The following is a 144,179-nucleotide window of genomic DNA, read 5'->3' on the forward strand; positions in this document are numbered from 1 at the left end:
ATCCACTCTGTTTTTATTTTGAAACAGCATTTTAAAATGAAAATATTAACATTAGCAATTTAACATGCCTGAAGACACATATCACATGCCTATTCAGGTACACTGAGAATGTGCATGGCAGTGTAAACAGGAAGCAGACTGTCAACTCTGTGGTTGAGTGTTAGTTAGAGAAAATACTAGAGATGGGAAAAAAGTAGGGTTAAAGATGTCTTTGCTTGGACCAATGCCAAAGTGGGAACCAGGCAGCAACCTTCATGGCCGAAAAATGAAGCCAATGCAGAAGAGCTAAAAACTGTAATTCCTTGAATGGCCTCTTAAGGCTGGCTCCAGAGCTGAGTCAATCGCATAGACCACCATGTTAAAATGCCCAACTTTACAGCAACATGTTGGTACAAAACAGGTGCTGGATTTTAATATAACTCAGCCGTTAAACTTTTATTTGGGCCTAAAGTCACCGATGATTAAGGGCAGGGCTGCTTGCGTGACAGGCGCTCTGTGAGGCATTGCTACAGTCCTTGAATCAGATCCAGCCCCCGCTCCTTCACAGTTCCACGCTCTTGTTCATCACTTCTGGTTCAAAAACCCAAGATAGCGACGGCTGAAATGCCAAAAATGAGGCTTCAAAACGAGAGTCCACAAGCCAATGGGTGACATCACGGTGGCCACATCCATTGTTTTATATAGTCTAAGGGTATAATCTTTAATGAAAGCAACATGAGTGTGGCTGTCAAGGCAGCGCAAATCAGAATGGAAGTTGCAAATTCCACGACATATTAGAGCAGCACCAGGAGAAATCTGTTGGTGGGGAAAGCCATAGAGATGGGAAAGGTGTACCTACACAAGAAGGATGAAATGACAAAAGATGGGAAGACCTAGCTATAATTTTTAGCCTTGACAAGATGTGGCTGATAAGACCCAATCAGGGAGCGAACATGGGAGTCTGTGTCATCATTTTAAAAAACTTTCGCTCTCATCTGTCAAGATAAAGAGGCAACCATGGAGTTTTCATTGTAAAATAGGGCCAGCAGGGTTGTCAAAGGTCTCAGTTTAAGAGGTTCCAATACGTCAGAGTAGTGTAGACACGAGGCGCAAATGAAATGAAAACGCATTAGTGTGGATGAAGCCTAAGACATGAAGTTGAGCATTAACATATTTTAGAATTTGACTCAGACTCACAGAACCAGGGGAAACTTGCAACTTAAAAAACAACTGGTTTGAACTGATTAAAGAAAGTCGAGGCTTCTTCACTCCTGTGGACAGATTTCCAGGAGAAGGCGATCATGTAAACTATGTACACAAACTGAGTGTTAATACAGAATTTTTAATACTAAGTACAATACAGAAAATCAGTGGTAAACAAAGAAAAGTCCTTGTCCTCGTCTGTGCCCTTCCTTTTATGTCAGGCAGGAAAAAGTGAGAGCGATGCATGAAACATTATTTAAGACACAGAAAAATCATTCTAGTCTCGACAAAAGAGACACGGGTCATTTTCAGCTGATGACTAATGGTGGGGAGGGTTCATTCAGAAAGCTTTTAAAGTGCAGAGGATGCTCCGTAGGGACCACAATGCACTATGAGTCAATACGTCCCTTTCACTTCCTTCAAGTATGTTACAGCTCCAAGCATTGAAGAATCAAACGATGTGTTTTCAGTGAAAATCTACATTCAATCAAGACGCCTTTATGGTGATTATTTCCTCAGACATCTTTAAAACAGTCTACATCCATCTTAAAGAGCCTCTAGGGAAATATACCCTTCAGTTTCCAAAGATTTTATTAACTGTCAGTGGTAAGTCACTAAGTGATGATGTGCTATAAATGGAGTTTGAGATGAAGCCCCGCAGGCGCCCGGGAAAGCTAGGTCCATATGTGTGCATTGTTAGTGTACAGTGTAAGAGTGAACCTTTGGTCCTCTTCACTTGGTCTCAGAGAGCTTCGCAAGGCTGGCTTGGCGGAAGGCCGCTCGGTCCCTCATCTCCAACACACAGTCTCTCACCATCTCTGCAAACATGGAGGGCCAGAGTTTGTGCAGGGCCTCACCCTTCAGATTGGTGTCTGATGCCCTTTGGACCAACTCCTGGAGGTACTGCTCTATCATGGCAGCACGCTCCGATGACTCCACAGTGCCCTCCTGTGAGGAAAACAAGAGAATATCATTCATGGTGATTCCATTGTCATAAGTACATTAAGGTGAGGTGAAGTGGCAGGAATTCATAGCACGAAAATGTAAAGCTCGTACACTAGGTGCAGTAGTTGAACACAACAATGTAGATCTAAATGAGGCTATCACATGCACATGTTTATTATAACTGCTGAAGCAAGATATTTATTCTTTAGAATGTCATTAAAACGGGTGTCAGTACAGTCAAAAAAGCATACTATTTTGTAGCCAAAATGAATGATACAGTAAGCACAAATTACAGTACAGTACAGCACCCAAATATACTTTAAATGTCAGATTTAACTTTTGAAATTCCTGTCATGAAGTTACGTCTTAGAGAAATGAGAATATGGAATAAGTTAACACTGTTGAAATGCCTTAATCTTGATGACTTGAGATAAATACAGAGGTACAAGCTACACCAGGCTTTGGCCTTGCAGACTGCTTGTTAGGAGCATTAATTCATTGCTGGTGCTGGTTTGGGGATTGCATAAATAAAAGATAAAATAAAATAATGTAGGGCCCGTAACCTGGTTCGGAAAATATGTTTTGCATGGCAGCAAACTCTAACGCAATAGACACTTTTCACACCCTCTCACACCACGCGTTCATTTCCTAAGCCAATAAAAATAAATGATTACTTTATGAGGTCATGACACAAAAACAGGATACAGTGTAAGGACAGCCAAGACAGCACCATAAAACACTGGCAAAGCCAGCCGCCATTTGGGTTTTGATGCATCTTTACTTGTACTTGGAGTGGCCAAAAAGAATGGAGAAAGACTCACATCACAACAGTAGTTTATTACATATCATATATAAAATAAGTCTGGATGAATATGTGATGTCTCCAAATACGTCCTAAAATGATAAAAAGGTTTAATAAAATGATTGCTGGTTTGCTGAGGAGTTCAATGGATTTATGCTTAAAATGATAATGACTGTAACCACAAACAGTTCCACTGCACATTAGTGTAGGGTGAAATTCTCATAAAGTACACGAATGCATGTTGTCCTTCAGAGGTTTGCTGAGATTTTCAATAAATTCCTGTTCAGGACAACATGTGACCATGTAAATTTTGCTGTGTATTTTTTGTGAAAATGAAAGGGAAAATCAGCTCAAAATGACATAATAACCCACTGACACTGAATTTCCACATATTTGAACTGCATTGAAAAAAGAAAATGTTGCAGCAGTCAGTATCTGATTTCTTTTGGTCATATCCGGGATGTGGCAGAAGTGCATACAGTATATATAAATATACCAAATGGTGCCATAAAAATCAATTTGGGTTCAGGTAAAAATATTTGGGAGCAGGTAATTTACAGGTACATGCACAAATGCATGTTTACTTTAGTTTATTAGGATTCTTATTAGATACAGCATTGCTGCAGCTATTCTCCCTTAAAACAGACTTAACATACTGACAATGCAACTATTACAACTTTGATCATTACACGTAACAGCTTATTTCTTCATATTTTGAGCCTTGCAATGCCAGCCCAACCCACTGATTGAATGAAAAGTTGTACTATAAAGACATTTTAACTATGTACCAGATAATAAAATGAAAATCCACTCATTGGTGGATGCAGTGTATCCTTAAGTAAAAAGGCTAATCTGAACAGCAGGCAGCAAAGTAAGAGAGATGTGACGCCGATACAAGAAGCGATATTGTACTATAGTTCCTGATCTTGACAACACAAGCTCAAACACACCACTCCAAAACATCTTGGTGGAAGGAAAATAGAAATTGTATTATGAGTGCATTTCTGGAGCTGGCCATATGCTGTGATATACTGCCTAAAATTCTTATTATTGTTTGTCGATGGAACTAACCCTCTCAACTGCTGAGTGGGCAGTTATCCCAAATCTGACTTATTTATTTGTTGTGGTGAAAATGAACATTGAGTTATGTTTGGGACTTGGAGCTCAGCATTGTTTTTAAACCACAGCACAATAGCACAGAAAGTGAAATCAGATGTCCTATTGGAATAATGCATTCAGCAAAACATCTGTGATGACAGCTGCCTGCATGTTTACTTCTGTGGCATGCACATGCTCACACACCAATTATACAGGGTGGGTGGCAAATGTTGATTCCTGTCTGATGGTGCACTAGACTTATTATATTTATTTTACATGGAAATACTTGTGTTTGGTAAATCATTCTCTTGCCACCTGATTTGTTGCCTTCTAACTTTTGTGAAAGCTCAGCTACAATAGATGTACTGCAACAATGACAGTTAAGTTTGACACTCTACAACTCAACAAGGCCCTGTTGGCAAATAGTAGACAAGTGGATAGATGTGGGACTCAAAATAGCTTTTACAAACTTTTCTATCACCTGTTAAAAGATATATGTTTTTTAAACAAAAAAAAAAAAAAACAAGAATAAAAAAATTAACAGAGCTGACCTCAGGGCTCTCTGCACTGCAGTCTCTACTTGGGTAGTTGAACAGCGCTCTGCTCAGGCCCTCTCCCAGGAGCTTCCCATTATCTCGCAGCTCCTCCGGACTCAGTCCTGCCCGCCGGCCGCGCCCCTCCAACAGGAATTGCAGCTGGCGTTTCCTTTAGGGTGGAGAGAAAAAGGTAAGTTGGACACACAACACACCTGAGGAGAAACAGTGGCAGAAAGTGAGTGATGCCAAGGAAAAAACAGTAGAGTCCTTTGAAAGTGATGTAAACTACATCGCAAATGTTGCTGTCTATCAGTATGAAATCTCCTGTGTTACACTACTGCACAAACATGTTCCACAGGCCAGTGCCAGGATCCTGAAATAGTCTGTTCAGAGGAGGCTAGAGGCAAAAATTCCATATACAATAAGATAAGTTAGTTAAGTGTCTCTGTGTGTGTGTGTGTGTGTGTGTGTGTGTGTGTGTGTGTGTGTGTGCCAAAACGCATTAGTGTGTGTCAGTCACACATTACACTGACTAACAAGGTAAAACAAGCTTAAGGAAGGTAGACACATGTGTTTGCGAGTGTGTGTGTATTACTGTCGGAGAGAATCATGTGGGCATCAGTTAAGAAAGTGTTGTGTGTCGATCAAATAAATTTGTTAATAGAGGGTAATTGAGTGTAAACATCACTTGGGAGAACAGCAGTTATGATCAGATTACAGCAAAGATCAACTCAGTCAATTGGCTCTTTTGCAAGGAAAAGTCAATGTGGGAAACCCTGAAACACTACTTCTAGAGTACATTTTTTCATTTTGGGTTTGAGCCACAAGTTAACATGATACTTAAGTTGCTATCTGACTTTAACAAACACAGCCAGTAAAATCTATTTAAAGGTCTTGTGCAATTTTTTGGGTTTTGCAAGATACAACAAAAGTATTAAGGATTACAGTGGGTGCATTCCTTAAAACAGTTTTCCCTTGATATTTCCCTTCACTGAGACCCGTAGTGATTTTAGGTTTTTCTAGTACAAAAATGTTTAGGGCCTTTCTTATACATCAGTACAACACGTGCACAATGTGGCATTATAAGCAAACAGCTGATGAAAGCAGGAAAATCACAAATAACAGAAGTGGGACCTCATGTTGCAATTATTTGTAGTAAATGCTTTATGCTGGTAGCAAGTATTGTATACACTTACAAGTAATGACTGAAAATAGCTTTGTTCAGCAGAAAACAGAGAGGTGCCATAACTGTATGCCTTTCAAACAATTTGTCCTGTAAAACCTGGCTAACTGATCAATTTTACAGGAGCATGTGTCCACAACAAACTGTAACCAAAATCTAACAGTGAAGGATTACACACATCATAAACAGTGTTGCAGCTTGGTCAAATAATTTTTTTTAGAAACATTACAACGTAATTGAGTAAATGCTCCTTATGCTGCACATCACACTCTGGTCTAGTCCGTTATATTGACTGATTAAAGACTTAAGTTAAACGAGAATCCATAAGGATGTGTACGTTAAAGGAAAACTTCACCCATTATATATCAGTTACACACTCTTTTACATTGAATTTGTGAATAAAAATATCTTGAGTTAATGAATTGACTTCCTAGTCTCACACAACTCATGCGGGATAATCCAAGTCTCATTTATCCAGTCACATACTCAGTACTTGTCAAACAGACAGCCCTTTGAGCCAATTGACAAAAATGTTAATTTTACCTTGCTAAACACAGGAGCTGCTGGTCTACCGCTGCTTTAATTGGTTGTCTGTGTAATTGTGTGACTTTGCCGAACTCAAACTAACACTTTAAAACACCAAAATCACACAATAACACAAACTAACTGATAAAGGCAGCAGTAGACAAGCAGCTCCCTTCTTCAGCAAGTTATACTGTTTTCGTCAGTTAGGCCCGGCTTTAAAGAGAACATAGTTAAGTTTCACTTCCAATTAAGTTCACCGTCAGAAAGAGCTGTCTTATTTGGAAGTGCTGAGTACAAATGGATAAATGAGACTTGGATTATACTGCATGAATCCTGTTAGAGTTTGCAAATGGATGTTTTGATAGTTTTGCTGTTATTAAACAGCTCACCTATGAAATTCGTCAAGATTTACCTCTGTTTTTGGATTCTTCTTTCACCGAAAGCAAGTAAGAAAAATGTTTTCTTCACAAATTCAACATAACACATGGCAAGTAAGTACCACATACATGTGGTAATTTGTGGGGTTGAGGGTTCCTTTATTATGATCCTTGCGAAGAATGTCTGTCATGCACGTTTACACGAGCAAAGGTTTTAATTGCAGCTGCACGTAAAATAACATCCAAGGCATCTTACAGTAGTTGGATCCTCGTGGGAATCCGTGGGAATGTCTGGGCCTACCTCTACACACTCTGTTATGCAGGAGCCATGACAACTCAACAATGTTTCAAGCTAAACCCACTAAGCAACACAAGAGCTTTGTGGGAACATGAAACATAAACTCCTTACATTGTGTTTTCTGCAGATGTTTTAATGGTTATCTAATTTCCCTTTTCCAGTATTTTTTATCCACAAAACTTTATATAGCACACAGTCTAAGGGAGGAAAGTTCTGATAAATAAGAGGACAAATTAAACAGCAGTTTGTGTAATAAATAGATGTGTTCACTAAAAGGGTAATAATTTTGCATGCAGTGATTAACATGTCAGTACTGATGGGAAAAAAATCTTCGGCCTTGGGCTGCTGTGTATTATCTATCCATAAAAGTGTATGAAGCGGGATGAGATGAAGCCTAGAGCAAGTTGTCTTAAAGTTTACCGGTTCATTTTCGACATCATTCTGAAAGGACAATCGAGGACACTGAGGCAGCTCAAACTCAATACTGGGCTCACATAATGACATGCTGCGTAAAAGTAAGTGACAAGTTGGTTTTATTTTTTTGTTTACATTTTATTTAACATAATGTCATTGTCTTCGACCTTGAACCATATAACATAAAGGCTTTCATTTCCTTAATTCAGTCATCAAAATTGAGGTTAATTGGAAAGATACTGATTAATATAATACCGTTTCTTAACCAGTCAGATGATTCAAACTGGCAATTTTCCAATCTTTAGAACAATTAATAATAATAATAATAATACTGATAATAATAACAATAGTGTGGTGCAGTTTTGCTTTTGACCTTTTACAATTTAAGCTGCACTTAAACAACCAATGCAGACCATTGTAAAAAGTTCTTGTGCGTGACAAAAGCAGAATTTTGCTTTGTGAGGATGTTTCTTATTAACCAAGAGTGACAGACCTCTAGAGCTTTTGGCTGGGGAGAGAGAAGAATGTTTGTGTGGAAGTGCCAAGTACCCACCCTTACCCTGAGACACATAGTCTAATTCCCCTGGCTCCTTGGTGCCAGGCTCTGTCTCGCTGACTAACACAAACACACTCACGCACACACACTCAAATGTATACGTGCACAGGCATGCACGTACATGTACAGTAGCCTACACACTCACAAGCTTTAACTCACACATACACATATAAGAATCCACCTATTCTTAACACACTCAAACAAATGACGTACAGAGTCCAGGGCACAGTACACAACTGTTATTAAAATGCACTCAATGTTATGTTGTGGTTAATTTTCTAAGATCAAGTTCTTACCTGGATTCCTCTAACAGCAGGAGGAGCCGGCAACGTGGAGTTTCGGTAGCTGCTATATGACCCAGTGTCCCAAACACACGCTCCGCAGCGATCACATCATTCATGGTCACCTAGGGATACAGGTAGAATTTACACACACAGCAGGAGATACTTTATCATGTGTATCTCCAAACTCTGACAACACAAAAGAAGGACTTACAGCTTTGTCAGGGGTTATACCATCTTAAACCATCCAGTCCCGGCACAAAACTACAACTCTGTACTGTGTTTTACTGAAGAACATTTAACAGTAGTGGTTGGGATAATTAAGCTGAAAAAGGCTGCAGGAGGAATGCATAAAGGCCCTCACCTCTTGGCCATTGATCCTCTGCAGATTAAAGTGATTGAGGCGGTAGATGACAAAGGAGCGCCACAGAGCCAGACTGACCACCGGGTTGCCCGCTGGGTGGATGGTCAGCTGGTCCAGACGCCTCACCTGAGTCAGGGCCGCCAGCTGAGGCAGACGGCTGATGTTGGTTTCTAAGAAGATCAGGTGCTGCAGAAAAAGTAATCAGTTCAGACAGGTAGAGCTATGTAGCTACAGTATGTTTGTCCATGCCTGCTTCAGCTCAATTAGTTGATCATAGCAAAGATTGGAAAAAATGTCCTACTTAATATATTGTACATGAAACATGTATTTCCATTATAACATTTATTATAAAGAATATCATTAGTCGACTGTGTGACAGTCAGCTCTTGTACAGGCAAAATTAACCTAGCTTAGACAACGAAAAGTGGACTGGGAAAAACCTTACACAGAGAGTCAAACATTTAAGGTAACGTGTATATGGTTTCCCTCTTGCTGTGAACATTATCCCATGCCTTATTCTGGTATGTGGCTGCTTTTCTCACCGACAGATTTGGAAACTTGACCCTTATTCGCGGCAGTGTTGGTACAATGGCGTCAAAGTTGATGTAGCGGAAGGTTATTACAGTGACAGCACCAGCGGTCTGAACTCCCCAGCCCCTCTCCAGGGCCTCCAAGGCCCCGGGTCCGAATAAACGCAGGGTGTCTCCATCCAGCTCTGCCAGGTGACTGTCAGAGAGGGACAAGCTCTGAACACTGCCGCTCCCTGCCTCCACAAGCCTGCAAAAAAAACACACACACACACACACACACACACACACACACACACACACACACAAACACTTGATTTGCTGAATGTGCAACATTTATTGCCTTTAAGCACATCTTTGGGCCAAAAGTGCTTTGCTTACATTTGTTTTAAAAAAGGAAGCATTGTGCTAAAAGAAGGTAAAGGCAGCATCGCTGCAGAACACCCAGCAGTCTAGTCAATGTCCTATTTGTCTCTCCTAATTGTTCTCTATTCTCCTATACGACAGTTGAAGTGCCCTTCCCTGATAAGAGAGTCGTGAGAGTGGAGAATCTAGGCGCGTCTCAAGGAGACATAATCTCCCTGCCCGAGCCCATGTGCTCAGCCCTCTGGGTCTGCTGACACTCAGGGGACTTTTCTGCATAGCAGGGCATCGGATGGCTACTGGCTGCACACTACTCAACACTGATTATTTTGAGTTTAGCCCGCCAACACACTAATCACCCCTATTCATATTTCACACCCTTCCAATCTCGCCGCAACAGAAAGCCATAGTGGTTAGAAGACTAATCCTTTGATTACAGAACTCTTATCCAAGATTCTTGTTGAGACCGATTTTTAGAAAGTGTGTGTTTGAGAAAAGAGAGAGTGAGTCAGGGACAGGAAAAGGACAGCAGACATACTGTAGACAGAGAGGTACATACATCAGGAAAGACAAGGAAGCTGTACTGTAACTGAAGCTTCTTTGAAAAGGCCACCTTTGTTGCGTGCACAGTAAGACTGATCCCCCAGAGATGACTCCTCTCTGTACCAGTTCCCTCTCATAACTGAGAAGCAAAAGGGGGATCAAAAATTTGGAGAATTGATCAGAGCTGCAACTAGGGATTTTTTCCCATGGCTTAATCCTCTTATAATAAATCTGTGAGCTGTTGAGCTAAAAAAAAATATATACCAATGAGAAGTCTCCAGACTGCTTTATTTCCTATCCAAAATCACCTGATATTCGATTCACTTACACAAAAGACAGGATTGTCCAAACTTTTTTGAATGGGGGCCAGATAAGATAATGTGAAAATACCATGGGGGCCAGCTGCTTCTCGCATTATATGGGTTATTTAAAAAGAAAACATACAAATGACTCTACTGCTTCATCTTTCACTGAAAAAGTATTTAACTTTCAACTGCACCTGAAAGCTGCAGCCCTTTCTGAAAACATATTAGTTCCGCCTGCGTAGTTCCTACTTGCTGCATATCTACAAGATATATGATAGTCTTGCCAATGTGGGGTAAATTGAAAAAATGCAAAGTGATCTGCTTGATTAACCAATACTGTGTGATGGGCCACATATAGTCTATTTTGAACAAGCCAAAGGACATATAAAGTCAAGATTGTCCCCTGACATGAGAAAAGCGGAAAATCCTCACAACTGAGAAACAAGAGAGTGAGATACTTGTCTTTAGTCTGTAACAGCTGAGACAGTTAGGATGGTTTATGTATGTTTACTAACCAGTTATCATAGTGGAATATTCTACCACACAGCTTCACATTTGTAAACTGCTGGAGGCGGAACGTGACTCTACACTGACATCCAGCTCTTGGTGGGTGATACTTTGGCCTCAAGTCACTATGACTGAATCATTCTTGTGTAAATACAGGTGAATGGTCAGGTGCCTCAGGAGACAGCAAAGTGCAGGACCAGTTCAGACTATGGCTGTAAGGCCTTTAGGAAACTTTCTGAGTATGTGTGGTCTGCTTGTAAGTGTCCATAGAAGTTTAAATTGTGATTTAAAGTATTCTTTGAGGCTGTAGTCTGCCTTGGAGTTCGGTGGGTTTATGTAAGTTTAGTTAGTTTTAAATAGCCTTTAGGAGAGCAACAACAACCTAACATGAAGCCACAAAATACACCTGCCCTTAAAAAAAACTCAGATTAATCGTGTACTACAGCCTGAGTCATTAAACCAGTGACAGACGGGGAATATCCCACTCAGTCATCATATCTGTATCCAGACACATTACTCTTAGATGATACATAATGAGATCCTTCATGCACACTGCATGAATGCCATTCCTAATCAAATGTCAAGGGACGGTCATGGAGAATATGGGGGGATTGCCATGGGCACTGAGAAGAGGATATGGTGTGGCAAAGTCATTCTTATGGTTAATTTTTCCTGGTGGCCAACAGCCAAACTCTAACTAAAAAGTCCCCTGATGGCACAGACAGCTTTTTCCCCCCAATGACCAAGATTACAAAACACACATCTATAAAATAGATGACAGTACACTTTGAACAACACATAAGGTCAATATCACTCTCGTTCCTTGTTACACTACTAACCGCTAGAATTAAAGAAAAGGGCGCTGACAGATGTGACAAGGCCTAAATAGAGTGGATTTTTGAGTGCAGCTACAAAATCAGGAATAAGTACATAAATGTTTTAAGATGAGTGCAAGTTTCCATATAATGAAATGTACATTGTACAACAACAAGAGCTTTGACTGGAAGCAGGTGTAATACTTAAAGCATTAAAACCAAGTTGTAAGCAAATGTCGTATTTGTCGTATTTTCCCACCTGAACCCTATTTTCCCTTGTTTTTGTGTCCAAATGACTAATGGGACCAACAATTTTAAAGAGTGCTGCAGCCGGCAGCTGAGAAACAGGGTGCAATGTAACCACCAATCAACGCCCACTAAAAGTGTTGGTTTTTGCTACTGACAGGCTCAGATTGTTTTAAGTGTCTGATAAAACATTTATCTTAACCTTTCATTTGAGCTGTTCTTTTTTATTTAACCAAGTTGCACACAATAAGAAGTCTTGTTCTAGCGTCTTGTGAGTTGATGTACTGCAGGAGACCAAAACAAGCAAACCACATCAAACAAAAGGTAAATAAAAACATTTTATTTCTCTGTATGGGTCATTTCCATAATGTTACCAGACACTTAGAATAACAATATGAGCCTGTCAATGGCAAAAACAAGCCCTAAGTGGTTACACTGAGGCCCATTTAGCAGTTGCCAGCTGCAGCACTCTCTCTTCATACTGGACCAATTTCAAAAAATGTTGTTCCCAGTCACTTAGACACAAAAACATGTGAAAATAGGGTCCAGGTTGAAACATACCAAAGCTTCTCTTTAAAGTTGCAAAGTCCAAGTGGCTTGGCCAGCAATCGACGGGGAGGCAACGGCCATTGAAAAGCAGTTCAATCATAAGGATACGCCACGCCTCCGAGATGTAAGATTGCCAAAGGCAGAAAATCAGTAGGATTGGAGAGTGGTGCAGGAGATGGAGCGTAACATGTAGATAAGTCATGTAAAGAAAGAGAGTAACTTCTGTGTGCCTGGAAGTGTGCCACCAACATACTCTGCACTGTGTCATGTATTGTTCCCCCTTAATAACAACTGAAAGGCTGCCAGGTGGCCCTGAATCCCCTGGTGACATGAACCCAGCAACTAACGCTGAGAGAAGAAGCGAACAAGGCAGGGAAGGTTGACTGTCTGAGAGTCTGTCACAATTACATGGATCCTGCTCTAGCCCATTAGACTCTGAATCTAATTCAATTAGGGCTATCTCACTTAATCCTACAAGAGTTTTTAAAAGGACATCTGTCATCTCTCAACAACTTAATCCTCCCTAAGAAATGGCTTGTAACATACACATGTCTCCAATTGCCTGCTCTGAGTGTAATGTTTCCTACCCGTCACTACCACACAGTATTTCTATGTCCTTATGCAGTCATCTGAAAAATGTATATCATCATTTCACAGTAACAAAGTGAAAAAAAGTTGTTCAAGTGGCAGTTACTGGTGCAGTGCAGATGTTGGGCTTATTGGACTTATCGCTGAGTCCTGCAGACTGTTACTGTACAGTGTGTGGTGATTTTGGATTTAAGGTTTCATTTAAGGAGCCTGCCAAACTTCATTTTCACCATTGTGAAAATAATTCATGTATGTATGTGCCTGTAAAACCACCTGTGTCTCGCAACTATGAATTAAATAAATGTATGAACAGTACAAAGGCATTCCCATCTCCCCAAATGGTGGCCAACATCACTATTAAATTACTAAGTGATAACTCTTCCACTGCAATGCAGGTCAAATAAATCTAAAATGGTTAATACTTGCATTACAGTCACATCTTGGCAGTGACATAAGTCATTGTCCCATAACTTATTAGAGGAACCCATTGACACTATCATGCTACATGCGCTGTCATCATTCTAATTTGTCACCATTATGGAGCTGATGCAAACCAGAGATGACATCATATCATCATCTTTTTCTCCATTTGTCACCATGATTAACTACATTCTGAGGCAGTGTAGATGTCTTCTTTATATTGAACAGTTTTCAATTATTTGTGATACAATTAATTTGGTTGCAAATTTGGAAAGCATAGTTTTCAGAACACCAATAATGCAAACATTGCACATGAAGCAATTGTGAAGACTAGAAATATTTAAAAATTCTTGACTGAATACATGAATAATGAGATTACACTGCATAAATCTAATCATACAAAAATAAGTCACTTTGTATCAAATGCAATTAGCTGTTTATATCAGCATTCTCACAAATTTCTTTTCAAAACTTGTTGGGACTTTTTTTTTTTTTTTAATTAAATTAAGGTCGTGTTTTTACTCAAAATGCAATGATTCTAGTTCTCAAAAGCCACCTTGGAGTTAAAGAAATAGAGGGCAGTCCCCAGTCTGATACTCAGGAAGAAACACACATGCACCAGAGGTTGCTCTGCTCCCCAGGCTGTCACTGAGCAGATCCAGATGTGTGGATGTGCCATGTCCAACCCCTGACCTAAATGGGAAACCAAGAATCTGTTAAGATTATGGAGTCTCAGGATTATAGATGAGCTGCAACAAACCGTACACTGTCTGTTTGCAAAAGAGTAAACCTTCCCATGCTGTTGGAATTTCTGGGAATTCACACCCCTACGGACCTGATCCATGACGTCATGCACAAGTGGCACAAGAGTGTTGATTCACAGGCCTCAAAAAATAGGGACAAGTTCTTCCATCATCTGCCCCCTTCATGTTTGACAGTGGGGAGGATGATGTAATTTTCACCAGCATCTAGTACTTCAACAGCTATCTGAGGTGACTGGAGCTACACTGTGTAGGCATTATAACCCTTCAGTAAACCCACACACTGGTGAAATAAACCTCTAAATTTCCAACCTACTGCACCTATTCCCAGGTATTTTATGATTAGTGAGTGATACAATTCCCATGTTAAAAGAAAGTGGTAGTCTGGATCACATGAGTCCTGTTCGTCACCAGGAACTTTTAAGCCACATAACTGAAGTTATAATCGACCCTGTAAATGAAAGCCATTGCCATTGAGGGATTGTGCTTCGGGGCCATTTTGGTATCCTGGTGCAGGAAGGAAAAGCCGTCTTTGAAACATGTAATAATAGTCCCTGACACAGCCCCCACTTTCATCTCAGCCCTGCCTCTCATAACTCATTCAGACCTGGATCACTCTCTGCAGGAGAGTATATCAGAGCTCTACGCTCAACGTAGCACAGACTGGTGATTTATAGCGCTTACAGCATCATGTTATAAACAGTGGAGGAAGAAAACTGCCTTCAAACATCTTAGACATGCATGTACTGATTTTACCAGAGGGCTCAGGGGCAGCCAAGACCCTCACCCATGGAATAAGTGAAGGAGTCACTTTGCTGTTCAAGAATATTTCAAGATGGGTCTGATGCACCAGCTGTTGCAGGGATCAAATCTGTAACCAGGATGATCTCTCTGTATGTTTAGACTATTCTGACAACCCATGAGAAAAGAAAAACGGATGGTGCAGCTGCTAGAAACACACGTAGAAAATATCAATGACAAGGAGGTCAGGTAGGCAGGAACAGACGACTAAAAGTCTGGATGAATGTTTTTTCAAGCAGATACAATGTGGTTGCACTTCTAATACTGTACTGTATTAGAAATATATATGAACTGAAGATAACAACATTCAATAAAATGACTTTCAGGGTCTTCTACCAGGTGCAGCAAGAAGCTCTGATCTGAAAAAAATCTTAACTAGTAAAGTAGTGGAGTAAAAAGTACAATACTTCCCTCTGAAGTGTAGTGGGGTTGAAGTGGAAAGTGGCATGACATTAAAAACAAAATAGGGCAAACATAAGAAAAAAAATTGTATGTTTGTACTCTCGTATGTAGTTTCTTGCATGAAGCCCATTGCATGAAGTGAAAATCACACCCCTTCTTCAACACCTTCACTGGCTCCCAATACAGCAGAGAATTCAATTCAAGATCCTCCTCATCACCTACATATCCCTCAGTAACCTTGCCCCCTGACACCTTACAGACCTTCTCTGACGCCACTCCCCTACTCTCCACCTCAGATCATCAGATCCCAACATTCTGACCCCCCATCACCATAACCAAGCATCGCACCTTGGGGGACAAAGCCTTTGCCATTGCTGTCCAAACCCTCTGGAACTCCCTCCCTCCAAACATCAGGAACTCACTCACTGCATTCATTTAAAACCAACTCAAAACCCACCTTTTCAAATTAGCCTACAACACTTGACTCCCATTGCCTTCTCATATCTGAACTGTTATATCCTCTATGTTTTGTATTTGTATTCTGTTCTTTGTATTTGTATTTGTTCTTGTTTCATTTAAGCATCTTTCAGTATTACATATTTTGTATTTGTAATTATTTTATTTTTTGCATTTCATGTAAAGCATCTTTGAGTATTTAGAAACGCGTCCTATCCATTATTTTTATTATGATTATCATTATTATTATAACCTTGACAAATAAAACCAGAACTTTCTGCAGGACTAAGATACCACATGGGAAGATGTGTGCACAGCAATCTAAATGAACTGAGCCTTTGCTCCATTTTGCAATACATCTGTTGATCTCTAAAAATTAGCCAACACAACTCATAAAAATGCAATCACTTTGTTTCTAATTACTGGCCAATACAGACAACTTTGCTAATCTAGTGACAAAGACCATTTAAGAGCCCAGGCGAGGGCTTATTTTGGACTTTTTGTAGATGTACAGTATATGGCAAGGTGGGTGTACAAACACATGCGTTTTTGTCTTACTTTGGATCTCGTGGGCTGTTTGGACGACTGTTGGTGCGAAGTCTGCTCTCTGTTCCCCCTGATGGTCGCTCAGGTCCTGAACCTGGGCTTACCCGCCTGATGAAACAAACATAACAAACAAACAATTCTTTTTAGAATCTTGAAGGAAAAGCAGAACAGCAGACGCTCAGATTAGAGAGTTCAGCGAAAATTGACTGACTTCCAGCATTAAGGAAAAATGCATAAACTGTACTAGTCTCTCCCTTACGCATGCTTCTCTCTCTACCAAAATCTTTCATTGAAAGACACATCTCCTTCACTTAATCTTAGCCGCCAATCAAACTAAAGGGCTACACCATCTTGATGTCTATTTATGCCATTTTAAATGTTACCCCCCCCCAACACCTTGATGATCTCCCATTCAGGCAGCACAGACACAATTGTCCAGGTCTTAGCAAACATGACACTGGTTTAAAATGATCAGGGTACCCTCAATGAGTATGCCAACAGCTCTGAAGTGTTACAGTTTTATCTGAAAGCTGCTCCTCTTCAACAGGCATTCCATGTCCAACATCACTACCAAGATCTTGGATCAGATTTCCCCTCCAACCGTCAGGAGTGAAGACTAAAGAGTCCTGTATATGCAATCAAACCTGCCTGAAACTGAACCCAGCGTGCATAAATTCCTTATGTTTTCTGGTTCCCATATGAGCTACGTTATGTCCAGTTTAACCAAGTCTAAATAATTCAACTGTCACAGTGTAAGCCATGTTGACTTAACGTATACATGTAGTATGGGCGGTATATGTATATATAGATTGTAAAATATCCAATAATATGACAAAAATATTCTGATTCTCTCACAATTTGCTTTGGAACAAACACAAGCCACTGTAAATTGTAAGTCTTTTTGTTCTAGAAATGTGACTTAATGACATACTATGATATATTATGTATTGTGCTAGGGAAGTTAGCATCGGCACAGTCACTACCGGGAGCTCGCATAAACGGAGCCTGGGTCTGTTGAAGGTGGCAGGGCTGTTTAGGCTGCATATGAGCAGTGGGAGCTGGCACTAGGGGAGCGGCTTTGGGACACCAGAGTTCACTGCCTAGCCTCCTGGAGGTGTTGTGGGACCAACTAGGTGAAACACTGATGAAAGGAGGCTCCCACCTGATAACCCCAAAGATGTGTTAGTCTTCACTGCTCTCTGACCTATATATTTAAGCCATAATAGCTGATTGGTGACCATAGTTTCTATAGTGAGTGCTTATTCTTTTCTGGAGCACAAGTTTCTTGTGTTCAGTTGAAATTCCCGTCCGTGTGATGGGGAGGAGGGGGAGGAGGCAGAGCTTTCAGCCCAATCCAGCGGTTGTGGTTTTTAGTCCGTTCAGACCTGCCACCCTGGCTCTGCCTCCTCTTTCTTTCTTTTCTATTACTGCTCTCTGGCCTTTATATTTAAGTCATAATTGGTGATCAGTGACCCTAGGATCTTCATTGAGTGCCTATCCTTTTCTGAAGCACAAGTTTCTTGTGTTTTAGTTGAATTCTAAAGAAATTTTATATATATTTTTTTAAAAAAAGCATAAACTCATACCAAAGTGATCCTTCTTAATCATCATGTATGACCTACTAGAAGTATGTAGCAGTGTATTTTTCTGCAGAGATGCTGCCTTCTGCCTGTGTTTTCATATTTCTCCTTGTAATGCTGTGCTCGGGTCATTCCTGGGCAAAGCATGAAGGAGAGGTCGAGACTTCATAAAAAGGCAGTGTAAAGATGTGAGAAAAAAAAACAAATATAGTGGATCTTGGGTGGGCTATCGCTTTCACTTTCACTGGTGTAACTGTTTAGAAACAGTAACAAACATAGAACATCTTTAAGTGACAATCTTCTGATGCTGCAGCATGTACCTGGGTTCATCTGGAGAGGGTTCCTGTGCGAGGCCATTGGTCTGGCTGTGGGCAGGGCTGTTCTCTGGACTAACTTCTTCTTTAGCACCATTTGTTGGTGGCAGCTCCAGGCAGGCCCTGACACCCTCCCACTGCTGAGCTGCATTACGGATCGCCAGACGCCGCTTCTCCTTGATGAATGCAACACACCCATACATACACACACACACACACACACAAACACACAGAGGACAGAGAGGGTTTCAAGTGACAGTTCCCTTGAGCAGAACACAGAGGGTATATACTAAGATAATGCAACCACTCTGTCTATCTTGACTGTAAACGTATACCTCCTTTCTTGCTTGTCTCTGAGGTATGTTGTTGCAAAGAGTAAAAAAGAAAAACTACTCACTGGCCTTACTGGCACTTACCAAACCTCACTAAAGTTAGATCTGAAATTGCACATACATGTGTTGCTTTTATTTTTGACTTATTTGCTCTGGTTACCACAGCATTTTGATTTAACAGCAATTACAGCAGTAAAAGTGACATCCCACCCTGCTCCTTTTTCCATCTTTCAATTGTTCTTTCCTGGCCAAGCTGTAGTTTCAATATGCTCACTTATGGAATGTGCCACTCCCAAATGTAGTGGTGAGTCAGTATCAATCATAGTGAATCCTTCACCCTTACAAACTCTTGGCTGCAGCATTAAATATAACATTTCCTCAACACCAGGGATTAGCAGGAGTTAGGTTACTGGGAGACGATGTGTTCCACACAGACAGAAATCTCTCTGCAGAAGACACCACTGCAGCACAAACACAGTGGGAGGAGCACCATTAATATGCACTTTTACACACACATAATGACACATTTAATGTTAACAGATGCCTGTTGAAGACAGGCAGTCTTAGACCATTTAATGAAAAAAAGTATAATTCACAGATATAGTGCCCCTTTGGAAACTGTACCCCTCCGTATACATTAACAATATTTCCAAAGGGTACTTTTTCAGCAGAGTACTTATATGGACACGTTTAAAAAGTTGAAAGTCCATGTCAGCATCCAAAAAGTGGGAAAAGAAGAAAACAAGTGGAAAAAATCTGACAACAAATCCTGAACATGACCACAATATTTTAGAGATTTCTATTCAAGTATGATTTGATGGGTAGAAAGCACCATTAAGAGGCTAAAGAGATCAGTATTGTCCAAATCCACACTTAACACTTTAACCTGAGTCACATTCTTGTAATAGCCTGAAGCTGGCTTATATTGTGAAATATACTGTATTCAAACTACAGTATTGAGATCACATCTAATCAGCAATACAGTGTGTGTTAGTTTGAGAATACTACAGTGTGTAGCTCTATAAAATACTTTGTATTACATAACCATTTATCTTTTTCCTACTAAGAATGACTAACCATACAACACCCAATGTATCAAAAAGGGCACCAGTGGCTTCACAGACACGTGTTAATCGTCTTTCTGAGATGTAGGCCACCATATGTATTTGCTACATGTTCACACTCTAAATCAAGGCAGATGATGACAACAGGAGAAAATCACATCAGAGTGGTACCTTATGAATGGTCTGCTTGTGACTCTCCTTCTTCTTCTCCTCCTCTTTCCGAGCCTGTACACCAGCCATGCGCCGATCCTCGTCCTGAAAAAGATAGCTTGTGCAATCAGAGTGTCGCTCCATTCATGAGTTCTGAATTATTCAGAAGCGAGGGGAACCACAAAAGACGCCGCCAGGAAGGCTGCTCTCTACAGCAGAACTGGACCACTGTGGAGGATGGGAGGGATTCTCACACCAGCCGGCTGCATCACGGGATTATCTGTCTGATTTTCAGTCTCGGATCAAACTGAGCCCAGCTGTTGGGGAAAGCCAAAACTCCCAGAATGCATTGCTGCCAACACAATCTGAGTGTGCCAGCTGAGAGCCGGGGGGTATTCAGCAGTCTGTGACGAGAGCAGAGACGACGCTCCAGTCTGATCAATAGTGGCAAAATGCTCGTCTTACTAGAGTCAAGGCACTGATGTCAGCTAGTGGAGACAGATTAAGATGCTCAGCCTGTATGGGACTACTTTGAACTAATTTTGTGGGAAGAACAGTGCCTATGGGGAAAAAAATTACCAAAGTCCTGCAAATGCTATTCTGTAAAACTGATCAATATCTTATTGACTGCAAAGGGTGATATTTTTCAGCAATAACAATATCTTTGTTGGGGCTGGCTCCACATACTCCATTAGGTTGATTATTTGGCTGTTCAGGCTTCAGTGAGTCAACTGCTATATCTCAAGTTTAAAACTAAATTCAAAGTGATATTATTTCCTGAATACTATAGGTGGTCCTACAATCTGAAATGCATTTGCAGGTATAATGACGGCAAGCCAAACGACATTGCATTTAGTCAAGGACAGACTCGGTGTACTGTATGTGTGTTCCCTGATCTTCCTTTATACAGCTTTTGAAATAATCCAAACAGTTCTGGCCCATATTTGTCCCCAGGATACAGAGGAACAGTATTTATTAATGTAGCCCAAAGGTGAAAAATAGTTCTGTATCTCCTCATTTGTCGTAATAACTCTTATTTCATTCATAAATAATAGCCAATCTGCCAGCAGTCAGGCATAGATTTTATCTCAGATAATCTGATCTGACTTCAACTGCTGACAGCATAGTGCACTGGGGGCAAGTTTTTCCAAATCGGTTAGAGGGAAAAATCTAGATCTTCAGTGGCTACGACAAAGTTTGCCCGCAGCGATATGATGACACAGTTTGAAAAGATAGAAACTCCAGTCCTACGCTCACGATGTTGATGTCAAATCAAAATTTTGCGTCTCCCAAAACTAAAATGTCTAGAAGTGAAGCACCATCCCTGTTTCCAGGATTGACAGTCGTTTTTTAAAGGGGTTTAATCGGCCCTGGAGATCATGAAACTTGCTAAACCTGTTAAGGGCCACATGAACGTTAAAATTCAAGTAAAAACATGAAAATTGTTGAAATAGGAGTTATGAGGTTTTTTATATGTATCAGCAATATGTTCTGAGGGCAAGGTGTGTGGTACGTACAGATTCCTTTTTATAGTACAAGCTCAGACCTGGGTCCTCCTTGCATGACAGCCTCTAAAAGCATGCTGATATTTCACTGTAGCACTTTGCTGGCATGCTATATAAATACAATTACTTCATGTGTATGCTTGAGAACAATCACTGTTTGGTTAAACTGGATGTACATTATGTGTACAGTAAATGCTTAGCTTATGGTCATAGTTCAGCCACTGATGCATTTTTTCCTGTAATACGCAAGTATCAACATGATAAATGCTGTGCAAATGTCAGAAAACAAAGACTTAAAGGTACAGCATCGTCAAGATGTACAGGAGCTTGGAGATGCCCCACAGACAGTGAACAGGAAACTGCCTATGAGGGTTCATCGTAAGTTTGTTTTGAACTATAAAATCATAATAAAGTTTATGTCAAGACAGGTCACGCTCAGGAATGCACATGTACAGTTCAGTCAGGAACACGTGCTCAGACAGTGATGTAAAGGTTTGGGCCATTAGCTAAACATGACTGGTGAAATTTGATGTGCAACCTAGGCTTTCGTAAACAAACACAATACAGCACAACCAAGAGTTTACAGTCAAAAACGTGTTTTGTGAGGACATAGTGAGCATGGACTTTGACAACCAGAATCTCATCAGTTCACCCTGGAGTCCAAGTGAACAACAGGGCCAAATCTTAAGAAATTCCCTCAAGGTGTTCTTGGAATACTGTGTTCACAAAAATGAGAAAGAGGAAGTCACAGTGACTGTGACCTTTGACCTATGATGACTAAGATCTGATCATTGTTGAGTCCAAGTGGATGTTTGTGCCAAATTTGAAGAAATTCACTAAATGTGTTCTGGAGATATTGCTTTTCATGAGAAAGTGACAGACGAGGTCACAGTGACCTTGACCTTTGACCTATGACCGCCAAAATGTAATCCCTTCATTGTTGAGTCCAAGTGGACATTGTACAAGAGTTGAAGAAATTCCCTATATTTCCCAATTCCCTATACCTTGAGATATAACATTCACAAGAATGGGATGAACGGACAACCCAAAAACATAATGCCTCCAGCCAGGGCTATAGGAGACATTGATTATTATATCATATATGGGCATATATGTTAGTATTTCATAATCTTTTATGTTTGTAATTATTCAAGTGTTTTGCTGTTTTACATTTGTGTACATGTAAATTTTGCTGCTATTTATTGCTGTTAATGTGCCGGTTAAAATTTTAAGGACTATTTATGTGCTATTCACTTGAATTTGTGCAGAACTTTGGTCCATTCTGGTTGGTTTTTTAATGCGCTATATAAATAAACTTGATTCGATTTGATAAAAACAGACACAGCTATAAGTAGCAGCGTTTGGCCAGTGGACAGTTTTTCTCTGCTAAACATACAATCACAGTTTAACAGTTCAGCCTTACTGTGATGCGCTTCATGTCCAGCTGTCTCAGATGAAGCACACAGCGCAGGACGGCCTGCTTGTACCATGTCTCCAGGGCTACAGGATTCCCATCCAGGGTGAGCTCAGAAAGGGAGCGTGACTCTCCAAGGCAGGCTAGCCGATCAAAACTAGACACAAACAAACAAAAACACACAAATGTTTAAAACACAAAAACAAGATACTGTACACTGAATACTTTATTATGATACAGAGGCAAAATGACCTAAGTTATGGGAAATCTTAGTCATCCGTCTTTCAAGTCAAAAAAAATCCCCCATCTATGTTTTGACTCTTGAACCTTTCATCCAGACTTGTATTGACAGAATGAAGCCAGGCTAAAACAAGACATGAAAAACTAGTAATTTAGCAGGCACACTCACAGCCTGACATGACTCAGGGGGCAACAGAGGGAGAAATATCCGCTCCACTGTTGATATCGCCCTGTGGCAAACAACCACAGTCATGCTAAGTAAGGCAGTGCAGATTCTATCGCTGCTAATTTGTGATAATAACCTTGATGAATCATTTGCCTGGAACTACTTAGGAACCTGCTACACTGCTCTGAGTCTGATCTTAGCTGGAGGTCTCTTTGGATGCAAAAGAAAGTCAGACAAGAAACCTCTGATCAACAATTAACCCTTCAAAATCTGAGTAAATTCACTTGATTTCTTTCAAAAATATGGAAGGAGGGCGACAGGTAACTTAACAAGTGATGGCCCAAAAATTAGCAACAAATTAGCAAAAAGTCACAAGAAAATTACCTGAAAATGAGCACGAAAATGAAATGGCATTTCTTGCCAAGTAGTTCATTATTTTTTTCCCTCTGTTTTTAAAAGAAGTTAGTTTCAGCCTAATACATGCAGAAACCAATAAACTATGGCATTTTTAATTGTTTTAATGGCCATACATGTGCAATATTCTGTGACATTACATAAAATAACTTAAATAACAGTTACAGTAGTCATAATGAGGAGGGCGTTTTTGACAGTGATATGAGGCCCTTTGAGAGCCCTCATGCATTTTGTATAATGTGTGCTTTCATTATCACAGTGACCAGTGCCCTCTTGGGTATTATTACTATGATAAACCTGCTCAATAACAGTTGCAGTAATGAACAGTCCACATACACCTGTACCTGGATGCTATCAAAGGTCCAATAAGAAGTGAATTTCTAAAATCTGTGTTTGCTGCATTTGCAGAGTGGGGTGTGGTTAAAAGATGTCCGTCCAGCACTACAATCCCTGCACCCATTTCTTTACGTCCTTTATCATTAATTATGCTTTACTTTGGATTCACGAGGTGTCTAGTTTAAATAAGGCAGATAAAGTCAAAAAATTTACAATTAGGATTAATGAAATAGTTTGTTTTGCTCCAACATCCTCTACTGGGCAAACTGACTGCACCAAGCAGACAAGTGTGTCCTGTGCTTCTACCTAGCAACAGAGCAAAACTGCTCTCCTATCAGCATTGAACAGTTTCAAAACACCAGGTTTCTACAGTGCCATTGTGAGCATTAATTCAAACGTGTAGTTTGACTGAAAATGCCATTACCGATTCATCATAGTAGTGATAATAAGAATGTGAAGGACAAAAATGTGTTAAAAATGGTACATATTATCAAAATTAGTTGAATAATCATGCTGTATTTAGAATACAGTGTCACGCTATGGAGGACTCCAAGTTTAAGAACACAAATTGATTATTTGTTTTCAATTTTTTTGTCATGATTCTCTCTGCAACACTGTGCTGGATACAGAATCATACAGACACTAGATCAGCAGGGCTGGCTTGAGATGTCAGGTCAGATCTATCACAGCACAAGGTGACTGTGGTCAAGCAGGCTAATGAACACTGTCCCACCCTGAATCCCACATGCAGGCCCATCCTTACAGCAGCCTTATTCAGTGGGAGGACTCTGCTGCTTTAACAAGTTAACTCTGTGACGGCTTTACTGCTGAGCCCAGCAGAGAGGGAGACGCAAACAAAAGAAAAACACATTTTTGAAAAAGTGTGTAAAGCAGGCTGACGTGTGCACTGAGCAACAAAAGGCACCTCTCATTCATCCTGTACATTCACACCTAGCAATGCTGCTCTTGAATGCACTCAACCTTCAAATCTGTCATTTATTTTCCATGGAAATGAGCTACTTGCTTCTCTGCTGTGTGAATAACTTTAAAGTATTGGCACACCCCTTTCTTGGATAACAACAAGCTAATTATGAACAAAAAAGAACATCCAGGTTGTCGTTTTCTAGGTTACAGACAGTGCACACCACAGCAAACCTGTGTATGTGTGTGTGTGTTTGTGTGTATTCTGTCTGCAGCTCGTTGGCCAGGCCCTGCCAAGAGCAAAGGGAGTGGACGTGGAACTGTCCGGCCACCATCTCTGTCCCTGCCCTGTGGGGAGGAGGGAGTTAAGCGATACGAGCTCTTACCTGGTGATGTGGTTGCAGCTGAGAAAGAGGCGCTGCAAGCAGGGAAGGCGGTCCACCTCGGTCTAGAAAGAGAAAGAGGGAGAGGGAAGAGAGAGAGATGGAGGGATGTGAAGAGGAGAAGGTGCTCGGGAAGAGGGCACTGCATCGTCACTGTCGTCAGAGCTCTGTATCCCTCTCCATTCCCTCAGTCACCTTGCAGCTCTCAGCTCCAGCGTACAGCATCCCCATCCACCCCTGCGCATGCACACACACACACGCTGCCTTGTCTGCACATGGAGAGGAGGGGCAGGAGAGACGGAGAGAGAGTGAGCATGAGGAGAAAAGGGGGAGGGGAGAGAGAGTGGAGTGTGCGCTAATGCAGAGATCCCCTGCTGCAGGAGGCAAAACTCGAAATGCCACTAGGACACATATACATCTACTCACACACACTGAGCTACTGTATCTCATCACGCGAAGACAATAGCTTTCTGTAAATTCAATAAAAGCTGTCTGGGATGGGGGTTGTGTCTGCATTGAGCAGGCTCAGCTTCTAAATCAGAATTCAGTGAGGGGGTGGGGTAAGGAGCAGCAGCTGGCCAGATGGCAAGATGAAGAGATACACAGGGATGTAGGCAATGTCACAACCACGACTTCAGCTAATCAGATGGTGTGGGTGTGGGTGTGTGTGGATGGTCAGTGTTGCACATGCTGGAAGCAAAGAGGACACTCCCAGCAGCAGTGTGAATGAGCTGCGTCAGCATCCGCCCATATTGCAGCCACCGCCTTACAGCCTCCTCCAGAACTGTTGCCAGTTCATTCAAATGAGAGAGCAGCTTAGCATCTAGGCTATGCTAACTCCTCTGCAGAGAACAACACTGCAGCACTGAGTCTCATCATTTAGAAAATTCCTACCACCCACGTCCACACAATCGCATAAATATAGTACACAGTTACTCATCCTTGTTTCATCCATTCCAGCAGCCAAAATGCTCAGTAGAGTACAGTTAGCATCAGAAGCAATGCTATAGAGAGAGCCTGTTTGTAAGAGTTTTTGTGTGAGGTTGTTGTGATACATTGCTATTCTATGGAATTAATATAATAAGTGGATCTTTAATGAATTTTGTAAACAACATATTGAGTATGTCATCTTTTTATATCTGAGTCAACAAGCTAGTATACAATGAGAATGAGCATATAGTTCCAACACATTTCTGCTTTCTCATAATATTTAACCCATTTCCATGACTTTATGTGAGTAATTTAAAATGGGAGGACCTATATAGTGATGCAGCCATACATTATTAAACGTACACTTTCCAGGTATTTGCATATAAGCAAACTGGTAGCAGTTGCTAACTTTACTTGCTTGTGACTGGCACATACAGCAACATTACAAAACACCAAGGCCACACCCCTTTTGGGGAATCCTGTAGATGTCAATGCAGATTGTTGTGTAATGGGATTAGAACTTGAACCCATCTGTATGCATTCATTTCCTGTTAAACAAACTATTTTTTTGTCTAATAATCATTTTGTGACTCTGTCTGAACTTGAGCATTCAAGATAATGTCATAAATTAAGGTTGATTGCTGTCATGTCCCTTCAGACTTTCCTCATCCAAGTAGATCAAAGACCCAACACAAAGCCCCCAGGACTAGTGTCAGGCTTTAAATCCAATATTAAATAGTGACTAAAAGTGGAACTACACCATCTAGGTGCATCATATGATGCCATGGGGCCCAGAGAGACTTCTTCCCATTGACTAACATTAGTAAAGACGCGTCTGTAAATCAGTGGATAAACTGTTTTGAGTGTCAAAACCCCCACGAAATGACTCATTTCACTATAAGGATTTAAACCATTTGGCGTGAAAAACATTTAGAAAGTCTAAAAAAGCCGCAAGATTAAATAATTTGATTCCCATTCAAGTTAGCGAAGCAGGACTTGGTTGTTTGGCTGGCAGAGGTTAGCCACTGGGGCACACTCAGCCACACTCAGGTTGCGTAAGCCTATAGTGCGCACACTCTATGGGCCCTATAATGAGAGGATCCAGGTACTATCATACCATGGAAACAGAGCGTTTTTGGTTTTTCATAGGCATAAACAGGACCCTGCCTCCACTGCTGTATCTGGGTCTCTTAATACAACTGTGCCCAACATACTGGCCCGATATTGCTCATCTGGAATGTGTATGTATAGATGTCTGGATAACGATACCTGGTGATTCAATCAAATATGCATATTTGATTGAATTGAAAAGACTTACTTGAAAATTGGAATGAAAAGAAGCTAAGAAAAGTTCTATTTGCACATAACTGGAAAAGCTGAAAGAGTTACCATATGCTGTAAGAAATGAGTTGTTTTTCCAGCATTGAAAAACTAGCAATTTAGTAGGTATATGGTGTGGGTGTGAGTGACAAAGCAACCCAGACAGTTTTCTCCTCTCTAAATGTATAGGTTTAAGGCAAGTGAATATCTGTCAGGTGGCTTTAAACAAAACAAAAATGGGATGATTGTATTGTTCTGTGTTAATATTAAATTTGCTTTATGCAAATATACTAGCCACCTAATAATCCAGGCTTTTTGCTTCCTAGTGATAAAACAAATCACTTTGGCATTCATTTTTGATGCATAGAGAGACAAATTATGATTTTTATGGCAAAAGCATATTCAACATATTAAATTACTACATTACTTGCATAGGAACTAAGAATGTGTAGGGATTGTTGTAATGTTAGATTGTGTCAAATTGCTTTACTGTGCACTTCAGCAGTACAGGGGCGTCTTCTATTTCCGTCTTTAAAGAAACTGCAAGTCATGCTATCCAGTGCTAGCTTAATCTGACCCTCCACCAATATTCCCCGAGTCTCTGTCTGTGCCAGTCCCTGTATGGATGCTGGTGAAGCAGCAGCCACTGCACACTGTCTGAGACTAAATATAGCACCCCTGTCTCAGACAGAATGATGTCATAACTGAGCTGATGTGCTGCACAACAATCGCCAACCAATGTGGTCTCTTTTTCAAAAAACCCAATTGATCAGAGCCAATCAGCTGACAGGATGTGAAGTGAGGTTGGGTACAGCTGTGTTGCTGTGTGTGTGTGTGCGCCTGCAGGTGTGTATTTATGTGGCCGTGTCTTCACCTCTGCTCCACCCTCCTCTCACTGACAGTTTGCGTGTCTTCATTTTTCACACTCGTACTGAGCTCTGGCAGAGGCATTTCTCCACAAACACAAAACTATCTCTCATCGCCGCTATCTCTGTAGCATGCAAAAACACAACACAAAAAAGCATGAAAGCTGCTCAGATAAACACGACGGTAAGTGAAGATGCCAAGAGGGTTTCAAAGATTACAAAGCTTTTGGGTTTTGTGGCTGCTTTTTGAAAAGCACAAACTTTAGATGTGAGCTTAGCCGGCACACATCTGGCCTCAGGTAGGTCACTAGAATTGCAGATGCACAGTCTACTGTTAAGTGCTCATTGCTGTGTTGTTTTGCCATTGGTTTTCTTTCATGAATCATTATTTTATTAAATAGTTTAAGAATATATATATATATATATATATATACATATAAAGTGTATATTTATTATTATAGTTTTCTATGCTCTTTTCCCTTGAACTCCATAATTTGAGGATTTGAGCATAAAAAAATCCTCATTATTACTGTTGTGTTGTCCCTGTCTTTGATAATTCAGTTTCAGTTTTACTATTATTATTTTCCACAGTGCTCTGCTGCAGCATGTTGATTTATTAGATCCCCTTAGTTGCAAACTTTAAAAGTATAACAGGAAGAACAGACCTATGTAATGTTTGCAGAGGAGACATTATGTATTAAGGAGATGATGTGATGAATTTAGACCTCATTTCCTACATGTACACACACAGATTAGATGTGATTAATCTGCAGCAGAGCAACATCAAAAAGCATTGGACATTTCTTTTTTTACATTTTCAATAGAAATGATGCTTGACTCACTACTGGCCCCACAAGAAGACAAGCCTTTGGGAAATAAAAACTCCTTCTAATCCATTAAGCCAGTCTGCATCTGGGTGATGCTTCTTTGCTTTATCTGTTCTATCAATGCTTGTGCTGACTACCCAGCTCTTCCAAGTAAATCACGGTTCATGCTGCCAAAAAAGTCAAATGCATCACTTACTGACTGCTACGGGATTTCTCAATGGAGAGACCCACCTGAGATCAAGTGTGAACAAAAGAACGTTAAATTGTTGAACGCTAAACCACCGTTATGTAATCAGTTATTGCGTTGTGAGTAAATGAATGTAGAAAACTCATTTATATAAAGATGTAGCGAAAATCTCATGGTTATAACTTTGGGAAAAGTGCTGTGCAAACCAATGGCAACACAAGTTACTGCAACAAGGCATGAAATGAAATAGGTTACTAAAAAAATGTGTTCAGATGCATTACAGCATTACATAAATATTGATTGCATCACTGTTTCAAAATGTAAAAATATTCACCTAACTAAGTATTCATGTAACATCATGCCAATTAGATATGTATAGGATGGCTAAGCCTAACATATACTAAATAAAACTTTAAATGTAACACTTCTTTTTGCTTTAATTTTTTCACAGGTTTAAGTTAAAGATCTAAGATTTTTTTTCATGCACTCAATACATATATTTCTCCTATACTTACAAATTTCTACACAAATTTGTTAAAATTCATGTTAGTGAGCACTTTTCCTTTCCAAATAATTCACCTACCAGACAGGTTCGGCATATCAAGATGCTGATTAAACAGCATCATTACTACACAGGTGAGCCTTGGGATAGTCACAATAAAAGGCCTCTCTAAAATATGCTATTTGATCACATAAGATAACGCCACAGAAACCACGAGGTTTCAAGGGAGCTTGCTATTGGCATGCTGACTGTAGGAATGTCCACCAGAGCTGTTGACCTTTAACTGAAATGTCCATTTCACAACCATAAACCATCTTCGGGATTGTTTCCCTGAATTTGGTAGTACATCAAACCAGCCCCACAACCACAGGCCACATCTAGCCACACCAGCTCAGGACCTCCACATCCAGCATCCTGCCCTGCAAGTTCGTCTGAGACCAGCAACTCGGACAGCTGATGTAATAATTGGTTGCACAACCAACAACTCCCTCAAACCTCAACTCCCTCAAGACTCAGAGCATCTGTGGTGTTGTGTTGTGTGATCAAACTGAACATTTTTGAGTTGCCTTTCATAATCACGGCACACCTGTGTAGTAACGATGCTTTTAAATCAGCACCTTGATCTGCCGCACCTGTCAGGTGAACAGATAATCTTGGAAAAGGAGAAGTGCTTACTAACACACATTTCAACAAACTTGTGACTAAAATTTGAGAGAAATATATCTACAGAGTGCATGGCAAAGTCTATGATCTATTAGCAAAACAAAAGTGTTGTGTTAAAATCTTTGTGTGTAAACACATCTTCAACTAACTTACTGTGAGCCTCTCACAGCATGTTTTTCTAGTCCAGTATTCCACTTTTCACCTACCTTGAATAAAGGGAAAACCTGGACACCTGGAGAATGGTTATTTATTTTATGCCTGACACAAGCACTTGGCAGCAAACACCACTAATGACAGAGACTGTAGAATCTGCTGAGGGGCAGCATTTTTTCCTCTCCTGTGCATCAAATAAAACATTACACCCGATAATTAGGACTGGAAGTGGTTCTTGATGAGAACTTGCAGGCAGAGGACAGAGTGAGTGATGGGGAGAGGTTTCATACAACACAATGTTGGATTCCATTCCTATTTTCTACCCCAAAAAGCAGAAAAGGGCTTAGGGGATTTGCATACAAATGAAGGGGCCTGTTTTGGCATGCACTGTTCTGTTTATCAGATTAAAACTATAGAAACCGAGAGGAGTGAATTTCCGTGTTAAGAATATCCAGTTTCTCTTTCAGTGCGCCAGAATGTCGGAGGGAGGTTGTGGGTAATGAGCTGCGTCTCCCTGGGTAACACCATCGAGATACATTTCACCACAGACTTTCTTACAAAGATTCTATTGATGTGATTTCTGTGTTTGTTATTTTGTGACAGGAAAAACTGCTACATGCAATCCCATAACGGAGGAAACGGTAATCATCCAAGGGACAAGGTCCAAAAAAATGACATGTAGATAAAAGATGAGGCAAGCTACTAGTGTGTTTACCTTATGAAGAACATTTTTCAAAGGAACAGTTGTCAGAATGCAAGAACATGTTCTTGTCTGTTGATTAAAATGCAGAGAGAAATACTGCGAATATCTTACTGGTAGCTGAAGGAATTTCACCTGCTCAGGATATGAAATACAACATCCTTAGTTCTTACAAATCATAAGGTAGCCGCACTGTTTACAATCTGGGACTAGGTCTGAATTATTGAGCAAACCCATGATGCACTGGGATGAGGTGCACAGATTAGATGCAGCACAGCTGCCTTAATGCACATAGTCAAAGAGCTAGTTTAATCCTTCTGTGGAAGCCAAATCAAAAGTTCTCAAGTCTGCATGCACCCTGCAACTAGCCTGACAAAGGGCAGCAGAAACTACAGTCATGGTTGAAATTGAGTGTGTGAACAGTTGGTGCCTTTTTCTTTATATAAAGGAGAAGAATAGTGAGCATGCAGTGAATAAAATGCTTTAAGCTGTTGCTAATTGGGAAAGAGGCCCCTCACCACAACAGAGATGCAGTTGTGTCGTAGGTTGAGTTCAGTCAAGCAGTCCAGGCCCTGCAGGTTTTCCACTCTGCATATGCTGTTTCCTGCCAGGTTCAACACTCGCAGCTCGCTCAGGTGAGACATGTTTTCCATCCTGCAGATCTAAATGAAAGCACAGTGAGACAAAGACAATTTTAACATAAAACCATATGAAGTGGCAATTTGGATAATGATATTCTACGTAAAGAGAAACACAGTGGGAGGCAGGGCTAGCAGAGCAGAACACAGTAGTATTGTATTCATTCAGTGCTCACTCTCACATTCAAATCACATATTTAAATTTTGTCAGAGGGTTCGCAGAAAGCCAAAACACAGTGTGTTTCATTTTCTTTACAATGCCTGAGGCTGCACCTTCTGCTAAATGACACTAAAAACAGGGATGGCATTTCCACTCCCCTATTTACCTCAGAGTGAACCACTTCATAGCAACAATCTGTATCACTTGTGAACATCTTGAACTACTAATATGCAGTCAGTCACATTAAGCCATGACTCCCGTTTGACCTCCCAAATCATCATCAATAACAAACATGTAGTTGAGGGTCAGTCAGTAGTGAAATGATGCCTGCTTCTCCCCCCGCCTCTCTCTCTGAGAGAGCATACTTCGAGGTCCACGTCATGATGAAACTTAAAATACTTCAGAAAAATTCCTGACGGTTCTCACAGAGAGATTGATGTGTTTGTTGCCTATAGTGCACACTGTACATGTGAGGATAAAGTTGAAATGGCATTAGGGGTTTCAGGATTAAGAAATAAAAGAAAGTTTTTAAAGTTGGCAAATTTAGAAATATAGATGAACACAAGAACCAAGACGGGTTTTGGGCTTCTGTCTGGAAAAAATATCAACTCTTTTTAGTTTTTTCAAGGTTAAAAAAAGAGAACTATTTTAGAAAGTAGGTTCTGAAAAGTTTTGGGGCTTTGAACTAACTACAACAGCACACCCTGGTTGGTCTAAGAGATCTCACAGGTTCATATGCAGAAAAAATTAGAAGATTTTCAAATCAGTACACAAACCTACAGGGAACCACAGTACATAGAGAGTAATATTTGCTTTCCTTTTGGCCCTAGTCAGCAGAGTTTTAGATTAACTGATTTACTTCTTGTTCTAGGGAGTTTAGACAGAAATTCATTTCAATAGAGATAAACATGTAAAAGAGTTTCTGAATTAACCACAGAGAGAAATTATACATTATAAAAATGTTTATCATGATCAAATGAACAGAATAAAAACCAGGGAGGGTAGGCGGCAACTTTTCCAAGTTTTAAATGCATGCAAAAAAAAGTGTGTTCTTGTTCGCTGGCTCTGATTTTTAACCTTAAACTAAGTTTGTGTGCATGCACAGGTGGCAGCATAGTTAAAAGAAAAAGACAATTAACTAATCGCAACAACTCAACCCCAAACACCACCGTTAAGTGAGATCATCACGCTGCACTTAACACTGAAAAGCCTTTACAACTGTTGTATTGTGGTGTCACAGCTGACATGAATACTTTCAGTCAACACACAGTCATAGCACACTGAAAGGACAATGGCACCTAAAAGGTTAGCGAGGCAGGCCTGTGCCACGTTTTTTGGCTTAGATATCAAGAAGATTCATGAGTGCAAAGCAGTCAGTGGAGGATAAACAGCTGCACGCTCAGTGAACTCTTCCTGAATAAAGTGAGGTGAGAAAAACAAACACCTTCACAAGGTTAACATTATCTCAGGCCCAGACTTGGGCATCCCTAACCTAAGCAAAACAGGCGTCGGTACATATCAGACTTCTGTCAACACACAGACACAGAATCTCTGCACACACTGAAGCAGAGTTTGGATGGCCTCCTTTCTAAAAATTTAACCATTTGAACCTTGGTTCAACATCAGTTTTCTTTTCCTGCATTCAGACGTCTTTCATGAGCATTTAAACCTTTGAACCTGAGAAAAACAGCTTGATTTGTTAAGAGAAGATGGGAGAAAAAAGGCATTGAGCAACTTGGCAAAATATATCCCACAAATTGCAAGAAATAAGTAAATCATGAAAGGAAAATTACCTGAAATTTCGCTTAAAAGAAGGAGGGAAAGTTGACAAAACTATATAGATTATTTTATATTTAAAAGAATGTTACAAAAAAACACATTATTCCATTTTATTTATTTTTAGCTCTTTTTGTGTTTATTTTCTCATTGTTTTTTCTTCTCTTTTTTTATTTTCAGGTAATTTACTTTTTGCCTTTTACTATCTATCCAAATAGACCCATGTTTTTAAGTGGGGGTCTTTAGGGGAAGAAAGTAGGTCAACAGTATATGCCACATAGAAGTAATATACATCATCTGAAAGCTGGAAACCTGAAGATTGATTTCAGCACAGTTTATCAAGTTGTTCTGGTCATAGATATGTAACAAACATTGTGCTTTTGTTCAGCATCATCAAGAATTGACAAAAAATAGCCAAAAGTCCCTCCAAAATACAGCATACAGCCAACTAGACCCTGAGTAATACCACAGAAAAATCATTCTGATATCAAAAGCTTTTGACATTTGGAGATTTCTTTAAAAACTGTATTTTTTGGCAATTGAATGACAAGCACTTTTTATCTAGAAACTGCTGAGAAACCCTCTTATTGTCAATTTACCTGTGAAAGCTACACATCCTCTGAATGCCGAGTTTGTCATAGCCACTTTATGCATTTTTAAGACTGTTTAGGAATCCAAATTGCAGAAATATTCAAATACAATAGGTAAAATTACACATTTATGCGGAAAAACTGCATGGATTTTTCCCCAAAAGACATTGGACTGGCATAAAATGGGTACATTTTATGCCAGTCCATCCATAAAAGAGAGACTAATGGGTACCCGGAGAACCTATTTTCTTGAGGAGAGAGGTCAAGGGACCCCTGACAAATTGCCATGCAATTTTCCCTCACCAAATCTGTGCCTAAATTTGGATCATCATTTAGCTTTTTTCCTGATAAGCTCACATGACATGGTTGGTACCGCAGGATTAGGTCTTCTAGTTTTATATGAAAACATATCGTCACTCTAGCTTTAAAACTCAGCCAGTCCTAAAGACAGGAATGTTGTCCTGGAATGTCAGTTGGGATTGCCAGCAGCCTCATAGGTCTCTAGTGTTAAGACACCAGGAACTAGGTATTTTTCAGTGGTGCAGGTCAGACATCCAGAATGTTGAGATGGTTCTGACACTTTAAATGTCTGTCTGATACTCGAGTCAGATTTTATGTTATTGAACACTTGAGATATGGAAAGACATTGATGTGAGAGCGTAGACGATTTCTGAAGTACCAATAATATTTATTAAACATTAGTAGAAAACTCTTGAAAATGTGAATAAAATAATGTTGCTTCACAAACAGGGCAGAGGCCTGTTATTGCCGGGAGAGTTGAAAGCAATGGGACATGCCAAAAAGGGGTAGCAGGGGTAGTAACATCAACTCTTGGCTTGTTCCTTGTAAACAATACAGGAACAAGTATTGTGGGCTGTCTGCTGAAATCAGGTCAGCTGATTCAGTGCTCTCCTTTAAGTCTCTTCTCAAAACATTTTTTTTTTTTGGAGAGCTTTTCCTGATTTTTAAAAAAATGTAATTCGATATTTCTCTGATGTGTCTTGTGTCTACCTTCCTTTTCTACATGGTGGAAAGGAAAGTAGCTGGTTTGACCCCTTGGAAATGTAGATTGTAAACTGGTTTGTTGTATATGTTCTGTTTTGTTTTGTTGTAAAGCACTTTGCAACATGGATTTTGGAAAAAGTGTATTGCATAAAATGGCCATTAATGTCAAAGACGAGGACGCAAACACAGACAACCTTGAGTGACTGGTTTTCATTAATGACAGAAGAGCCTAGAGCATCCTAGTGGGGAGTTCCTGTTCCAGCTTCATTAACCCAAAGTGCTATGCTGACCACACATGACAGACAGTCAAACTAAATCAAAATCATAATCATGATTTACGGGAGGGATATAACTTTTACCATGCACATGAGTTTAACAAACCCCTCTAACTCTGTGATATTTTCTCTCTATTTTACAGACCCTGTAGGGCATTCTCCACTGTTTCTGTTAAGTCAAACTGCTCAAGTGGAAAACATCACCGCCTAACCAAAGACTGGTTATCCAACATTGTCGGGTCGCATCGTAACCCCAACACTTGGTCACTGAGGCCAAGTGTGGGTTGGATGCACTCCCAGAAAGAATATCTCCTTCTGAATACTTCCAGCAAACTGGAAATTTAATGAAATTCTGTCACAGGAATAAAGTGTAAAAAAAGGTGGGGAATGATGTGAGCCTCCCTGCTAGATGATGGGAGGAAGAGAAGATGACAGTGATGTACTGCTTGTGGTTAAAGCATGCACAGAAATAGGAAAGACATGCAGCTGGGGCTCTATGACCTTTAGTGACTACAAAACAACAACCTGACTGGGTAGAATAAACATAGTTTTAAAAGTTATATTAACTCATGAATCCGTTAACTCCCTCGCTGAGTCACTTCATCATCTCGTATTACCATGGTTCGGAAATTCACATTACATTTGGGTGGTCAGGTCTCCGGTGAGTTTGGAAAACATCGAATAAAAGGTGATTTAATTTGAATGCACAAAACAGGAGGTTTTGAAGTCAGTGAGTGAAAAGCGACCTGTCCTTGTCAGAATAATGGATTTATCATCTGCTCCTCAATAAGCGCACGCCAACAAATGGCTACCTCTGAATGTAATGTTCTCTCATCACCAACAAGGAAAGTACAAAAAATTCTATTTACTATGTCACTCATTCAATTATCCCATTATCAGAACTGTTTAAATTAACTGCAGAGATGCAGTCAGGAAGCACAACAAGTGGAAAAAGCCTAAAGCAACAAACCATCCTCCATCAGGAAGAATAATACAACACAATAGCAGTCATTGAATAATAATTGGGACGCCTGCGTATGCAAAGAGCAGCCAACATCAGAGAGGGAGTCTCACCAGGTCCCTGGAGTAGCTCTCTGAGGAGGGGTGTAGGCGGCATGCTGGCAAAACACTAATTTGACCAAGGAAAGCCTTTCTATTCTATCCTCCTTTCCAAGAGCTGCTGTAATCCTCATCTAACATCTGCGTTACTATCATTATTTTATTTCCCAGGCTTTTAATATCAGTCAGCCAGGTTCTATTGTGGAGGCTGGACAAATGGCCACCAATAATAGCATTCAACTCAAATTAATTGAAAAAACGACAAAATCTGCTTCAGCTCATAACCATTCCCAATGCCGAAAACATGGAAAAAGTTGTGTCTGTTGAATAAATTATGCTAGAGTAACTGAGGAAATGGATGTGGGAGTAGATCCTTGACAAGAGCACGTAGGTTCTGATGGTTTCTAGTCCTTTGTTCTCTAACAGTGCTGGGAACTGTGCTGGAAACTAAAGTAAATCCTTAAGTTAAGTACCAATAAAACTGAGGTAGATAAAAGGCTGATCATAGCGGCCATCAGATTTCTCACTTAAAAAAGACATTATAATATCAAATGGGGAAGGAATGCTAGACATGACCTATTTGTTCCTAGCTAAGCTGCACTGTTTTAAAAGACATTAGACAGAAACAAGAGGATAATTTGGCTATATTCTGCACCCCGAATAGTCATCATTTAACAGGCCTGTGGATGATGAATACATGAATTCTCATGTCTGGGCTCTTGCTGTCATGTCTGTTTGACTGTACCATTTAGAGAGCTGCATCTCACAGAGCAAACCACTAGTTAGCAACAGTGTGGAGGAGGTGGAAGAGACAATCCACTTCAGCTGAACTTCGCAGCTGAAATTCATGATCTCCGGTGACGGTATCTGCAGCTAAATGACCAAGACTAAACATACTCATGCTGTAAGGAGGGAGGATGGTGAAGGGACAGTACCTGATTGTCATGTAAATCCAGGATGTTCAGTTTGGACAGGCCCTCCAGGCAGCATATTTTACGGATTCTAAAAAGTGACATAAAATGGAAATTATGACATATGATGTACTTAAAATACAAATCGTCATAATGTATGTGAACAATCTATGACAAAGTTTTGCCCATTATTAAATGTGTCAGGTACAGACAACTATATGTATTGTAGGGAATCATAGGAAAATTGTAATGTGTATGTGTGAGTGTGTGTGGGAGGGCAGTCTATTGAACAGGCACCAAAAAGAGGACAGCCAGCTGGCCACAAAGCATATTTAGGGGTTATATTCCCAGAGGAAACCGAACATACAAAGTGTACTGCGACTTAATGTTCAGGACTGACCATATGGATTTAAATTAAACTATAACTGAAACTAATGGTTGCACTCTCTTGACTAATGGTAACCTAAATCAGTATTCTTCAACACATATGGCCCTGTAAGCAGGTCTAAGAAGATAAATGTCACATTTCACAGAAGGTGAATCAAATGCCAGAGTTCATCTTTGAAATCCTGATGTCATTTTCCGTGATTTACGACTTTAATCGTCTTCCTCTCGACCTTTTGAATAAAATTACTGATACCACAATGAATGGTTTTCGAATCAAACCAGGCACCTGCTGGAAAACACTCATCTCTGAAGCTTATGACATAGTAGCAGGTAGTATATAAATTGAAAAACCTTACAGGCAAACAGCAGGATGTATTTTATAACCTTCAAGCAACAATTACTCATTTCACATTAAACCACAGATCTCAACATGTAAGTTTAAAGAACAATACGTCATTCAACGTCTTTACACCACAATCAACTCTGCAACTTTTGTGTTACTATCACAAATATGAACTGAACAATACTCTCTATGTAAGAAGTGAAATTTCAGAATAATCTGACATATTCTTTGCTTGTGATCGGTGGATCGTAAGCAAAGAATATCCACAACTCCAGAACCACAACTAACCTGTTCTTCCCCAACATAAGGATCCTGAGAGAGTGAAGAGATTCAATGCCAGTCATATCACAGATGTGATTGTCATACAGGTTGAGGAAAACAAGCTGCTGCAGATGTGACAGATGCTGGATCATTGTGATTAAATTGTGCTGGAGGTTCAAAAGCTGTAGTTCATCCATAATGCCCAGCTGAGGGCATTCCTCAAGACAGCGCCTGGAAAATTGAAAGAGCATTTTGCACAATTAAGGTTTGACATAGGTGACAACAGTTCAGGCCTTAACTTCAGAACATAACAGCTGTATTTTACCATTATTTGACCATTTTTTCCCATGCAATTAAGTGATGCAAATTAATGATTTAATATTTCACTATACGTATTGCCTTATTTCTGCTCTGTCTCTAGTGACACATTTCCTCATCAGCAAACACAAGGGGCAGGTATTTTAAGGGACTTTGCTGCACCCTAGTGGAAATCTAGATCACTCGTCATTTTGGGTGAAAGTCTTATTATTTCTGCTACAAATACTGTGACCGAATTGAGTGAATAAAACCAACAAAAACTTAATGGCACAGGAATGACACAAGAATATGATTAACATGCATGTACAGATACATAGAACTGCCGTGGCACATGACATGTCAATCATATGTCCAGTTTACACTGACATTTAAAAGAACTTGTAATGTACGACACAGACACAATTCTTATCCTTCAAAATTAAAAAGAAAAGAAAAGGAAGAAAAAAAAGAGAGACCACAGATACCTTTCCAAGTCAATTCGCTGAAAGTTGGATGTAAAATCGTCACAGGGCAATCGAGTGATGGGAAAAGCAGCGGCTGGATGGTTTTTATATCCTCCATAGCCACCTGACATGGACATTACACAGTGAGTTCAGGATACACAAAATATACATATCAAAGTACATTTCATAAAAATTAATAATATATACTTGAAGGGCACAAAATCTATATCTAAAAATAAGCTATAAAACCATTTTTTTTCCAATTCGATAATATCTACCAAGTGATATTTGCCATATTTACCTGCTGGCTTAGCAAGGTTTAAGGCATTGCGGTAGTAAGTGGCCCCTTCATTGTGGGTTGGTCTCCTAGATTCTTCTCTTGTGTCTTGTGTAGCATGAGAAACTGCATCAAAACCACTTTGAGCACCACACACTTGAGGTACTAGGTTATGCACAAGGGAATTTGTATAGTCACTGGCAAATGATGGCACTGGAGGTGTCTGGACAAGTCTTCTGCAAGTGTGCAACCTGTTCTCTAAAGATGGCATGGTACAGTGAAACAAATGGTGTTAACAGTTCTTTTTTATTTATTTATTTTTCACATATCTTAGCCAGTCGTGTAGTGCTAGTAGATGAGGTGGGTGTAGCACTAGGAAGATGGGTCGGTCAACAGAGAGGAAGTGGGTATACACTCCAATGACTTTTTGGCTGATAGGAGGGTATACTGTTAATAGCCCAAAAAAGAGGTGGGTATACCCCATATACCTGCATAAACCCCCCACTTAAACACTGATTTTAGCTATTCATGAATACTACACAATGCTGAATCACAGTGGACAGGATCAGGCTTACCTGGGTTCGAATGATTCATTGCTTGGATCGTATTCATGTTTTTTTCTTTTACAAGATCTTGAGACTCAGTCTGTAAAAGAGTTATAAATTGTGAAGAACGCATGGAAAACTCAAGGCTATCTAGTCCTTTATCATGACTTACCATCCTCTGGGCTCTCTCAAGTACTGATGATTTGACAGTTGTAAGGTGCAACTTGCAGCTGTTGACCTGCAAAAATATTTAACAATAATAACTGATCAAATGTGTTGCATTACACAATATATAGTTCCCTTTAAAATGAGTATGTAGCTAGTAAGGCTGCTAACTTCAACTAGCTAATCACAACTGATCATTCTCTCCACTGAGCCTGAGGCCTGAACCTTTGTTAGCCTTTATATTATACTGTGAAGCAATGGTAAAAAGTGTTAAAAGTGGTAATTACCATGGGGGTGAGAAACACCCATCTATCGTTGACACTGTTGTGTTTTTGAGCTCGCATCGTTTTGCCCTCAGTTCGCTCCGGCTCCATTTAGCTAATGTTTGTGAAAACATTTAGCTGAAGCTAAAAGTAAACAGTTCAGACCAACCTTGGAGTAAAACAAACAAAAAACAACCCTATTTAAGAGCTGGTTCTACATTCGTGTATATTTAAAAGGAAACGAGCTCAGTTGTTACAGTAATATATTTTCAAAGCTTAGGTTTGCAGTTCAAAAACCGATATTCATCTTTAGCCTACTTTAGGCACAACATACTTCCCCGGAGACAGACACTGCTGCCATGGCAACGACGGCGTTGCTGGGTTACGCCTACTTCCCGTGTCACTGAAAAGCACTCCGTAGGGAAACTAGTCCTGAATCAGTTTCTTAAGATAAAGTTTTTTTGTTTTTTGTTTTGTTATGTTTTTTTTTGTTGTTGTTGTTGTTTTAAATTGTACAATGTACAAAACCTGCACATAAACATGGCAATATTAGCATTCTTTTCATAACTGCAAATTACATGGGAACAATTGTAGTAAACAAGATATGACATCTCATAAGTTAATAATGCTCAAATGAATGTTTTTTCCAGGGAAGGAAAATAAATAAATATGAAAATAGAAAATAAGTCAAAATGAATCATCCAATATTCAAGGGGATACACAGTTTACATCATAATAATTCATGTAATAAACAGAGGGATGTGTAGTTTCATACCAAAAATTAATCATTTTATAAACTATTGCATAACAAAAATAAATCACCATATATACTAGGGAGTATACAATTTTACATCAGTTTTCTGAGTCAGTACAACATTCTTTTAGACTGTCAAACAGTTTTTGTGCTATTTTGTCTTTCATTAACCTTAAGGACTTTAAGTACAACTTAAATTCTTTCAAGAAAGAAACAAAAATGTGGGATGATTTTATAACTCTATTTTTTGTATGAATAATTTAGCTAGACACAGGATCACATTAGTACAGAGTTCATCATTTTTGTTTTTTATTAAAGTACCAAATATAACATTTTCTTTGGAGATAGGTGGGAAAGATGAGATTTTTTGTGTTATGAATGTCAGTTTCTTAAGATAAAGGCAGGCTTACGTATTACCTGTTAGGGACTGTTCATTGTTTTTGATTTTTTTTTAAGAGAGGGGAGTAGGTGGTACATCTCAAGTTAAATGATTTTTTTTTGTATTTATTTTAAATACAGTGCTCTAGGCATGACGTTTTTTTGTGGGTCAACATGGAAGTTAGCGACACCCTGGTTCCCTTGTCAAAAATTCTATGGGATTTTCCATTGAATTTTAGATTATTGCAAAAAACAAAAAGCCCTGCGGCAAACAAATGTTTATGATACTTACACATTCTGTTCAGCAATATAATCTTCACAACTGAACACCTCTTTTAGGATTTTTTGAAGCCTAAATTAAATTATATTACCAGAAGTAAAAAACAAAAACAAAAAAAAAACAAAAACATAAAAACATTAGGCTATAAACGAACTACACAACAGTTGCATGATTTCAACAATGCCACCATAACAAGGCTATTAAGCCATATTCGGCAGGTTGACGTTCTGTGGTGTCAATTAATCACTTGTGAGCAACTGCCTTTTTAAAAGACACATTCAAAGTTCACAAGTTGGATATTTACTGCTGTTTTTAACATAATAGAACAAAACATGAAAGTCTCTTAAGCTAGGGTGAAGCATGGGGGGGTTACACTGTGTAAATAGTCTTTAATAATTTCCACAAAATATGACACACAGGTAGCATCCTGGAGCGCTGGTTGTTTTCTGGTTCTCTCAGCTGCTGTAGTCTGATGCACTATAGGCTACTGACAGAGTGCTTGCATAATACAGCTACAGGGAGGGCAGACAGGGGTCAGTGAGGGCCTAGAGTTCAAATTAACACCAGGGCTCCCTGTCGGGTTAAACTGGCCATGTTTATTAAGACTTAAGTCGTGCTTCCGTTTGACATCACACTGAAGATAATTCTCAGTCAAACAGGTCAAGGGCAAATATCAGCCAATCGTACATGCCTTCCCAGAACTTCAGATTAAATGCAGCAGAAAAGCAAATGGTCTGATGTACACAGTGGCCTCAGTAAACACTAGTAGCCTCTGTTAGGGTCAGTCACATTTACCTTTGAGATGTGGGTGCAGTTTGTTTTTAGGCCTACAGTATATAAGAAAAATGCTTTTTTTATGCATTTTAATCAAACATCTCCTAAGAAAATCATAATCTTGGGAAAATAATGAAAGCACAGACAAAACACCTGAGGCCGCTATAACCCATAGGTATTTAAAACCACAAAACATTGATATAAGCTTTATGACAACTCAACGTGTTATACAGTATATGCAGAGAATTAAATTATACATAATGGTATTGCACACACTTTTTTAATCCTACTTCTCAACATAATTTAAACGAAACACCTCAAACTGCAATAACTTGCACCTGCACCTGTGAACATTTCACTTAATTTGTGCTCTGCTTCTTTTGTTGTATTCTGAATAAAACGATGTGGTGGTGAGTAAAGAGAATGCTATGATAATGACTTAAAGAGCACTGACGCAAATCTTTCGCACATTGAACATTTTGTCATTGCAGGAAAAAGCACAGGTGTAACAAATAACGCTAATGATGGCTCTGTTCCAGTTAGGTGTGTCAGTACACCGAGTGCATGAGTCACTAGTATTTGTCAGATGTTGGAATTATTCTATGCTGATTCCTTCTTGCCATTAGACTCCTGCTCTCAAAATCTACCATAACACTGAGATTCTTGGCACATTTGATTGTGGGTTATTAATCCAAAGATCTCGTTTTTAGATGTTAATATAGACCATCACATTTTAGAACATGCTTATACTTACACCACTGTCTGAGAATTAATATAAATTGCAAATTACATGCATGAATTACTTCAGACTTATGAGTCCTTTGTTATGTCATGAATCAATAACATGTTTTTACCTTGTCTCTATCCACAGTTCTGATGCTCTTTCTTTGTTCTCTTTTCAATATAATTCAGGTGACTGGCCATTAATCAGTTGCACCACAGAACACCAAATGTGATAAAATAGATTGCTTTGTGTATTTTCAGCCTTTTTACTCTGGCAGTAATGAGCGGTTGCTCAGAGAACGCAAGTCCAGATTCATCAAAGGGACATCCCACACACTGCCTGTCACCATCTATTCATGAAGCACAGGCTGACACGTATTATGGGAGGTGGCCATCAGCACCATGTGTGACAGGCCATACTGGAAAAAGTACAATGTAAATTCTAGCTATTTAAGGAATCATCTATGTACATAGCTTTGCTACGTTTCTTTTGTATAGTTGCCACATTATTGTTTTTGTTTTTTTCTCTCACTTATTGCTGTTTTTCTGCTTTTTTATTGTTGTTGTTCATTATTGTCTTGTTTCGTGAAGCACTTTAGGCTGCTTTATTGCATAAAATGTGTTAGTAAAAAATAAAGTTACTCCCAGAAGAAGCAGACACAGAGCCAAGCATATGTATTTTATATTCTTGGCATAGCAGAGCTATGCCAAGAATATAAAATAGATATATAGTAATAATAAAAACAATATTAACGCCAGTATGTAAGGAATTTAAAATTATAATATGTATAATATGCTAAGTGTGTTAAGTAAATATAAAACTATGTTCCTTATGCCTTATGATCCTTATGTAATACAATGTTTAAAAATAGTGTGGAAGCTACAGTGCAACACAATATAAACATAAGTCATAATAATAATACAATTTTGTGCAATATATGTGATGTGTATAACATGCCCTATGGTGTGTATTTTTATTTTTATCTTAGCTATAATGTCACTACCCACCGCCCTTACAAATGTCCTTTATAAATTTACTTGACCAAGGTGTTTAAATTCAACACGTTACCTACATTTCTGTTAAAGTCAGACCCAGTGGTGTTGAGGACATGTCAGCAGCAAGACAGTGAGAAATAGTCACTTGTTCCTAACACTGAACATGGGGACTCCAGAAAACTACACAGTGAAAATAACTTTAACTTTTAACTTTAAAAAGTTAGTGAATGGACTGCATTAAATGTTTAAGTTGGCTGAATTTGAGAATACAAGTTGAATAATTTCAAAATTACATCAACTTGTCTTCTCAAATTCAGGCAACTTAAAATTTCAGGGCAGCACAGACACTCATTTTTTTGAGTAAAAACAAATCATTTATTTTTAAAGTGTTTGCACATTCACTCTGAGTCTAATATACTGTTAGTTGTTGGGGGAAAAAATGGAGACATAAGCTATTTCATCAGAGGAAATGCAAAAAGTAAACACAGAGTGATTGTACCAGCAGTGCTGATTTATTGGCAGCATCACAGTTGGGGTCCTGCTTTCACTGAGAGAGGACTTGTAGATGTAGAAAAAGGAACATTATTTGTAAACATATTCCCAGGTTAAAAAAAGCAGAATCATTGTAAAAGGTGATCTGTTTTTCTACCATCTGGTAGTGTGTGTGTGCTTGTGTGTGTGGGAGAGAGAGAAAGAGAGCATGCTGGTTTTTCCTGTCAGTCAGTCTATTTATTAAGCATTTTTATTTTAGTTCATCCATAGCAACCGAAAAGACTTATGCCATTCACAGTTAGAGAGAAAAATAGATTACTTGACAGCTCTGGGTTAATGAATTCAAGCTTTAATTCATTATTTATGTAACACCTTGTGTAATGGTAGGAGTGTAGGAGAAACCAGGATGGTTGTGACACTAGGTTAAGTGCAACATTTACACCCAGAGAATAACAGGTTCGGCAAACAGTTTTATTGTAGCGCACACATAATCCACAGTAGCATACGCTCACAGAAGACACAATATCAGCAGCACAGAAGAAGGAAAATTAAATGACTTTGCTGTTTTACTTTTTTCTATACTAATTTAGTGCAAGATCTCTCTTTAATTGAAACTGATGACATCTGTGGTAACTGCAAATTCACATGCTCAATCAGCACTCTGATTGCTGTGAAGGCTGCAAAAGATGGGGGTTGCAAACATTTCCTCACAGCTTTACAGCCATCCCCTTTTAATTTTTTCTTTGCAGTATTTGTCAAACATGGGAGTAAGAAACAGATGGGAAGGGGAAAACAGATCGGTTGTCAAGGCCCTATCCATTTGCCATATCACATCCTATCAATAATATCAAGATGTGCAAAGGCAAAAAAGAGGAGTATGTCCATGAGTGAAAAACAACCACATGTGATCAATACAGCATTTAAAAATTCTTTATTTAACCCACCAGGGGTGTGTCAGAAGATTCTCGTGTTGTTATCTGCTGTACCTCCTGCTTACAACTGCTGCATCTCTTCAAGCGGTATGGCAGGTTTTAATAATGGAACTCTATCATACATCTATGAACTCAAAGGGAACAAGACCTAAAGGGCTTAATAGTGGTGGATGTCACTGATTTCACATTAAGCTATAGTGCTTTTTGAAGTGAGAAACTAGATTACGAGTCTACAGCCAGTGGCTCTATAGAATAGAATAGAATAGAATAGAATAGAAATACTTTATTAATCCCGTGAGGGAAATTGTTTTATTACATCAGCAAATAAGAGAGCAGCAACTGAGTAAAATATTCATTAAAAAGGCTAAATAATGCAAATATATATACAAGGGAAGGCACTTAACATAGAATAAAATGAAATAAAATAACAATAATAATAATAAAGATATGTATATATACAGAGAACAAACAAACAAAAAAGCAAAAAAGATGAAAAAGAGCAATACAAAAGAAAAAAATGTGCAAATAAGTGTACAAAAATTGAAGATGGATGTGAAATGCTTGGAGCATGCTAACATGCTGATGTTCAGGCATGATTTTGGTCACCATCTTAGTTTGGCATGTTGACATGCTAACATTTGCTAATATGCACTAAACAAATTATAGCTGAGGATGATGGGAATGTCATTAGCTTTGCAGGTCATTTGGGCTTGAACCAACAAATACAAAAAAATGCTCAACTCAACCAAAAATTCTAAATACCAACTTCATGGTGGCACCAGAGAAAAAGTCAGGGGATCTCCAAAGTCATTAGGATTAGTCATTTGAGAACTAGGAATCTAAATTATGGCTAAAGCATCAAGTAGATATTTCAGTCTGGACCAGATGGATGGACCAACCAACCAACCAACCAACACTGGCTGGATAGGGATGTACAAGGATTTATGTACAGTAGCATGAGTGGTCTCAGCATTGAGATATCAAAATGAATTTTCTTTTTATACTTCCAGTAGATCTTGATTGAATGTGACTGCCTTTGACTCTGAAAATAAGAGTCACATCTACTGTCAAACATTATGTTTTAATAAACTACTTTACAACGTTTAAAAGGATTTAAAAACTAAAGCCCTACCGGTAAAAAAAAAAAAAAAATTAAAAAATCCTGAAAAGCAGACAAGGGATGAGAGTCAAGGAAAGGGAAAATCCTCTAAAGAGAGACAATTCAAAAAGAGACTCTCCTTGGAGGGTTGGTGATGTAATAGGAGCCAGAAGTGGGAAAATGGCAATTATGAAGAACAAAAAAGCTCTGTTAAGGTGCAAATTAGAAGAAAATGCCCAGAGAGGGATTTTAGAATGGCACGGTTAAACATTATACACTGAGTTTGCAGCTTATAAGTACGCCTAGATAACTTTAATTAGTTCCAATAGAACAGCCCTATAGCACATCCTGTCTTTATTAAGTTTGTCTTATCTAGTTTTTATCAAGAATGCGTCAGAAAGGTGAAAACTGATCTCTGTGGTCATTTTGGAGGCTGTTGTTTGTGTTGTTGAATTTTATTGTATTATACTGAAAGGGTCTTTTTTTGTTTAGCCTTAGTTATATACAGTATAAATGAGGGTGGACAAGAAAAAAATAAAAATTTTAAAAAAGGACACATCTTTCAATACACATGTTTTTTTACATTTTCGTGGATTTATTTACTTTATTTTATTTTTTTACACATTGTGCAGTAATGGTAGAATAAGGCCTAAAGGAGGTCATAAACTGGGACAATATGCCTGGAAAGAGGAAATGATCTGCAACACCACGTACAGGTGCACAGTACTGCCCTGACATCACTTCCTGGACTTTTTTTTTTTTTTTACCCACAGTTTCACAAGAATTTTCATCTTAATTCTGTTAGTTTGGGAATTTCCCAGAAATTGGGTGTGAATGTTATCAAACAAGGCAGAATAAGGAGGTGAGGCATGAAAATTTATGAAACATGTTTATTTGCATTGGAAACAGCTGAAGTAAACCTGCTGGCAGACTCTTTCACTTTATCTGAGAGCATAAATCCCCTGCAACAAACTAAAAGGCTCAGATTTTTTGTTGCCAATTTCTCCCTCAGCCCCCTCCTCCTCCCTCTCTCTCTCTCACCCATTGTCTCACTCCCTCTCCCCCCGTGTTGCATTGTACACAAGCTGGAGCATTGTATGGCATGTGGTGCAGAGAATGAGTCAGACTGCCCACCAGCTGTGAGCCTGGCTTGCCAGTGGGGAGGAGTAAAGATATTTCACACAGGGCAGCCAACAGCCAACAACACTGGTGTGTTTGATTTACAGGGCTATTAGGATAGAGGCCAAAAACAAAAATGGACTTGAGGTATGACTGCAGAGACATATTCAGATGAGTGTAATAATAATGCTCTCACTATATGAAAACCTTTGATAAATAAATAAATAAATAAATGAATATATGAATACACAATTCAATAAATAAATCCTTGTTGTTTTTAAATTTTATTTTAGTGAGGTTTAATTGGTCCCATAGGCCAAGAGCTGATGTCCTTGAGCACACTAAGGTCACATCCTCTATATTATCTATATTTTGAGGGTGAGTTTTTCAAAAAAATACACTTAGGGACTGTTCTTTACCTGTCAGATGAGGAGGGTTGCCAGGCTATGACTTTTGTTTGTCTGTTTTTTTTTGGTTTTTTTTGTTTTGTTTTTTTACCCTCCCTGAAGCTATGTTTCTTTTTCCTTGAGCCTCCCTGAGTGACTTGTGGAAAATGCATGACCTAAAAATGTTCTACTCTTGTCATGCATGCTGGTTAGTTTGTGCAGTTTATTTCTTGCAAAATTTTAAACGAGAAATAGAAACAGTGATTTTGATGAGATATCACTATTTTAAGCTTAAATTTGGCAAGGTTTTTTTTTCTGATAAATGTATTCTTCCAAAATAACGTGTTCAAGGAACAACAGAAATGTGAAAATCCAACAATACTTTCTGTTCTTACAGTTCCTGGCCATGAGAAATGATGATTTGGCGATTTTTTGAAATGCCTTCCAAGCCCTCTGGTTTGGAAGGCATGTCTTCTCTAAAAATCTGCAGCAAAATAAATACAAAAACCAACCATTTCCAAGTCCTTAAAATATGCCTCCCCCTTTTTGCACCACCCCTCCCCTCTCATAAATAATGAACATTCCCTTAGTGAGTTTTTAATGCATGATTTTAATAATTGTTTATGGTAAATATTCATAAATATGGGATTTTCAGCAAAAATTAAGTGTGGAGAAGGCCTTGGATTCAGCATTTGGACCATGATGTGGGACGATTAGTTTGACAGAAAATATGTCTGTTTATTGTGCTCTTACTACTCTCATGCTCAATGTTGCAAATCAAATTCTCTTGGGGCGAGAAAAGGTCAATTATAAAACGTAGAATAAATGCAATTTTATTTACTTTGTCTTGTGGGAGAGGGGCTTCCCTAGGGGAATTAGATTCATTACTTTATTTTTTTTTTCTTTTAGTTTTTAATTCTGGCAAGATTTGTATATCAAATAATATAACTAATCTGGAGTTCTGATACCAAATGGTTTGCAATCTCTGATTTGACATCTGCTACTCATGTCTGTTTCCTCTTTCCTTTAGGCTCATAGGCCACTTGCCCCATGCGTGCAACTAGACGCTGAGAGCCTATTATCCAATTAGCGGCGTTACTGAAAGGGTCGTCCTTGACACGGCTATTTCCCAATTAAAGAGGAACACGTGAATTTGCTCCCCTACTTAGCGCCATGTAAACGGTTCGCTCTCGTCCTCACAGAAAAAAGGCAACAGTCTGTGTATCAAAATCTGTGTATGAAATAAAGAGAAAGAGGAATATGCACGCCTTAGTGAACGCCTTCATGCGCTGCCTCTCCTTCCTCTTGCCTCCCTCTTGGCTTTGTGTCAGTTTTTGCTTGTGGGCTGGGAGTGAGTGCGAGGAGACGCTGCCGCGGCCCAATCCCAGAGCTCGTTTCAAAAGCAGAAAGCCTCTTACATATGAGGAAGTAGCAGCACTAGCAGCAGCAGCAGCAGTAGAAGCCCAAGGAGGCTCCAGCCCGTCGGTCTCACCAGCAGGTCCAGGCTGCGTCTCGCCGGCTGCTACAAGCCCCGCTGCTCTTCAGGGCCCTCCGTCGGGTCGGATCTGGATCGGGGCTCTCTGGCGAGCCGTGGAGCGCGTCTTCGGAGCCCCTTGGGTCCTTCTCCGCCATCACTGGTGCCCGAATAAGAAGCGTCGAGCAGCTTTACGCACCCCGTATCCTGTCTGTGCCTTCGAGTCGAGTCAGATTAAAAGCTTCCAGGGAGGCGCTGCTGCTACTGCTGCTGCTGCTACGAGCACCGGGGACGGGAAGGGAGCGGGTGGAAGCACCTTGACTTGTTCCAGGAACATGAGCGGGTCCGAGGGGAGCCCAAACCCGAGCCCGCCGGAGTGCGTCTTGGAAGCGTCAGCGGAGCACGGCATCGATGAGGTAATCACCGTGGAACAACACACGCAGGAGATGGGGACGGTGACGATAACAGTGGCCATTCAAGCGGCGGAGGAGGACGAGGAGCCGGAGGAAGTGTCATCCAATAATATTGACTTCCTCGGAGGCAGCTGTAGCGAGGACGAAATCGGAAGACATGACAAATCAAGGTTTGACTTATTTGTTACTTTTAATTGTGTTCGAGTAATATGGATGATTGTGGTATGCTAAAAACAAGGTTGTTAAACTATAAATATGAGCCTTTTGGGGATTTGTTAAGCAAAAACTGTTTGACTGACTTTGATAGACTTACTTTTAACATTTGTTAATTCTCTTTTTTTCAGTAAATGTTAGCAAAGTCTATTACTAGTTGGCAGACTGGGGTCAGAAAGGTTGAAGGGTGAATGACACGTTTTCCTCAAGGTTATTGGAACCTCACCAATCTACTTCTGCGTATGTTTTTTTAAAATACTGTATTGGCCCGTGTAACTTCAGTGCTGCCAGCACATGAGCAGCGTGGGTACAGCTGGCTCAATTTGTCTCACTGAAAGAATGCCAGTTGTGTATAAAGATGCTGTGCAAATAGAACCGACAGGTGTATTCACAGTGACAACAAAAGAGGGCATCACAGTGTGCCAGGAGGACAATAGACGCTCATAACTGGGAGTGTAAATCCTCACAGACATAGTTTATGGATATTATTGTTGCCCGGGTGGGAAAAGTGTTTAACCACCTGTAGGCAGCACCAGACACCTGAGAGATAAAGGATGTCAACCTTCACTTTAATCTTATTCCCCTGCGTCATGGCTTGCTATTTTTATCCTCTGGCCTATAAGTTCCCTACTCGGACTGCGTGTGCAAAGAGTGAGTCAGTGATGGAAAGGCCAATGGGGGGAAATAAATCTCCCTGTCCATACCAAGCCTTTCAGTTTGACTGCAGGTCACACCTTGAAACCTCACTTCTGTCACACCTGCAGAGGCAGGTGTTTTGTGGCACGTTTTTCACACAGGATGTATATTTAACATATAGGAAGCATGTTTGGAACTGATAGGGAAAGTGCAGATGCCAGCTGTCTGTACATGTGGCTGTTAATTCCTCCAGAGACTTTCAGTTCACCACTCAGTGTCCCAGTGACCTGAGAGTGAACTTCATCACAGCCTATCTAAAAACTAATTTTCTTTCATTTACATATTCAAATGACCTCGCTGACAGTGATGGTATTTTCTACTCTAAAAGCTCAGCTCGTGGTTTATCTGAAGTCCTGGGGAAGCAGTGGGCTCGTGCCAGCTGTGCGGGCAGCCAACTGGAAAGCTGTTGACTGAGAGGGTGTGTGCGCGGGAGGGAAAAGGAGGGGAGGAGGCTGGAGGAGGTGATGAGTCATCCACAAAATTTCATTCAGACCTTCACTCTAATCTGCAGGGCTACCTGACTGTGCTGCTGCTTCACAGCTTCAGCCATGTGTCTGACTGAGATCAAATTGTGCCCTAAAAGCCTCAGCTATGCAATGTTGGTACCATTTTTTTTGGAAATCGTGTGAAGCTGATCGGATGAGCCACCATGTTCTGTGTGGGAGGGAGAGCCTGTGACTCTGCGCCCTTCAGATGGAGAGGTCTTGGCAGGTTTAGGATTGATGGGGCGGTGGTGTCGAGGTCTGGCACTGAGGCAGGGTGACTAGGGCTGAAGATGCAGCTTGATGACTGCTGTGAGGAAACATGCATAGGGGAATGGCAGGATGAGTGTGCATTCCTGCCAACAACTTGTAAGCCTCTTGCTTATTGTATAAATGAAAGTGAGATGTGTAACAGTTGTAGGGCATGAAGCATTCTGCTGTTTTCAGTCTCCACTGACCATGATCCATGTTCTCTTCCCACACACAGTGGTGCTGGGACCAGTGGAGGGGAGTTGGAAGAGGAGAGCTGGCAGCCCCCAGATTCAGAGCTCATCCAGAAGTTGGTTGCTCAGATCGAGTACTATCTATCCGATGAGAACCTGGAGCACGATGCCTTCCTGTTAAAACATGTCAGACGCAACAAACTGGGGTTCGTCAGCGTCAAGTTGCTCACTTCGTTCAAAAAGGTAACCATGGCTGCAAAGGACCTGGGTGTATTCTGGAAGCACAATAGGAAGTAATTGTAATCCCCTGTCCTATAAGGCTGGGAATTACACAGAGAGCCTTTGCTATTATGGGTCAAATTATACTACTGTGTAGGCCTACGCCTAATGCTCAACATGTAGTAGTCACCCAAAGATGGCCCATTATGTGCTAGTAATGTTGGGCATTTATATACCTGAGCTGATTTTCAACTGAGTGTAATTTTAAGTTAAATCAAAGCTGAGAAAACAATTAAAAGGATAGTTTAGATTTTTTGAAGTGGGGCTGTATGAGGTACTTATCATTAGACAGTATATCACATGCAATGGAAGTCAACTGGCACACCTCCATTTTGAAGAAACAGGCAGGAGTCTGACAGGTAAGGTAAGCAGTGTACTGCAGTCGGTGGGGGTCAGAAAAAAACATTTTTAGCCACCTAAAATAAAATATCATGCCACAATAAGAGTATTTTTTCAGATCTTCACCTTTCAGTCAGACAGCTGTTTCAACAGCGCAGATTTTCTTCTATGCTCTCGTCAAAGACACCAGACTGCATTGACAAAAATAATCATTTTAGTCGCTAAATATGAAAGCTGCTGGGCTACCGCTGCTTCTATTAGTTGGTTTGTTTGTGTTATTGTGTGACTTTGGTAAATCTGAACCAACACCTCTAAATGCCAAAGTCACACAATAACACAAACAAAATAACTGATTAATGCAGTGGTAGACCAGCAGCTCCTGTGTTCAGGAATGTTATATTCCTGTTTTCTCAATGGTGTCTGGCTTTGAAGAGAGCAATGTAACAGCTTCATTTTCCCTTTGGAAATCACTGCCTGACATTTAGTTAAAGCTGTGAAAAAATTCTTAATATAGCTTACACTTAAACTAATATTGATTTTTTTGTTTGTTTGTTTGTTTTGTTAGTTTGTTTTTAAGGTAGGACTATTTAAAGGTGGCTAAAATACATTTAGCTGCTGACCCTATCCACAACAGTATATTGCTCAACTTCAGTGTCAGACTCTTATTTCTTTAAACTGGGGGCATATGGACTAAAATCTGTAAAATACTAAAATGTCTCTGTGGATATTTACCTCTCTTTGAAATGTGAACCTGGCTAAAGCTTTTGCTGTTTTCAATTCCCAGTGACGTCCAGGCTTGTGAGAATTGAATAGCAGTGACTGGCTGTTTTCTAGTGTCAACATGATGAGCTGTTGGTGGAGCAATTTAATTCTCACATTGATTTCCAACAGCTGGTGTTACTTTAGGCCTGTGCATGCAGATTTATTGGGTTGTTGGTTTAAAAAAAAATCTGTTTATGCCACAAGTGGTGAGTCCCCACCCACATGCTCTTTTTGAATATAAACATGGATTCACACATAGGTTTGATGACACTGAGGCGATGCATTTTAAAGCTGTGCAAATTATACAGCGATAAATTGAGTTACCCAGTGAAGCCAGCATGTTTGGTGCAGATATTGATCCAGGAAGTATGACTGAAAGGAAGGCAGTATACATGACTGATTGATGCTATGTTATTTAGCCAGTTTTCTGTAGCTGGAGCTTAATAACCGTAGGGATCAATATGTGGCCTAGTGGATATGACATAGCCCCCCTTAACCACTTAGCATCTCTCCCATGTAACACAAACACTGTCTCTTTTGCAGGTGAAACACTTGACTCGTGACTGGAGAACAACTGCTTATGCTCTGAGACACTCAAAGCTACTCGAGCTGAATGACGAGGGGCGAAAGGTGCGACGTAAATCCGCAGTGCCAGTCTTTGCCAGCGAATCATTGCCGAGCCGCATGCTGCTGTTAAGTGACTTGCAGAGGTGGCCAGAGCTGGCAGCTCTCACTAAGGATAACGGAGGCAGCGAAGGTGGAGCCACTCTGCAGGAGCAGCTGATGAAGTTACTGCTGAAGGAGTTCGGAACATACGGCGCGATCGCCTCCGTCCGAGTGCTGAAGCTCGGTAAGGACCTGCCGGCTGACCTCAAGAGGCTGAGCGGCCGCTACACTCAGTTAGGCACTGAGGAGTGCGCCATTGTGGAGTTTGAGGAGGTGGAGGCTGCTGTTAAAGCAAATGAAGCTGTGGGGAGCGAGGATGGAGGGGCCGGGTCGCTGGGGTTGAAGGTAGTCCTGATTGGCACCAAGCCGCCCAAGAAGAAGGTTCCTAAAGAACGGCCGCGTGAGGAAGGAGGGATGCGCAAGAGTCGCTCGCTCAACAGCAGAGTACGGGAGCTCCAGTACCATGGGGACGACTCAGCCTGCAGCTCCTCAGAGACTGAGAGCACCCCTACGTCCCCAAGGCTGGCCAGAAAGTCCCAGTCCTGTAACAAGCTCAGCCCCACCACTGCAGGCATCAACTTCCAGAACAATCACCTCAGTCCTGGTATGTCCCCACGCAACAGCCCCTGGTCAAGCCCCCGTGCAAGCCCCTGTCCTCAGCGCAAAACCACGCATTCCCACAAGTCTCCCCTAGCAAGCGAGGGCAGACTGAGCCCCGAGCCTGGGCGCCGCTGGGCAGACTACTCCTCAGACAGTAGCCTCACCCCATCAGGGAGCCCGTGGGTTCAGCGGCGCAAGCAGGTGGCGTCTCAGGAGAGCAGTCCAGTGGGCAGCCCGATGCTGGGTAGAAAGATCCAGAACGCCGATGGCCTGCCGCCTGGCGTAATGAGGCTGCCAAGGGGTCCCGATGGAACCCGTGGCTTTCACTGTGTCTCTATGAGCGAGAGGGGAAAGACTGCTGCCACTCAGACTTGATATGTGGAGCATCCTCACTTCCCCCCCAGAAATTATATATTGGAAAATTCGTGCTGTTCTGCCATGTCGCTCAGCCCCCCCCTCCCCGCCCCACATTTGAGACTGTGTAGATATATTTTTGTTGAGTGCATCAGTTTTCAGTCTTTGTTACATTTTTATACGACGTTTTGAGTTACCATGGTAACATTAGTGATTTACTAATGGAAATTTGAGTGAATGTAAATTGATATTGCTTTGAAATGAACAACATCATCTCCATTGCTGTCTAAACTTGTTCTACATGGAGTGGAGAGGGAATTCCATTTTTTTCTTTTAATTGAAAAGTGTCCTCTGTCTTGTGTGTAAAAGCTCACAACATTGTCTGTGGATGGTGTGTAAATGTGTAAGCGGTGTACAGGCACATGGACTTGATAGAGATATCACCATATGCCTTTTCTGTATTTGTCTACTGTGAGTTGCATTTTTTTTTACATGCTATTTAAACTGAGGCCATAATCGCTTCACTGCCATAAAGGTTTGACAGTTAAATCTGGACATGATATTAGTTTTTATTTTGCCTTTTTTAATTTCAGTATTTTCAGTACGCTTTGGCACTTAGTTGGGAAGGGTCTTCTAGCCCTGTAAATGTTAATTTGTTTAGCAGGTAGCTGCTTTATTTATTTTTTTTAGCTTTATTTTTATTTTGCTATTTGTTTCCATCAGTCTAAAAGCTCACAGTGAGGTATGAGGGATGTTCTGGCAGAAAATGGGAAGAAAAAAAAATGCTCTTATGTTCTTGCCTTTACATCTGAACTGGGGTATTTGTACAGTGCGATTCCTATATTGTACAAATAAATCACTAAAATTGCATTTGGCCTGACTTTCTCTTTTGTTTGTGGCACATCTTGAAATGGTCATTCTGGTCTGAAACAGCCATGATCCAATTTTGTTTTTTGTTTCAACATGTAAGCGAGATTTAAGTGAGATATTGTTGGTATGAGCCAAAACTGTAGAAGCAATTCCACACTTGGAGAGCAGAATTGGCAAACTGGTGTGTTTTTTACATGGATTGCACAGATGGGAGGATGATAGAGGGATGATGGATTATAAGCTATATCAACCCTCCATGAGGAACATAAAACTGACAAAGCTGTGGAGAAGACCAGTTGCACTATTAATTTATTCAGATTGCCTATATAGTTGTATTGGCAATGCCAAAAAAAGGCATTCACTACCTTTGACTTTTCATGTTAAATGCAGTGAATATAATTAGGCTTTTGTGATGCAGATCAACAAGAACACTCTGTTTGTGTATATATATACACATACATATAGTAAAAATCAAACAATACGCTCACTCACAATATAACTTGTTAAAAATGGGTGCTGAATCCTCAAAATGGATATCAAAGCAGTCAAAAACAGGACAATATAGAGCGTTTTTTATTATTGTCACACATGGTGTGGTAATAATAAAAAAGTCAGGGCGCAGAGTTTCCTGGCATTTATGTGATTGCCACCTGATAAGCTCCACCCATCCAAAAAACATTGTTGACCAAGTACCCCCGGTAATGGCAACGGCAAACCCAACAGGACAATGTGGCATGCCCCACTGCAAAAACCTTTAAGGAATGGCCCACAGAACATGACAAAAAGCTCAAGACATCGACCTGGCCCCAAAACTCCCCTGATCCCAATCTGACCAAGCATCCACGGGATATGCTGGAACCCCACAACACAACCCAGGGATCTACCACCAACACCTTGGTGCCATGTGTCCATTCCTTGACAGGTCTGAGCCACGTTCGATCCAAAGAGACCCCACTGTGGAGCGGGGAATTGCACATCCCACAGATGCTTGATCAGATTGAGATCTGGGGTGTGGCATGCTGCATCGCCCTTCTGGCTTTGCTGTTGCCATGACTTGGTGCGTGTACTTGGTCTGCAACAGTGTTGGATGGGTGGAGTGCATCAAGTGCTATCCACATGAATGCCAAGACCTACGAATTTTGCACTGTAACAAGGTGATCAGTGTTATTCACTTTATCTGTCCTTCTAATATTGAGGCTGATTGTTGAACAACAGACAGTATAACCGCTTGATGAAGTACTCACCTCCGCCAGTCAGTATGTAGCAGAGGAACCTTTTTGATCACAACTGCAGCTTTGAGTCTAAGTGAATTGATTTGTCATGGCTTCATAATCGAACATCCCCATTCATCCGAGCTCTGTCACGTTGCATTGAGACCTTGAGTGAACAGCAATTTTCAAGTCACCACAGATTCTTGATCGAGGTTTTGGATCCTGAATTGGACAGCATTATTGTTGTTTTGAATACAGTACATTCCTGTCTAGGTTTTGTTTTTGCGGTATTGTGTTGCTGGAAAATAAGTCATCTCCCTCAGACAGCAGAAGATTCTCCTTTTTTGATTTGTCTGTATTTTACTGCAATCATGTTAACCTTTTCTTTTATAAGCCTTTGAGCGCCTGCTGCAGAGGACCATCACCACAGCGTGATGCTGCCACGAGGCTTTGTGCTGGGCACAGTGTGTTACTGCTTTTGTGCAGTGTTTGACTTAAGGATTTTAGTATGGTGGACAAAAAGCTCAGTTTTGGAAAACCTGTTTGCTTTTTGTGTCTGTCTCCGATGTGCCTTCTCGCAAATACTCCCTCATATGTCAGCTAGGTACAGAACTTACATACCTGTGGCTCTTTCAGTGTCCATAGACCTCTTAGTGTCCACTCTTCTCACACAGACATTTAGCTCTTTAGGACAGCCTTTGAGGGATATTTAAGTCTTGCAAATTTTCCAGTCCTTCCACAGGTTTGTACTTATCAATAGCGTTTGGTTTTGTTTGTTCTGTCTGGTTTTGTTTGTTCTTAGTCTTTCTGCAATGAAAATGTCTAACCAGCTGCTGAACATTTAAGACACAGGTGTTTTGATCTTACAGTCAATTGTCATATCTTTATTACACAGAGGTGATATCCACTCAACTCATAATGAGCCAGAGGTAAGACCAAGTCATTGTTTTAAAAGTCCCAAGTAAGTCTCAAAAATTTTATTTTAAGTCCTTAACTTGGATTTTTGAGCCCTCAACATGCCAGTGTGCTCCTCTACAATTTACAACAGAGTAATACTATAATTAAATTGACAAAAATCATGAATGCTTTTTAAGGTTTTATTAAAGTTTATTTATTAAAAGTTTGTTAATAACTTCCTTAGCTATTAGGATGTTAGCTAAGCATTAGCTCACTAAATATGTAAAAAATTAGCCTTGACTTAGTGTTCTTTGTGCAACTTCAAATGTCAAACAAAGTTGGTGTGTCTTTGTAAATTTCAGCTCCCCTGTTTTTTGTTTTTTTGTTGTTTTTTTTTACCAGCACATAGTTTTTGTGCATGAACAAAATGATCTTTGGTATTATTTTTTCAAACTGGTGCTTAGTAAACATATCTTTATGTTTTTCTCCTGCAACTCTCCTGAAAATGACTAATCAACTACTGAACTTTTCAGATACATGTGTATTGATCTTAAAAACACCTGTCAGTGGTGGGACCAACAAGTCATTGTTTTGAATGTCCAAAGTATGTCTCAGGTCTTTGCACTCAAGTCCCAAGTCATAAACAAGTCATAATGTGCTTTACAGTAATGTAATGCCATTTTAACAACACAGTAAAAAAATAGCTAAACATTAACTTTCTATGTTAATATTAGCAGCAGATTATTGTTAATTGTGTTACTTCAAATCTCAAACAAATTTGGAAGTTGTTGTGTTTCTGTAACCCTAATCCTGATCCCAACCTGACATGCTATTTAAAAAAAATATTTTTTAATCTTTGGTCTTTGGGGAAGGTATCAAATATTTTAAAGTCAAAAGGCTCAAGTCCCAAGGAAATATCAAGTCACTGTGTTAAAGTCCAAGTTGAGTCTGCAAGTCTAAAGTCATCAAATTTGTGACATGAGTCTGACTCGAGTCCAAGTCATGTTGAGCCCACACCTCTGTAATGTGCCTTTAAAATGATTTACATGTTGTAGCAAAGTACACGAGCACTTACGCAATCCATTGTTTTGTGTTTCATACTTCTAATTTAGAACATAATGTAGAGCTCTGTTTTCACGTTGTCATTAAATGGTTCTCTTCATTAGTTAGTGTTAAAAAAAATCAATTGCTTCATTGTGATGCAATGTTGTGTTACCGAACAAAAATAAAAAGTTCGAGGGAGGTAAATACATTTCACAGTTGGATGCTTGCAGAGCTGTTAGACTTTTGAATTCGTGTGGTTGCAGCTTTCTGTTTAGCCACTTTTTTTTGTTTGGGATGTGATCTCCTGTAGGAGTGAACATAATGGCAGCGCACAATCTGTTTGGTGGTGCTTGATACAGAGGGTCAGAACCGTGCTCCAGTATTCAAAGCTGCGATGAGACTAAGTGGGATTGTGTAATAGAGGGATGAATAAACTTTTGTTCTCCTCTTTGCATGATTGCAAATTCAAAATCAGGAAGTTGTGCTATTGTCTGCCTCTGACAGACAATATTTGGCTCATCTCCCAATGACTGTTCATTCTGACAGTGAGAATAAGAACTGTTTTGGATAAGTACTGCAAAAATTAAATTATTATTCTCATAAAACAAAATTCTATATAATTACCTTTAAGAATAAGGATGTTTTTTTTGCTCACAGCAAATGGAAATATCATGAAGACGGATAAAAGCAATCTCTGGCCATTATTTGTAATTAGGCAGACGCCATTGGTGTATGAATAAAAAGTTATTTAATGCATCAATTTGGCTATTTTCTCCAGACTTGATTTTTCCCAGACATAATTTGTAAGATGTGGACAGATTAAATTGTGAAACCTTCCAGCTTTGTGTTTGAGCTGATTATAGTAGAAGTTTATTTCATGTCATTGTGCATCTAGCTTCACGTTACACTGGTATACTTCCATCATCATATTATTTAATTTTTTTCAATCATATACAGTACTGCACGTAGCATATAATAACTGACTCATATTTACATGCATACACACAGGTAGATGTACAAAAACATCCATTCAGTTTGTTCTACTCAGTGACAGTTACATAACCACTCGGTATGATTCAAGCTGAGGTCATGCTGAGGCCGTAATCATAGGGAGTATGTTGTGGAGGTCTTTAGTCAATATTTAAATTACAAGTTTCCAAGAGGTGACAGAGAGAAATAGTCTTCTTGCAGAATATAGGTGAGCATTTCACAACCCTCCTCAGCTCAGAGTCTATGACACACACTTGCATCAGTCTGTGGGATGGAGCTCTGGTGGCTGTGAGTGGGTGCAGACAAGTTTGAGGAACTAGGATTAGGGTGGAGTAAACCTACAAGAGTCTCGGCAAAGCAGCCAATCAGAAAGGTCGACACAAAAAACAAGTTACTAGAAAGGAAATGATTTTCTCTCCTGTCATTTTTTTTTACCCTCATTACATAACATGAGCACAGCTGTCTACATAAATCTCTGGATGACATAGTGCTCTTGTAAAAACCTGGCTGAAATGCTGAAATGACTGTAGAACTCTGTCACTGTTCATTTCTAAACACTGTTTCTGGCAATTTTTGTGCCTTAGGGTTTTACACCCCAAACTGAATAGGATAAAATGGTTAACTAACTCCTGTGTGTCTGCGTGTGATTTTTTTTTCCCCAGGTGCTTTTGTGTGTTTGGTGTGTGCCTGTTGTGTTTTGGTTTTGTCTCTCCTTTGTGCTCTCTCCACCTCTTGTTTAGATCTTTTTTGTGATCTCGGCCAGCCATCCTGTTCACACCACCAGCCGAAGAAAATCAAAGAAACACAGATCACCCCCTCAGCTATTTTTGGGTCCTTGGTCCCCAGCATTACAAAAATAAAACACTAAAGTAAGAATGTACATGATAGATATCACCATGAAATTTCCCCAAATGAGTTCTTACATTAAGACTGAATTTTTTTTGAGACTGAAAATATTTAAATTTTACATTTGAATATGCAAATAGGGCATTGTCTACATGATATGTGCTCTTTGCATAACTTCTCAGAAATCTTTACTGAAATAATACTTCTGAAATAAGACATTAAGGTAGCAAAACATTTTTAAAAAAAAAAAAAAGCATTAAAAAATGCTTTCACCTGGGGTTCTTCCGTTAAACATGGCTAGTTTGGGAAGGTAGCCTTCCTCTGCCCTACTCCTGACCCCTCCCTCTGTCACACGCATGTGGGGAACACAGGCTCCTGGCACCACTCTCTGTGTTTAATGTGAGAAAAAGCACAGACATCTGTGAAAATGACCTGAGGTAATATTAGAGCTCTGAATTCCAATCAGAGGCATTCAAGCTGAAGTCCTACACTCATGGCCCCTTGAAACAAAGCATCTGTCTCTATAGAGATGATGCTGACCTCTTATTAATTAAGGCATTGCGAGTATCAGAAATTAAAAACGAGCAGGCTGAGTTTGCAACCAGGGAAACGGTGCTGTTTGCATGTTGCACATGAACACGAGGAAGTCAGCAACATCAGTCATTTCATTTCTGCTCTTCCGAACTGTAGAATTTCAATATCTTAGCTTTCAGTGTGAGGTTGTTTCAACACAGAAACAGCAGTTACAAATGTGTTTAGTCTTGTAAACTGAAGACATGTTCACCCTTTCTTATGTCTTTAAAACCCTCTTCTATTTTTGTAAAACCTGGAGCAGCATGGCCCAATGAAATGCTACCATAAACTAAGTGATTGAAAACATTAAAAGCTGTGGTTCTCATATATCCACTGACAACCTGTTAGTAGTGTGAGCACAATCACAAAACTTTACATTATATTTCACAAGTTTATTTACATAACTTAAAAAAATGTCATTTACAGTGTTTGCAACAGATTAAAACAACCTGACACTGAAAACAGTAAAACATATTTACATGGGGTGAGAGGTGAGACCGTTTGTGCCGCACAGTATCAAGCAGAGATCTTACAGTGTTAGTACGCTTTTCACCATGTGAAGACTGATAACCAGTGAGGAAAAACACCAGATGAACACACAGGATATCTCCCAAATCTCAAACTCGAGAAACCACAAGTAACTGCAGTTTGCTAGTGCAACACACTTGAAGTGTTTCAATATTAATCATGTACAAACACACACTGAGAGATTATCTCTGAGTTTCCCAAAAGTCAGATGGCATGTTGCAGTAAGTGATCACAGAAAATGACAGAAGTTCTTGCCTCTGCACTTCTTTCTGGTTCTCTATCTGTTCCAGTTTCTGTTTGAAGATACAGTTGCTCTATCATATTTATTTTACAACATATGAACTTTATCAATGAACCCTCAATTTAAAACATTTGAATTGATCTTATGAAAAGCCGTGCTATCGTTTGTCTATCCCTTAAGGCAATGTTTTTACAGTTGTGGCTTGACTATGTGGAGAAAAACAAAGGACATGTAAAATAAACGTTAACTCATCCACAGTACCAACTGTCAATAAAAACACCTGAACAAATTCCCTTCTGAATATTCATGCTTTCTCTCAGGACATAAATATTACCTCTCAGCTTGTCTTTTGTGTCGGGTGTCACCATGAAGAGCTTTGTAGCCATGGATACCATTTGACCCCCCATTAATGCATTTACCTTTCAACAAGGGGGGAGCCACACATGCCTCCAAGGTGGCAGGATGTCTGTGAAAGCACTGCTCCACAGGAAAAAAAGACCTATCTATACATCAGCATGACGGAGCCTAACCATCATTTTTGTCAGAGCAACCAGAAAGGCATAATGACTGGCTCCTTATCCCCGTGCACACTTTCATGTGCAGAATCTCAACAGGAGATGGAGGCAGAATGACTGGGATTGATCTGATGGGTTTGTGTGGGTAGAGACACCGTTGGCGTAATGAGGAAAACACTTCCTGCCTGTTAGCAGATGGGATGAGGACGTGTTGCGCAGCGAGCCCGGGAAAGCAAACGTGCCAAGAACACAGTATCTCAGATCTTAAATCTTTGAGAGGGAAGCGGTGTGAAGGGAAAGAGAGCACAAACCATCCAGCTATGTCTCCAGAGCTTTGCTTCAGATGTAGAGAGAACCATCAGCTGGTCCCACATAACCGACACCTATCAGAAGGACATCTATCAAAGTCCAAATGCCCAGGCCTCCAAAGCTAAACAGTTTGCCCAGGCCCTCTCTCCACTGGCCCAGATAAAAGCGATCAGCTCCAAAACCACCAAGTGTAATGCTACAGAAAGAAAACACAGAACAAAGCAAAGAATGCCATCAGAGCACACATCCTGACTCGTATTAATTTGGGAGATTTTTCTGGCATCTAAGCTTGTCATAATTCTTTTGCAAGTTTACCTGAGTGCTAATGCCGTTGACCATTTGTATCCACCAGTCCAGTTACAGAATAAACGTTTCTGAAAACGCCTTTTACCTGCAGACGAAAAAAACACTTAGACACAGACTGCAGTCCTGATGTTCCAAAAAAAAATATAGAATATTTTTTTTAGAAATCCCCCATAGACAAAAGCAGTAATTTTACATCTCTGAACAAGGGGAACTGTTAGTTTACCGCTGCCTTAGTTTGTGTTATTAGTTGTAAATTGTGTGACAGGTGTTCTAAAGGGTTAGTTCAGATTAACAAAAATTACACACTAACACAAACAAACTACTGATCAAGACAGTGGTAGACCTGTAGCCCCTGTGTTAACCGAGGTAAAATTGATGTTTTTGTCAATGGAGTTTGGCTTTCAAGAGAACATAGAAAACTTTCACTTTTAGTTCAGTTCCCCATCAAAAGGTTTGTCTGTTTGGGAACTACTGAGTGTCCAGCTGTTTAAATGGATTATGATATAATATGATTACTGTTGACAAACACATACTCCCTATGACTTCATTTCATCAAGGATTTTTTTCTGGCTTTTGAATTCTGTGTTCAAGGGAGGCACATGAGAGAAACTATTTTTTTCTTCACAAATTTAACATAACACAGTAACTGACATACAAATGGTCATTTGGGGGTGAAGTAGTCCTTTAAGACAAGTCATTATGCTGCTGAGAGCCTCATTTAGCAAATAAATTACAGCTGGTGACAATTTCTATGATAGACCTTAAGACGACAATTAGCAATAGGACTGAAAACAGCATGGCCATAATTACTCAACGGTGTAATTTTTAGATCACATTAATCATCAGCTAACAGACAGCGAAACCCTGCATTGGAAACTTACGGGCATCCATGAATGGCTAACAATTCACATTTTTGTTCTACACAAAAGGGTCATTTTTACCGTTAAACTGGCTTAGAAAATCTGTAAAACGCACACTTTCTGAGATACAGTTATCCTACTAAAGACAAAGAAACGCAGCAGGTTTTACAGCAGTGCTTCTATCATACCTAAACAATGCACATGGTCTAACACGTCACAGGTGGCGTTGTAGCGTTTGCGGGGGCAGGACACTGTCATACAGTTGGTGGAGTTTGAGCAGCGATAATCGGACGGGTCCAACTGCCAGCAGAACTGACAGATGATGGAGAGGGAGAAGTTGGTTTGCTGCTGTCCAGACTCTCCCTATGAACAAATAAACATCAGAACAGAGACATTCCCACTTTAGAGCACAACAGCTGTTTCTTAAAATCACCAATACTCTCACCTCACACTTTTTATCTTGGGGACTTTTGTTAAGCAATGTTTAGATCACTTCCAGTTTCACAGCATCAACAACGCACAACATGACTTCACAAGCAAAGTTTCACTTCCCAATTTATCAATGAGCTAAACAAGATATAGACTTATGAGTATAAATCTTTCACCCTTACTCAGCCTCTTTATCTCTTTAGAATAGACTGATCACAAGATTAACTGCCACTCACTATGCAGTGCACTCCATTTCTGGGTTTACAAGTGAAGGTTGCTGGTTTCCTGTAGGTGCAGTTGTGTTGGTAATTGCATTGCATGCAATCAGCTGGCAGGCGACTACACAAACCCCCACTGGGACACTTGGAAGCGTAGCTCTCTTCATCTGCAGGAGACACTGCAAAGCAGAAAACATTAGGAGTTTTTCCATTTTTAGTAAGAATAATCAGTGTAAGGTAACAAAGCTTTAGTGTAAGTTAATCTTAAGACTTTGTGTCTGGGATCCTTAGTGTGTGAGGTAATACACTTGTGGCTACATTGCTCTGAATCCTTTACCAAGTTGGGAAAATAAGGCGTTGGAAGGTAAATGACTAACACTCTGCTCTCAACAGAAAGAACAACAAGGAGTCCTTAAGCATTTTCATTTACTCCTTATTGCTCCATTAAAATTGTTACTCTGTTGAAAAGTCAATTGCTATTCCAACCCTAGCCCTACCCCTATTTCTCTTTGATTTGATATATGTTAAGAAAGAAAATGTGGGGTGCCCAGTAGCTCAGTTGGTAGAGCGGGCGTCCCATGTACAGAGGCCGTGTCTTCACCGCAGGTTCGCTGCTCTCCCACTTTCACACTGACTCCCTCCTATCCATGTAAAGCCAAAAAGCCTAAAAAATATCTTTAAAAAAAGAAAATGTATTTTAAGTATTTTTTTAAGTTGAAAACTCAAACTATGATGACAGAAAATATATTTGAAAACTGATCAATCCCATATAGATTAACTGTTGTTTTTCTGGTTTTGTTTATATATTACAACATAAATCAATCAAATTTAAGGAAGATAACTACTGCCTTACATTACAGAGGTAACACCACCAGAATACAGATGTAGGAAATGTTCTGAGGGACTGTACATATGACTTCAAATCATCAAATCTCATGAAACAGCAACATGTTGTTAATGAGAGACTGAGATTACTTGCTACTCTTGACAGCACTGTATTTCTTATGTGCTAAATACAATGTAAGAGTGGGTCCCTTTAAGTGTTCATTGTAAAAGAAACCCTAGCTCCAGGTTACAGTCAGTATGATTAATGTTTATTATTAACTGATGTGTGTACCTGAGGCTGCAGCAGGGACCACTGGGCTGGTGATGACAGGTCCATGCTGAGCATCTCTGGTGTAGGGAGGCTCCTGGCCAACATGAGGAGAGCTCAGGTACCCTAACAAACAACCAGAAAATGAAGAAGTCATACTGAGTCTAACACGGTCCAAGACACTGATCTGCTATGACCATGGTCATAGTACTTAACGTTACAAACATAATGTGCTGACTAAACTGAATGTATACCCACTTGGTTTAGCGTGTTACGAGACAGACAGTATCCAGTATCATAAGGTTAGATATTATTTATAAGTCTAGGACATGTGTTAGTGATTGAAAGTGCAAGTTTTTAATTTAATGAAACATGTAAGCTAACCAACTCACTGAAACGCTGACTAGCTAAAACTTAACAAATTAGCAAATGCGGTCAACTGTTACCTCAGTTCATACACATTGTAATTTAAACACTATGTAATTAATGATAAACCTCTGTTGTAATTGACAAACAACTGTTAAATCAGCGCTACTCACTGCATCCCATGTTTTTATTGCTAACTAGCCAGGTGTACTAGCGTTAGCTCGCTAGCTAGCCAATTGCTATCTCAGTGGAAGGAAGCTAACGTTAGTACAATAACGACAAAACGCGTGTCAAGCTGGTTTGAACTTATAACTGCCCCCGTTAACATACCGTTAACACACTGTAAAACCAGGTCCATGAACAAAACGAAAACAATTCCGTAGGTTTTGAAGCACCGTCCTCTGTCCGGTCTCCATATCTGACAGATAGTGGCCATTGTTGCAGCAGAGCGAACCGAGGCTGCGTTCAAGTCATGTAGGGAAAAGGCGTTAGTCAGCGACACTCCTCTGGTCAGAGGCAATGCGAGGTTGGGCCCTCGTTTTTCCTCTAATTGTTTTATCATCTAACAAAAGCCACGAACATAGAAGACGTATTCAGCTGACGCTAATTGCTTATAACGCTTCTCTGAGCCTTTCACATACCTCTTAGATGTGATCTAAATACTTGGCAAAGTGATATTTCAGTGTAAACCTTCCAACAAAATTAAACACCAACCTCAAATTATTGTTAAATTATCATTTATCACGATATTTATTACTGCGTTGTTGTGAATGTAGATTTGTATGCTACAAAGTATGTCATTCATTTACTTTCCCATATTTCCAATGACTTTAAACGCAGCATAACAAGCAGCAAAACTTCCTGGTCATCATTTCACCACGCCCACTGCGCTCCACCCAGAAAAGCCTGTGATTTCATTGTAAAGTGATAGTTTTTCCTGTAATTATGCCACATTTAATTTGGTATTTTTAGGATGCGAATCCTGTAGTCAATACCCCTACTGTCCTTGCATAAGCAATTAGAGCACTAATTTGGAAACCAAGTATGAGAGAAGTATATTTGACTTTCTGATGCTGTCATATGCTCCTCGTCTGATCTGTCATTTCATACAGAGGAAGGATGCGGCTCAACAACACACATTGCTGCCAAACTCAACTGCTGCTCAGTTTCAAGACATTTCTTTGGAATGAGTAAACCAATCAGGTAGGATAAATTCCTGGAAGACTGCACATCTCTACAAAATAATCCAATCGCGCTCTACCATGGCATGATGCGTTCAACAAGTAAAAGAACAAAACGCTCCCAATCAATTGATTTTGTTTTTATTTCTGGAGTTTCCCACAGAGGCAGGCCTTTGTGAAAAATCAGTGCCAAATTCACATAACCTTCATCATGACAATGATCACAGTTTCGTTCAATTAATCAAGTAACTTCCCTTCAGACAGACTTCAGCTACATAATTCAATAGTCACACCACGTACACAAACTTGTCCTTCACACATGATCAGTAGGCTTTTCATTCATCACATCTGCTTACAGAAAAACAGTTCATTGGTTCCTCTGTTTGATTTCTGCTCTATGCACTACACTTTCACTGTACCATCACTTGTCTGTTTACTGCTCGTCTGACTGTAGTTGAGGTATTCCAATTCAAGAGTCTGGATTGTTCTTTGTCTTGATCAGAACTCCTCCTCTGCGTTTGGACAGCGGCACTGTTTGAGCAGGGTCAGGCGGGCCAGCACCTCGGCAACTGACAGTTCTCCGTGGACTTTGTTGTCCCTCGTGCGCACATTGACGCTGTTAGTCATCTTCTCTTTCTCTCCGACCACTGCCAAGACACAAGAAGGCACAACAGCTTGACACGGGCCAAGTCACACCACACACAGCTACCCTAACACATGCCCCGCTTCGGGCTGCTGAATTCAACAACTGTGGGTGGTTAGCCAGCTTGGTGGTCCATTTGCTTTATAGTCAACCAATTAGGAATGTTTATTTTGAGTCATTATCATTCTGTTGGTGAGTTTACTGACCTTGCAGTTAAAAAAGACAATAACATTTGGGTTTTTTTCCCCACATTTTATCCCATTTACTACAAATTACATGTTCTTTCTGGTCATTTTTTGAAAACATTTCATCTGTGTTTTGATTTTTCAACACTTTTTAAAAATCTACACTAGTAGCTGCAGATGATGGAAGTCAGCAGTGCTTCTGATGCAACATTAATGTCATGTTGATCAAACTAAAAGCAGATATGATTAAAAAGTACATTATAAAATTGATAACATAGACTAAGAACTTGCAAAACAATGGGTAAGCTCCTTTGATTAAACTTGATTTAGTTGCCTAATCTTCACAGATCTTGTTCTACAAATTCTTAAATTTTCATATGATGTGGTCATTTACAAGTTACTGAACCATATATAGTATACTTTCCTTCTCTGCATCGTGGTGTCTCCTAGTAACTAAAAATAAACTACCCAATCAGCATTACAAGCTAAAAAATAAAAGTAACAAAAAAAAAAAAAACAGAGAAAAAAACCCCAAAAAACAATAAAGTCTTTCAAAACCGACTAAATTGTGGGGGTAACTAATTAAATGTACTTTTTAAGTGATTGCAGGCAGTCTTGAGAGAAGTAAAACAAATTGAGTGAAATGTGCTGAAATCAGTGGTAGGTCAGTGCACTTAAACGTGAATATGGTGGTGGATTTTCTTACCAAGAATGAAGTTATATTGGGCCAACTGAGCGTTACGGATTTTTTTGTTTAGAAGACAGCTCGAGTCCAGGTCAGCATCTGCCATGAAACCAGCTTCTGTGAACTCCTTACACACCTGACAGGTGGGGGGAAAAAAACACATTTATGTTTTTGCATCATACAATACTTAAATATTGCAACATTAATGAAAAAATATTGAGCTTCAAAAGAATACTGTTAATTGCCAATATCTGTTTACTTTGTAAGATACTGCATGGTTTAGCTCCCTCACCCCTTCAACAATTTATTCAAATAGTTCCTGTTGAAATACAGCAAAAAAGACCAAACGTGTTTTAATTTTGCTCAACAAGATTTGCTAAAAATGCTTTTTCAAGTTCAGCACCAAAATAATGGAATGGTATCCCTACAACTATTCGAGAGTGCATTCATTTTACTAAAAAAATAAAAAATAGCTGAGAGACAGGGAACCATGTTGTCAATAGGGTTGGATGATGTCTCTCCTAGAGTATACACACTGGTCATCCTACAGGTGTATGTATTTATAAATGTTATGCAGAATTATTATTTTAAGCCCAGTGATGACAGATGAAAGTCTTTTTAATTAAACCAATAAATGAAAAATAGACAAATCCAAGTGCCACTGACAATTATTGTCTGCACTCATATGATTGTACTAAAATGCAATAAAGACGGGGACGTGGAAGCCTTACCCTCTTGGCGTAATCCTCACAGGAGGGGTTGACAGGTACTAACATCACCTGACGTGGAGAGAGCCACAGAGGCCTGTTGGAACGAGAGACGGACTGTAATGAAACAGTCTTCACAGTGATATACTGGTGTAATAACTTTATCGCCTATGTTTCTCCCTGACAAAAAGGAACTTCTGGGAGAAATCTTTATGGTATGGTGATGTTGAAATCATAACAGAAAGGAGAGAGGACATTTTGGTTAAAATGTTACAAAAAGTAGATGGTTTGGTACTCCAACGAGACTCATTACCACCCGAAACATTTTATTAGAACACAAAATGTCTAGAATATTTACATCTGATTTATCTGCTGAAATGTCAATGAACGCATGAGAGAGATCAAAGTGGTGGGCCTTATCAGCAGTGTGGATCATGGTTAATTCTTTAAATTGAAAAAAAAAGCTTTCAAAAGCAAAAAAATAACAAGAAAGCCCCTTACCATTTCCCTGCATAGTTCTCAGTGAGAATGGCAATCATTCTCTCCACTGAGCCCAAGATGGCACGATGGATGATGACTGGTCGGGATTTGTCATCCCCATCCTTCCTGTAAAACATCACATCGGAGAGAATATTAAGGGTTCATGTAAAATGTGTCATTATAGATGTAAACTAGATTCATTCTTTCACATTTATCATTGTATTATTTGTCTATTAATATCCGTCCATCTATCTATCTTTACAAAGTGAAGTTCTTGGTAATGTGGTAAAACAACCTGCCAGGTTCTCACTGAGTTCAAATCTGCATGCGGCTCTTCACCTTTTAAACACACGACTCTGTGGAACACTGCACACAAGCTGAGACAGCTTATTCAAGACTGGATTAACATACAACCCTTGGCGCAATAAAACACACAGACTCAGCAGTGTGTCAATGTTTTGATTAGGTGACTCACCCCACAAAGGTCAGGTTAAAGCGAATAGGCAGCTGGAAGTCCAGCTGAATGGTTGCACACTGGTGGTAACGTCCAATTGCGTCTTTGATCTTAATGTCAATCTGCAGCAGCACAGAAAATATCACAGGATTTACGGACCGCAGAAAATTATTAAAATAGTGTTGTTTTTGGCAGGAAATAAAGACATTTTCTAAACCTTAGGTCCATAAAAAGCACCGTCTCCAGGGTTGAGTTTCCATGGCTCCCCAAACTCATTCAGGCTGTTCTCCAGTTGCTGTCAAACATGAGGCAAATGTTAACATATACGTAAATGTAAACAATGGAAAGTAATTGCTGTGAAGCAGCCCAAGTCATACTGCAGAATACAACTGAGTGCAGAACATAACTGCCTAATGCACTTCTACGTTTACACTGTAAGTGATGACCTTATTCAGTTCACGACTGTGCAATTAATGACAGAAATCAAGTCAAACAAATGAGCTATGATTTTACTGACAACACACCTCCGCCTACAGAAATGCAAGGACATTCCCAAAGACTTACAGATGTGATACTATGACTGGAGCCTCATTCAGTTGGATTAACAACTTGATTAACTTCCACTTAGATTTCATACACAAACATGACACTGACTTCATTTTAGTGCGTGCCACCAAAGCAGTGTCTTTCATTATACATCTTAAATGTCAAACACTTACTTGCACAGATTCTGGTGAATTTTTATTCACATTTTTATTCCTCTTACTTGCTTTGAGATTTGTTTGGCAGCATGAGAGTGTATTGACTAGCCTTTGAAATATGAAATCATGTTATTTTACTACAATCAAGCATTGATGTACAATTACACTTATGATTTTAAACAGGCATACTGACCCAAAAACCTTAAACATTTCAGACTGACAGATACCTTGTGTACACACGTGGACAAAATTGTTGGTACCCTTCGGTTAATGAAAGAAAAACTCACAATGGTCACAGAAATAACTTGAATCTGACAAAAGTAATAATAAATAAAAATTCTATGAAATTTAACCAATGAAAGTCAGACATTGCTTTTCAACCATGCTTCAACAGAATTATTTAAAAAAATAAACTCATGAAACAGGCCTGGACAAAAATGATGGTACCCCTAGAAAAGACTGAAAATAATGTGACCAAAGGGACACGTTAATCCAAGGTGTGTCCACTAATTAGCATCACAGGTGTCTACAATCTTGTAATCAGTCAGTGGGCCTATATATAGGGCTACAGGTAGTCACTGTGCTGTTTGGTGACATGGTGTGTACCACATTCAACATGGACCAGAGGAAGCAAAGGAAAGAGTTGTCTCAGGAGATTAGAAAGAAAATTATAGACAAGCATGTTAAAGGTAAAGGCTATAAGACCATCTCCAAGCAGCTTGATGTTCCTGTGACTACAGTTGCACATATTATTCAGAAATCTAAGATCCATGGGACTGTAGCCAACCTCCCTGGACGTGGCCGCAGGAGGAAAATTGATGACAAATCAAAGAGACAGATAATAAGAATGGTAACAAAAAAGCCCAGAAAAACTTCTAAAGAGATTAAAGGTGAACTTCAAGTTTAAGGAACATCAGTGTCAGATCGCACCATCCGTCGCTGTTTGAGCCAAAGTGGACTTAATGGGAGACGACCAAGGAGGACACCATTGTTGAAAACAAATCATAAAAAAGCCAGACTGGAATTTGCCAAACTACATGTTGACAAGCCACAAAGCTTCTGGGAGAATGTCCTATGGACAGATGAGACAAAAATGGAACTTTTTGCCAAGACACATCAGCTCTATGTTCACAGATGCAAAAATGAAGCATATCAAGAAAAGAACACTGTCCCTACTGTGAAACATGGAGGAGGCTCTGTTATGTTCTGGGGCTGCTTTGCTGCATCTGGCAAAGGGTGTCTTGAATCTGTGCAGGGTACAATGAAATCTCAAGACTATCAAGGGATTCTAGAGAGAAATGTGCTGGCCAGTGTCAGAAAGCTTGGTCTCAGTCGCAGGTCATGGGTCTTGTAACAGGACAATGACCCAAAACACGCAGCTAAAAACACCCAAGAATGGCTAAGAGGAAAACATTGGACTATTCTAAAGAGTGGCCTTCTATGAGCCCTGACCTAAATCCTATTGAGCATCTTTGGAAAGAGCTGAAACATGCCGTCTGGAAAAGGCACCCTTCAAACCTGAGACAACTGGAGCAGTTTGCTCATGAGGAGTGGACCAAAATACCTGCTGAGAGGTGCAGAAGTCTCATTGACAGTTACAGGAATCGTTTGATTGCAGTGATTGCCTCAAAAGGTTGTGCAACAAAATATTAAGTTAAGGGTACCATCATTTTTGTCCAGGCCTGTTTCATGATTTTATTTTTTTAAATAATTCTGTTGAAGCATGGTTGAAAAGCAAATGTCTGACTTTAATTGGTTAAATTTCATAGAATTCTTATTTATTATAACTTTTGTCAGATTCAAGTTATTTCTGTGACCATTGTGAGTTTTTCTTTCATTAACCGAAGGGTACCAACAATTTTGTCCATGTGTGTACCTGTATCCATAGTAACTCACTGTAACTTCTGCCTGTGTGGGCAAGAGAAGAGGGAGAGATGCTGTGCTTCTTTCAGAAGAGCTGATGACTAAGATTACTCTGAGCAGCGTGGGAATAAATTACAATAAACAAGATATATTTAAACTTCCTGCTTTCCACATGATGGTCTAAATAAGTTGCCAGATTTGTTGCTAGTTGCTTTGGATGTTTGGATGCATGTCTGTGTGTGTAAGGTGCCCATGTCTGCAACAAAATATTCATCGGTTATATGAGCTCATAATTCATATTGATGTCGAGAACCCATTTTCAAAATTCATATATGTTATTCCTATAGAGTAGGATGGCCCAAAAATCTAAAAAGTTAAATTATTAGAAATTAAGTTAACATGAACAACAATGTTCTAGATGACACCAAGAGCAGCAAGGGGAATGTTTTGTGTATGTGGGAACATTTTCTGTTTCAGAAATGAGAACACTACGATGGAGTAAAACTCATTTGGGTTTAAAAACAGAAAACAAACATTATGTGGGTCCAAAAAATCAGTCTCTCATTCACCGTCTGTGGCGCAGCTCCAGACTTTGTATCCTATGACATCAAAAGTTTCAAACTTTCTTCTGTGGTTTCTGGCTTTGAGAGAAAGTAGCTCATATTCAAAAACATTGACTGAACTTACCTAAGCCAAATAAATAATATACTGGAATTACTACATTAGCTGGTGTTCTTCTTTAAATACTATGGCAGTTAAAAATAGCCAGGTCCTAAACAAGCTACTGTCTAGAAGACAAAGTCAGATCCTCTGCTGAGTATTTACCAGAAATCGTCTGGTACCTGAAGTTTATCTTCCAACATAAATCATGACTATGGCACATTATGCAGTTTACCTTCTCAGCGCGGGTCCACACAGCAATGTCACCCAGATACTTCTCAGGACGGGTGGAGAGGTACAGCTGGAAGGAGAATCCAAACACATTGTAAACACAGCGCAGGAAGTCCAGACAGCCCTTCATCTCTGACTCGATCTGTAGAAAAAAAAAAGAAAAAATGATTCAAAATTTAGGAAATGACTCATAATTGGAACTTGTTTTTTTGAACACATGTTTAAAGACCTTGTATAACAAAGCCTGAATAATACTGTTGTGGTCACCTGATCCATCGTGCAGAAAATGTGAGCGTCATCCTGCTGGAAACGCCGAACTCTGGTCAGCCCCGTAAGTGTTCCTGACAGCTCATTCCTGTGGAGGACCCCAAAATCTGCCAGCCTCAGAGGGAGCTCCCTCCACGAGCGAGGCCTGTGGCTGAACATCAGACTGCAGGACAACCAGAGAGCAGGAAATGAAATGACCGTGACATGCCCAAAACACTGTATGATCTACAAAATTTGGGAAACACAAATTCAAATATTTACTCTCTGAGCAATCTAAATTTACCAGTGCCCAGGGCAGTTCATGGGCTTTAGGGCAAAGATGTCATCCTCCACAGGGAAGGAGAACATATTTTCGCTGTAGTGCTGCCAGTGGCCAGACGTCTCCCACAGTTTGCTGTTATAGATGTTGGGGGAGGCTACTTCCTGAAAGCCTCTTCTCCAGTACTCATCCTAGAAAAACAACAAAACCACATAAACAAGGCAAAGACGCCAGCTGGACTGCCCAGGTACTTCATTGAGCTGAGCTGAATCATGACTTCTGGCACGAAACTCCAGCTGCTGCAAAAGAAATCGGATCCAGTGGGTTTTATTTATCTGTTTGTTTTCCTTAAGCAAAAACATTTTAATGTCCAGTGGAGCTGTTTAGCAGCCAACAGTAGAGGACTGGTGTTCCTGGAAAGATTTCAACTGTGAATATGTGGAACTGAATATGAAAGCAGCAGGAGCTTAAAAATATCATGCATGCTCGGTGTGCTTTACCTGAATAAATACAATTCTGCTGAAGAAGTGAAACTTAAATGTCATTTGCTAACTGACTGCTTCTTATCCAGTGCAGTCATAAGAAGCCACTCTCTGGCATCTAGAAATGTTTTCACATTTTAGCGGTACGTTTTAGAGGAAAATACATAGCATGCTGTTTTTTTCCCCTCACAGTGATAACAGACTGAAGTGACGTGATAACGATCTTGCACCGTTTCTGTGCAATGTATGTGAGGTCTCCTTGGCTTGGTCCGGTGTGTTGGTGTGTGCTGTGAAAGTCCCGTCTTCAAGATGTCAACACATCTCTGCAGAGACGTCACACAGACAAGTTCCTGTCGAGTCACACTAAAGTTTGCTCAATCGCAACACTGCGGCCTGCTCTTAACTGAGAAATTCAGCCCACTAACCATTCAACTTAATTATTAAAATTTGTAGCTTGTCTTGAAAAACAGAAAACTTTTTAAGTATCATTCCATGAGGCCAATCACACAAATGACATATGAAGACCGCTGTGCTGCTGGCAAGCTCTTTCTTGAGTTCTGAGCAGAATTTGAACTGACTGAGCTGAACTAAAATATTCAGGTCACTATCACACTTGCAGCTTATCTCTGAGCTCCTTGGTGATTGCATGTTCTGCAGAAGTTCAGGGTTAGTGGTGTGCATGTCAAGGAGCTGGCAAACACCACAAGTATGCTGGAAAAGTTAAGCAATCTGAGGCTTGTGGACTTAGGTTCAAGAGTGGTTTAAAGTGGTTTTTGTTTCAGCATCCTCATTTTTTTTTTATGCTCAGTCTGTGTGTGGGTTTTGTTCTGACATGAACTGGTGCTCAGTGATCTTAACAGAACTTCCTCAATGGAAATCTTAAAATAAGTATTTCTATTCTCTTCCTTTTTTTTAGAATTACAAAACAGCTTGCAATGTTGAGATAAATAAATATTTTTTAACAATCTGAAAACTTAATGAAGAAATTGCCTCTCTAGCATCCTGTAGGATGGAGACATACAATTATAGGCAATTAAAAAGCCCCAAAGAGCCAATTTTTACCTCAAAATCCTATTCATATCTTTTGAGCTGGTCTTGTTAATTTTGACATAGTCATGATATCATAATATATAATACTGATTATTAAATTAGCTTTTTTAGGTTATTGTGAAGATTTAACTAAAATAGTGACTCAGAAGAAGGGGACATGATCTGAAGGCTTTTGAAGCTTAGAATGTAAGTTGGCAAATATATTAGAAATAAAAGTTGCCATCCTACCCTGATGAACTCGGTGAGTGTGTTGTAGATGTAAGCTCCACGTGGCATGAAGAAGCAACTGCCAGGGCTGAGATCATGGAAGAAGAACAGCTCCTGATCCTATGAAGCACAAATAAGACTTTTTAATGACTTCACATGACAGTATTAGCTGTAGGTGCAACCAGCAGGACTGCAACACTTCCATACAAAGTAGGGAATAATCCAATCATCCCACAGCAGACCACCAGTCAGCGACTGGCGTCGAAATAAGCTCAGTAGACTCAGAGTGAAGGAAAAACCGAGAGTGATGGTGTGCCCTGGTAGCTGGACAGCAGTACAAACTCAAGCTCCCTTATCTTAATCCTTTTCCCCTTAAAAAACGAAAATACACCATACAACTGTGTCAGCAAGTCCTGTGATATCTGTAACTACCTTGTAATGGTAACAGTATTTATTCCAACAGCAATGATACAAGCTGTCTCCCTGTGCAAGAGTTTATAACGCAGCCCCAATGTGAAGAAACAAATCACATATTGACAGCAGAGATTTACAGCATGAATCCAACAGAATAGAGACAATGAGAATGGACCTATCTAGAGTCAGTGTTTTTGTCCATTCTGGGTTACTGTAGAAACAGGGCAACACAGTAAAACATATAATATAAAACAGTAAACATACTTACTCTATCATAATACATTTTTGCCAATATATACCTGAAATCCTACACAATAGACCTTTATATCTAGGGTAAAGGCACATTTTCGCATTTGTGAACTATAAAGTTCTTGTGATTCGTAACCTGACCAGGCTACTTTGAGGGAGAATTTCCACTGGAACTCTGGTCTGACTTATCTAAACATCCTTCATGAAACTGAATTACTGAACAAAGCCTGGTTTTAATTGAAATCTTAACTTCTAAAACACCCTTTTAGAGCCCTCCCTCTCTTTTTTTCATTCTCACACGGCAGTGCTTTTATTTCCTCTGATGTCAAAGGTAATGAGGTATAACTTGTTTGATCAGCTTTAAAACATCAATATGTCAGAGTCACAGATGGCTCCCTGCTTGTGCAGCTGATGGGATTCTTCTTATCGTTGTTTCCATGCTATTGGTTAACACAAGTAGATTTGATCTAGAGGTTTTCAAAATGCTGTGCTTTGAAAATGTGCTGTGTAGATGCTAAGAGTCATCTTGGGATCATGCCACAGAGCACCATCTTTAAAACAACATGTCACTTTTGTCACCTCCCTCCAACTGGCTTTTACAGCGATATCTCAACTCTCGGGTTTAATATGGATCTGTGTTGTTATCAGTGCTGATTGAGGTGCTGCCGTCTGCGTCTCCCATGCTGGGAAACCAGCTGGGGTGCTCAGATGACTCATAATTGTCCCAAATATGCTGAAATGAAGAAACACAGTGCCCTCTGTTGGGATAAAGCAGCAACAATTTAACGCAAGATGTTTTTAAATGTCAAAAACTGCAACTAAATCTGATCAGTGTTTGACATTGTAAAATTATATAGAGCTGGTCTGCCCAAATTTAGACTAGAGGGATGATTCAACCTGTCCTACCCTCTATGTTATGTTACATTTTGTTTCTATGTTGTTGAATGTATCTTTACAGTTCATATTTGTCTGGAAATTGTGACCCAAGTTCGTTTGAGGGTTACACCACATCCATAAAACCACAAACCTAAACTCTCACGAGGGAAAAAACTCCTACAAAGACCTCAAAGGGGATGTGTCAGCCATCATATTATACTGTACAATTAGGAATCAAAATTCACTTTGTACTGGGTTTTAGCCTCTGGGTGGGCTTGAACATGACCTGCCTACAGTGACTCACTTTGCCAATCTTGCGATGGTCTCTATTCTTGGCCTCCTCCTGAAAACGTTCCCACTCCTTCAGCATCTTTGAGTCTGGGAAGGAAATCCCATAGATCCTCTGAAGAGTCTCCATGTCGGAGCGGCCCTCCCAGTAAGTTGAAGAGTTCTGAAAACAGGGGAAGACACACACATATATATATATGAATATAATAGGAAGGCTATGAATTAGGAAAAATACATTTTCATTTATTATTCATTACAATGAAGTTAAGAGATGAAACAAAACAAAAAAACCCCAAACATTATCTGGGAACATAAATTAGTTTGGGGCTTGAGAAAACAAACAAACCAAACAAAACATTTGATGCCCTGTGTTTTTTTCACATACCTTGTAAATCTTCATGGCCTTGATCTTGCCTGTGTGCCTGACATGAGGGCCTCTGCACAAGTCGATCAAGGGCCCACATCTAGCCAGGATTCACGAATTACACAACGTTAGTTTTACAAAAACATCAGGGAAATAAAATATTAATTAAAATAAAAAGATTCAATTACTATTTTTTTTCCCTTTCTCAGCAGCAATGTACCTGTAGACTGTAGTAGTAGGGGTGTTGACTTTCTCGTTCAGAATACGGCACTTGAATTTGTTGTACTGAAAGACACAAGCACTTTGGGTTAGTTAGAGGTTATCCTGGGAAAAAAGAATACTCTCCACAGAGTATTTTGTCTCGACTTGAAGAATATAATAATAATAGGATTAATAGGCAAGACTGTAGAAAATCAGAAAGTCAGTTTATGGCAAGAGAGATTCTCATGTGTTTATGTAACAGTCATTGGCACAGGACAATAGCCCCTGGAATGTTTACAGTTTTGGACATTTCAAAAACTGGACAACATATATACTATAATTAAATAATAATTCACACAAGCAGAGGATGTCTGTGTCAAAGCTCACCTTAAACATCTTTAACAGTGTCTCCTTGCTGATCTCAAGCCTCTCAAAGGGCTGTTTTTCCTTCACCACAGCTTTACACAAAGTCTCCAGGTCCCCAAACTCAGTGCTGGATACTCCCCTGGAAACAGCAAACATGTCATTAAATGTGCTGCTCTGACAAGCATCATGACGTTTCTGTAACTAGCATAACATCTTTGACATAATGATCCTGGGTCTCTCCTTAATACCTTTCAAAGGAGAAGACAGTCTCTATTCTGCTGTAAGCACTTTGTTGGCAAAACAGTCAATAACTGAATTTGAAAAGCAGTGAAATACACGAGTCAGACTGAAACCATGTCTAAAAAAAGAAACATTATTCCAGAAAAGTTCAAATAGATAAGGACATCTGGGGAAAAAAGTACTTGCTTACTTCTGTCCATCCAGGAACATGTCGTAGTAGAAACCGTTCTCAATCGGGGGTCCATAACACAAACAACCTCCATAAAATTGTTCCATTGCCTCCCCTAGGATGTGAGCACTGGAGTGCCAATACACCTAGGACATGATGTGATGTGATGTTTACATTACTTTTTGACCAAAAAAAACCCCAAACAAATAAACAACAAAAACTGTTCAGTCAAATTAAAGCAATAATAATGTTTGGGTGCTGTGACTTGGACCTTTTCTTGCAGTTTTCTATGAATGTAGTAAATCAAAAGAATTGCCAGTGCAAAATTAGATTTGCAAATTAGATATACTGATATACAACAGAATACATCTGCAGAGATTTTTCTTTGTAGCCATGTATTTAAATGTGTCTGTTTTTTTTTTTAATTAAATTAATTTAAAAGTTCTATGTACTCACAGCCTGAGCATCCTCATTGTCAAAGCGCAAAATCTCAAGAGAGCAGTCCTGCTCTAGGGGTCTGTCCAGGTCCCAAAGCTCCCCATTAACCCGAGAAATCACAGCGTTGTCGGCCAGGCCCTGGCTAAAAGATCAAGTGCAAGATAGTTGCTTCAGAAATTCCGTGTCCCAATGTAACAGTGATTTCCAACGTGATAATTTAAAGAAAGACTAGGAAACAATATTAAAAAAAAGTTACATGGGAAGCAGAGAGTCAAGTTTCCGTCAAAGGTGTCTGCTTGAATCAGACAATTAAGTGTTTTGAAGGTAAATTATTAATTATACTGATCATATTGCCATTAATTTATGATACCATAGTTGTCTGAGCGTTATTGGATCTGATGAGTATTAACCTGATATCACAGGCCAACTGGTATGGTGTGGTGACCCAAGCTTTGCCCGCCACATTACGTCCGTCGGGCAGCTCCACAGTGATGGGCTTGCTTTCCGCAGCTCTCTTTGCCAGCAGGGCATCACTCTCCTTCTTCAGCTCCTCATAGAGGCCGAGGCGCTCTGCAACAAACCCAGGCAACGACCTCTGCTACAGCAAAAAATATAGAAAAATAAAAATCTGTGAATTGCTTATATTCTTAATGCATTTTTGAAAAATTCAAGCATGACCAGAGCTTTGCATGTTGTCATACAAAACCACCAAAGTACTTATATTTCACTGTGCAAGCTTTTGAAAATGGCAAATCACTGACATATGCCAGACTTTGATAATCAAAAAACAAAAAACTACTTTACATGTAGTATACTGAAAACTTATTTTATTTTTTTGTTGAAAAACATAGTGGCATCATGACAAAAACTTTACGATTAAATGTTAAAATTCTGAAAATGTATAAATATTTGATTTTTATGAATAGGACTGATGTTGGTTTAAAAAAATAACTTAATGACAATGGAAAATAATATTAAGGTATAACGTGTTTTTAAAGCTTGATTTTGATAAGCGCATTTTGTGAGCAGAGCGATAAGGGTTAAATAATCACCTTTTTCACACCCCCGCTTCCTTGTCCCTTATCCTGCTTCTTCTCCCTCTTGTTCCTGTCACCTGCTTTGGTATCCGGGGTTGCCACCTGCATGCAAACACAAAGGGGGAGTGAGCGTGTGTGTGTGTGTGTGTGTGTGTGTGTGTGTGTGTCTTTAGACTTACGATACGCTTTTATCACTATTTCTGTCTGAGAAATAGTTAAATATACACATGTACACACTGACACTGAGAGGGGCAGCTATTTCTGGACAGGGGGTGGTATGGCTTGTCATTAGAGGCCCGTTACTCACTGCCATCATCATATTACAGATTTAAACTGGGTAATATGGTTCTGTCCCAGTCTTAATTACTACCTTTTTATCGGCTTGGCTGTTTGTCTGTTGCCCTTTGACGGCGTTGCTGTCCGGAGCTTTGCTACACTTCACCGCTTGTTGTTTCTTGCCCTGCGCCTCCTCCAGCTCCAGCTCCGCCTGCAGACCCCGCCGGAGGTGCAGCAGCCGATAATGGAGCTTCTCATTCTCGCTCCTCAGGTTCTCCAGTTCAGGGGAAACCCCCGTCACCCCGCCGGCATCCAGACCTCTACTCAGTCCATCCCGGAGAGTTGATATTTCCTGGGAGAGGAGCCGAATTTGCTCCTCCTGGCTGGCCAAGCGTGCAGCCAAGCACTCCGCCATCTTTAAATGACCCTCATAGCCACAATGACAGTTAACTTCCGGTGGGTTTAAAAAAAAAAAAAAAAAAATCTTTTTTTATTTCTTATTTTTAATGAAACCACATGAAATAATACACTAATACGCTATTCGATATTCTTTAAAACATTAATATAGGTTATTATATTTAAAAAATGCTCATGTTATAATTTTCAAAATGAGATTTAAACGAATGTAAAGTTACATATCTGTGATCGAGTGGAGATATTATCCAAGCTATCTGACAGAATATTATTCAGCAAAGTTATGTTTTATTACAATAACATATACTAACAATAAGATAATTACAATGTCAAAACACGGACTTACAGTAATGGAGTACCGACGCTAGCAGGCAGTAAAGCGTTTTCCTCCACATTTGAATGTCGGCTGATCACTGCAGTACAACATGCGACCAGACTTGTCAGCAATGTAAACATAGACGTGGATTTGTGAGCCTACAGGTAAGTGTCAGCTTTTGAATGAATGCAGAAATGTCTAACTAAACTGTTTGACTTGTATTTTACGTTAACAGTTGACTACCGGAACGTTAGTCGTACATGTTAACTGTGTATTGCCAGCAAAGCTAGTGCTACGTTAGCTAGCGAGAACTTGCAGCTAACTGTACACCAAGTTAGTTCAGTTACCGGGCTGTTTACAGCTTCTTTACTTATTTGGAGGACAAATGAATACCGGGATACAGCTTAAGATATTTAAGGAGTCTGGCTTAAATTCGGCATGTACTCGGGATATGAGAAGAGGCAGTAAACAGAATAAACATCAGTAAAGGTTTAACTTGCTTGCTTGTAACGTTGCAAACAACGCAGTAAGAGACACCCCGTCGAAAAAAATCCTGCAACTAACTAACTAACTAACTAAATGATTGACAAACACAGTGGTGAAATAATAAATTATATTATTAACGGTATAAAGCTTAAAGGTGTAGATAGATAGTTCCTTAACTAAAGGAGCCATGTTTGTACTGTTAAAAAAACACTCCTCCCTGTACAAGAGAGGAACCTTTGGTCTACCAGGTCGAAGGCCAGCAGCATTTATTCTGCAGCTGCTGACACTGGCGTCTGTCCTCTCCACAGAGGGGGGATAAGAGGCCATTTATTTGGTATAAATAGCATATTATTGATCTTTCATTCCAGCCCAGACCTGCTTTGGAAATTTGATGTTGCTGTCACCAGCATGGCTTCAGCATCCAGCTTTGCTCCTCCAAAACTGTCTGACTTCATCCTTACAGAGCGGCTGGGCAGTGGTACCTATGCTACAGTCTACAAAGCCTACAGAAAGGTGAGTTTGTGGAGGAGTCAGGGGGAAAAAAAACATAAATGCCCTAAGTTTGGATTAAGGGAGATTCCCTATATTTTTTTTGACTTTGCTTATCATACGTAATATAAACTATGATATTTCAATTTCATTATTAAACGTGCTTCCTACATTCCCACATTTGACACATTTGACACATTTGACAGTCCACACTTACCAACGAACGGCACTGGTATTAAAAGTTCAGTCTAGATTTGTAGTTAAAAGTGCATGTTGAAATTTAGCGTTTGACTGTGATGTTGCAGGGGGACAATCGAGAGGTAGTGGCAGTAAAGGTTGTTGCGAAAAAGACTCTAAACAGGGCATCTACAGAAAACCTGCTCACAGAGATTGAGATCCTCAAGACGATGCGTCACCCACATATAGTCCAGCTGAAAGACTTTCAGGTGAGCTCTTTCATAGCTTTAAGATTTGTTGTGGTGTGCACAAGGATTGTATTGGGAAAAAAATCCAGTCCGTAATATCTAAAGAAACTATGCCTTGCGCATTTAAACAATACTATATGTTGATTATGGGGCCATGACATTATTAGAAAGCATGGCTGGGAATATCACTTTCTCAGTGTAGTTACAAATTTTGCACCCAAAAAGCATATATTTATATTGTAGAATAAATCTTTATAGTATTTGTTTATACTGTTTGTCTGAATTCTTATCTTTCATCAGTGGGATGCTGAGAATATTTATCTGATCCTGGAGTGGTGCTCTGGAGGAGATCTCTCCCGCTTCATTCGCAGTCGCAGGATTTTACCTGAGAGGGTGGCTCGGCGATTCCTGCAACAGATAGGTGAGTAATACATCTTCAAGAAATCAAATCAGCATTGCTATCATGTCAACACCTTCTTTGAGTACCAAGTGTCAGAAGAAATAACAGATGTTCTTATTTGATACATGTTTATGCTCAGTGCAAGCTTCCAGACCACATGATGTGGGTTTTGTATCATTGTATTTTTATATGTGCGCCTGCACTACCAGCCTGTGCCCTCCAGTTTCTTCATGAACGAAACATCTCACACCTGGACTTGAAACCCCAGAACATTCTGCTCAGCGGCTCTATCCTAAAACTAGCAGGTGATCTCATCCCCGCTCACACAGTCAAACAATCAAGTAAACACATATTGATTTGCATTTGATTGGGATAATTTCAGCAACATACCAGACACCAGAAGAATTAAATAACTTTAATGTTATTCTGCTGTTATATCTGCAGACCAAGAAAGTAAGCTTTGTTGTTGCATATGCTAAATTTGCTTATTAAACTCTACTTAGACTTTTGGCTTCAAACAGCATCCCTTTGTGCATTTTGCATTTTAAACACATCTGTTTTAGGGAGATTGTATCTCCTAGAACCTGTCATGGTGAACTTGTTTTTTTACACTCTGATTTGCTCTCAGATTTTGGTTTTGCCCAGTACATGTCACCATGGGATGAGCAGAGTGTCCTGAGAGGTTCCCCTCTTTACATGGCTCCTGAGATGGTGTGCCGACGCCAGTATGACTCCAGGGTGGATCTCTGGTCAGTAGGAGTCATTCTCTACGGTGAGTACTTTGTTTTTGCCTTTCCATCTCCTCTGAATGTGAAATACTGTCAATTGTAATGCTATTTCATTATGCTTCGAGGTGACCAAAAGGCATTCCCTTGAGTCACGATCTGTTGTAAATGTGTCTAGTGCTGTGTAGTGTGGGTATGGTGGCCCTCAGGGTCAAGACACAATGACATTCACAACTGCAACATTTCACAAAACATAACATTTAGAAACACAACATTTTTTCAGAAAACACAGCCATTTTTTAAAAACGCAATGACTTTGATCCAAACACAACAACATGGTAAAATGTAGTTGTTTCATAAAATTTTGTTGTGTTTTGTGAAATGTGGTTGTGTTTTTTGACATGTTGTTGTTTTGTGAAATGCCATGTTGTTTTGGGACATGTGGTTGGTTGTGTTTTGTGAAATGTTGTATTGTTTTTTTAAAATGTTTTATGCAATGCCGTTGTGTTTTGGGAAATGCTGTGTTTTGACCCTCAGGGCCACAATTAGTTACTTTCTCCAAGATCACTTCTTTTTTAATTGTGAAAGTCTAATCAGTCAGCGGGCCCTGCAGGTTTGAACAAGCGTGCCGAGAAGGTCGCAAACAAAATTGTGCAAGTTATCATAAAATGGTGGCCTGGATTGCCGCCTTTTTGTGTGGTACAGTAATTGTACAATCATGGCGCAATAGAACACAACAATAATTGCATAGAGTGACAATGCTCAATACCCGAGGAGAGAGGTTTTAAGTCAAATATAGTAGCATGTAATCTACAAACTGTTGGCTAAGATGTTATCCCTGCAGACCATCAGCATTCATGTCAAGTTACAGTTTCATGCAAAAGATATTTAAGGCAGCTAAATAAAGGTCATTTTTGAATACAATATAAGCATTTGAATCATGGATGAAGCAGATTATGTTTTTGGAATTGTCTACTGAACATAATTTGTGTGTATGCAGAGGCACTGTTTGGGAGAGCACCGTTTGCATCAAGGTCATATGCTGAATTGGAGGAGAAGATCCGCAGCAACCAACCGATTGAGGTAAGTTTTGAGCAATAAATGCGTTCGGCCATTAGTGAATAACTGGACCGAGACAGTCAGCAATCCTGCTTATATATATGAATGACTCATTGCTTGCACTGTTGCCCTAAAATCATGTTACATTGTGCTACATATTTGTCATTTGATTAATGCACATGTGGAGTATACTCCAAATGTCAATGTGTAGAATATCTGAAAATCTGTAAAGCGGAATTATTTATTTTTAGATGAGCTGCTTTTTAGGAAAATGGCTTGATGACAGTTTAAAAAATTGAAAAAGGCCCGCACACTGTTGAACTCTTAATGGGACATTTTTCTTGTTTTGATGAGGCAATGTTTCAAATGTACAAGATCTTCCTCAGGCAAATGTGGCAGAAGACAGTCTATTCTAGTATGGGTGGCAACTAAAATTGTTAGCAGCTGTTTAACAACAAAGAACAGAGACAATGAATACAAACACAAGATTACACAAGGTACCTTTACTATGGCTGACCGGCGCCCTCTTGTGGTGTTTGTATTTATTGTCCCTGTTCAATGATCAACAGGTGATTGTGATTTTGGCTGATTGTCACCCACACTAAAAAAGACAGTCTGTCTTGTGTCACACTTGCCTGAGGAAGCCCTTGTCGATTGAAACATTGCCCTGTGAAAACAATAAAAAACTAGCCATTGGGAGCTCAACATGTAGACCTTTTTCTATTTTTGATGCAGTTACGCATTTTTTGTCCTCCACCTGTGTGTATTTTGACTGGATGCGTGCACACTAGTTTCTTTTGATGATAGAAGTCAGTATATGAAGTTCTGTATTTCATTCAGTGATTGTTTCAGAAACAGTTACATTTTTGGGCAAAACCATTCAAAAAAACTGAAATAAATTAAATCATCCAAATATGCGGTGGGGAAGCGGTGAACTTAAAAATATGAAGTGGTCTGTTAACGTCTAAAGTTACCTCTGGAGGAATATTTAACCAGTGAAATTACCATTTGAAAATCAGTTAGTTGTGTTGTGTTAATTTGACTTTGCGGAGAAAACTTTTCCTGCATACCTCCATGGAAAATGGCAAGCATATTGATTTATTGATTGACTGGGGGTTACGTTTAACAACAGCAAAACTATATCAAAAGATCAGTTGTCACACAACTTGTGCAGTACAATTCAAGCCTCATTTATTATTTCATTCATTTATTCTCATTCGTTTATGCTCAGTTCTCACTATATCCTGTTCGGGCTTTGAAGAGAGCATATTTAAGTTTCACATAAGTTTCAAATAATAATCCATCAATAAATCATTATGTTTGCCATTTTCTGTGGAGGTATGTTAAAAAAAACTAACAAAAAAACAGTCTTCTTAAGTACAAGGTAAAATGGCATAACTGATATGCAAATGGTCAGTTTGTTGGTGAAGTATTTCTTTTAAGTTCTTAAAAAACACATTTTTGCTGATTATTGAGGGCTTTTTTCCCTAATTGTATTAGTGAATTGTCACCTTAAAACCACTAGATGGCATACTTTCCCACTACACTCATATCCCACTTCAGGCAGTCTGACAGTGGAGGTGCTCAGCTCCAGTTACCAGGCTAAAAAATAAAAGAACAATCTGGGGTTCAAATTAAGATATTTTTCCAGGTTTGTTAATAGGCCTTTATGATATATAAAATCATGACCTGTTCAGAAACACAACTTATGTCTTTTATATAAGTTGAATGAATGTTTTTTTTGTGTAAAAACACCTTTAATTAATATGGCTTAACATTTAGACAACATTTAGATTAATGTTGTCTCAAGTTTGATATGTTGAAATGAAACATAACTGCTGACTATTAAAAAATATAGTTGTGTCTCGATCCTGATTTGTCCGTTGCATACATATGCCAAATGTTAGCTTCCATTGTGACAGTGAGGGGTAACTTTACTTTTAATGATGGAGGGCTTTCAAAACACTTGAATTCTTGTGTCAAACTTGAGGCTTGAATTGAATGGATTGCATTAGCCTATGGCCCATTAACCATTGATTCACATAGAGTTTTAAGGTCATCTTTTGATTTTAAAAAAAAGTAGCGGTGTGAGACAAGAATGTCTCTGGCAACAATCTGCTGTCCTTTTCCCTTGGACTGTCTTGTGGATTGAGTGCAGCATAATAAGGTCATGCTTTGTGCATCAGCTCCCTCCTGGGGCCAGGGTATCCAAGGACTGCAGAGACCTTCTGTTGCGGCTGCTGGAGAGAAATCCAGATGCCCGGATCACCTTTGCAGAGTTCTTCACCCACCCCTTTGTGGATATGGAGCACATGCCGAGTGCAGAGAGCCTGGTGAAAGCGGTAAGAAAAGAAGAAGAAAGTATATGCTGGCATGTGTGCGTCTACTCTAGACAACCATGAATAATGTGTGTGTAATTCGCGGAACACTTGTACACATGTGTTAGTAGGTTTGTACTTATGCCTGCTCCACATGTGCCTTCACGCATGACTCTGCATGCATGCATAAGCAATGAAGAGTTGTGGCGATTTGCATTCAGTGATTCCAGTTATTATTTTCTCTTTGCAGAAAGAGCTGGTCCTGCAGGCCGTTCAGAAGGACCAGGAGGGGGAGAGATCTGCCGCTCTCTCTCTTTACTGCAGTGCCCTTGAGCACTTTGTCCCTGCCATTCACTGTAAGAGCAACAGCTACTCTCATATCCTGTCTGTAGCTTAAGCCCTTCAACAATGCACCGTCTTTGTTCCACCACAATAAACTGGCAAAGTAAACGCACTAAATGTAAAACCAAAACATGTCTTCTCTGCGCTCTCCCTAGACGAGACAGACCGACAACGTAAAGATGCCCTCAGGCAGAAGGTAGGCCTGAAAAACACTCCCCGCATTCACATTTGGATTACTGTCTATTTTCAATTGGTCTTTTTTTCACACTTCAGTGGCTTTCAGTTGGAATGAATTCTCCTCTATGAATACCATATGGTGTGGATGGAGAGCATATGGTGTGGTTGACATGATTAAGTTGAGTCAATGTAAGAGGACTTCCCGCAGGTCAGCCAGTATGTATCCAGAGCCGAGGAGCTGAAAGCCCTGGTGGCCTCAGACAACAGACTGAGCTTTGAGGAGGCCCAGACCTCCAGGGATGTCCTCCGAGGTAATGAACACGTCTCAGCACAGAAGCAGGGACACTGTATGTCAGTGTTTGCTTTGTCTGGTAAGGGGGTGTATGACAGGACAACCTGAGTAAATGTGTGTTTTTGTTCTTGGTTTTAATCAAATAATGGGGGTTTAGTTTTTTAAAAAATATTATTCTTATAACCACATCTTCGAACATATCATGGAAATTGCATTAAATTGTTGTATATCAAAGATGTTTGATACTTTTTACAACTTTTTTTAAAGGTTCTGTAGCCATGTACTCTAACTTGAGGAGAATCATTGTTTTTAGTGACACCTTTCTCTGAGGCCGTTAAGTGAACTGTGGTCAGCATCCTCCATAGCTTCGAGCAAGCGCCTGCGCGGGCCACAACATTGACTAACAAGAGACTGAGAATGATTGACTGAAATCATTTTGACAAAATAGACAAATGACATATTTAGAATAATGTTACTATCTGCATGCTCTTATATTTCATTTGGACCAGTGACTCCATGACTTGATGTTTGAAAATGAACTTATCAGTTGACCTTACAAAGCAACCAGTGGTAGATGCATGCAGCGTAGCTTTACAGCTTGCTGGCTAACTTAAGCTAAGGTTACGGTTAGTTCACTGGCAGCCCAGTTAGCTGTAACTTAACTATGCTGCATAGATCAGGAGTTGCAAACCAGCCTCAGGAGTCTGCATGAATTAACTGATGTGATCCACTCAATACAGCATTTTGCTAGCTAGCAAGTCAGTTAATTAGTCAGTTAATACCACAACATATTTACAGGTCAGCATTTCCTCTGGGATTTTTTCAGGGTCTGTCCTTGGGCTGTTGCTGTACAACATATATAACCGAAACACAGCATATGTGGACTCTTTGTTGTGATGTTTGTTTGACGTTAGCGGACATCATTTTTTAGTTAATGTTAGCTACTGTTGCTTACTTTAATGTTGTGGCAGAGCTGAAGAGAGACGCAAATTCCCTTTAGGTCTCTCTGCCAGAAAGGGATTTCTTGGTTGCGGTTCATCACATTCTTTGGATTTTTCCCAAAAATTCGGCACAAGTCCTTTACATAGAAGTCAGTCCACAGGGTGTTACAGGCAAATGAGAAAGTGGGCGAAGGTCTCTGTTTTAAAGTTGCATTACACTCCGGTCACCCATTGTCCCAAAAAAAAGGTTTAGTAGATGGAAAGAGATACAGCACTTTTAATGAATTCTGTGAGGAAATTTTAATTTTCTTTTCCCTGCCCCAGAGATCAGAGGTCAGGGTCAGCTACAGATTGTCAGTTCTGGCTCTTAGGATGTTATCTCAGAAACACTTATGCTCCATTACCCTTTGCAATATACTGGTGTCTTAAGACACTGTAGGGACATGCTGATAACACAGTATAGCATATTTTCTTCTTGATGTTGTGTTTACACGGCTATAGAATAGGACTCAAAGTACTGTTTTCTTTTTTCTTTTCACTCCAGAAATGTCTCGAGACCAACCACGACTGCTGGCTGCTCTGGAGGTGGCCGCCGCCGCTATTGCTAAGGTTAGAGCGGAGTGCCACTGGATGATGGCACTGCTATAGAGATACACACAAAAGTGAGGTGAAGCAGAAGTAATACAAGAGTTAAAAACAAACCAGCAGGGTACACATCAATCCCCTGTTGAAGACTTTTAAGAACATTGGTGAACATAAAACATTTATTTCGCGGTGTTGCTCATCCGACACTGTTAGTCCTGCCAACCTTTTCATATTTGTGAAAAGTGAAAAATAATGAATAAGCTAATTTTGCAATGCTAAAAGACTGAAATAGCTAAACTATGTAAGAACCACGGGGGCCCACAATGCCTCATTTTCAACCTTTCATTACAGGAGGAGAGTGGAGTGGATCATCAGGAAGCCCTGGATGTGTACCAGCAGTGCTTAGGAGAACTATTGTTGGCACTAGCAGGTAGATAAACTCATGCCTTTCCACACAGGATGGTTTTCCACATATAACTTGTACCTTACTGCTATTGGCTACTGAGCCACTTTACTGGAGCCTTGCTCAAGGACTTTTTGACAGCAGGTAATTATTGTAATAATCTGATACTTCTGCATTCAAAGACATTATTCAAAGACCACAGATGGCTGTGTCTGTTTGCACACTTTTGTTTTTGATAAACAGAACAATAGAGACTTGGAGAAAAAGTTGCTTTGAAAGGCACATAGTCAGAAGGACAAATACAGTGATCTTAAGAGTGGACACAATGAGCAGACTGTGAGACAGATTCATTTAGAGTAAAGGGTACAGCCAGAAAACTGAGACGGGTCAAGAAATAGCAGAACAAAGAAAGTGATACTCAAGGAAAGGCTGGAAAAGAGAGACAGAAACAACTTGGAGAAATTAAACATATAGAAATACTTTATTAGAAATGGAGAAAGTGAGGCAAACAGAGAAAATTCTGAAGAGAAGAGGTAGACTTTAACAGATGGATATAAAACAGACTCAGAAAAGTCTCGGAGAGATGGAAAACAACTTGACTGACAGAGAGAAAGACAGAGACCGAGTGAAGCAATAGACTTGGAGAGAGTCGGGGACACTTAATAAGCGACAGACTGACAGACAAACAGACAGAGGCACGGCAGAAGAGACTCTCTTTGTGGCCTGGCGTCCATTAGACTGGGCTCATGAGCTCATCTGGAAGATCGGCCTAATGGAAGAGGTGGGATAGAGCGATCCAGATGTGGCTTTGAGCCGGGATGAGACCCTGTGCCAGCACCCTGTGTGTGGTATGAGAGCCGTGCCATCTGCTTCCCATTCAGACAGCACACTTCATTTCTCTGTGTTATTACACACTGGAAACAAATAAAAACTATTATCTCGCTAATGAACGAGAGCCGTCAAGTAGGTGTTGAAAGTCTGACATTTTTTGACTTGACAGATTGTAGATGCTACAACCTCATTTTGTCTGTTGGTCATTAATATATGATAAACTGGTCCGACTAATCCCATGCCATCATAACCAGCCCCTCTCTCTCTCCAGTGCCTTGTTGTGTGGCACAGCAGAAACCAGCAGGGGGATTGTGGGGAGAAAACATTGGTTCTTTGTTTGGCTAAGAGCTCTTTGTTGCACAGCTTCCCAACATGCTTTGCCACCAGAGAGTTCTCCTCCCCTCTCTCTTCCCTCTCTGTCACCCTCCCCTCCAGGATGACTGACTGTGAAAACACTGGCCTACATTAGAGTCCACCCTTGAGCCCCTCAGTCTACACGCTAGCGAAATCCAATCTAGTAGTTGATCTCTTCTTGAACAAACAAGGTGATTAGGTAGTGGACTCTCTCCTCCTTTCCTTTTCTCATTATTCTCTCTCTTTTTCTTTTTTTTCCCTCTTGTTGAGCTAGCCGAACCCCAGGGCCGCAGGAAAGAGCTGCTCCACAGCGAGGTGAGTTGGTGAGGAACAGCTTCTGGTTGAGTGCACACGGTAGGAACGAGTATCTGTCACCTCCAACAAGCCTTTGGCTGATCACCTAGCACAGTGGATGCTTCATCACATGTCCCATGAGCCTTTTTCCAGCAGTCACATGCTTTTGTGATAAAAGCCAGATAACGTAATCCATCATCTTTACTACTGTAACATACACATAGATCACTGTCCACTCCATAATTGGATACCTAATGTGGCTATAATCTTTTTTTTTATGGATCACAAAACTGCTTGTATGTGAAGAGAGTAACCTACAGAGACAAACAGACCTATCTCCCAAATCTGCAGTGTCCCTCAGCTCTACATTCAGCTCACTGGTTTGGTTTTACAGGCTACAGTCTTACTCTTGTCTTGTTGCACTTATAAGACCTTTCCTGTAGACTACATACGTGCTTTGGGACACCAACCTGAACATACTTGAATAAACCCCATGTTTTGATGGTCCATTTAATTCAATGGCCATAAATTTCAGAAATCAAGACCCTGAGTAGTAGCATTGATATTCTAATTTGACAAACACATGCAAAGGACTTATGCATGTCTGCCATTAATGGCCCAAAACACTTGTGTTTTTGTATATTGTTTAGCCAGCGACTGAGCCAACAACAGACAGCAGTATTCCAACAAAGCCCAGAGGGGGGATGGAGGGTTTGTGTGGGCCTCATAGACCTCCCTATTTGAAGTTTTATGGGTGCTTGTCTTAAGTAAATTCAGATGCGGCTGTGATAATCTAACACAGCATTAGGGAGGTGGGGATGGGGGATTCGATAGAAAGCATGTGTGTATGTGAGAACCCAAAAGTGCCAACACATGCTGCCAGGACTGGCCTCAGTGTGTGTTCATATCTACTGTAGAGCACACTTTAGACTTTTAAAGCTGTGATTCAATATCCCAGATTCTCATATCTAAACCTCAGTTTTGATCTGTTCGCTGTATGTTGATATAGTGTCATTACAGCAAAACATACATGTGGTTCTGTTGTTCTGTACTTAAAACTCTGTAAGTTATCAGTAAGCCGCATGAACTGTCCTTGCCCATGAAGCTTTCCTTTACATTTATTGTGCTTGGTGATTAAAGGGGTTGTGATTAAAGTGTTGTGGCTACATAAGGTTGGAGTCAGGGCTGAATACCAAAAACCTGTGGTCAGAATGATTATTTGCTGCAACAGATTGGTGTTTTAAAGGGACATTATGGAAGCCATCCGTGAAGGTCTCCTGTGATTATAACCTTCCGATGTTACTGCAGTAATACCCAAGAGGGCCTGCTTTATACTGTAATACAGAAGTGATATAATTAGGTATGAGGGGCAGCCAAGAGCCTTCATGATCACCAGAGAACTGATTACCACAGCACATAGCACCCTCAAAGCATATGATGACGGCAGTTACTACTAGCACATGCGTAGCATACGAAATGTTTTTTTTAAATAATAGAGCAGGAAGCATATCAGCAGAGCTGATCACTTAAAGCTGATTTTGACGAAGCATTTATGTCCCCATGCATCTTAAAGTTACCGCTTTCCTGTTGCATGACACTGTAATTTATATAGTAAATACTCAACTCAAATCAACTCAAGTTTATTGATTGTCGTTCCATCCATATCTACGAGAAACACATACAGTGGAACAAAATAGTGTTTCTCAGGACCAGTGTGCAAAATAAAATAATAATTATAAACAGAAACAGGAATAAGACACTGAGCAGCAGTTAAAAAGAGACAAGTGCAATAGACAATAAACTGCAATACTTTTAAAGTGCAATCAAGTGCCAGATTTAAAAAGTTAATTAAGCTCGATTAAAAACTACTAAAAAAGGGTAAAATTAATAATTGCGCAGGTTACAGAGAGTTCAGAAGTTGTATGGCCTGTTGGAAGAAGCCGTTGCACATTCTGGCTGTCTTAGATTGTATGAAACACAACCCTGAAAATATATCCAGTAGTTGAACTGTGATTTTTTTTGGTTTATTTGGAGAAAATCAACTTCTGTTATACTGAATATGTGAGAGTAGCATTGTATTTTATGTCTCCATCTGCTGGAGGAACATCACAATAGTAGAGTATGCATAATATAATGTTAATTCCCCTGCAGAAGAGACTTGATGATACTAAAATTAGGTGGGGATAAAAGTGGATATATAAATATCTGTATCAGTTTTTAGCCAAATGGGTTGTTTTTATTGGCATATTGGATTTCCGCAAAAAAAAAATACTGATATCGTGTATCCTTAAAAAAATATTAACTTTCTGTTGATGCATCCCTAAAAAATATGAATTTTCTGGTGATGCAAGAGGAAAAGTCTGGGGATCGTAAAAGTCATTAGGGAGTAATGAATGTCTGTATGTGATGACAATCCATCCATTAGCTGTTAATATGTCAGCTTGGACCAAAGTGGTGGACTGACTGACTGACATCGCCATTCCTAGGATCAAGCGTGGCTAAAAAACATCTGTAGAACAGTATCAGTATTACAAATACTTATGTAAGCTTAAGCGAACACTTGCTTTGATTTGTAATTACATATGTTGGATTTTTTTTGTCTCACACCAGATTAAAAGCCTCATGAGCAGAGCTGAATACCTCAAAAAGCATATCAAGGTAAGCCCGCATTTTTTTCAAATACTCAACTCAAGGATTAGGCACACATCATCAGACTTTATGAGTGAATTCGCCACTGATAAGGCAGAATATGCAATTGAGACTTCTTTTTAGATACTACCTAATCGTTAGTAAAAAAATTATGATGGTCAGTGAAGAAAGCCTTTTAGTTCCTATATCTATATTTAATGTCCATGCTGTATAGCTGTTTGCTAACAAGCTTCTGTTTTTTTTTTTAGATGCAGGAAACTCAGAGGGATGTATCTCTGGATCGAGAACCTCTTGCAGACTCTGTCAGAAGCTGTGAGTATCTCCCGCTGTGTTGTATAAACTTCTCTCCTACTCGTGAGAGTGTGTTTTTGAGAACGTTGCTGATAAGGTTTGTTACGGGAAGGTGATGATGGGGGTCAAGTCAGGAATGGCTGCCTGAAGTTGCAATGAAATGTCCTTTCATCAAAGATTTTTCCACTAGTTAAATATGAGCCGTTCTCTTTCTGTGCTGGCCACCCCGCAGGACTGTCTGGCTCTTTGATTTCATTTCAGTGCAGCCCTGGGCTGCTCTTTTCTCTGCCCTCTTGTAAAGCCTACCTTGTGAAAAGAGTTACCCTCCTAACACACAAACACCAGACACAACAGCACACATGTACACTTCATTCCTTTCGCATACATTTTGAGTTGCTTCATATATATATTTTTTTTTTTTTAAAAAAACTGTGTAAATTCAGTGCTTGTCAGATCTAAACTATAAAACTCTAACGATATAAAAAGAAGTGTGGAAGTATTTAAGTGTATGCTACATAAACAAACTTCTAAACTATATAAAAAGCAATGTAGTATTTATATAAGTTACATTTTAATATACTTGAACTTCTCTAGCTGTAACCTATATACACAGCCTAATTCCCAGTATTTTCTGGGCTCAGTTCCTGGACGGAGAGTGAATACCTAAAGCCCAGACAATATCCTGTTCTCAGCAAGAAATTCCTGGGGAATTATGAATTAAAAAAAGGGGGATGGGGGAAGGGCAAAAATGACTCTAGAGGCTACTCAAGTTTCACATAGAGCGTGGCTTCTTATTCTGCTGCTGTTATTTTAATAAAACCACACCACAGCCAGCCGTACTCGCTGGCACAGATCCAACAGCAGCTGTACTAGAGAGGTTCACAGCAACACCCACGTCTGTCTGTCTGTCTGTGACCTTAGACTACAACCAAAAACAAGCAGCAGTTTTTTTTTTTTTTTGCTGACAGCCATTACACTGTGTAACCATCGGACAATTTAGATGTCCACACGCTGTTTCAGTGGCCCAGTTACAATGTCCACACTGAAAGCTGAAGCACTAAACCCTCAATAATTTAATTATACATCACCTGCTTGATCAGTGTAAGGGCCAGACAGGACAAGGAATTAAAACTCCAACCAGAGGTATTTCCATGGCTAGTACAGTACAGTACTCATACCTAAAATAAAATAATAGAATTTGTTTCAGATGATGAGTTCAAATTGTTTAAAGGGAAATGTAGGAAATTGGTGATTGAAATAGAAATTTAAAGGGTAGATTGAGAGAAAGTAGGATAAAGAAAAAATGTCAGTACATTCCATTTTATTGGGTTACATACACTGAAGCTGTAAATTATCATAAATGACTGGTATTTAACTTTGTTAAGAGTGTTTGGTCCAGCCCCTTTTTACACAGAGCACACAGCTATAAAGCTGCTATAGAGCTCTTTATTCCACCCTTGCATTTTTGAACAGAACCAAAAAAACTGTGGCATAATGCTGATCCTTTGATTTTTAGATAGCATACCAGCATCCTAGAATCAAGAGGCGTGGCAGGTGTAACGCATAACACTACAGCATCATTCTCTAGTGCAACATTTAACATGCGTATCAGTGGCAGTTTATAAACAATAATAATCATGTACCATCTCTGATATATGGTGGCTTATTGTGTCCTCTGGTGGGAGGGTAAGGAGCTCCCAAATCTCATTATTTTCCCAATTTGTGGACATTTAGGAACACTGTTTTTTTTTTCTTTAAGTTAGACGTTAACTGCTTAAAGCTGCTTTTAAAATCTCCCGCGGTGCGTTGCACACATTACACGCCGTCAAAATGTCACACCTGTCCTGCCCATGATCCCAACCTGCCGGCTGTCCTGTTTTTACAGACATTTTGGCACTGTTACTACCTCCCACGGCGGCCTAAAGGTGAGATCGCTCTGTCCCCACATGCCGTGATCTCACCTTTTATACAGAAGAGTGAGGCAGCATGTCACGATATTCCTGCCTTGAACAGCAAGTGTAAAAGGGGCTTCTGGTTCTTCTACCACAAAAATAGTGGTGAGCGGGGTGCAAAGCCTGATCCAGATTTACTCAGCAAGGGAGAAAGAGTGTCATGTGCTTCCAGCCCATTTCCAGAGTTTTTTTTTTTCTCCTTCAAAGTTTCATATGAGTAAACCAGTTAAACAAAATATTAATCACAGCTGAGTATTTTTACATGCTTTTAAAACATGTCTGGAGGGGAACTTTTAAAATTGGTAGTGTGTTGTAATCTTAAAAAAGTGAAGCCTAACACACATCAATCATTTTTGTTTTCTTAGCTTGCTGTTTGCAGTGAGCATGACGGCCCACGTGGGAACTGCTGCTACGCCCCACAGAGCATCAGTCACAGAGCCTTCACCTGACCAGGTTTTTTTTACGAGGCCAAATCCAACCTGCATCACACCTAACCTTAATCAACTCCGAACACTGTCCGGGTGGATTATTACAGTTGCCAGCCCAGTGTGGTCAATGTTTTGGATGTTGCGGGAAAGTTGATGTGCTGGCATGTTGAGAACTTGTGTTTATACTTTTTGAGGGAAAAAATTTGGCTGGTAAAATACTGAAGATAGCTGTTGAAATTTGGAATTGTGAACTGGTGAATGTGAAAGTTCTCTGCTCCTTACACAATGTTTTTGCTCTGCCCGAAATCCCTCCCCCTGATACACTATTGATATGTAAATGCTGAACAGCTTGTATGACAATGCCGCACTGTCATGGTAAGTGAGTTAAACAGAGACTGTTTCATTAATAGGAGCACAAAACATTCAACTGTATTTGCAGCTCACCCAAAAACTGTGAAAATACAATCAGATGAGAACTATGTCGTCAAGAAGTATCGCATCAGTTTTGACCTGTAGTATTAAGTATATCGAAGCTCTGCAAACATGCACACACTCCCTCACCCTCCCTTCGCCACTGCCTTTACTGTGGGTCAACCACAGGCTCACCATGCTCTCTCCGCTGATGGAGCACTCTCCACCACTATGAGGGGAAAACTGGAGAGGTGCGGCCTCTGCCATATTTACACTAGACTTGCATTTTCTTAGGTTTGGCACTGGAAGAGTATTTGAGGGATACAGTGAGTTGTAGCGCTGAAGCAAAGCCTTCATAACTAGGCCTCTGTGAAAAGCTTAACAGTCGGTGGCAGTCGCTGTTGTAGGTCTTCACACACTGTTTTCATTTCAGAAGGGTAAAGTGCTTGAATATCCAAAAGGGAGCCTTACTTTGTGAATCTAATTCTTAAGGCAACTGGAGAAAATACCTGAAAAAGGAGAAAAGTATAAATATGTCTACTGTCGAGAGCTCCACTCTGCTGTGTAATTTTTTTTTTTATTTGAATGTTTATACAGCTGTGATTTTTATATTTAACGTATTTATTGAATAAGAAATTCAACGGAAAATAAAATGGCAATCTCTCTAAAGCCTCTCTAGTCTGTAACTTCTTCAGACGTTTTGTCAACAGCTCGAGGCAAATGCTCGTCTTTCAGAACCTATGGAAAGATTTATGTGCCACCGTGGGAGCACCACTGCTGGTCCCTTGCCATCGTCATCATCTGGAAGGCTGCTCTGCAGAAACAGCTGGCTCATGTCCAGAAAGGGAAGGAAAGCAGGCAAAGTAAGGACATTTGATAATTATATGATTCATATGGAAGTCTAGAAACTATGGAAACTAAATTTGAAAATTTCCAGATCTCAGAAACTATGGGAATTACACAAAGAATTCATAACAAGTATATTATCTATCTTCTTTTTAAAGCCTATGTGTCTTTCTAGCTCTTAGCCTCAAGTGGATATTAAGCTTCTCAAAAAACTGAAAAGCAAGAAAGTTAACCATTTTAGAAAGATGGAAGAACACTGGATAAGTGCCACTAAGATTAGGAATAGTGGGGTATATAAAGTCAAATGATTGGATTTAAAGGCGCACTCCATCAATTTTAGACACGATGATCAGTTTAACAGTCATTGTTAGTCTTACTCAGCCTATGGAAACAGTTATTAGTTTTTCTGTGTCTCTTGAGTTTTTTCAAATCTGAAAAATAACCCTGATGAGGTCATGGTGATGTCATCAGGGTTATCTAGGCTTGGAGACTGCAAATTTAATTAACAGAAAGCCTGTGTTGCGCACTGGAGGTGTGGAGTTTGACAGATCACCAAGTAGAGGGTCTAAATGTGCTCTCAAGTTGCATCATGGGAAATGTAGGAGCCAGTGTTTTGGGAGCTTGACCTAAAATTTGGGATATTTCAGTCTCTGCTGCTTCAATTTTGACCATTCTGTTTTGTTTTGTTTTTTTTTTTAAATCTCTTTTCAGTCCCTTAATGTTGTTGAAGCGCAATACTACATGTTCATCTCAACGTTCATCATCAGGGACGGCGATGAGTCTGCACACAGATGGGAGGCTGGACAGCTGATCTTCCGGTGTGCTTGAAACAGCTAGAAAACCGTGGAGATGATAGTAGACCTCAGGATGAGTTCTCTAACCCTGCTTCCCATCACCATATTGAACAGCTCTATGTCTGCTATGGAATGCTTTAGGTTTCTGAAACACCAACAGCATAAAGGCCCAACAGAGGATGTTCTGCCAGCGCCAGCTCAGGGAGTTCAGCCTGCCCCAGAAGCTGATGATACAATAAAAGACTGTTTTCTGCATGTCCATCACTGTCTGGATTGGATCAGCCACCAAACAGGTCAAGAGCAGACCACAATGGACAGTCAGGGCCGCAGAAAACAAATCATTGGTGCCAGCCTGCCCTCCATCTAGGACGTATACACCTGCGGAATCGGGATGCAGACAGGTAACATCACTTCATACCCTTCACACAAATTAGCCAAAGTGCTTCAGTCTAACTGGTGTTAGAGAACAGTATATGCCAAAACAATCAGACACACTATTATCTTATCACCACAGGACCTCACTATAATGTACACTTACCACCCGTCCACAGTGTCAGGAACAATCCCAGTAAATTACCCTATAATACCAAGCACCCACCTTACCAGTTAAATAAGACATTTCTATAGTTTAAATACACACCATAAACATGTAAGGGCCCAGGGGCCCAATGTACCAGCCAACAAGCTATAGAAAAACAGCAAAGAGACAAAAAACAACTACAAAGAGACAAACAGTCCACAAAAAGATGACAACGAACTGCAAAGAGACAAAATAACAATGGCCAAAAACAACCACTGACACAGAACCATAAAACAAACAAAAGTACCTCAAAGAGAAACAACATTACCTCAGAGACATAAATCAACCACAAAGAGACAAAAAATGAGAACAGCCACAGAGAGGCACGGCATATCCTCTAAGAGACACAAAAGGACTTACAAAAGGACACAAAATTAGCACAAAGAGATGCACAATGCCCTCAAAAACACACAAAATTACCACAGAGACACAAAACCACCACCAGGTCTGTATTTTTGGTCCTATGTAGGAGAAGTGGTGGGGCTTTTGCATATCTGTGACCTGGGGCCAATTCTCTCATTATCCGCCCATGTAAATGCTGCCATATCCACCTACCTCATGTATGTAAAGCAGCCTTTTATGTTTATCACTTTTTATTTATTCCAGCACCATTTGCATTCTACACCTTTACACCTTTTTTCAGACTGTTTTATGTACTACATACATACTTTACATAAATATCTGTAGAAGTCAAATGTTTATTGCAGAGAAGTGCTTGGGTTTACCTTGTTCAGCTTTGTTGTCCTTGTTTTTTTCATTTTTTAAAAATTAAAAATATATCGATAATTTTTAGGGGAATTTTTGCATTTATTAGATATAGATAGATAGACGTAGCGTGAAAGGCAGAGAGAAAAAGGATGACATGCAGCACAGGGGCGAGGTTGGACTCAAATCCGCACTCTGTACATGGGGCGCCTGCTCTACCAACTTAGCTGCTAGACGCCCCGTTGTCCATGTTTTTAACAGTATGTCCATTCTGTGTATGCACACAGATAGCAACATATGAGAAGGGTCAAAGTCCATTTATTTGTGCACATACCTGGTCAAAAAAAGCTGATTCTGATTTTGATTCTTACCCCTTTGCATCTAGCTCTCCTAAAAGCAGTGAAAGACAGAGTGTGGCTGTTGCCTGAGGTTTAACAAGTGGTTTTCAAATCTGCCCAGGACTCACAGTAATGTTTGTTTTCTGCCCTACCAGCTGGTTAATCACATTCACCTGGCATGCCAGGTGTAAATCACTCCCACACTGTACTGTTAGAACAGAGAGCAGCAGGGCCCCGAGTCCTGCAGCAATGGGACGGAGAACCACAGGGCGCTGCATTTGTGGCTTTTCTGCAAAGGGGTCTCTAATTGGCTGACGGTGCCCGTGGTGTTGGCTCAGCTTCACTGCTTTAATCATGACATGAGCATGTTGCTGCCAGGAAAACTTTGGATGCAATTTTGACCCTTGTGCTTGCTTTGTTGCTTCTTTCTGGGAGTTCTGCCAATTTATATTGCCCCCCAAAATTGCACAGAATCCTTACAGTAATGCAACCCAGAAAGGGAGAGATGGAAATTGTTAACCCATCACCCTCATCCTCCAAAGCGACCCCCAAGCCCCCTCTTTCTAACCACATCCTACAACATTGTGGCTTTAATTGGCCTCCATTTTGCTGCAGCTCCAACAACACGACTTATTGCCCTTTCCCCTTCCAGTCTCTCTCTCTCTCTCTCTCTCTCTCTCTCTCTCCCTCCCTCCCTCTCTCTCTCTCTCTCTGGTTGACAGAAGGCGTTCAAAGACACCAGTCAGTATGTGGTTGGGGAGCTGTCTGCGCTGGAGAGCGAGCAGAGGCACATAGACGCCCGAGCAGCTCGCGTGGAGAAGAGGCTGCGCTATCTCATGGACACAGGTACCCCAAGCCCAATTACACTGGAAAAACTGTTTTGGCAAATTGAGCGTACGCACGCACATACACACGCATGTACACTCAGGGAGTTTGTGTGTGTTTATGTGTGTGAGAGAGAGAATCTTTGAAGCCCCCCCTCCCTCCCTCTCTCTCTCTCTCTCCCTCCCTCTCGGTTGAATGTTGCACGACGGAGCGCTGGGTGGATATGAAAGGAGGGGATGGGGGGGTGAGGGAGGCGGAGAAGGGAGGGGAAGGGTGTGTGGGGGGGGAGAGTAGGAGTGTGTAAGCTTCATCGTTTTTCTTGTAATTATTCCCTTTCCCCGCCCCACTCCCTTGCTTTTCCGCCCTTATCCTTTTTTTTTGCTTTGTCCCCTTCCCCCCCCCGCTTCCCTTCCCCCCCCAACGCTTCCCCTAGCTTCCCTCCCATCCACCCCCTTCCTTGCCTTCGTTTCCCCCCCCCTTCCCCCATTACCTTCTTTTCCCCTTTTCCTCCTGGCCTTTCCCTCCCCCCCCCACCCCCTCCCCCCCCGTTTCCCCTCCCCCCACTTTTTCCCCCCTATTCTTTCTTTCTATTATTGTTAATCTCCACCTTCCCCAATCTTCATCCTCCTCCATCCCCCCCTCTCTCCCTCCCCGCCCCTTCTTCCCCCCCTCCCTTCCCTCCCCCCCCCCTTTTTAATCTTTCATCCCCTTATACCCCCCCCTCCCCCTCCTCCCCCCTATTCTTCCCCTTCCGCACCCCCCCCCCCTCCCCACTCCCCCCCCCCTCCCCTCCCCCTCCACTCCCCTCCCCCTCACCCGCTCTCGCACCCCCCCCTCCCCTTTCCCGCCCCTCCCCACCCCCCCTCCCCCCGTCTTCTTACCTCCCCCCACCCCCCCCCCCCCCCCTCCACTCCCCTCCACCCCTCCCCTCTCCTCCCCCCACTTCCGCCCCGTCCCCCCCCACACCCCCCCCACTCCGCCCCTCCCCCCCCCCACCCCCCCCCCTCCCCCCCCCCCGCCCCCTCACCTCCCCCTCCCCCCCCCCCCCCCCACCCCCTCCCCCCCCTCCCCCCCCCCCTCACTTCCCCCCGCCCCCCCCCCTTCCCCCCATATTTCCCCCCCCCCTCTCCCCCCACCACCCTTTTTTTTTTTTTTATTTTTTTTTTTTTATTGCCCGCCCCCCTCCGCCCCCCCCCCCCCCTCCCCCCCCCCTCCCGTTTTTTTTTTATTTTCCCCCCCCCCCCCTCATCTCCTGCCCAAAATCTCACCCTCCCCCTCCCGTAAAAAATTCCCCCCACCACCCCTCTCCCCCCACCCCCCACCTCCCCCCCAACCCCCCCCCGCCTAAATACCCACCCCCTATTTGCCACCCCCCCCCAGCCCCCCACAAGAAAATGCCAAAAAAAAAACACTACCAGTAAAAAAACATTCCCCCCCACCCTATCCCCACCCCCCCCCCCCCCCCCCCCCTCCCCCCACAAAACTAAAACCATAAAATAAATTTGGGGTTTCTCCACCCCCCAGCCCCCCCTCACCCTCCCCCCCCACCTCCTTCCCCCCCCCCTCCCCGCCCCCACCCCCCCCGCCCCCCAGGGGGGGCCCTCCCGAGGGCAAATTGGCCCCCCCCCCCATCCCCATCCCCCTCCCCCCCCATTTTTTCTCCCACACCCGTATGGAATAAATATAAGAACGAAATAATAAATCCTATAAATAAATATTAATATAAATAATAATCACCCCCCCCCCCCCCCGCCCACGCCCCCCCTCCCCCCACCCCCCCCCCCCCCCCCCCCCCCCAGGACCTCCCCACCACCCGAACCCCCCCCCCTCCTCCCCCCCCCACTCCCCCCTCCCACTACCCCCACCCCGTCCGCCACCCCCCTAGACCAAACCCCATGCCCCCAGTCGCCACGTAACCCCCCCTCCCACCCTCCCACTCCCCCCCCCCCCCCCCCCTCCTCCTTCTGAAAACCCTCCCTCCCCTACTGGGCCCCCCCTCCCCCCCACACCACCTCCTCCCTTTCTCCCTTTCCTTGTTCCCCTATCCCCCCCCCCCCCCCCTCATCCCCCTCTTCCCTTTTCCATCCCCTATTCCCCCCCCCCCCCCCCATCCACCTCCCCCCCCATCTTTTCGCTCAACTCCTCTCCCTCCCCCCCCCCCCCCCCCCCCCCCCACCCCCCCACCCCCCCATTCCATCCCTCCCAACCTCCCCCCCCCCCCACTACCCCCCTTCCCCCCCTCCCCCCCCCCCCAATCACTCCCCCCCCCCCCCTCCCCCCCCCCCCCCCCCACCCCCCCCCCCCCATCTCACCATCCCCCCCACCTCACCCCCCCCCCACCTTCTTCCCCTCCCCTTCACCCCCCCTCCCTTTTCCCCTCCCCCCCCCCCTCCCACTAAAACCCCCCCCCCCCCCCCCCCCCCCCACCCACTCTCAACTTCCCAGTCTAATAACCCCCCCCCTAAATGCTGCTATTGCAGCCCATCCCTCTCCCAAATGCGCGCTCGCCTATTTTAAAAAAAAAACCAAAAAAAAATAAACATACCCACAAAACAAAATCTAAAACCCAATAAAAACCCGTCCCCCCCCCACCCCACCCTCCACCAAACAAAAACCCTCCCCGTCACCCCCCCCCGCCTCCCCTCCCCTCCTCCTCCCCTCCCGCCCCCCCCCCTCCATCCCCTCCCCCCCTCCCCCCGATAAAACCACCCCCCCCACCCCCTAACCCCCCCCCCGCTCCCACCCCATCGACCCTCCCTCCACCCCCCCCCCCCCCCCCCCTCCCACCTTCCCCTCCCCCGATCCCCAACCCACCCCCCCACCAACTCGCCCCTCCCCCCACCTCCCCCCTCCCCCCTCCATCCCCCCTCACCCCCACCCCCCCCGCCCGCCCCCCGCCCCCCCCCCCGCAAAAAATACCCCCTCCCCCCCCCCTCCCCCCCCCGCACCCCCTCCCCCCCCCCCACCCTCAAAAAAACCATCGACCCCCCCCCCCCCCCCCCTCCCCCCACCCCCTACCCCGCCCCTCTTCCCACCCACCTATCCTCTCCCCCCCCCCCCCCACAAAGTCGCCCACCCCCCCCCTCCCCGCCGACCCCCTTCAACCTCAGACCCTCCCCTATCCCCGCCCCCCCCCTACCTCCTCCCCGCCCCCCCCTCCCCCCACCACCCCCCCCCCCCGCCCTCCCCCCCTCAAAAACCCCCTCCCTAACTCCCCCCCACCCCCGCCCCCCCCGCACCCCACCCACCCCCCCCAAACCCCCCATCAAAAAACCCATCCCAGCCCCCCCCCTCCCCCTACTCCCCCTCCCCCCCACCCGCCCCCGCTACCCCTCCCTCCCCTCACCCCTACCCTCCACCTTTCCCCCCCTCTCCTCCCCCCCCCCCCCACCACTCTCCGCCTCGCCCCCCACCACCCACCCCCACCCCACACTCCCTCCACTCCCCCCCCCACCCCCCCCCCCCCCCTCCCTCCCCCCACCCCTCCCCCCACCCCCCCCCCCCCTCCCCCCCCTCCCCCCCCCTACCAGGTCCCTCCCCCCCCCCCCCCCCCTCCACCCCCCCTCCCCCCCCCCACACCCCCCCCCCCCCCACCCATCCCCTCCACCCCCCCCCCCCCCCCCCCCCCCCCCACACTCATAGAGCCCCCACCCGGCCCAGCCCTTTCCCACCCCCCCCCCCGCAAATCTCCCCCTCTCCCCCCCCCCCCCCCCTCCCCCTCCGCACTCACCCCCCCCATCTCTCCCAACCCCGAAAACCCCGCCCCCCATCCCCTTATCCCCCCTCCCCTCCTCCATCCTCACTCCCCCCCCCCCTCACCTCCCCCCCTCTCCCCACCCTCCACCTCCATCCCCCGCCCCTCTCCCACCGACCCCTCCCACCTCCCCCTCCCTTTCCCCCCTCCTCACCCCCCGCTTCCCACCCCCCACCCCACCCCCCCCCCCCCCCATCCCTCCACCCCCCCCCCCCCCCACCCCCTCTCCTCTCCCCCCCCCCACCCCCCCTTCCCCCCTTCCCTCCTTCCCCTACTCTTCTCCTCTCTCTCCCCCACTCCCTCCCTTCCACTCTCCTTCTCCTCCCTTCCACTCACCCTCCCCCTCTCTCTGGCTTCTGGGGGGCCATCTGGCTCGGCTCTTGTTTTGATAACTTGTTTAATGGAAATACGGTCCACGCCAAAAATATTGGCGCTAAAATCAACGTATCCCCCCCCAACCCCATAAAGGGGGGTCTCCCCCCCTTCTTTCCTATGTAACTTCCCCTCCGACCTGAGGAACGGGGGTTGGGCCCATTGAAAACAAAGTGGAATTGGACCACCCCAGAAGGCGCAAAAAAAAAACAAAAAAAAGCCAACCCCCCTGCCACCTGGAAAAAAAACAGAGAGCCAAAGCTTCACCATTCCCAATAGGGCTCTCTCTCTCTCTCTCTCTCTCTCTCTCTCTCTCTGGCTCTGGCTCTGGCTCTGTTGATACTGTTAATGGGATAGCGGTCACGTCATATTGGCATCAACGTCACCCATAAAGAGGGGTCTCTATGTTCCCGACCTGAAGGAACTGGGTGCCCTTGACTCCAGCACCCCCTGCACTGAAAACAGAGAGCAGGTCAGCCATTCAATATGGCTCGATGGCTATCATGAATGGAACATTGTACCTATGAGAGACAAGAGCCTCCTAAATCCCCGGGTCACTCCCACTTTGGATCAGGGACGAGAGAGCGGGGGTTTGAGGGAGGGGGGGGTTTGTTTCAGAGAAATGTTGAATAAAGATAATTTAGAAAATGGGCTCCAGCACAGTGCTGCCTCTGTATCCCCCTGTTCCCTCCACACACTAAACTCCCCAAGGCTGCTCTGCTCATGTTTGTTTTGATTTTGCTCCCAGAATCAGGGTGGCGGCGGTGGTGGGGGTTTGAAAGGAGGGGGGGTATATGTTGTAGGCCTTTAGGATGCATGGCAATGGTTAAGACAGATTGGACCAAAGACAATCTTAACTAAACTGGAGGGAGTCATTCCATTCTGTAGCTGTAGGCCGCTTTGTTTCTCTATCTCAGTGTTTTTATGACACAATAGATGGTTGGAAGCACTGGAGGATTCCTGTGGTTGACGAAATCAGGAGAAGCTGTGCAGAAGTTCTCTGCAGGCATGTAGATGTTGAAATTTGCCACCTGTAGCTCAAATAACAAAAAGCCTAATTGCCCATCTCATGTGTCACATAGTCCCGGGGACATCCTGACAAATATGGCTCATAGAAACATGTCTTTTCATCAAGGGAAGCTGGCAGCACTGGACCCAATCACTATCTGCCTATTAAATTCATTGCACACAGAGACAGTTTCTTTCTTTTGCGAAGAACAGAAAACACTTTGATGAATCTGTTCCCTCTTGTCTTAGAAAACATTTTACATTTTGCTCTCAGTTTGTTAATTTTCCTACTCTTAACCTCTGCACTCGTGTACTTTTTGGATGTGACTGAAGTTAGATTTGCAGAGCAGGTGTACACCTCACACCTGAAGGCTAAATGGCTCTTCACTATTTGTTTATGACTTGTAAATACCAAAGTAAGTGTGTAACAAGCCCCAAATGGCTGCTTGCTTTGAAACAGTTGGTTGACTAGAGCTTTTGGTCATTAGCAAGGGTTGTGATTTGATACCGAGTCCCTGTCCCTCTGTCCAAAATCATTGAGGTTCAAATCCAACTTGAGTCTAAATTGTGAGTAGAATCGTGATTTGTCTTTTTGCTTCATTGAGGTAGGATTGTGCAACAACTAGACACTTAAAATTCCTTCCCAGGTTTCAGTTACACTGACCTAATCCCTTTAATATTAGACAGTGAAACATGGCCACATGTAGTGCTTACTTTGGATTAACTCGGCTGACTTGAGATTGACATTTTTAACAATAACCTCTGCGTTTTTTTGGCTTTTAAACCCTGCTGTTTCTTAAAAAGGCAATGTATAAATCATCTAAAATTAAATCTAATATGGGTAGGTATTACAGCACTCAGAGGAAAACTGGTTTTCAAAAACCAACTAATCTTTTAACTCATCTCTTCTAACTGTGTGGACAAATCACATCATTACACAACTTTAGCTCATAATCATTTTATTATAAAACTCACCCTCCCACATGGAAGATGCTGAAGTGTTCACTGCTATGTTCCCACAAGATGAGATGATAAACTGCAAACTCTAAATCACGTCAGGTTTTGTGTCTGTGCTACGTTTGTGTTCATAGTGTACTGAATGCGTGTGAGTGACTGTGGGCAGACACTGGCTTATTTTACTGCATATAATTGTAAAATATATACACATTCATCATATCTTGCTTCATAATTTAACATTTAGTGACACTTTTCAAGACTTCATAACAAAAAAAGGATTAGTTTTGACACAATTTCAAGTGGCAAAGATACAAATTGGCAGCTTTGTTACAAGTGATCAGTACTAACAAAAACATTGATTTTACGTTCCCTTTTTGCTTAACAGCTCAATGTGGCACAGTGGATGAAAAAAGCGAGACTGAAATATTGCTGGGTTGAATTGATGGGCTTGAGGTGACCTTGGGACAAGTAACATTTAGAGAAGTTCCGATACTATTTTTCCCTCTTAATACCGATCCCAAAACCTGACCCTATTGGCCAATACGGAGTACCAATCAGATACCATGGTGTTAAAAACCCCCAAAATAAAACCTAAATACTAACCTTGTATGGATGTGGATTTATTTAATTTGACATTTTGTGTAGGGCTGGGCGATATGGAGATAATCAAATATCACAATGTTTTTGACCAAATACCTCGATATTGATATTGCGACAATATTATAGTGTTCAGTATTGGTGCTTTTACAAAATATTTACACAATGAGATTTGTGATAAGTAATCATCAGTAATGTGGATATAATGACTAAGTATGTAAAGAAAAAACATAAAACGGCTAGAACAGTCTGCTATGTTCAGAAAATATGGTATCAGATCGGGGCATAGATTTACATTTTCTACGATACCTGACCCAGCGTTTTAGGCTGCATCGGAGGCATTTCTAACACTGATATCAGTATCGGAACAACTCTATTAACATTAGACTTGTTAGCTGGCCAGTAGTCGTACAGAGCGACTGTAAAAAGGAATGTGATGGATTGTTTTGAAATACTAAAAATTTACAGGCAAAGATTTTTTTAACTGAACTCAGTCTCTTTGTTTTAATAGTCTGAGTTTTCTCTGTATTTGTGCATTTCTTTAGAAAGCACATAGTGACATGTTAAAAGCACCCTAAATGTAGCCTAATACACCTCTTGTTCAGTTAGCAACACTCTCTTTAACAAACTCAGTGACACAAAATAATTAACATACATTCAATCCACGTTTGAACATTCATGCCAGACTACTGCTCATGTGTGAATACATTGTTGTTAGTGTTCACACACTGTTGTGACATTGTGACGTTCACTCATTACTGTGTTGTGAGGGCGAGTATGACCTATTGTTACTCAGGCAATCCTTAGTAAGCATAAAATGTACTTTCTCTGTTTGATGAGCTAATTGCAACTTCAATTTGAAACAGACCTTGTTTAAAATCATATTCACTCTTATATAACAAAGCCACGCCATGTCAGACCAGCTAAATCTCTTATTACAAGCAGTGTTGAGGATAAACTCCAGGTATAGGTTGACCTATTCACACCGTCAACACAGCTTTTCCTGGCTTGTTGCTTCAGTGTGAAAGTAGTAATAAAGACAGGGGGTCTTTTATAGGCGTGAAAGGGGGGAGGCAGAGGAGAGGAGGAAGAGGGGGTAGGGGGGTGTCTCAGGAAAAGTTCAATAAAACAATCTCGCATGGGGGGAGGGGCTCCAGGCAGAGTGCTGGACAGGCGCTTCAGTTAATTTCAGTGCTTGATCCCACACCCTCGCCTGTCCTTTTGACTATTCCCACAAATATTTGAAGTGTGGTTGCTGCAACAATGCAGAGGCCCCTGAAATGGAGAGCAGAGCAAACAGAGACTGGATGGGTCCAATGTTTGTCTAAGGTCTTAATAAAGCCACACTCCAAGTACCATTGAAACCAAACAAACAGGAGCTGTTTAAAGGCACTCAACTTGGCAATGCTTCGCAACAAAGTCTGGTGTGGGTCACTTCCTCGCACTATCACCTCAAAGTATTTTTTTGCCATTTTTGGCAACAGGTTTCAACTTTGCAATAAGTGAGTAGTTCACTTATAGGGCATCTATGTGAAGATTTCAATCACAAATTTAAAAAAGCAGTTTTCCTGAGTGAGATGTGCTCAAAGAAGAATTACTATGCAAAATGCATGGTTTGTGGAAAGAAAACACAAATCACTACTGTTGCCCTGCAACTGAAATGGAATGACAGGGAGAGGGAGGGGGGGGGGGTGAAAAAATAGCTTCCCTTATCCAGCAGACCTGGTCTGAGTCCTGCGCCAGCAAGCCGGCCCACTGATCAAGCCGCTGATTTCCTGCTGGACACACTGTCATCTATTAATCCAACAAATTTTCAAGTACACATTGTCTCAGCACAATATCCATGCCAGAGGAAGACACAGGAGCAGCATGCAACTGGACAGCCTCTGTGGAGCAGAGGAATGATCAGTATAAACCTCCTCTCTGTCGTTTTTAGGATCATAGTCTTCATCCTCATAGATGTCATCCACATCAGGCTGGTCTGATATAACAATGTGGTCTCCTATAGAGCACAGTTTGCTCATGTTCTCCTTCACCACTTCACAGAAAGGCCTCTCCACCCCATCACAAACGCAGCGGTTCAGCAGCATGCCATTCGGGATGAACAGCATCTGCTGAATGGTGGCTTTACACTTGGAGGAGCACTTCCTGCCATTGAACAGCTGCCCGCAGTATGACAAGTAGGCCGTGAGGGAGGTGTGGCAGTTGATGTCTTCCTCGCAGCGCTGCCGGGCCTCCATGCACCCGATCCCCCCGGCATCGCTCGGGTGTCTGCGGGGGAGGCACGGTTCTATGGCTCGCTTGGCGCTGAGGCACTCCAAGTCCTGTGCGCAGTCGCAGGTCTCCAGGTCCGGCCCGCTACGGGTGTGATTCAGCCTGATGAGCGCGTTGATGCAGTGGCTCGGACACTGCCTCCTCGTCCCCCTAATGTTACCCTCACAAGCTGCCATGTACTGACTGTACGCAAGGTCGCACTCGGGCTCCTCGTGGCACCGGAGGAGCGCCTGCCAGCAGATTAGCTGGGCATCTAAGGCCACCAGCACCCATGGGAGAAGTGCCAGGGCGCTGCACCAACATTTCATGCTTGGATGGAGTTCTAGTTCGGTGACGTGCACTTTCCTAACCAGCACATTAGGATCAGGACAATATATCTGAGTTCAGAAGTATTCCATATAAAGTTTGTCACCAACGCGGTCGAAGAAAATAGTCCTTTTTATAAATTATCCACGAAAACTTGTACACATGTTAAGTTTGCCTCCTCCTGCTGAGTTCTCCAATAGGATCTGACTCGGGGAAATCACCACGCGTGGCTGCAAAAAAGAGAAACAGCGCAGAAACAGTCATTCCGGGAAGCATGTCCGTTCAAAAGTGGGGAATCACACTCCTGAGTGGAGCCTGTGCCTGCTCCGTGCCACCGGTGCAGCTCTGTGAAACGCGCCGCGGGGCTATCCAAAGTTAACGCGCACTCTAACCACAGTCATTGTCCACAACTCAGTTTGTACACTTGAAATCATCTTTCTTGCCATTCTTGGTTTCGACTTCTCTTCCCAGCTCGACCACTTTTAACATCCATCCGCGCATTCCGATGTTGTTGTGTTTTTTTTTAGTTGGAAGAGGTTTCTGTCTGTCGCATTTTGTCCCGCTATGCGCGTCTTTGTCCCTCTTCTTGCTGTTACGCTTCACGGTCCGCCGAGCATTTCCCCACAACACCCCTCCTTCTGTCGAAAAAAAGAAAGAAAAGTCCCCCCCCCCCCCCCCCCTCTCTCTCTCTCTCTCTCTCTCTCTCCCCTTCTCTCTCATTTACAATCCTGGCCACCGATTGGTCTTCATTGAGGAGTCAGCCGTGGGACCCATTTCCAGGCCTACAGCAGCACAGCTCTGCGCACAAATCCTTTCACTACATGACGAGATAAAAATGTTTATGATTTTCCTTGCATGAAACCCAGGTTCTGTGTGGTCCCTTCTCCCCTTGTAGCAAAACACAAGTTAAAGGGGGGAGCCGGGGGGAGGCTTGCAAAACGCATTCCTTTGCAAGAAGCTCACATCTGCAACTTCACTGCTCCAATTTTCAGCGCGGAAAAACAAATCTGTTCCTTTTTAGCCGCAAACAGAGCAGGGGGAAACCTCTGTGATAACTGGCTCGCTGTTGAGACTTTGCACTCAAAGCTTCTCGCTAATTGTCGCTCTTTCCCCCCACTCCCCGTCCTGCCTCTCATTCTGCAGAGTTTTAAAGCCCCGATTGATAGAGGAGAATGGGAGAGAATAGTATTTTCTGGACCGTTTCACCCCAATTGTGTCAGATTGGCCATGCAGTGGCCCAATGTCTTTCCAGGCTGAAGATTGTCCACGCACTGCGGCCTATCAATAGAGAGGGTTTCAGCGTCAATATATTTTACAGCTATCCCCTTTCACACCACACTTGAGAACTACCAACAGCCCAGGCTTTTCTGCCATTCACATGGTAACTAACTTGATTTTTAGGGTTCATGCAATAAAGGGAGTTTGTGTTGTTTTGGTGTTATTATTATTATTGTTATTATTATTATTATTATTAGTCTTAAGAAATATGACTCAAATGGGCCACATGGTGACGCTGCAACTAACTTTCAAAATGCAATTTTGGAAAGACTTAGCTGCTTAGAAAATACCCTCTTTCCACTAAAATTAACCCGTGCACACAGATGTTCTAAACACTGCAAACCGCTAAATTAGGCCATAGACTGCTTTCCCATTGCCAGGAGAGCAGAGCTGTGCACATGGCTCTGCAGCAGATAATCATTTGTGTGTGTGTGTGTGTGTGTGTGTAAGTGGGTTGTTGTAGTTAGTCCGTTCAATGTAACGGACAGGCTGGAGAACAGGTAAATAGTAGACAGCAGCATTGACAGTAAAAACTTTAGGGTGCAACTTCTCTTTATATCTCTGACTTATCCAGTCTCCCTTTCAGACTCTATGCTGACTAATTTGGACTGATAGTTTTAGCGCTTCTTACAGACGGTAATTAGTGGTTCATTGCATCTCACTGGTTAAGGAGCTGAAATTAGCGTGTTCACCAGGGTGTTGTGTTCACATCAATGCAGATCAGAGCCGAAGAGTACTGCAGAGTGATTTGGCCCGCGTGTGGATGTCGATTGTACAATTTCTATTCTTATTGCATTTAAAAGCCAGATTTTACCAGGTGTTAGAATTTAACACCTAGAATGGCTGCAGTGGATTTCATTATGTTGGGGCGGCACGGTGGTGTCGTGGTTAGCACTGTTACCGTACAGCAAGAGGGTCCCTGGTTCAAACCCGGGTTGGAACAGGGTTTGATCCATGGATGGAGGCCCTTCTGTGCTGAGTTTGATTGTTCTCGCCTGCGTGGGTTCTCTCCGGGGTCTCCGGCTTCCTCCCACATTCCAAAGACATGCAGCTCAGGTTGATTGGTGACTCTAAATTGCCCTTAGGTGTGACTGTGAACGTGAAAGGTTGTCTGTCTATATGTGTCAGTCCTGCGATAGGGTGTACCCCGCCTTCCGCCCAATGACAGCTGGGATTGGCTCCAGCCCCCCCGCGACCCTTGCGAGGACAAGCGGTTACGGACAATGAATGAATGCATTATTTTGAAAACAGTTAAATGAATTTACTTTTTTAATTTTTGATTTTGACTCAACGAAGCTGGCCACCAGCAACATTAGAAGTGAAATTTGCTTCAATCTATGTTGTGATATCAGCGGTCTAAAAAACAATGTCTTCCAAACATCTCATACCAACGTCTAAACAACTAAACAACATTTAGTCATGTTTTTTGGAGAACAAAACTCTAGGTCTGCAAAATTTCAGAATGTTAACGTTGACACAATGTGATATTCTAACGTTGTTAGAAAAAATAAAAAATAAAATATTGTCAACCCAATTTTCAATCCAACCAAAAATTAACATCTCTCAGCCCAACGCCTCTCTGACGTCATACTGATGTCTGATGCCAGCTGGACATCAACCCTAAATTTGCAACACAGCCTCGTGGGACTGAGATACACATCTCTATTATAGAAAAAGCAAGACTAGTCTAAGAAACACGGCCCCCATCAATCAAATCTTTGCAAGGGTCGGGGCTTACACAGAAAAACCTCCTACTCAAACTCAAACCTTCAACAATATTTATGTGGGGGGGTTTGCCAGCTATATTCACTGATATTGAGTTTTAAAAAATGTAATATCTCATGTGTTAATTGTTAAAATTGTTTAATTCAGTTTCACATAGCCAGGAATAAAAGTGAAGAAATACTAAAGCCCTTTATTTTACTTTTGTTGCCTAAACACAGTCAGTTTGAAAAATATTATATTTTAAATATTGTGTTATTCATTTTATCATGTTAAGAGTTTATTATATTAATTTTCTGCCTTTGTAATTTTCTATACAAAATTCCTGTCTTTTAATTTATTATTAGATTATTTCAATGCATTATTTTAAATACCCAATCATTCTTCTTTTTTATGCTACATGGTTATAATGGCGTCATCTGATGGACATTGTTAGGAACTACAGACAGCGATAGCGACGCAGAGTCATATTAATTGATATTGAGTTTTACATACAATTTGTCACACACACACACACACACACACACACACACACATACACATATATTATATAGTCACGTGTTAATTGTTTAGAAGTGATTCAATTCAACATTGCCAGGAATGACAGTGTGGTGAAGAAATACTAAATCTGCTTTTGTTGCTCAAACAAATCAAAACAAAATAGTTCAAGCCAGTTTAACCTAGTTTCTGTTGTAATTGCTCCCTCTGGCGGACATCATTAGGTCCCATAAACTACACTACAGACACAATAATTAGTTTGCTTTAAATTTATCTGTCATACAAAGCAACCCAGCCCATTTCCATATAAGTGTATTTATTTTTAAATACTAAATCCCTTGATATATTTTTAATTTACTTCATTATTTTCACATAATGACTTAAAAGACTGAAGCCCTTTGCTATATGTATTTTTATTTTATTTTCCAACTTTATTTACTGATGTTAAGTGTTAAGTTTTCTGAGTTTTTCCTTTGCATCTCTTTGTGTCTCGTGGATTTAAGTGGCATTTTGAAAGTGAAGGCCAGGTCCCTCCCTGACATTTTGGACCCCTGGGCCTCTGCCCACCAGGCACGTTCAGTAATCTATCCATGAGTTGTGAATATATGTGTTTGTCCACCTGGTGTTCTGGTTACTGCAAATGTAAGACATACAAACAGCAGCAGCCCTGTGCAAAAATCACACAAAACAGAAAAGAAGGTAATTATCCTAAAAATCAATTTATTGCAATTAAAACAAAAAAAAGCACTTAATTACTTTAGGAGACAGAATAATAGAGATACTGTCAGACAAAGTAACAGCCAAAGAACAAGAAGAAACTGCGTGTCATGGCAGCCATTTCCTTAAAAAAAAATCTGTTCCACAGGATGACAACACAAAAAAAAATACATTTGTATATCATTATTATTGAGATAATTAATAATTATTTCAAGTCACACACACTCATACAAAGCAAACTGTTTTCTTTATGGCTTCTGTTCCACCTGTTTATATTATCTCATGACCAAACATGGCATATTCTATTATACTCTATTATAAAAGGACTTATTGCAACTTTTCCTCTGCTTTGTGTTACTGAAATCTTACAAATATACTTCTTATCTATCACATGACAACGACGGCCTCAGTTTTCATTCAGCAGTAGTGTGGCACCTACAGCAAGGAAACTAGCATTCATTTTAGAGCATACACTCAGTAACTTTCTGCCCATATCTTCTTCAAAATAAAATGTGCACTCTAAAAATGCAAATGTTTATAATCAAATAAAATTGGGGACGGATATGAGATCAAAGCGGACGTCACCTTCAAAATCACTGCTACATAAAATCAAACACTGGCAAAATGTAGCATATATGGATGTAATAAAACATCAACATCCCCTCTTTAACCACCCACGCCCTCACTTACGTACACATACACACATACTGAGTTACGCAGCAAAGCCCACAGTGACTGTGTGTTGTCTACGACCAGCACTCTCAGCCACAAGACGAATTTTTTTTTCCATTTTTTTTTACAAAGACACCATTTGACGTATCACATCAGCTGAACAACACGAATCCACCAGCACAAGACAGCACCACTGGGGTCAATGAAATGTAGGACAGGTCAAAGGTCATGTGATGATACCGCGAGACCCAATGAGTTGATGAAAACAGAGCGACCCGCCATTGACAGTATAGGCAAACAGCGGATACATTTACGTCTTACACAACATAAATATGCAGATCTATACGCACACCACAGTTACACAGTTTGACATGTTTGTGCCATTTCCTTTATGTTGGTCATCAACAAAGGCTTTGGCATATGACTTCTAAAGCATTTACATTTCTCTCATCTGAGCAAATTTTTAACCTCTTGATGCAGCACAAACACAGATTTGCTCCCTTTGTAGTTGATGCTAGGTTAAATTAGGGAGTTGTTTTGCACACTTTTACACTGAATTCTTACAACATACAAAATGCAGCGAATCTAATACATAAATTCTGCCTCCTCACGTAGTATTTGTTGCTTTTAATAAAACTCGAAGTAAGTAGTCTCCTGCAGAAAAAACAAACAAATAAAAGACAAAGGCCCGTCTTCGTAAAAAGTAGCTTACAGATGTTGGAGAGAAGACAACCTTGTACGGACGTCCAAGGCACGCTGAAGTACGAAAAAAGCTAAAAGAAAGAAAACCTTTCTAATGATATGTCAGAGATTCAACTAAGATTAATGCAGCTCACTGGGAGCTTTCATCAGGGCACCAGGGGGCCAATGTTAGTAAGCTACTTATAACAAAAATCTGCCTCATTTGTTGCTTTTAATTAATATTGCCCAGTTCAAATTCAGTATAACACACATATGGCCTCCTCACGCAAGCCAGTGTCAGCCTTGTGCAAGTTTTTTTTTCATTTCCACCAAGCAGCGGATCTCAGTGACAGGGGCGTAGCACCAAATTCTCGGGCCTATGCAGTCTCCGTAGGCCCCCCACCCTTCCTATCTAAATCCATAGCCACTTTTACACTGCCTGTTCCAGGGAGAGATGTATGCCACCATTATGCCACCTTGACATTCAGTATAAAATGTATGATCGTGGAATGGGAGGACAAAGTTGTCTTGCCTTCGAGCTGCCACAGGAGGTAGTAATAGTGCCAAAATGTTGTTCATACAACAGCGAAAGCCAGCAGGATGAGTGTGATGCTTTGGCAACGTAGTATGCGTACTTTCCTCTGCGGAAGATTCAAAAAGCAGTTAGCCGCTAACACAAAGAATAAGAACAGTGGCTGTAGATGTCTGCAAATTGGGAAAACAAGGAAATTCATAGGCTCCTTACCCTCAAAGCAATATTAGCCACCATATAACAGAGACGTAAATGATTGTGCGCGCCATGTTAGTACCATTGTTATTGTTTTTAAAACGGTGCCACTGCATATGTCACGTCACACTAGATGTTGACGCTGTTGTGTTAAACATCATGCATCTTTTGCTTCTGTGATGCTGCCATGCTTTCTAAAATGACACACTGGAACAGGATGATGCCGCTGTTGTTTGGTTCTGTGTAAAAAATGCAAAGGAGGCATAAGGAAGGGACTTTGTAAAGGCTCTATAGAGCAAGCTTTGTGTAAAAAGGGCTCATGTCTCGCTCACACACTTTGTCATTTTGATTTCTTTCCCTTTCCTTTCCTTTTTTTGTAACTGCGATTTTCCTATTGTGGCAAAAGACATGACAGTGGATGCTTTTAGTGCATTTAGAGACGAATCCCAGTTTAGGGGTGGACTAAATCATTTTGTGCTTTCAAGGGGTGAGGTGGGCCTCAGTGAGCTTCCACTATTTTTTATACGAAGTTCAGTCAGTCAATTTTAATTTAGTTTTGGCACTAATTACTTAAAAAAAAAAAAAATGCAAACAAATCAAGCCTCTTGGGGTCCCACTCCTATTGGAGCCCTGGGTTTATAGTCCCACTTTTCCCCTTCGACTACGCCCCTGCTCAGTGATACTCACTTGTTGAAGGTGCACATGTTCATCAGTGAAGTCATCCACTGTGCGTTTGGAAGCAATGAAAACTTGCACACACAGCTGAAACATCTGCTGCTTAATCTTATTGTGTTACCACTGGTCATGTGAGGTACAAAGAGAGAGAGGGAGGTTACAGGAAATGAGGGAAATAAAGGATATAATAGATGAATATTTCTCAGAGGAGAAGTTGCTCTAAAGGCAGAAATGATCTTACCGGTTAAATCTTTGGGAGGAGCCAAATAAGTTTTTCAGAGTGTAAATGAGCTAATTTTAATAAAAAATCTAGATGACATTCATGACTTTTAGGATATCTGAAGAGCTACCAAAACGAACTCATGTTGATGACGCTATGACTCGAATTCTTTTATTCCAGTTAGTAAGAGGAGCCACAGATTTCATAACATCAGCTACTTTCTTTTCTGAAGGGCCTCTGCCTAACTTTGCACAGCTAGAAAAACTTTTATTATGTGGCTCTGTCAACTGACATTCCACTAAAGCAATATGTCTACCTCCAGAGCAGCTCTGCCTTTGAAAAATATTTGCACAAGTAAAACTCTAATCTTCCGGAACCTGGCCAGATCACATGAGACTGCAATTCTCCGTCTGCTTTTTGAGGTCTTCCAGCGTGGCCTGGGCTTTGTCTTTCAGCTGGTCGATGTCCACATTCTGGATATTGGACAGCTGGCCAAGAACCGACTGCTTGTGTGTTTCCTCCTGGTTGTCCTCAGCGATCATCTTGGCCAGCTCTGTGGGCAACACCACATCCTCCCCCGCCTGCTGGATCTGGGTCTCATCTATCTCGTTCTGAGGTGGATACCCAACAGGTCAGGAGACAGAGGGACAGCATGTATAGAACAAAAGGTTTTATACTCCACATAGTGCCTGGCTGCAAAAATGTGTGGAATTTAGAGGCAGTGATTGTGTCGGGGACATTTTATGTTTGTCATGGCATGGTCAGCCCTTCAATCCAAAAATGCATTGTCTTAACTTCATTTTTCACAAGCATGGCTTCATGAGTTTACCTTTGGTAGTCTGTACTTGTCACGGAAGTGACTTCTGACCGTGGCTCTTTCAGCTTTCTTCTGGGCAAAACTGGCTTCTCGTTCTTGTCTGTAAGAAAGGAGAAAAAAAATGCTTAATGGCAGATACAATTTTAGATCCACATAGCTTCTTTATATTTGACAAAAAAAGAGAAAATTATGTAATGCACCACAGTGTGACAAGAAGGAAAAAATAAGAAGATAAAATTTGCCACTTTTATTTACTATTTGTTAGCTCATATCCCTTTCCCACCAAAATTAGTGTGTGCACACGGGTTTTTTCAAACCTGCTAAAAATAGGCTATAGACTGCTTTCCGTGTGCCAGGAGCAGAGGTGTGTACGCTGCTCTGCAGCAGACGAACATGTGTGTGTGGGGGTTGTTTTTGTGTCTGTCCAACGTTACGGACTGGCTGGAGAACAGGTAAACAACAGAGAGCAGCATTGACAGAGGTCTGTGAAACCTTTATGGTGGTTACTTCTCTTTACATATACTGTATCTGTTACTTATTCAGTCTCTCTTTCAAACTCGGTGAATACTAATTTGGATCGATGTTTGAGCGTTTCTTAGGAGGAGACAGACAGTAATTAGAGATGCTGTGTCATTGCATCTTGATGGTTAAGGAGGTGAAATTAGTGTGTTCAAGCTGTTGTTGTGTTTCAGTCAATGCCAATCTGAGCCGGAGGCGATAAATACCCGTGACTTCTGCAGTCATTTTATCATCATTCTTTTATCCTCAAATTAGCCCTTTTGCTGACTGGAAGAGATGTCTCAGGCAATGACCGGCCAGTCTCATTCTCCTGGATGCTACTTTCTTGATCAACCGGGGCTGCTCTCCATATAAAGTCTAAGTCATTTCACCCGTGTGTGATGTTACACTTTCACACTTTCATGTTGCATTAAAAAGCCAGATTTGTTAGCAATTTTTTAGCAGTGGAAATTAGGCTTTACTTGTTTATTTATGTTCAGTTCTCATTCGATCTCGTTTTTTCTTGTTGTGAACACAATACATACATATAGATAATCCTTTTCCCCCCTTTTCTGGGGGCACTCTTGTCCAGGATGGCAAATGTGCTAAGTCCGGCACTGTTTCCATGCCTCCTTATTGCCTTGCTTTAGCTATGAAGCGTTCAAGAAAAATTTAGGTTTAAGACAAACCATCTAAGAAATGAAAGATGACTCTCCAACCATCTTTATAATTGCCATGGGATGTATTGAGGTGTTTCCTAATTTCAACACATCTGTCTTGGAGAAACAAAATGTTGGGAGGCCCATATTTATCTGTTCACTTGTTGTCATGTGCCTTTTAAAAACTCACTCTCGTAAACAACCCAGGCTACAATGTGTGATGCCTCCAGCAGAGGGCAGACAACAGGCTGCTGGCAATGCTTTCTCCACTCAACATCGCTGGCATATTTAGGGCTTCACTGTAGTTCATAATTGCCCCTCATAAACTGCTAAATTTGCTGAAAGATCATGAGTGAATCATGGCATTATGCTTAACAAACTTGCTTGTATGGCCTGAAGCCAAATATGGCATGAATACAGTGACAGAAGACCAAAATTTATTCGTCAGTAAAATACAGTAGATGCTTACAATAAGATAAACACTATAAATGGGATTCTTCAGAGCTGAAGTGGTAGAGGCTGCACTGCATGCCCAGAAGGATCAAATCAGTAGCATCATCTAAAGGCGAGGGGACACTGGAGGACCACAGGCATGGTTTACAAAGTGTTTGTACCCAATGTGTCAGGGGAAGGACATTTTATCTGGAGACGCGGCATTCATGGTGCCATCCATGTGAGCCTGGGTTCACTTTGGATAAACATGAGTGGGCCAAACGCAGAATGGCACATGGGCCCATACGGCGTTCACTTACAGCCAATGAGCAGAGCTTTGTGTTGTCCCTTCTCAAGGGCATCGGATGACCAGGGTTGTCACTGTGGCCGGGGTGCTGAGGGTGATAAAATGTCTACATGTGACATGCCAGTGTGAGCAACCCCCCCAACCTTATTCTGCTTCAATCTGAGCGGTATGGGCCTCTCGGTGATCTATGCTCATGTTTAGCACCTCTGACTAATAACTCACTTCCACTGAAGGTCACATTATGACGGCAGAGCGTTAAGCATCTCACCCTGCCTCCTGTAAGTCTCATTGGGCCAAGCAGAGTGTTAATACTGCCACACTTATAGGAATTCGCTTCCCACTCATGCTTAAAATGCTTGCACATGGTAGGCATGAGGCACTTTGCATTAAGTGTTCATCAAATGTGTTATTAAATATCATTACAATGCCTGCAATCACTACCAGCTGAAAGAGCATACATAATCACAATCTACCATTGTTTTCTGTAAAACTGCTCTATTAATTCTTTATCCCACATTATTTATTTATGGTAACTTATTCTATGACCAGTGCGGTGAACATCTGATATGTGATGTGGAGTCCTGCTCTATAGGAAGCGTCACACTAATCAATAGTGAGTTGCTGTGCACTGGATGAACTCTGTTTGGCAAACAACCTTGTTGTTACCTTCTGTTGTCCCCCAGTGCTCTCAGGAGACAAACACCTTAACATATATGGAAATTAGGAAACATTAACATGTAAAGAATTCACTTTTGAAGGTGAAACACAAAAAGCAAACATAGCAGTAAAATTAAAAGGTCCACAGCTGAAATCACAAATGCAAATACATATGAAAATACAAATAAAGCAAAATTGGAGATAAAATAGAGGGCATGCCATTCCAAATGTATTCTATCCACTTTTTTTAGGCTGCAATATATTTGCATAATGTACAGAAATAGTAGCCATCTTCATTGATAACTTATAAATAAGTGATTAAAGTCCAAATTAATTAATATTATATTTGTTTTCCCTCTGATCATATCCAAACAGAGGCTTTACTTTACCCACTTTATTTACCACAATGATTCATTATTCAGCCGCACGCGCACAGAAATAGGAACATGTTTCGCCCGAGGCACGAATCCCTGTAGACATTTCAGTGGCAGAACAATTCCAGGAATCCCAAATTAAAAAACGGCGCTACACAATTTTCCGAAGAGACAGAGAGCTCCCTGGGCGAGAGGAGCAGCTGTGTGTGGAGCGCTCGTGTTATTGCATTGATGCGTAAAAAAGCGCGCGGCGCACTGGGAGCGCTCTGCTATTTACACACACAAATAGACGCTGTTTAAATATGCCACGGCACACACTGTAGGCTTTTTCTTTACAACTTCACAATCACAAGCTTCAAATCAGTGCCTTACTTTTCCTCCTCTAACTGTTGCTGATACTGTTCAAATTCTTCTTGTGTCATCCCCTGCGCGGCGGCTTCTGATTTCTCCCCTTCATCTTTCTCCTCCGTCAGTCCGCCTGTCAGGTTCTTCAGCTGTCCTCCAACCATGTGTTTTACCATGAAAGCCATGGCTGCGCGTCCGAGAGTTCTCTATTTGATCGGATGAAAAGTTGAAGGCTTAGATGCGCTCTTAGATAGAGCGGTGGATAAATATCCGTCAAGTGAAACCAAAGCGCATGTAACTTTCGAAAGGCTCGGTAGGAGCGATCAAACCGGGATAAATGACTCCAACGTCGGCAGCTGGCAATTTCAGCACCACTGATCCTGGACAGCTCCGCGCCGTGAAGGATGGAAAGGAGCTGCTCAGCTGTGAGTCAACAAGTTTGGCGCTGAACTCTACCAATCCTGTGACTCCGTCCGCAGCCACCACTCCCTCCACCCAATCCCAGGCACCGCCGGACTGGGTGTGCGCTTGCATGGCGCGCGCCGGCATCGTGGGCTGCTCCCGTGAGACAAACAACACGTGACGAGCCTCAGTTTCTCCTGGCTGTTTTGCTGCCTCTTGTCTCTCTCAGGGTCATCTGCGCGCTGGAGCCTGACAGTTTGTCAACACACAAAGAGCGTCCTAATTGCAAATTAGTCAAGTGACTGTTTGTTAACCCACGGCGTGAGTTCGGTTTATTGGCCTAATCACTTAGAAATGATGTCTCTCCGAGCAGGGTTTGTTTGGTTGCACGAACAAGCTAATTTCTTATGGAATTATGGAGCTGTGCGCACAGCAAGTAAATGCATCCTTTAACCCTTTGACATCAGATTGACATCAGTGCTGTGCTCAGAGACCTTTCAGATACCTTTCACATACATTTAAACCTTGGAAATATATGTAGATTGGTTTGATTTCTTTTGAAAACATGGCTAAAAGGGCAGTCAGCTACTTGGCAAGACCTACAAATTCCGAGATAGTATTAGAACTTAATATTAATGTAATTTTTATTTTATATTTATTTTATAACAGTAATATTGTAAAAAAAAAAAGAACTTTTAAAAAAAAAAATTGTATTAAAAAGTCGTTTTTGTTTTTTTTAAATCCCTTTTTCTTTGCCATTAAAAAAAAAGTCAAGTATTTTTTTTGTAACTTATAACTTGAAACTTCTTCTGGGGGTTTTGAAAGACATCAAGCCAATTTGCTCAGATTTAAAAGGGTTAACCTGAGCACACTCTCCATCCATGTGCACTTAATGCTCTTGTAATTATTCCTTGCCACTAACATTAAGGAACTGGAGCTGACATCGTAAAATTAGAACTTTTGTCTCCAGTTGCATCACCATAATACTCCTGTAGTGACTCATGTATCTGTAGTACCTCAAGTGCATTTATAATATTAGTGTCTCGTGCTTATTAGGCCTCCTATAAGATTCATGTGCTACTTCCTCTCATGTTTCTGTGTTTGTGTGTGTTTGATGGGGTAGGCGGGTGAACAGTTCAACTTCCATCACCAGAAAAGATGATTTATTAAAAGTCTGGGCGGTTCTGGATGACACCGTGTGACGCAGTGTTCAGCTGGAAAGCATCACTTTCTAAAAATATGACCTACGTGTGTGTGTGTGTGTGTGTGTGTGTGTGTGTGTGTGTGAGAGAGAGAGAGAGACAGAGAGAGAGAGAGAGAGCAGGGAATATTTTAAATCTATCTCTCTCTCTGTGAGATTCTTGACATTCAAAGTGTGAAAAGGAACTTTGATTACAAGTCAACAACTTGATCCTCGCAGCAGTCTGACACAGAGTCTGGCCTACTTTTCCCAGTCCCCGTGGATCAGGGGAGACAGAGAGTGTCTCAGTGTCTTTTTGTCACAGGCTTAGAGAGGCCCTGTTAGCCTATACCTGCCTTGCTTTTAAATCTCTCTCCAACTTCAAAGCTGCCACTGGTGAATAGATGGAAACGTAAAGCAGTGAATAAGATCAGAACTGTAATCTCTGTGAAATTTAATAAAAAGAAAGAATTTGCCTAACCAGCATGTTTCAACATCAAATTATATCTTTTCATTTTCACAGCCATGGGATCTTTTCCCAGCCCAGGTCTCACTCACTTTTCTATGGATTATCACTGAGCCCTGACTACAGGTGCTCCAGTAGGTACACAGCAGGAGGCTATAATCCAAGATGATGTAAATTACACACACACGTGCAAGCTTAATGATGAAATTCACACATTTCATTAAAGAGGACTTAAGCCTTCACATGATGACATGTTCAAGACAACTAAGCCTCATAGAACAATCACGCTGGCCTTAAAAGTGAGTCTTTGTCTGTAAGAGATTCAAACAGATGTGTTTATTGGCACCAAACCTGAAAAATACATTCTCCCCCTTCCTGTTATAATATACTGTAGTACTTGTCATTAGCTGATGTATGCGTGACACAGAAACTCACTCACACTCAAATCTCCCCATTCTTTACATTTATTGTTTTATTAATGTGGTCTCTTTAGAGTTGCCTGAAAATAATTTTATTACTGTCCAGTTTACTGAATAACAGACTCCCAGAATTCTTGTTGGCAGCATGGCACTTGTTAGCTGGTAGTGGTTGGTTGGCATGTTGTCAGCGGATGATGGTATAAACAGACGTGTAGTTTTGCTGCTTGGGGTTCTGGGGAGGCTTTTTTGGTCTGTGATGGCAACATGCTGTTCAGCTGCATGAGGCTCAGAGACTGATGTTTGACAGTGGCAGCAGTGCCGCACCAAACACATTCAGTATTAAGGCCAATCTTGTTTATTTATTGTATTTATAACAAACAAGAACAAGAGATAATGAGAAATCAACATAAATAAAAAACAAATTATACATAACAAACAATAAAATTTGCACAAAAATGTATTTACTTTTTTTTGGACTGCACCCTGGATGGCGTTTGCCTTTTCATTTTCTTGTACCCTAATGTTTTCCAAATAACCCCATTCCATATTCCAGCATGGTCTGTAAAGATGACTCACTGATGCACTAGATGGACTAGAGGTGGTGTACAGACCGACCTTTTAGCATTATATCTTTGGGTCATTTTTTCCTTACTTGATTTATTTGAAAGTCAAAAAAGGGGGAAAAGGGTAGAAAGCAGCATGGAGGCTGGTGAAATTGTTATGGTGATTACTTCTTTTTTTATATGTATCTCTTACTTTTTCAGTCTTTCTTTCAAACTCAGTGCAGACTAATTTGGAATAATTACATATTACAAATCAATGTTTTGCCTGAACCTGCTAATACATGCTCACCTACTGTATATTCTCTGATAATTTAATGCATGCCTTTTTTCTGATCTAGATGGAGGTGGCTGGTGGCTGATTCAAAATGTGAATGGACCTATCCAGAACCAGTGTTTGACTCGTCTGTTCTGGCCTACCTTTAGAAACATGGCAGTGCAACATGGCAATCTCCGTTTAGGAGGACCTGCTACCTATGCTGATGTAAACGGCTCATTCGGAGGTAACGAAAATACAGTGATTGTTTTTTGATTTTTTTCATAAACAGAAAAGAACACACTGATACTTATTATATTATATTCAATTTTTACCAATATATCCCGCTAAATCCTACACACTGGGCTGTTGATATCTGATACTAAAAATAGGGCTGACTTTACAATGTCTTGTGGTCTCTAGAGAATATGTCAAAATCACTAAAATTGCCCCACATTGCAGATATTTTTCTGTTCTTACTGGCAAAAGAGAACACAGTCATCTGTGAGAGAAATAAGAGAGTGTGACATTTAAGTGATACCTTTACAGTGAAATGGAGAACAAAACAACATTACTCACAGTACCTGATTTAGAAATGACGCATGTTAATGCCTCCTGACTTCTGCTTGTGCTCAGTTCATTTTACTGTGACAACTAACAGTTAAGGTCTGTGTTATTCATATATGACACATAACTGCACGCAAAGCCTTCACACAGATGTTTCCTGCATGGTCGCACGCAAACCTGACATGTTCGTTTCCCTCATTGCATATACATCTGTGTTTAGCCTTCAGAAGTGTTTTTTCCACCCACTTTATCTGTCAAAATCTCATTCATGAAAAAAAAAAGCCATGAATAATGTAGAAAACAATGCAGATAAGGAACAATGACCAGAAATAATACAGATTGAAAGATAAAAAACATGGCACTTGAATAAAAATAAGAAGGCAGTTTGAATCAAGGGTTACAGAATCATGACACACTGTGGTTGTTGTGCAGTACTAGGGACGGTGTGAGTCAACATAACCGAAAGCATCTTTCTGGCTCCCGCCCAGTCACACTTCCAGCCTGGTTACACTTGATCTTCTAGGATTAGGAGCCTGTGCAGGATTGGGAAAGATGGGTTTATGTACACCATCACACACTCGCTGATCCTCAGCAGCTGAGTGTTACACCTTTGTTTCTTTAGTCAAGGGATTAGACTCATCAAATAAATGTGCCCTGCAGCAAATAAGAGAGAGTTTAAATTCACACAGGCGGCGATGACGCCATTAGCAAGTCACCGGGATGCCTGTCTTTAAGGAGAGCAGTGTGTGAGTGCCACTCCCCCTGTGAGATGACTAAATATCACACTAATCCCATTAGAAGTGAGAAGTGCTCTGTGTACTCTTTGATAAAAGTAGTTTTTGTATCAAGACAGTATCTGAGGCTGTTTGCATTGTCTGGTGATTTGCTGAGATTTATTTTTCCCTGTGTCAGCTCCTGACCGCAGATCGAACAGACAGGTTGGGTCACAGCCGCAAGGCACCATATGGTGGCGAGCGAGTCGCCCAAGCAGCGGTGGTTTGATGCCCCGCAGGCTGTCTGGGAGGTGTTGAGCTACACCGCATGTTAGCATGGCAACTGTCCCCCTAGCTAACATTAACAACCTCTTCATGAACTGAATATTATGGCCCTGCAACAGAGCAAAAAAAAGACCATCTAAACTTTTGAACTTGACATTTACTGTTGCATTAAACTGGGATTGAAACCTGGTTTCTGTAAATGTTTGCCCTTAAACGCTTGGTTTATCGTAATACAAAACCCCCAACCATACTGAAATAATTCCATTACACACCAAACCCACATCAAAGAACTAGTGGCGACAAAGGCCGACTGCTCCATAACCTTACGTCACCTGTGTTTCTGCCAAGAGTTAGGGGAGATTTAGTGTCATCAAGCATTGAGGACTGCAGATTGAATTGTTCAGAGGGTTCTCAGGAGGAGTCAGATTATCCGCAGAGGTCTCTTCTCTTCCAAATCAAATGCATTAGGTGATAAAAAATGGTAAGAACAATGAATAAAGTAGTTTCACATTATAAATCAGTGTTTCTCCAACACTTGCTAATACGTGCCTACCTATTTTCTCTGATAACTTAATGTGGGTCTTTTTTTCTGATCTATACGGAGCTGGCTGGTGGCCGACGCAAAATGTGAATGGACCTATCCAGAACCAGTGCATCATGGCAATTTCCGTGCAGGAGGACCCGCTGCCTATGCTGATGTAAACGGCTCATTCGGAGGTAATGAAAAGACAACTATTGTCATTTGAGGTGATTATACAAAAGAATATGCTGGTGCTTCCTGTATTATATTCAGTTTTTGCTGATATGTCCCTCTAAATCCTACACACTGGACCTTTGATATCATATACTTTAAAAATAGGACTGACTTTACACTCTCTTGTGGTCTCTATAATATGTCAAAATCACTTAAATTGCTCCACATTGCAGATATTTTTTGGTTCTTAATGGCAAAAGAGAGAGAGAATATAACGACTGTGAAATGATTAATTTTTTATATTGTGATTATTCACAGATTCTCTATTTATCAAAATTAATCACATTTTTTTAAACATGTTTTCAGTTCAATTATTTTGCATTACAAAATTGTTCTGAAATCCATATTCACAATAGGTAAAGCAATTTTTACCAGACTGCCTTGATGTGGAATCAAATAGCAGCAAAAAACTACATGGGAGTACCATAAAGTGCGCATGTCTGTAAAGGGGAGACTCATGGGTACCCATAGAAATCATTTTCATTCAGATATCTGGAGGTCAGAGGCCAAGGGACTCCTGTTAAATGGCCTTACCCCTTTTCCATTGCCAAAATTTAGCCTAACTTTGGAATGTTATTCTGCTCCCTTACTGAGAAGCCAGCATGACATGGTTGGTACCACTGGATTCAGTTTCACTCAAGCTTTAAAACTCAGCACAGTACAGCCTCATAAAGACCAGAGCGTGGGCCGTCGATGAACACGAGAAAAAAATATTAGCACATTAATTATGGTGCTTGACTGCATCGCGATGAATGCGTTAACACTGAAAGCCCTGCTAAAAACATAATCTTAGCTGACACAAAAAGTTTGTCTCTATCTCACTCCCTCTTGACTTTAGTTGTTTGTTTTCTTTCTTCACTTTTTGTTTCTCTTCTCGCACTGAGCTGAACTGACCATCAGTAATTTAACTCACAGACGTGTCCACCACTGATTCAACATGCTGAATCAGCCAACAAAAAGCCAAAAAGGGCCAACTTGAGCCAATGGTGTGGGACTCACTGCTAAAACTAGGGTGACAGACACTCAGTGACAACCCAACATTGACCAACAGCCGACTGTCGGCTTCATATATCAGAGCCCTTAGTCTGGATAATCCACAGAGGACATTGTCAGACATTCTCACTATTTCATTGGTAGAAAGTAACTGAAAACAAGTAGCTGTTATGTTATTAATTTAATGCTTTGAACACAATTCCATTCCCCTCAGAGACAGGATGACAAGATGTTTTTAGTATTTGGGTGCACTGGCCCTTTAATGCTTCATTGAAGCTGGTTTTAAACCTGCTTCATTCAAATTTTGCTCTTGAGATTTGTCACTGTCACCCTAGATGTAATACCTTTTGTTTTTTATTGCATTCAGCCGCTTACATTAAATAGTAAGTATAGATGCCTTTATATTTTACTGAGCTTATGACTGGAAAAATGAGACTGAGATGAGTTTTTAAGTGGATGTTTTGATATAGTTTTGCTGTTTTTTTTAAAATGCATAGCCCTTTTACTCTGATTCATAAAGAATTTTCTGCATTTTTGGATTTTCATTCACTGTGGAGGCATGTGAGAACAATAGTTTCATTTACAAATTTAACATAACACAGGGTGAGTAATTGATACACAAATGATCATTTTGTGGGTATTTCTGTAGTATTCTTTTAAAACACATTCGCATACACAATATCATAAACTTATTCATTTGTATAGCAACATAACATATAACAATATGACTCAGACAAACGCATGAGTGGAGTTCGGACACGCAGGCGCACTACTTGTATAGGGAATTGTTTTAAATTGTACGATATTAGCAAATATGCATGTGTTTGGGAACTACTGAGCATTTGACTGGAAAAATGAGTTTATACTGCACGAATTCTGTGAATTTTTGTAGACAGATGTTTTTATCTAGTTTTGCTGTTGTTAAATGCCGCCATCATATATGCCAGTTAATCAAGAATCTTCTCGATCTTGGGAGTTATTGCTCAAAATGACAGGAGATGAGCAATTAAAATACAAATTAACATTTTGTGGGCGAAGCACTCCTTTAATAATGTATTTTTATTGGATCATGTGATCAAGTAACAGTCTATTTATCAGTTTTTCTTATTCCTCAAAAATCTGGAATTAATGTATAAACAATATGGAAAATATTTTGAGTGAGCAATTGAGGTTTGTTCTCATGTTGGATTTTAAATTCAGCAAAGAATGTTTGTGTATTTTAGTATAAAAGCATTTTCCTTTTCACAGACATACTTTCACAGAGGGGCAGTAGTGCCTAAACGAGTCTTTCAACACAGAGAAAAATACATTTACTGGAAAAAAAAAGTGGCAGCTGAAAACAGGAACCCAGACTGGGATTCAGATTACACATTGGCATGGTTGAAAGTGTGAAAAGAAGCTGCTAAGAAACACACTGTGAAAGAATTCACAGCAGAGATGTGCGCAGATCAAAAGTGAGAAAGATGAAACACAAATGTTCAGAGAATTGGCTGAAATGGTTGTGAAATTGAGTGTGAATTGAAAAAAGGCCCAAAATGGTCAGAGAACAGCTTCCTCTAAAATCACTAGTAGACAGGTCTGGGACTGTGATGCAGAAATCGGAAAGACAAATCATAATTGAAATAAACGGAACTGTTGGGAGACATTGTTGCTATGAACTCAGTCAAAGCACATAAAACTGCAGTATGTCCTCTGAACACTCGCTACAGAGTGTTTTATTTAAAGAACTGAAAAGAGCAAAACTGAATGATTCACTTTTCCACAATGCTGATTACAAAGATGATACAGTATTGTTTCTGACAGCTGAGACAGCAAAACTTGGGATGCACAATAATATTGGCGCGTCATCGGTATTGGCAGATATTGGCCAACGTGCCGATTTCGATATAAAAAATGGATATATATTTTTCAAATTTACAAAGTTTACAGCATGGCAACTGTACTATTTACAAAACGTCAAACCTTAGTTGAAGTATTTTTCCTATTTTGCACAATGAATGAATATTACATACACTGAAAAGCATTGTATTTCACGTCTCTATCTGCTGCTGGGCCATCACTGTAAGAGTATGAATAATATGATGAGACTTGATCATTGCTGAAATTAGGTAGAGAGGATATTGTATATATAGATATCTGTATCAGTTATTGTCCAAATGACTTGGTATATATTTGCATATTGGATATCGGCATAAATACCAAAATTCTGCATCCCTATTTATATAGTCATTTTAGCATACTATGACTGTTTTTGTACTATTTTTGATGACATTCTATACTATGTAGTTTTTTGGGTTTTTTTTTTTTTTTTTTTGCCGTTTTGGACAACATTTTGGACAAAGGAGCAAAGTCTGATGTGTGTATGCTATTTTGGACGACACACTATAGTATGACTTTTTTGTGCTATTTTGGAGAAAATGTTATAGTATACCATGATTTTTTTATGACATTTTGGACGTCATAGTATAGTATGACATCTTTATGCCATTTTTGAGACATAATATACTTTGACTTTTTTATACTATTTTGGATGACACACTATACTAATGATTTTTTTATGCCATTTTGGATGCCATACTGTAGTATAACTATGATGCTGCATTTGATGACATACTACAGTATGAGGCTTTTTGGGACGACATTCTATAGTATGACTTTTTTATGCTATGTCTGAGGACACACTATAGTAAGACGTATTCATGCCATTTAAGAACACATACTATATTAAGACATTTTTATGCTTTTTTTTGTCAACATATTTTATTATGGCATTTTTATGCCATTTTGGAAGACATACTATATACTATGACTTTTTTTATGCTATCTTGGATGAAATATTACAGTATGACCTTTTTATGCCATTGTGGACAATATACTATAGCATGGTGTTTTTATGCCATTTTGGAAAACATACTATACTATGACATTTTTATATTATTCGAACAACATATTTATTTTTTTATTCATTTATTTTATTTATTATTATTATTTTTAAAAATATACTATTCTCTGAATTTTGAAGCCAATTTGGACAACATGATCTAGAATGAGGTTTTTATGGCATTTTTTAATGACATACTATACAATTACTTTTTTATGTCACTTCAGACGACATACTATAGTATGACTCTTTTATGACATTTTTGAAAACAGCATACAATGACTTTCTTATGACTTTTTTTTATGACGTGCTATAGTATGTTTTTATGCCATTTTCGACACCAGACTATACTACAAGGTTTTTATGCCATTTTGGACAACAGAGTATACTATGACATTTTTATACCATATTGGATGACATGGTGTACTATGAATTTAGTATGATGTTTTTATGCCATTTTGGACAACATTCTATAGCATGACGTTTTCATGCTCATTTGGACAACATACTGTGCTGTGACTTTTTTATGCCATTTTGGACGACATACTATACTTTGACATTTTTATGCCATTTTGGACACCATACTATGCTATGACTTTCTTCTGACATTTATAAAAACATACTTTAGTATGATTTATTCCATTTTCGATGACATACTGTAGTATGATGATTTTATGCCATTTTGGACACCATACTATACTACGACCTTTTTATGTCATGTTGGACAACATACTATACTATGACTTCTTTATGCCATTTTTGACAACCTACTATAGTATGAGGTTTTTTTTTTATTTCATGCCATTTTGGAAGACATACTATACGATTACTTTTTATGCCATTTTGGATAACATTCTACATTATGATGCTTTTATGCCATTTTAGATGACATACTGTACTATGGCGTTTTCATGCGACTTTGGACAACAGCAACAACCAATAAAAATATTATGTCTAGATACGTCATAGTACAAAATGTTTAAGGAACGTCCAAATGCATCATGATATAGCATGTCGAAAACACAACCAAAATCGCCAGACTATAGTATGGAGAAATTGGTCATAACATGACATGTCCAAAAAACAGCTGAAAAACACACAGTATGGCATGCTGACACAAGTCATAGTACAGAATGTTGAACAAACATCCAAAAACATCACAATATAGAATGTTGAAAAAATGACAGAAACGCCATATTATAGTATGCCGAAAAATGTCAAAATATGACATGTCGAAAAAACAGCGAACCACATAGTATAGCATGTTGAGCCACAGGATAGTATAGAATGATGAAAAAACGCCAAAAAAACATGATATAGCATGTCAAAAAAAAAACAACCGAAAACACTATACTATAGCATAGAGTAAAATGAGTAAAATGTCCAAAGAACAGCTAAAAACCATATAATATAATGTCGACAAACGTCCAAAAACATCATAATATAGCATGTCGGAAAAAACTACTGAAAAATGCAGTGTCACATATGACATGTCCAAAAATGCTGAAAACCATTTACTGGCATGTAGAGGCTTCTTATAGTATACAGTGTTGAAAAAATGACCAAAACAAGCAAGGCTTTAGTATGTCAAAAATGTCAGAATTTGACATGTCCAAAAAACAGTGGAAAACCACTTAGTGTAGCATGTAGAGGCATGTTATAGTAAAAAAAAGGGCCCAAAAGACCATAAAATAGCATCTTGACAAAATAACGAAAAAAGCAAGGCTATAGTATGGTAAAAATGTCAAAATTTGACATGTCCAAAAATCAGCTGAAAACAACTAAGTGTAGCATGACGAGGCATGTTAAAGTATACAATGCTGAAAAACACCCCAAAACGGCCCAAAACCCCATAATGTAGCATGTTGAAAAAATGACTAAAGAAGCAAGGCTATAGTATGGCGAAGATGTCAAAATTTCACATGTCCAAAAAACAGTGGAAAACCACTTAGTGTAGCATGTAGAGGCATGTTATAGTAAAAAAAGGGCCCAAAAGACCATAAAATAGCATCTTGACAAAATAACGAAAAAAGCAAGGCTATAGTATGGTAAAAATGTCAAAATTTGACATGTCCAAAAATCAGCTGAAAACAACTAAGTGTAGCATGACGAGGCATGTTAAAGTATACAATGCTGAAAAACACCCCAAAACGGCCCAAAACCCCATAATGTAGCATGTTGAAAAAATGACTAAAGAAGCAAGGCTATAGTATGGCGAAGATGTCAAAATTTCACATGTCCAAAAAACAGTGGAAAACCACTTAGTGAGGCATTTAGAGGCATGTTATAGTATGTAGTCCTGAAAACATCCCAAAACGGCCCAAAACCCCATAAAATATCATGTTGACAAACTGACCAAAGAAGCCAGGCTATAGTATGGCGAAAATGTTAAAAATTGACATGTCCAAAAATCAGCTGAAAACCACTTAGTGTAGCATGTAGAGTCATGTTATTCAATACAGTCTTAAAAAAACATCCCAAAACGCCCCAAAAACAAATAAAATAGCAGATTGAAAAAAAACCCACCCAAAAAAGCAAGGCAATAGTATGGCAAAAATGTAAAAATTTCACGTCCAAAAATCAGCTGAAAACCACTTCATATATCATGTTATAAAATACAGTATTGAAAAAACATCAAAAAATGGCCCAAAATCCCATAAAATGGCATGTTGAAAAAATGACCAAAAAAGCAAGGCTATAGTATGGCAAAAATGTCAAAAATTTGACGTGTCCAAAAATCAGCTGAAAACCACTTAGTGTAGCATGTAGAGTCATGTTATTCAATACAGTCTTAAAAAAACATCCCAAAAACGCCCCAAAAACAAATAAAATAGCAGATTGAAAAAAAAAACCCAAAAAAGCAAGGCAATAGTATGGCAAAAATGTAAAAATTTCACGTCCAAAAATCAGCTGAAAACCACTTCATATATCATGTTATAAAATACAGTATTGAAAAAACATCAAAAAATGGCCCAAAATCCCATAAAATGGCATGTTGAAAAAATGACCAAAGAAGCAAGGCTATAGTATGGTCAAAATGTCCAAATTTGACATGTCCAAAAAACAGCTGAAAACAACTTAGTATAGCATGTAGAGGTATGTTGAAGTATACAGTGTTGAAAAAACATCCAAAAACAGCCCAGAAACCCAGAAAACAGCATGTTGAAAAAATGACCAAAAAAGCAAGGCTATAGTATGGCGAAAATGTAAAAATTTGACATGTCCAAAAATCAGCTGAAAACCACTTAGTATAGCATGTAGAGGCATGTTATAGTATACAATGTTGAAAGGAAGACATCCCAAAACTGCCCAAAACCCCATAAAATAGCATGTTGAAACGATGACCAAAAAAGCAAGGCAATAGTATGGCGACAATGTCAAAATTTGACATGTCCAAAAATCAACTGAAAACCACTTGGTGTAGAATGTAGAGGCTTTTTATAGTATACAGTGTTGAAAAAACATCCCAAAACGGCCAAAAACCCCGCTAAAAATATTATGTTGAAAAACTGACCAAAGAAGCCAGGCTATAGTATGACAAAAGTGTCAAACTTTGAATTTTCCAAAAATCAGCTGAAAACCACTTAGTGTAGCATGTAGGGGCATGTTATAGTATACAGTGTTGAAAAAACATCCAAAAACAGCCCAGAAACCCAGAAAACAGCATGTTGAAAAAATGACCAAAGAAGCAAGGCTATAGCATGGCGAAAATGTCGAAATTTGATATGTCCAAAAAACCAGCTGAAAACGACTTAGTATAGCATGTAGAGGAATTGTATACTATACAGTGTTGAAAACAACATCCCAACATAGCTCAGAAACCCATCAAATAACATGTTGTAAAGATGACCAAAGAAGCAAGGCTATAGTATGGCCAAAATGTCAAAATTTGACATGTCCATAAACCACCTGGAATCCACTTAGTGGAGTGTGTAGAGGTATGTTATGATAAACAGTGCTGAAAAAACACCAAAAAACAGCCTAGAACCCAATAACATAATGTGTTGAAAAAATGACCAAAGAAGCAAGGCTATAGTATGGCAAAAATGTCGAGATTTCACATGTCCTAAAATCAGTTAAAAACACCTAGTATAGCATGTACAGGCTTCTAATACTACACAGTGTTGAAAAAAACATCCAGAAATGGACCAAAACCACATAAAATAGCATTTTGTAAAAATGACCAAAGAAGCAAGGCTATAGTATGGCCAAAATGTCAAAATTTGACATGTCCATAAACCAGGTGAAATCCACTCTACATGCTACACTAACAGTCCAGAAACCCATAAAATACCATGCTGAAAAAATGACCAAAAAGCAAGGCTATAGTATGGCAAAAGTGTCAAAATTTGAATTTTCCAAAAATCAGCTGAAAACCACTTAGCATTGCATGTAGAGGCATGTTATAGTATACAATGTTGAAAAAAAAACATACCAAAAACTGCCCAAAACCCCATAAAATAGCATGTTGTAAAGAAGTAAGGCTATAGTATGGCCAAAAAATGTCAAAATTTGACATGTCCATAAACCAGCTGAAATCCACTTAGTGTAGCATGTAGAGGTATGTTGTAATAAACAGTGCTGAAAAAAAAGACACCAAAAAAACAGCCTTGAACCCAATAACATAGCATGTGTAAAAAATGACCAAAGAAGCAAGGCTATAGTATGGCAAAAATGTGAAATTTCCAAATGTCCAAAATGTCCATGTCCAAAAATCAGCTGCAAACCTCTTAGTACGTCATTGGAGGTACATTATAGTATACAATGTAGAAAAAACTTCCCAATACTGCCCAAAACCCCATAAAATAGTGTCACGGCCCTGAGCGGTGAGCTCTAATCCCTTCGTCTTGCCGTATGTGGATGTATGTATATGTGTGTGTGTGTCTAACCATCCAATTGAGTTACAGCTGTCCCAAGAGGGGCGTGTTCTTCCGGGTTGGTGCTGATTGGTGTAGCTGGTCGCTGTGGGGCTCCTCCAATCCAGGAGGGACGACGGTTATAAAAGTCTGTTGTGCTCTACCAATGGCGGCAGACACCACCCGTACCTCCTTGTTGCTAAGTTGTTGCTTGTGAATTTTGTAAAGTGTAAGAGAATTCAATTCCTGTGCGTGTCCCAGATTTGGGGCACGATAAGACTAAAATACTGATTTTGTACTGCACTCACCATAGGTTTTGTCACTGTTTAGTTTCACTAGGTTTAGGGGTGCTGGTCATTTGTCTTTCTGTTTTTCACTTAGTCACCAGAATAGTTAGTTAGGTTTAGTTTTAGAGATATTTGAGTTATTTGTCACTGTAATCTTTAACTTTAGATAGTCAGCTCCAGTTTTGCTTTAAGGAATCTCTTTTGTTATATATTTATTTAATTGTTTTGACATCACCTGGCAGCCCTTATCTGTCTTGCACTTAATATCCACATGTCCTTTTTTAAATAAATACACCTTAATTCACAATCCCAACTATTATGTGTGTGTTACTTTAGCAAATCAGCTGAAAACAACTTAGCATAGCATGTAGAGGAATGTTATAGTATGCAGTGTTGAAACATCCCACAATGGCCCAAAAGCCCATAAAATAGCGTGTTGAAAAAATGACAAAAGCAAGGCTATAGTATGGCGAAAATGTCAAAAATTGACATGTCTAAAAAACAGCTGAAAACAACGTAGTACAGCATGTAGAGGCATGTTATCGTATACAGTGTTGAAAAAAATATCAAAAACCAGCCCAGAAACCCATAAATTGCATGTTGAAAAAATGACCAAAAAAGCAAGGCTATAGTATTGCAAAAATGTTGAAATTTGGCATTCCAAATCAGGTGAAAACCTCTTATTTTAGCATGTAGAGGCTTCCAATACTATACAGCGTTGAAAAAACATCCAAAAATGGCCCCAAACCCATGAAATCCCACATTGAAAAAATGACCAAAGAAGCAAGGCTATAGTATGGCAAAAATGTCGAAATTTCACATGTCCTAAAATCAGCTGAAAACCACCTAGGATAGCATGAAGAGGCTTCTAATACTATACAGTGTTGAAAAAACATCCAAAAGCGGCCCAATACCCCAAAAGTAGCATGTTGAAAAAATGACCAAAGAAGCAAGACTATAGTATGGCGAAATTGTCAAAGTTTGACATGTTCAACAAACAGGTGAAAACCACTTAGTGTAGCATGTAGAAGCATGTCATAGTATACACTACGGAAAAACATCAAAAAACAGCCCAGAAATAAAAAAAAATAGCATGTTGAAAAAAAAATGACCAAAAAGCAAGGCTATAGTATGGCGAAAATGTCAAAATTTGACATGTCCAAAAATCAGCTGAAACCCACTTAGTACAGCATGTAGAGGCATGTTATAGTATGCAGTGTTGAAAAAACATCAGGAAAAGGTCCAAAACCCCATAAAATAGCATGTTGAAAAAATGACCAAAGAAGCAAGGCTATAGTATGGCAAAAATGTCAAAATTTGACATGTCCATAAACCAGCTGAAATCCACTAAGTGTAGCATGTAGAGGCTTCTGATACTAAACAGTGTTGAAAAAACATCCAAAAATGGCCCAAAACCTCATGAAATAGGATGTTGAAAAAATGACCAAAGAAGCAAGGCTATAGTATGGCAAAAATGTCAAAAATTTGACGTGTCCAAAAATCAGGTGAAAACCTCCTATTTTAGCATGTAGAGGCTTCCAATACTATACAGTGTTGAAAAAAACATCCAAAAATGGCCGCAAACCCATAAAATACCATGTCGAAAAAAATGACCAAAAAAGCAAGGCTATAGTATGGCAAAAAATGTCAAAATTTGATATGTCAAAAAATCAGCTGAAAACCACTTAGTATAGCATGTAGAGGCATGTTACAGTATACAGTGTTGAAAGAACATCAAAAAAAATGGCCCAAAACCCCATAAAATAGCATGTTGAAAAATTGACCAAAGAAGCAAGGCTATAGTATGGCGAAATTGTCAAAATTTCGCATGTCCAAAAATCAGATGAAAACCACTTAGTACAGCATGTAGATGCATGTTATAGTATACAGTATTGAAAAAACATCCAAAAATATGACCCAAAACCCCGTAAAATAGCATGTTGAAAAAATGACCAAATAAGCAAGGCTATAGTATGGCGAAAATGTCAAAAATTTGACGTGTCCAAAAATCAGGTGAAAACCTCTTATTTTAGCATGTAGAGGCTTCCAAAACTATACAGAGTTGAAAAAACATCCAAAAACAGCCGCAAACCCATAAAATACCATGTTGGAAAAAATGACCAAAAAAGCAAGGCTATAGTATGGCGAAAATGTCAAAATTTGACATGTCCAAAAATCAGCTTAAAACCACTTCATATATCATGTAAAGGCATAAATGTCAAAATTTGACATGTCCAAAATCAGCTGAAACCCACTTAGAACAGCATGCAGAGGCATGTTATAGTATACAGTGATGACAAAACATCAGGAAACGGCCCCAAAGCCCAAAAAATAGATGTTGAAAAAAATGACCAAAAAAGCAAGGCTATTGTATGGCAAAAATGTCAAAATTTTCGCATGTCCAAAAATCAGATGAAAACCACTTAGTGTAGCATGTAGGACCATGTTATAGTATGCAGTGCTGAAAAAACAGCCAAAAATGGCCCCAAAACCCCATAAAATAGCATGTTGGAAAAAAATGACCAAAGAAGCAAGGCTATAGTATGGCCAAAATGTCAAAATTTGACATGTCCATAAACCAGCTGAATCCACTAAGTGTAGCATGTAGAGGCTTCTGATACTATACAGTGTTGAAAAAAAGCCAAAAATGGCCCCAAAGCCCAAAAAATAACATGTTGAAAAAATGACAAAAGAAGCAAGGCTATAGTATGGCAAAAATGTCAAAAATTTGACGTGTCCAAAAATCAGGTGAAAACCTCTTATTTTAGCATGTAGAGGCTTCTAATACTATATAGTGTTGAAAAAAAAATCCAAAAACGGCCGCAAACCCATAAAATACCATGTTGAAAAAAATGACCAAAAAAAGCAAGGCTATAGTATGGCAAAAATGTCAAAATTTGATATGTCAAAAAATCAGCTGAAAACCACTTAGTATAGCATGTAGAGGCATGTTACAGTATACAGTGTTGAAAGAACATCAAAAAAATGGCCCAAAACCCATAAAATAGCATGTTGAAAAATTGACCAAAGAAGCAAGGCTATAGTATGGCGAAATTGTCAAAATTTCGCATGTCCAAAAATCAGATGAAAACCACTTAGTACAGCATGTAGATGCATGTTATAGTATACAGTATTGAAAAAACATCCAAAAATGACCCAAAACCCCGTAAAATAGCATGTTGAAAAAATGACCAAATAAGCAAGGCTATAGTATGGCGAAAAATGTCAAAAATTTGACGTGTCCAAAAATCAGGTGAAAACCTCTTATTTTAGCATGTAGAGGCTTCCAAAACTATACAGAGTTGAAAAAACATCCAAAAACGGCCGCAAACCCATAAAATACCATGTTGGAAAAAATGACCAAAAAAGCAAGGCTATAGTATGGCGAAAATGTCAAAATTTGACATGTCCAAAAATCAGCTTAAAACCACTTCATATATCATGTAAAGGCATAAATGTCAAAATTTGACATGTCCAAAATCAGCTGAAACCCACTTAGAACAGCATGCAGAGGCATGTTATAGTATACAGTGATGAAAAAACATCAGGAAACGGCCCCAAAGCCCAAAAAATAGAATGTTGAAAAAAATGACCAAAAAAGCAAGGCTATAGTATGGCCAAAATGTCAAAATTTGACATGTCCATAAACCAGCTGAAATCCACTAAGTGTAGCATGTAGAGGCTTCTGATACTATACAGTGTTGAAAAAAACAGCCAAAAATGGCCCCAAAGCCCAAAAAATAACATGTTGAAAAAATGACAAAAGAAGCAAGGCTATAGTATGGCAAAAATGTCAAAAATTTGACGTGTCCAAAAATCAGGTGAAAACCTCTTATTTTAGCATGTAGAGGCTTCTAATACTATATAGTGTTGAAAAAACATCCAAAAACGGCCGCAAACCCATAAAATACCATGTTGAAAAAAATGACCGAAAAAGCAAGGCTATAGTATGGCGAAAATGTCAAAATTTGACATGTCCAAAAATCAGCTTAAAACCACTTCATGTATCATGTAAAGGCATGTTATAAAATACAGTATTGAAAAAACATGCAAAAAATGGCCCAAAATCCCATAAAATGGCATGTTGAAAAAAATGACCAAAGAAGCAAGGCTATAGCATTGCGAAAATGTCAAAATTTGACATGTCTGAAAAACAGGTGAAAACCACTTAGTGTAGCATGTAGGACCATGTTATAGTATGCAGTGCTGAAAAAAATAGCCCAAAATGGCCCAAAAGCCCATAAAATAGCATGTTGAAAAATAACCAAAATAGCAAGGCTATAGTATGGCAAAAATGTCAAAATTTGACATGTCCAAAAATCAGCTGAAACCCACTTAGAACAGCATGAAGAGGCATGTTATAGTATACAGTGATGAAAAAACATCAGGAAACAGCCCCAAAGCCCAAAAAAAAAATAGAATGTTGAAAAAAATGACCAAAGAAGCAAGGCTATTGTATGGCAAAAATGTCAAAATTTTCGCATGTCCAAAAATCAGATGAAAACCACTTAGTGTAGCATGTAGGACCATGTTATAGTATGCAGTGCTGAAAAAAAACAGCCAAAAATGGCCCAAAAACCCATAAAATAGCATGTTGGGAAAAAATGACCAAAGAAGCAAGGCTATAGTATGGCCAAAATGTCAAAATTTGACATGTCCATAAACCAGCTGAAATCCACTAAGTGTAGCATGTAGAGGCATGTTATAGTATGCAGTTCTGAAAAAAAAACAGCCAAAAAATGGGCCCAAAAAGCCCCAAAAATAGCATGTTGAAAAAATGACCAAAAAAGCAAGGCTATAGTATGGCAAAAATGTCAAAAATTTGACGTGTCCAAAAATCAGGTGAAAACCTCTTATTTTAGCATGTAGAGGCTTCTAATACTATATAGTGTTGAAAAAACATCCAAAAACGGCCGCAAACCCATAAAATACCATGTTGAAAAAAATGACCAAAAAAGCAAGGCTATAGTATGGCGAAAATGTCAAAATTTGACATGTCCAAAAATCAGCTTTAAAACCACTTCATATATCATGTAAAGGCATGTTATAAAATACAGTATTGAAAAAACATGCAAAAACGGCCTAAAATCCCATAAAATGGCATGTTGAAAAAATGACCAAAGAAGCAAGGCTATAGTATGGCGAAAATGTCAAAATTTGACATGTCTGAAAAACAGGTGAAAACCACTTAGTGTAGCATGTAGGACCATGTTATAGTATGCAGTGCTGAAAAAAATAGCCCAAAACGGCCCAAAAGCCTTTAAAATAGCATGTTGAAAAATAACCAAAATAGCAAGGGTATAGTATGGCAAAAATGTCAAAATTTGACATGTCCAAAATCAGCTGAAACCCACTTAGTACAGCATGTAGAGGCATGTTATAGTATACAGTATTGAAAAAACATCCAAAAATGACCCAAAACCCCGTAAAATAGCATGTTGAAAAAATGACCAAAAAAGCAAGGCTATAGTATGGCAAAAATGTCAAAAATTTGACGTGTCCAAAAATCAGGTGAAAACCTCTTATTTTAGCATGTAGAGGCTTCCAAAACTATACAGTGTTGAAAAAAACATCCAAAAACGGCCGCAAACCCATAAAATACCATGTCGAAAAAAATGACCAAAAAAGCAAGGCTATAGTATGGTGAAAATGTCAAAATTTGACATGTCCATAAACCAGCTGAAATCCACTAACTGTAGCATGTAGAGGCTTCTGATACTATACAGTGTTGAAAAAACATCCAAAAACGGCCAATACCCCAAAAATAGCATGTTGAAAAAAATGACCAAATAAGCAAGGCTATAGTATGGCTAAAATGTCAAAAATTTGACGTGTCCAAAAATCAGGTGAAAACCTCTTATTTTTGCATGTAGAGACTTCCAAAACTATACAGTGTTGAAAAAACATCCAAAAATGGCCGCAAACCCATAAAATACCATGTCGAAAAAAATGACCAAAAAGCAAGGCTATAGTATGGCAAAAATGTCAAAATTTGATATGTCAAAAAAATCAGCTGAAAACCACTTAGTATAGCATGTAGAGGCATGTTACAGTATACAGACAGTGTTGAAAGAACATCAAAAAATGGCCCAAAACCCCATAAAATAGCATGTTGAAAAAATTGACCAAAGAAGCAAGGCTATAGTATGGCGAAATTGTCAAAATTTCACATGTCCAAAAATCAGATGAAAACCACTTAGTACAGCATGTAGATGCATGTTATAGTATACAGTATTGAAAAAACATCCAAAAATGACCCCAAACCCCGTAAAAATAGCATGTTGAAAAAATGACCAAAGAAGCAAGGCTATAGTATGGCAAAAATGTCAAAAATTTGACGTGTCCAAAAATCAGGTGAAAACCTCTTATTTTAGCATGTAGAGGCTTCCAAAACTATACAGTGTTGAAAAAACATCCAAAAACGGCCGCAAACCCATAAAATACCATGTTGAAAAAAATGACCAAAAAAGCAAGGCTATAGTATGGCGAAAATGTCAAAATTTGACATGTCCAAAAATCAGCTTAAAACCACTTCATATATCATGTAAAGGCATATTATAAAATACAGTATTGAAAAAACATGCAAAAACGGCCCAAAATCCCATAAAATGGCATGTTGAAAAAATGACCAAAGAAGCAAGGCTATA

General features: G+C 40.5%; 7 protein-coding genes and 1 pseudogene across 9 annotated transcripts; 3 read left to right on the forward strand and 5 right to left on the reverse strand.

Annotated features, from left to right (window-relative positions):
- Positions 1–1,360: 1,360 nt before the first annotated feature.
- LOC121944784 (leucine-rich repeat-containing protein 49) lies at positions 1,361–40,884 on the reverse strand. The gene is made up of 18 exons (XM_042488684.1): positions 40,798–40,884; positions 40,518–40,583; positions 40,376–40,445; positions 39,825–40,058; positions 39,545–39,647; positions 38,790–38,993; positions 37,796–37,862; positions 31,876–32,019; positions 25,213–25,274; positions 22,759–22,906; positions 19,852–19,935; positions 18,291–18,460; positions 16,403–16,498; positions 9,104–9,338; positions 8,562–8,747; positions 8,213–8,322; positions 4,579–4,732; positions 1,361–2,130 (listed from the first exon to the last, which is right to left on the reverse strand). The coding sequence occupies exons 1-18, from the start codon at positions 40,882–40,884 to the stop codon at positions 1,915–1,917; spliced, it is 2,436 nt and encodes an 811-aa protein (XP_042344618.1). The 3' UTR covers positions 1,361–1,914.
- Positions 40,885–49,812: 8,928 nt separating this feature from the next.
- larp6a (La ribonucleoprotein 6, translational regulator a) lies at positions 49,813–56,297 on the forward strand. Its single transcript, XM_042483687.1, has 3 exons — positions 49,813–50,763; positions 52,472–52,670; positions 54,351–56,297. Exons 1-3 carry the CDS (start codon positions 49,967–49,969, stop codon positions 55,446–55,448), a joined length of 2,094 nt encoding a protein of 697 aa, XP_042339621.1. The 5' UTR covers positions 49,813–49,966; the 3' UTR covers positions 55,449–56,297.
- Positions 56,298–62,235: 5,938 nt separating this feature from the next.
- Positions 62,236–67,171, reverse strand: tm2d3 (TM2 domain containing 3). Its single transcript, XM_042483699.1, has 6 exons — positions 67,054–67,171; positions 66,382–66,483; positions 65,283–65,443; positions 64,806–64,980; positions 63,767–63,842; positions 62,236–63,647 (listed from the first exon to the last, which is right to left on the reverse strand). Exons 1-6 carry the CDS (start codon positions 67,157–67,159, stop codon positions 63,482–63,484), a joined length of 786 nt encoding a protein of 261 aa, XP_042339633.1. The 5' UTR covers positions 67,160–67,171; the 3' UTR covers positions 62,236–63,481.
- An 858-nt stretch (positions 67,172–68,029) lies between these two features.
- On the reverse strand, positions 68,030–82,111 carry tars3 (threonyl-tRNA synthetase 3). 2 transcript variants are annotated; one of them, XM_042483718.1, is made up of 19 exons: positions 81,791–82,111; positions 81,436–81,522; positions 80,794–80,978; positions 80,402–80,525; positions 79,967–80,091; positions 79,558–79,675; positions 79,190–79,254; positions 78,991–79,069; positions 78,622–78,768; positions 76,800–76,898; positions 75,064–75,230; positions 74,781–74,943; positions 74,518–74,655; positions 71,276–71,353; positions 71,080–71,180; positions 70,626–70,730; positions 70,149–70,221; positions 69,439–69,553; positions 68,030–68,551 (listed from the first exon to the last, which is right to left on the reverse strand). In XM_042483718.1, exons 1-19 carry the CDS (start codon positions 82,109–82,111, stop codon positions 68,403–68,405), a joined length of 2,439 nt encoding a protein of 812 aa, XP_042339652.1. In that variant the 3' UTR covers positions 68,030–68,402. The 2 variants fall into 2 exon arrangements, with proteins under 2 accessions (XP_042339652.1, XP_042339645.1); XM_042483711.1 differs by having other exon boundaries at positions 80,794–80,981.
- Positions 82,112–82,503: 392 nt separating this feature from the next.
- ulk3 (unc-51 like kinase 3) lies at positions 82,504–98,937 on the forward strand. Of its 2 annotated transcripts, none has more exons than XM_042486200.1 (17): positions 82,504–82,590; positions 83,281–83,425; positions 83,707–83,847; positions 84,127–84,247; positions 84,436–84,531; positions 84,855–84,998; positions 85,952–86,034; positions 88,197–88,352; positions 88,579–88,684; positions 88,826–88,866; positions 89,056–89,158; positions 90,625–90,689; positions 91,017–91,095; positions 92,528–92,568; positions 95,158–95,205; positions 95,445–95,508; positions 97,805–98,937. In XM_042486200.1, exons 2-17 carry the CDS (start codon positions 83,321–83,323, stop codon positions 97,819–97,821), a joined length of 1,410 nt encoding a protein of 469 aa, XP_042342134.1. In that variant the 5' UTR covers positions 82,504–82,590; positions 83,281–83,320; the 3' UTR covers positions 97,822–98,937. The 2 variants fall into 2 exon arrangements, with proteins under 2 accessions (XP_042342134.1, XP_042342143.1); XM_042486209.1 differs by having other exon boundaries at positions 82,576–82,590; positions 83,376–83,425.
- On the forward strand, positions 97,824–106,339 carry LOC121944256 (annotated as a pseudogene).
- A 4,404-nt stretch (positions 106,340–110,743) lies between these two features.
- On the reverse strand, positions 110,744–112,299 carry LOC121941027 (growth arrest-specific protein 1). Its single transcript, XM_042483731.1, has one exon. It carries the CDS (start codon positions 111,634–111,636, stop codon positions 110,884–110,886), a length of 753 nt encoding a protein of 250 aa, XP_042339665.1. The 5' UTR covers positions 111,637–112,299; the 3' UTR covers positions 110,744–110,883.
- Positions 112,300–119,179: 6,880 nt separating this feature from the next.
- Positions 119,180–123,338, reverse strand: cplx3b (complexin 3b). Its single transcript, XM_042483743.1, has 3 exons — positions 122,941–123,338; positions 119,654–119,741; positions 119,180–119,435 (listed from the first exon to the last, which is right to left on the reverse strand). Exons 1-3 carry the CDS (start codon positions 123,096–123,098, stop codon positions 119,211–119,213), a joined length of 471 nt encoding a protein of 156 aa, XP_042339677.1. The 5' UTR covers positions 123,099–123,338; the 3' UTR covers positions 119,180–119,210.
- Positions 123,339–144,179: the final 20,841 nt, after the last annotated feature.

Source organism: Plectropomus leopardus, chromosome 1 (genome assembly GCF_008729295.1).
Source record: "Plectropomus leopardus isolate mb chromosome 1, YSFRI_Pleo_2.0, whole genome shotgun sequence".
Taxonomy (NCBI): Eukaryota; Metazoa; Chordata; class Actinopteri; order Perciformes; family Serranidae; genus Plectropomus; species Plectropomus leopardus.

Excerpts from the sequence above, each read along its gene's own strand:
- larp6a (XM_042483687.1), top strand. The coding sequence starts at position 49,967 with ATGCACGCCTTAGTGAACGCCTTCATGCGCTGCCTCTCCTTCCTCTTG. Across the intron at positions 50,764-52,471 it reads GGAAGACATGACAAATCAAG|TGGTGCTGGGACCAGTGGAG; the intron begins GTTTGACTTATT and ends TCCCACACACAG. Across the intron at positions 52,671-54,350 it reads TGCTCACTTCGTTCAAAAAG|GTGAAACACTTGACTCGTGA; the intron begins GTAACCATGGCT and ends TCTCTTTTGCAG.
- LOC121944784 (XM_042488684.1), bottom strand. The coding sequence starts at position 40,884 with ATGGAGCCGGAGCGAACTGAGGGCAAAACGATGCGAGCTCAAAAACAC. Across the intron at positions 39,648-39,824 it reads AAACCTTGCTAAGCCAGCAG|GTGGCTATGGAGGATATAAA; the intron begins GTAAATATGGCA and ends TGTCCATGTCAG. Across the intron at positions 25,275-31,875 it reads ACAACTGCATCTCTGTTGTG|ACCGAGGTGGACCGCCTTCC; the intron begins GTGAGGGGCCTC and ends TTCTCTTTCTAG.
- tm2d3 (XM_042483699.1), bottom strand. The coding sequence starts at position 67,159 with ATGGCCACTATCTGTCAGATATGGAGACCGGACAGAGGACGGTGCTTC. Across the intron at positions 66,484-67,053 it reads GGTTTTACAGTGTGTTAACG|GGTACCTGAGCTCTCCTCAT; the intron begins GTATGTTAACGG and ends GTTGTTTGTTAG. Across the intron at positions 65,444-66,381 it reads GGTCCCTGCTGCAGCCTCAG|TGTCTCCTGCAGATGAAGAG; the intron begins GTACACACATCA and ends TCTGCTTTGCAG.
- ulk3 (XM_042486200.1), top strand. The coding sequence starts at position 83,321 with ATGGCTTCAGCATCCAGCTTTGCTCCTCCAAAACTGTCTGACTTCATC. Across the intron at positions 88,353-88,578 it reads CAGAGAGCCTGGTGAAAGCG|AAAGAGCTGGTCCTGCAGGC; the intron begins GTAAGAAAAGAA and ends TTCTCTTTGCAG. Across the intron at positions 88,867-89,055 it reads AAGATGCCCTCAGGCAGAAG|GTCAGCCAGTATGTATCCAG; the intron begins GTAGGCCTGAAA and ends GACTTCCCGCAG.
- LOC121941027 (XM_042483731.1), bottom strand. The coding sequence starts at position 111,636 with ATGAAATGTTGGTGCAGCGCCCTGGCACTTCTCCCATGGGTGCTGGTG.
- tars3 (XM_042483711.1), bottom strand. The coding sequence starts at position 82,111 with ATGGCGGAGTGCTTGGCTGCACGCTTGGCCAGCCAGGAGGAGCAAATT. Across the intron at positions 79,255-79,557 it reads CACTGTTAAAGATGTTTAAG|TACAACAAATTCAAGTGCCG; the intron begins GTGAGCTTTGAC and ends TGTGTCTTTCAG. Across the intron at positions 75,231-76,799 it reads CACTCACCGAGTTCATCAGG|GATGAGTACTGGAGAAGAGG; the intron begins GTAGGATGGCAA and ends TTGTTTTTCTAG.
- cplx3b (XM_042483743.1), bottom strand. The coding sequence starts at position 123,098 with ATGGCTTTCATGGTAAAACACATGGTTGGAGGACAGCTGAAGAACCTG. Across the intron at positions 119,742-122,940 it reads CAACAGTTAGAGGAGGAAAA|ACAAGAACGAGAAGCCAGTT; the intron begins GTAAGGCACTGA and ends CCTTTCTTACAG. Across the intron at positions 119,436-119,653 it reads ACAAGTACAGACTACCAAAG|AACGAGATAGATGAGACCCA; the intron begins GTAAACTCATGA and ends TATCCACCTCAG.